Source organism: Rhinatrema bivittatum, chromosome 8 (assembly GCF_901001135.1).
Source record: "Rhinatrema bivittatum chromosome 8, aRhiBiv1.1, whole genome shotgun sequence".
Classification (NCBI taxonomy): domain Eukaryota; kingdom Metazoa; phylum Chordata; class Amphibia; order Gymnophiona; family Rhinatrematidae; genus Rhinatrema; species Rhinatrema bivittatum.
In genome coordinates this window covers 44,732,266-44,876,444 of record NC_042622.1, presented here as the reverse complement: position 1 = coordinate 44,876,444, position 144,179 = coordinate 44,732,266, and the positions used below count along the sequence as shown (strand labels likewise).

The 144,179-nt window shown below is 47.0% G+C and overlaps 1 protein-coding gene across 1 annotated transcript; it reads right to left on the bottom strand.

The window, feature by feature from the left end:
- Positions 1–33,675: 33,675 nt before the first annotated feature.
- On the bottom strand, positions 33,676–85,891 carry LOC115097553 (BPI fold-containing family B member 4-like). Its single transcript, XM_029613491.1, has 14 exons — positions 85,323–85,891; positions 77,737–77,841; positions 71,130–71,273; positions 70,657–70,720; positions 64,775–64,835; positions 53,992–54,083; positions 52,899–53,084; positions 51,806–51,859; positions 48,946–49,116; positions 47,067–47,134; positions 44,866–44,908; positions 43,370–43,433; positions 42,595–42,671; positions 33,676–33,970 (listed from the first exon to the last, which is right to left on the bottom strand). Exons 1-14 carry the CDS (start codon positions 85,889–85,891, stop codon positions 33,947–33,949), a joined length of 1,722 nt encoding a protein of 573 aa, XP_029469351.1. The 3' UTR covers positions 33,676–33,946.
- Between the last annotated feature and the right edge of the window lie 58,288 nt (positions 85,892–144,179).

Here is a 144,179-nt window from a genome sequence, read left to right as displayed (position 1 = left end):
CTGGTAAGCCTATTTTACATAGGCCTACCGGCGCGCGCAGAGCCCCGGGACTCGCGTAAGTCCCGGGGTTCTCCGAGGGGGGCGTGTTGGGGGCGTGTCGGGGGCGGGCCCGGCGTTGCGGCGTTTCAGGGGCGTGTCGGCAGCGTTTTGGGGGCGGGTACGGGGGCGTTGCTACGGCCCGGGGCGGTCTGGGGGCGTGGCCGCGCCCTCCGTACCCGCCCCCAGGTCGCGGCCCAGCGCGCAGGAGGCCCGCTGACGCGCGGGGATTTACGCCTCCCTCTGGGAGGCGTAAATCCCCCAACAAAGGTAAGGGGGGGGCTTAGACAGGGCTGGGTGGGTGGGTTAGGTAGGGGAAGGGAGGGGAAGGTGAGGGGAGGGCAAAAGGAAGTTCCCTCCGAGGCCGCTCCGATTTCGGAGCGGCCTCGGAGGGAACGGGGGTAGGCTGCGCGGCTCGGCGCACGCCGGCTATACAAAATCGATAGCCTTGCGTGCGCCGATCCAGGTTTTTAGCAGATACGCGCGGCTCCGCACGTATCTACTAAAATCCAGCGTACTTTTGTTTGCGCCTGGAGTGCAAACAAAAGTAGGCCTATTCGCGGAGTATGAAAATCCGCCCCTCTGGGTCCATCAAGTCTAGAGGACATGAATAAAGAGGAGGCAGCAAAACAATGCACGGAGCGGCAGTAGCCACAGAGGCATTCACGCAGCGGGATGCCAGTGGTTGGTGTTCCACCTTCACGGAGCAGAAGGATGGAGGGCTGCCATCTCCAAATAAAAAAAAAAAAAAGGATAAAGTGCGTAGCTTGCTGGGCAGACTGGATGGGCTGTTCGGTCTTCTTGTGCCGTCATTTCTATGTTTCTAGATGTTTCTATGATGTTGTGCACCTTCTAGCCAAGGATGCCACTCTTTAAAATCCAGCTTTATTGCGAGAAGCTCCTTGTCTCCTATCCCGTAATTTCTTTCAGCAGGTGAGAAGTGCCTTGAATAGAAGGAGCAAGGATGGAGCACATTGGATTCGCTATACTGGCTTAGAACAGCCCCTACACCAACGTCTGATGTGTCGACTTCCACAATAAAAGGACGGTGTAGGTCAGGGTGGCGGAGACACGGCTTCTTCTGAAAAGCCTCTTTGAGCATCAGAAAGGTGGAGATGGCTTCTGGAGACCAATTGGCAGGGTTGGCTTCCTTCTTGGTCATAGCAGTTAGAGGGACTGTCAATGAAGAGTAGTTTTTAATAAAGGATCGGTAGTAATTGTGAAGCCCAAGAAGCGACGCAGTGCTTTCAGGCCTGTAGGTTGAGGCCAGTCCCGGATACTCTCAAGTTTCTTGGGGTCCATTTGGAAACCATTCTTAGAAACAATGTATCCCAGGAAGGGTACAGCTTCTTTGTGGAATTCACACAGGCCTCTTAGGACTTTTTTAACATCCTCCTGATGACTCTGTAGATCTTGAGAAAAGATCTGTATATCATCGAGATATACCTCTACACATTGATAGAGTAAGTCCCGTAACATGTCATTCATCATATTTTTAAAGACTGCAGGTATGTTACTTAAACCGAAGGGCATGACAAGGTATTCAAAGTGTCTATCACGGGTGTTAAAAGCAGTCTTCCATTTGTCTCCTTCTCGAATATGCACCGAGTTGTCAGCTCCCTTAAGGTCTAATTTGGAGAATATTTTGGCTCCTTGGAGCCTATCGAACAGTTTGGAAATTAAGGACAGGGGATACCTATCCTTGATGGTAATTTCATTCAGACCCCTGTAGTCGATGCAGGGGCATAAGGTGCCATCCTTCTTCCCTACGAAAAAGAAGCCTGCACCAGCAGGGGACTTGGAAGGTCTGATAAATCCCTTTTGTAAATTCTCCTGTATGTAGGTAGACATAGCTTTAGTCTCAGCTACTGAGAGAGGGTAAACTCTTCCTTTGGGAGGTTCTGAATTAGGCTTCAGATTTATGGCACAGTCAAACTCTCTGTCTAGTGGAAGAACATCAGCTGCTTGCTTTGAGAAAACATCCTGGAAGGAAGCATATTGTGGTGGTAAACCAGGTAATGATGGAGTTGTGGGCATGCAAATGAGTGGTGAAACTTGCGCAAGTCACCGACTGTGACAGTCTGGTCCCCACTGGGACAGTTCCAAAGTGGCCAAATTAAATTGGGGCATATGGTCTTGAAGCCAAGGCAGCCCCAACTTTTTCCAACACTAGAAATGAAATGGATTCTGAGTGTAGAGCTCCAATGCGCAGGCCAATCGCCTGGGTGGTCAATGTAACTTCTCCAGGAAGTGGTTCTCCATGGATACAGAACAATAGCAGAGGCTTAGCTATTGGTGTGGTAAGAATCCGTAGATGTTCAACTAAGCGCTTCAGAATAAAATTACCTCCAGCACCAGAGTCAATGAGAGCGAGAGTCTGAAATTCGAGACCTCCACAAAGCAGAGATAGTGGTAATGATAATGGAGGAGTAGGAGAGGTGAGGCCCAGGAGAATTCCTTCTGCAGATCCCAGGCCTGTCAGTTTCCTGGACAAATGGGATAGGTTTGGACTGCGTGGCCCGATTGGCCACAATACATGCACAATCCCATGCGCTTGCGAAAACGTCTCTCCTTGGAGGTCACATGGCTTTGGCCTAGTTGCATAGGCTCTTCCTCCTCTAAGGGTGCAGATGGTAAGCTGGAAGCAATAGGCACAGGTTTAGGACGGTTAGCCCCCACTGTAGACTTTTGTGGACTCTTAGCCTCCTGAGTATGGTTGCGGATTTGGCGGTCAATTCTCCCAGCCAGTTCCATCAGGGACTCAAGGGTATCAGGAAAGTCACGAGCCACTAATTCGTCCTTTAAGCAAGAGTTAAGACCCTCCATGAATATGGCATGTAAGCATCCAATGTCCCAATTCAATTCGGATGCTAGGGTCTTATATTCAATGGCAAAGTCTGTAAGTGGCTTGTTACCTTGCTGAAGATTGAGCAAGGCAGATCCAGTGATAGTCTGGTGGGCCAGGTCATCAAACACAGACTTAAAAGTTTTAGAAATCTTGATAGGTCATTCAGGATAGGGTCTTCACATTTCCATGACAGTGAAGCCCAGGCCAGGGCTCGTCCTTCAAGGAACGACAGGATGTAGGTGGTCTTTGAAGCTTCAGTGGGAAAGAGGGTGGGCTGTAATGCAAAATGCATGCTGCATTGATTAACAAACCCTCTGCACATCTTGCCTTCACCCGTAAAGCGGGTAGGTGTGGATAAAGGTACAGTGGTCTTAAGGGTTACCACTAGTGACAGCAATTCCTTCACAGGAGGAGCTGAAGAATTCAGGTGTGCATGTAACTAATAGGGATGTGCAGAAGGATGCCATACATTGCATTCGGGATTCGTATTCATCGGGAGCAGATACATTGCATTCGGCAAGGGGGGCCCCCGATACGTTTATACGTTAATTCTTATTCATTTCCCGGCTAAAATTAAATTAACTACAACCCCCCACCCTCCTGACCCCCCAAGACTTACCAAAACTCCCTGGTGGTCCAGCGGGGGTCCGGGAGCCCTCTCCTGCACTCACACCCTCAGCTGCCGGTTTCAAAATGGCTGCCGATAGCCTTTGACCTACTATGTCACAGGGGCTACAGGTGCCATTGGTCAGCCCCTGTCACATGGTAGGAGCAATGGACCACCAGGGAGTTTTGGTAAGTCTTGGGGGGTGTCAGGAGGGTGGGTTTTGTTTTTAAATTGGCTCCTTTAGATGGCCGAATAATTCGGCAAAGATTCGTTGTATTGGTGGGGAATCGCGATACTTTTCACTTCCCCACAAATACAACGAATATGGCCCTATACGTTGCGGATTACCAATTCGTAGGGAATGAATGCACACCCCTAGTAACTGATTGAAGGCAGTAGCTAGGCTCTCTAAAGACTTTTGTTGTTTCGTGATCTGCTGGGCTAGGCCAGGGATGGCCTGCAGGACCGCGAGCTGTAGTTAGCAATCTGTTGTGTTTGTGGCATTGTGGACCCTTGGTCGCTGTGGAGATGACTCCGCCCCTGGGGAGGAGCCCCGTGGGGAACCACAGCGATGGGCTGAACTCAGCAGACACAGAATGGATGGAGTGCTTTATTATACTGCTGGAGGTAGATGATGTAGACAGGAAGGTAAGGCACTGAGGTCCGCGAGGGTACCAATATGTTCAACAGGCCCGGATGTAGATTCTCACCCAGATGATCACAATAGGCGGGAGCCCGCAGTGCGGGTAATGCCGCAGCTGGTGGGTGGAGTTGGAGCACCGGATCGTAGAGATATTCACAGGAGTTTGGCTTCTTCCTGATGATGATGAGATGATGGGACCAAAGGTCTGTGGTGCAGGATACATAGGCAGATAGGCCCTCGAGGAGCGAGTACCTGTAGTCAGGTATCCTGAAATGGAGAAAAGAGAGAAAGACCCCCGAGAAGCGGTTGTTTTAATTAGTAGAGCCCCGGAGGGAAGTTGGAAGCGAGAGCCCCCGAGGAGCGGGTGTCTAGAGCTTCTGGTAGAGTGAAGCCCTTGGAGTGAAAGCAGCATCTAAGCATGCAGCTTAGAGCAGTCAGAGTAGCTAAACCGAAGTCCTTGCTAACTCAAAGGTGGTAGCGAAATGGAGGCTTGATATACTCGGGGGCGTCCCCACTCGCATGATTGACGTCATGTGGTGGGGATGCCCCCGAGGTTCCCGCCATGACGTGTATTTGAGCGCAGAGGAAGTGCGCGCACGCACCCTAGGAGGCCACGGGAGTGAGCATGGCAGACTGGAACGCCCATGCTAGGTTGGAGATGCCGAGGCCCTCGGCACTCAGCACCGGAGGCAGCCATCTTGCCCAAGGAAGGAGAGAAGGAAAGAAAAGAGGTAAGGCAGAGCGGTCGCAGCCGTCTGCGACCGACGGCGTAACACTCATATATATATGAGTGTTACGCCGTCGGTCGCAGACACACATTAACCCCCCCAATCTCTCATACACACACACACACACACACCCCACCACCCTTTCATACACACACACACCCAGCCTCACTCACACATATCGCCTCAACCACCCACCTATACATATACACACCTTTACCCACCCACTCTCTCATATACACACATACACCCACTCACCCAATCATACACCCCCACCCAGCCTCTCATATAAATAAATATATATATAAAATAATATTCCAATAGGAGAAGAAAAAAAGCACATCAACAATTATACAAAATAAAAAATAAACATTTAAAGCAATCCTTTATTCAAAGATAACCACATTAGAATAAAATACACACAGTTATCATTGAATTTTCCCTAGAATACTTATGCATATCCCTTAAGACACATTGGACACATATTTCCCATTCATAATTATATTGAATACAAATCTAACAAAAGTAGACCCTCAAATCTAAACTGCTGCTAATCTATAGCTTGTTATACCGGTACGTGGAACCAAGGCCGATGGCTGCTTACCTTGAGTAGTAGAACTTCTCGGAACTGGAGACTCGGCGAGTAGCGTTGGGTAGAAGACTTCTGATAATCCAGGTAGCCCAGCAGCGAGACTGGATCCAGGCAGGGTGGTCCAAGGGTCAGGCTGCAGGTAACGCAATCCAGTCACAGTCCAGATCGGGGCAAGCAACAAACATAATAATCCAGTAACTGTCCAGGTCAGGGCAGGCAGCAAACAAACAGGAATCAAGGCAACTAATCTGAAGGCAGGCGGCAGGCAGAATAATCCAAAAGCAGTCCAGGTCAGGGCAGGCAGCAAACAAGCAGGAACCAATGCAACAAATCCGAAGGCAGGCGGCAGGCAGAATAATCCAAAAGCAGTCCAGGTCAGGGCAGGCAGCAAACAAGCAGGAACCAAGGCAATAAATCCGAAGGCAGTCGGCAGGCAGAATAATCCAAAGGGCAGTCCGGGTCTAGCAGGCAGCAAGTAGCAGGAACAAAGCAACAAAACTCTCCTAACACACTTGTGGCCGAAGCAACACAGGAGAGAAGAAGCTCCCTTAAATAAGCCAGATCTCCCGCACTGCCCGGCGCCTCCGCCAGCGTCTGATGTCAAAAGGGGGCGTGGACAAAGCTCCGACTCGCGTGGAGCCGCACCGCAGGAAACTCCAGCGTCGGGAGAACACTGACGCTATCGGCAGGTAACATAGCTAACCTGAGCTGGGCAAACCCGTTTGAAAAGCATAGAATCAAGTCAAATGAATACAGGATGAGAGATCACACTCTAACAAAACATCTCGTGTACTAATAATCAAGACAGACCAATTGCAGAAAATAATCAGATAACAATTTAAGCAGGATATACCAGCAAGAATAGATGAGTTTTCAAAAGTTTTCAAAAATGCAAAAGGCCATGCTCTGTCTTAAGGGCATCTGGAAGGTCATTCTGTAATTGAAAGCCCTCAACACTGAACATCTAGTCATGGGACTGGGCCAGTTTTATCTTTTTAAAGTCAGGAGCAACCAACAGACCCCTTTGAAGCTGATCGTAAAGAATGGCTAATGCAATAGGTGACAGGTTTTGGGAGCAAGGCCCTTAATACTTTTAGAGATCAATGTGAGGATTTTGAAACTTATGCACCATCGTATGGGGAACCAGTGAAGTGCCACTAGAGTCGGAGTGATATGGGCATGCAACTGAGTCCCAGAAACCAAACACGCTGTGTACAGCAGACAATGTAGATTATGGTAATCCTAAATAAAGGGAATTACAATAATCTAGAGATAACAAAAGAGATATAGTCACCAGAGTGAAATTGGAGGTGTTTAAGAATGTCTTGACAGTACACAGCATACATAGAAACATAGAAACTTAGAAATGATGGCAGAAGAAGACCAAATGGTCCATCCAGTCTGCCCAGCAAGCTTTCACACTTTTTTTTTTCTCATACTTATCTGTTACTCTTGGTCCTTATTAGCAACTTTTTGGTTCTAGTTATCTTCCACCCCTGCCATTGTTGTAGAGAGCAGTGCTGGAGCTACATCTAAGTGAAGTATCTAGCTTAATTGGTTAGAGATAGTAACTGCTGCAATAAGTAAGCTACTCCCATGCTTATTTGTTTACCCAGCCTGTGCAACTTATTTATTTTATTTAGCACTTTTATATACCGATATTCTTGTAACAAGTTACAAATCACTTCGGTTTACATTGTAACGATAACCATCGCATAAGAATGCATTTCATTAAACAAGGGTGAACTAACTTGGATCCCTGGAACTGGGTTTAACAGAGAGATAAAAAGAAGAACTTTAACCGGCGAGCCGGATGCTAACTTAGGAATATAGTCAAGCTAACTTAGGAATATAGACAAGTGACTAAGAAAATAACAATGGGACAAGGTATTAAGGAGGAGAATTTTTTAGATCATCTGTACAGTGAAAGGCTAACTAGAGATGATAGGCTACTCGCGGGCAGCATAATCGATTCTTCTGTTCATATGAGATAAGGGGCGGCTTAGTTGTTCAGTGGGCAGCATAATAGATTCATCTATTCATATGAGTTAAGGGAAGGCCTGGTTGAACAACCAGGTCTTAAGTCTCTTTTTAAAGGTGATCGGGCAACATTCGAGACGAAGGTCTGGGGGGAGCGAGTTCCATTGAGTTTGGCCGAACGTGGAGAGAGCTCTCTTCCTTAATGAGGTTTTAATGGGAGGGGCCTGGAGGGTGTCTCTGTATGCTGATCTCACCGGTCTGGAGAGTGTGCGAGGTCGAAGTGGGATTTTAAGATCCAGCGGGGTGATGTTGTGAATGGCTTTGTGAATGATTGTTAATGCTTTGTAGGCGATTCTGAATTTGATTGGGAGCCAGTGAAGGTTCCACAGTATGGGTGTAATATGTTCTCTTTTGTTGGTTCTGGTCAGAATTCTTGCTGAGGCATTTTGTAACATCTGTAGGGGTTTGATGGTTTTGGCCGGGAGGCCGAGCAAAAGTGAGTTGCAATAATCAATTTTTGAAAAGATAATTGCTTGAAGGACTGTCCGGAAATCTTGGAAGTGGAGGAGAGGTCTCATCCGTTTTAAGACTTGAAGTTTAAAGAAACACTCCTTTGTCGTGTTGATGAAACCTCTGCAGTTCAGTTGATTATCCATGATGACTCCTAGGTTTCTGACTTGGGGGGAGAAAACTGACTTGGGGGGAGAAAACTTGTTGGTTGTTATCTGAATAAAAATCCTCTTTTCTTTATTCCCCCCTGCCGTTGAAGCAGTGAGCTGCGCTGGATATGTTTTCCAAGTGAAGTATCAGGCTTAATTGATTCGGGGTATTTTTTATTTATTTTTATTTAAAAACTATTCTATACCGTCGTTTAGTAGTGCACCATCACAACGGTTTACAGTTAGGCACAAATAGGTTTGATTTGGTTTCTAAATTATCCATACGGTTACATAGTTCAATAATATACTCTAAATGGGGAATGGGTTGTGGTTACATTTTATGATTGTTAGGATAATCATATGTTTATACTGTCTTTCTAATTTAATACTTAATTATGAGAAAAATAATAAAAATGAGCAATTCTGCTTTTTATAGGTGACTTTCAGCTGTATGTATGTGTTGTTATTCAGCTACTTCACTGTGAAATGCTTTTTTGAAGAGCCGTGTTTTTAAGCCTTTTTTGAAGAGTTTTAATTCTTTCATTAGTCTTAGTTCCAGTGGTAATGTGTTCCATAATAATGGTCCTGCCAAAGATAGTGCTCTCTGTTGTGGGAGTCTCTGTTTAGTGGACCCTTGGGCCGACCTGCAAGAGACTGGGATAAGGTGTTCTAATGTCTCTCGATATGAGCAGGTCGGGAGGCGGATAACTGGCAGGACGTAGATGATGCTCTTCACCCTGGAAGCTGGTGCTCCCCGAGGAGGAGCCCATAGGAGCCCAACTGCTGGGACTTAGGTGGCTTCACCCTTGGAAGCTGAAGCCCCCCTGGGAGGAGCCCGTAGGGGCTTGGCCGCTGGGACTTAGGCGGGTAGTGGATCAGGACAGGTAACTGGAACCAGACTAGGACAGTAGAAAAACCGTAACTGGGTTCGGGTTCTGGAACCAGGCAGAAACTGTAGCAAGACTTGGGTACTGGAACCAGGCAGTAACTGAAGCAAGACTGATACTGGAACCGGACTGGAACTGAAGCAAGACGGGTATTGGAACCGGACTGGAACTGAAGCAAGACAGGGACTGGAACCAGACTGCAACTGAAGCAAGAGGTTACTGGAACCAGGCAGGAACGGTGGCAGGACTCGGGAACTGGAACCAGGCAGGAACTGTGGCAAGACTCGGAAACTGGAACCAGGCAGGAACTGTGGCGGAGACTGGAGCCCCTCCGAGAGGAGCCCGTAGGGGCCCAGCCACTGTAGCAAGCAGGGAATGAAGCAGAAGCAGGCACTGTAGCAGGCAGGCAGGCACTGTAGTAGGCAGGCAGGCACTGTAGAAGGCAGGCAGAAACCAAGCAGGTACTATAGCACACCTCGGGGCCTGGAGCAACTAGGGACCCCGGTGGAACCCGGTTGCAAGGCCCAGAGTAGGAGCAGACACCGGGGTTAAATGCCCCAGGGCGTCTGACGTTATTGAAGAGGGAGGAGCGTCGCGTGGCGGGAAGTGGGCTATTTCAGCCCCCCTCCTGTGCGCGCGCACGTCTAGGGGAAGGGCGTTCCCGGGGAGGCCTCCGCGGGAACGCCGCCGAGATCGAGGAAGGGAAGGTAAGGCCCCGGTCGCGACCGGGACCGTAACACTCTCTCTCTAACTTGGGTCAACTTTGCTGTTTTGACTGAGCTTTGTTGGCAGATCTGAGATTTCTTTGAGGGACATGTAATCGTAGAGCGGTGTTTAGCCAGTCAGCATTTTCATCATTTATTAGTTTATGAACTGTGCATAGTGTTTTAAATTGCACTCTTTGTTCTATTGGGAACCAATGTAAATCTGCAAGGGTTTGGGTGATATGATCTCTTCTGCCTTTACCAGTAAGTATTCTGGCAGCCGAGTTCTGTAGTATTTGCAGTGGTCTGATAGTAGTATATGGCAATCCTAGGAAAAGTGGGTTACAGTAGTCCATGCTAGCAAATATTAATGCTTGTAGTACTGTACGAAAGTGTTCCTGATATAATAAGGGTTTTAGTCTTCTAAGGATCATTAGTTTGGCATAGCCTTCTCTCGTTTTTATTGATATGTGTTGCTTAAGGCTCAGTTCCGTGTCTATAATTACTCCTAGGTTTCTGGCTTTATCAGTTAACTCTACTGATTTGTCATTTTTAAGTTTGATCGGATTTTGAATTCTTTCAATGTTTTTTCATTCCAGATGTATAAATTCTGTTTTTTCAATGTTGATTACTATTTCCATTTGGTTTAATAGTTGTTTTATTATGTCTAGATATAACATTGCAAAATTCAATGTTTTTTCAATTGATTCTTCAACTGGTAGGATTAATTGAATGTTGTCAGCATATATGTAGTGTATGATTCCTAGCCCAGCCAGTAGGTGGCAGAGGGGGAGTATGTAAATGTTAAATAGAGTCACCGAGAGTGCTGAACCCTGGGTGACTCCTGTCTTTAGTTCGATCTTATCTGATATTGTGTTTTTTATCTGTACCTGATAAGATCTGTTGTTAAGATAGGATATGAACTATTCGATTGTTTTGTTTTGTAACTGCCATAACAAGCAAGCTACACCCATCCTTATTTGTTTACCCAGACTATGTAATTCAGTCCTTGTTGGTTGTTGCCTGAATATAAATCCTCTTTTCCTCTTTCCCCCATTCCGTTGAAGCAGAAAGCTATGCTGGATATGCATTGAAAGTGAAATATCAGAATTTCCCCCCAGCCGTTGAAGCAGAGAGCTATGCTGGATATGCATTGAAAGTAAAGCATCAGTCTTATTTGGTTTGGTGTAGTAACCGCAGCAACAAGCAAGCTACTCCCCCGCTATTTTGTGAATGCAAATCCATTTTCCACATTTCCTCTTGCCGTTAAAGCATAGAGCAATGTTGGAGTCGCATTAACAGTGAGTATGTTTATTGAATAAGGGTATTAATCACCAGGTAGTAGCTATCATTCCCGTAGTAGCTATCATTCTCACAAGCCACCTCCATGCCTCTTCTCTTCATTCACATCCTCTAGACTTTATGGATCCACAGTATTTATCCCACACCCCTTTGAAATCCTTCACAGTTCTGGTCTTCACCACTTCCTCCGGAAAGGCGTTCCAGGCATCCACCACCCTCTCTGTGAAGAAATACTTCCTGACATTGGTTCTGAGTCTTCCTCCCTGGAGCTGAAGTCTGAAAAACAGTTTTGAACCAATGACTGAATTTATGGACGTGAAGAGAGAGTTGAATCTAGTAAAATACCTAAATCATGCACTTCCGATCTAATTGGAATGTTTGCATCTTTAAAAGACTGGTGAGTAGGGAAGACTATGGTCTCTTGAGAGAAACAACTTTTCAGTTGTATTAAGATTTAATATAAGACTGTTGTGAAATAAACAAGTACCTGTCTGTGAAAACACAGAGAATGTTTATTAAATGCAGCAGCCAATGTAGAAGTTAATGTGAAAGAAAAATGATATGTCATCAGCATACAAACTAAATGAAATATCAAGTTAAGACAAAATATGACAGGGGGAAGTAGACAGATGTTGAATAATACTGGAGAAAATGAGGAACCTTGGGAGACCCCTGTAGCTAGAGATACTGCAGTGGAAGAAGAACTATCAATAAATACTCTGATCAGTCAGTTAAAAAAAAGCTAAGAACCAGCAGAGAATGATAGAGGTAATTCCTAATGATTCCATACGGTGTAGAAGAATATTGTGGTTTATGGAATCGAAAGCTGCAGGTAGGTTAATTAGGATCAAGAAATATCTTAGTCCCTTATCAAAAGGAAGCAAAGTTTCTGAGTTATGCAGGGGGCAAAACCCAAACTGGGCTTCATGTAGAATATTATTCTTATTTAGAAGGTCTTGTAACTAAGTATGAACCACTTTTTCAATCATCTTAGATATCATGGGCAGCAATGAGATTGGCCTGTAGTTAGCAAGATTGAGAGGGTTAGCATTCGACTTTTTGAGTCTAGGACAAACAACTGCTTCCTTTAAATTTGAGGGCATATTTCCCTGAGTGAGAGAGACCTGAACAATAGCTTTAATACAATCACTTAAATCCGATCTCATAACCTTAATCACAGCAGTAAAGCAAGAGTTGAGAAGATAATAATTGTCTTTGAGTGAGGCTAATATCAAACACATTTCCACAATAGGTGGCAAATCAAAAATGTGAGCAGGAAGCAAGTAGAGAAAAGGAGAAAGAACAATCATTTAACACAACTGGCAAGCCTTTTATTAATTCCTTATATTCTTATTGGAAAAAACCCATAAAATCATCACTCCAATGTGAGGCCTGTCATATGATGTTTTTACCAAAGAATGAACAACATGGAATAGTTCTTGTGGCCGAGAAATGGCTGATGAAATTTCAAAACTGCAAGCTTTCCCTAGTAAGGAGCCCTTTCTGAGTTTTTCATAGGAAGCAATTTATGTATGTGCAGTGCCTTTGTTTCTGCCCAAGACAATATGATTCTTTCATCTTAATCAAGTAGTGTGTCTGCCCTTTTTCAGGAGGCATTCCTGTGGGGAGGAGTAAGTGCAGCTACATTGTCTGGCTGTGAGAAGAATCTTACTTGAAAGTGACTATTTCAGGAAATCTGATAAGAACATAAGAACATAAGAAAATGCCATACTGGGTCAGACCAAGGGTCCATCAAGCCCAGCATCCTGTTTCCAACAGTGGCCAATCCAGGCCACAAGAACCTGGCAAGTACCCAAAAACCAAGTCCATTCCATGTAACCATTGCTAATGGCAGTGGCTATTCTCTATGGGGCGGATTTTAAGAGCCCTGCTCGCCTAAATCCGCCCAAAACCGGGCGGATCTAGGCGAGCAGGGCCCTGCGCACCGGTGAGCCTATTTTAGATAGGCCTACCGGTGCGCGCAGAGCCCCGGGACTCGCGTAAGTCCCGGGGTTTTCGGAGGGGGGAGTGTCGGGGGCGTGTCGGGGGACGGGCCGGAACCGCGCGGCGTTTTCGGGGCGTGTCAGGAGCATTCCGGGGGCGGGCCTGGGGGGCGTGGCTACGGCCCGGGGCAGTCCGGGGGCGTGGCCGCGCCCTCCAGACCCGCCCCCAGGTCACGTCCCGGCGCGCTAGCGGCCCGCTGGCGCGCGGGGATTTACGCCTCCCTCCGGAAGGCGTAAATCCCCCGACAAAGGTAAGGATGGGGTTTAGACAGGGCCGGGCGGGTGGGTTAGGTAGGGGAAGGGAGGGGAAGGTGAGGGGAGGGCAAAAGAAAGTTCCCTCCGGGAACGGGGGTAGGCTGCGTAGCTCGGCGTGTGCCGGCTATACGAAATCGATAGCCTTGTGCGCGCCGATCCAGGATTTTAGCGGATACACGCGGCTACGCGCGTATCTACTAAAATCCCGCGTACTTTTGCTTGTGCCTGATGCGCCAGCAAAAGTACGCCTATTCGCGGTTTTTGAAAATCTACCCCTAAGTGAACTTAATAGCAGGTAATGGACTTCTCCTCCAAGAACTTATCCAATCCTTTTTTAAACACAGCTATACTAACTGCACGAACCACATCCTCTGGCAACAAATTCCAGAGTTTAATTGTGCGTTGAGTAAAAAAGAACTTTCTCCGATTAGTTTTAAATGTGCCCCATGCTAACTTCATGGAGTGCCCCCTAGTCTTTCACCAGATATCCCATCCAACTTTCGCCCAATAGCTAATCTACCTTTCATTGCTAAAATTTTAGAACGAGTAGCAAACAAACAACTCACAGAATATCTAAACGATAACAACATTCTCTCTCCAGCCCAGTTTGGTTTCCGCCAGTCCAGAAGCACAGAAACCCTCCTAATCTCCCTAACGGATTCCATATTACTGAATCTTGAAAAAAGATGTCCTTGTCTACTCATCCTCTTAGACCTATCAGCAGCATTTGATACGGTCAATCATAATACATTATTAGATCGTCTGTCAGACATTGGAATTAGAGATACAGCTCTCAACTGGTTCAAATCGTTCCTCAAAAACAGACAATATAAAGTCAAGGTCAACAAGGAAGAATCTCAACCAATCACCTGCGACCTGGGAGTCCCACAGGGATCGTCCCTCTCACCAACCTTATTCAATATTTACCTCCTCCCTCTTTGCCAACTCTTGCTCAACCTAAATCTCATCCACTACCTATACGCAGACGATGTACAGATTCTAATCCCTATCACTGAATCTCTCCAAAAAACTCTAGATTTCTGGAATACATGCCAACAAGCCATCAACAACTTACTCACAAGTCTAAATCTTATTCTTAATCAAAACAAAACAGAATACCTACTCATTTCTCCAGATGGAACTCACTCACTTCCCGGCACCAACCTCACCACTCAACTAACACTGTCACCACAAGTCAGAAATCTAGGAGTTATACTTGACAACCAAATGAATTACAGAGCTCTCATCAATAATATAGTAAAAGACGGATTCTTCAAATTACAAGTCTTAAAAAGACTTAGACCACTCCTCCATTTTCAGGATTTCCGATTGGTTCTACAAGCAATCATACTCACGAAAATAGATTACTGCAACTCTCTTCTAGTAGGCCTCCCCGCAAACGCATTAAAACCATTACAAATGTTGCAAAACGCCTCGGCAAGGATCCTAACCAAGACAAAAAAAAGAGACCACATCTCACCCATCTTAAAAAGCCTACACTGGCTTCCCATCAATTTCAGAATACTCTTCAAAGTGTTTTCATCAATACACAAAGCAATACACAACCTGGCCCCACTGAAGCTCAAAATCCCTCTCCAACTCCACACCTCTACTAGACCAGTGAGACAAGCCTACAGAAACAATCTCCAGATACCACCAATGAAATCAACGTTAAGCAAAAGAGCATTCTCCACAGCTGGTCCCAAACTCTGGAATATGCTCCCGCCGGAACTCAAATCAGTGCAATGCCACATTATCTTCAAAAAAAGACTTAAGACTTGGCTCTTCCACCAAGCTTTTCCATAACATCAGTCTGCTGAATTATCTCTGCCAAGGTCCCCTTTAGGTCATTTCCAATCGAATTATAAAGAGAACTATTTATAAAGAGATCTATTTAAGATCCTCAGTTATTTTCAATAACCTACAAGAGAACTACACAAGAACCAGACAAGTACAACTCTAAAAAATTATTTTAACCCTCTATGAATACCCTAAGAACAACACAAAGAATTCTCTTAAGAATTATGCAATTCAACTTCAACTCCTTGGCAGTCCAAAACTCTGCCTACTTAGGCAATGTATATTATATCTCTTTGTTATTAACCCCATATATTTATTTCCAAGTTATTTATACCTGTTCTTTGTAAGACATTTTCTTGTCACTGTTATTGTTCAAAATGTAAACCGAATTGATCAGTAATTCTGTTACTGGAAAGTCGGTATAAAAAAGTTCTAAATAAATAAATAAATAAATAAATAAAATAGTCTTTCTACTATCCGAAAGAGTAAATAACCGATTCATATCTACCCGTTCTAGACCTCTCATGATTTTAAACACCTCTATCATATCCCCCCTCAGTCGTCTCTTCTCCAAGCTGAAAAATCGTAACCTCTTTAGTCTTTCCTCATAGGGGAGTTGTTCCATTCCCCTTATCATTTTGGTAGCCCTTCTCTGTACCTTCTCCATCGCAATTATATCTTTTTTGAGATGCGGCGACCAGAATTGTACACAGTATTCAAGGCGCGGTCTCACCATGGAGCGATACAGAGGCATTATGACATTTTCCGTTTTATTCATCATTCCTTTTCTAATAATTCCCAACATTCTGTTTGCTTTTTTGACTGCTGCAGCACACTGCACCGACGATTTCAATGTGTTATCCACTATGACACCTAGATCTCTTTCTTGGGTTGTAGCACCTAATATGGAACCCAACATTGTGTAATTATAGCATGGGTCATTTTTCCCTATATGCATCACCTTGCACTTATCCACATTAAATTTCATCTGCCATTTGGATGCCCAATTTTCCAGTCTCACAAGGTCTTCCTGCAATTTATTACAATCTGCTTGTGATTTAACTACTCTGAACAATTTTGTGTCATCTGCAAATTTGATTATCTCACTCGTCGTATTTCTTTCCAGATCATTTATAAATATATTGAACAGTAAGGGTCCCAATACAGATCCCTGAGGCACTCCACTGTCCACTCCCTTCCACTGAGAAAATTGCCCATTCAATCCTACTCTCTGTTTCCTGTCTTTTAGCCAGTTTGCAATCCACAAAAGGACATCGCCACCTATCCCATGACTTTTTACTTTTCCTAGAAGCCTCTCATGAGGAACTTTGTCAAACGCCTTCTGAAAATCCAAGTATACTATATCTACTGGTTCACCTTTATCCACATGTTTATTAACTCCTTCAAAAAAGTGAATCAGATTTGTGAGGCAAGACTTGTCCTGGGTAAAGCCATGCTGACTTTGTTCAATTAAACCATGTCTTTCTATATGTTCTGTGATTTTGATGTTTAGAACACTTTCCACTATTTTTCCTGGCACTGAAGTCAGGCTAACCGGTCTGTAGTTTCCCGGATCGTCCCTGGAGCCCTTTTTAAATATTGGGGTTACATTTGCTATCCTCCAGTCTTCAGGTACAATGGATGATTTTAATGATAAGTTACAAATTTTTACTAATAGGTCTGAAATTTCATTTTTTAGTTCCTTCAGAACTCTGGGGTGTATACCATCCGGTCCAGGTGATTTACTACTCTTCAGTTTGTCAATCAGGCCTACCACATCTTCTAGGTTCATCGTGATTTGATTCAGTCCATCTGAAGAACTAGAGGGGTTTGGATGACCTCAAGATAGACTGGGTAAACTGGTGGACCAACTGGGAAAACTAGCTATCTCCTTCACGCAAGCATGCTTTAATCTACGCTTACCTGCATGCATTAAACCCGACAATTTCTTAAGGAAGAAACGCAAAGTCCATTTGCTCAAACAACGGCTTAAAATTAGGAGCACACATATGAGCGCTAGGAGTATTTTAAATCTTATGCATTTAAATGTGCATGAATTAAAATTCCGATGCATATTCGGTTGCACGCCCATATGTGTGTTTATGGGCGCCTGTTCGCTTGTTACAGTTTCCATCCCTGTGCATAAATTAACCCGCAGAAGTCATGCCCTCTGAGGAGCAGGTCTAGCTGGTCGCAAATTTTTTCTGTGAATATATCCGCATATTTTCAAAGTAAAATTATGCGCATATGTTTGCTTTGAAAATTTAAGTAAAGTCTGCATGTAAACGGCATGTTCAGATTTCACCTGAAACATACACAGTTATAAAATTACCCTCCTTATGTCCATGTCTGCGTTTGCTCCAAAAATTAAGGATTATTTTTTATGAATGATTTTCAAAGGGCAAAAGGTTTACTTTTGTGATGGACAATTTCACACATCTCTATTATCGAATAACGTTATCTTCCACTGTAAACCTCAGCTAAACAAGTGGCCAGTGTTAAAACTAATACCTTATCAAGGCATGGAAAGCCTATGATAATTAGCTCTTGTGCAGACACTGGAGGTTTTGTTTGATTAAACAAACACCAGATAATCTACCTCTTTGGGCAAGCTAATATTATTATTCAGGCAGGTCTCGCAGAGGTTAAGAAGAATGAGCTGAAAGACAGGTTAAGGTGTCAGCTCCAGAATCCTATTTCCCAAATAAATGAATGCTCTCTAAAGGCAGCAAATGAGAACTGGAATGTGATAGATATATCCCAGAAAAATGTTATTTAATATCAAAACTAGCTTCAAAAGTTTTGTATTCAGTTTTATTTTATTTAAATCTCTGTATATGCTATAAATTTACCCCCTCCTCTCTATTTCTATTCTATGTTAAATAGACTTTACTCATGAGTTAACTTTAAAGGTTTTAAAATGTATCTGTCCAATATGGATGTATTATTCACATTTTTACAGTCTTGCCCAGAATGTAAAATCTTATCATTCCAATTATCCAGACTAGAGTGTTGGCAATATATATCCATGGTTGTTCTAAATGTGACCGAATATACTAGTTGTTGACACGTTAATAGCTAACATGTTAATTCATGGGGGTCCATTTTCAGCTGCTGTGTGGCTCAGCTAGTAGTCCACTCAAACTTATTACCAGTCACTACATCAACAAAAGATTTGCAAAAAAGTCAAAAAGCATGTGGCAAATGCAGTGCATGTCAGTTTATGTATGAAGGCACGAGATTAAATATTCCAGGACGAAGAACATTCAATTTCAAAGATCTCTATACCTGTGGATCTACTAAGGTGATATACGCATTGTGGTGTTCATGCCCCAAAGTGTACATAGGAAAAATTATGCGCAAGATTAAAAACAGAATCCAGGAACATGTCAGTCGCTTGCGACATCAGACAGAAGGGGCACCACTGACTGACCACTGGCAAGAAATGGGACATCCACCAGAAGAGTTCAAAGTGGCGGTACTATTTCAGATGCAAGACCACCCAAGGGGTGGTGACTTAAACACCAAACTAATACAGATGGAACAAAAGTTCATTTACACTTGGGACACAGTGGCTCCTAAAGGGCTTAATCGAGAGACTGACTGGACAATATACTGGTAACAAAAAACACGAGTGGTAGGAAATAAACAGAGAAAAAATTGGGCAATATCAAAACAATTGGGGTCACAACCAGAACGATAACATCAAAACAGTTTTAGGCACCAAGGCAAATAGATATCATTTAGAAGAAGAAATTAAGTAAACTGTTTATAAATTTAATGTACTTCATAGATACTGGTACAATTTAAATGTGAAACAATTTAAATGTGAAACGATTAGATATATGATGGGAAACCCCAATTGATTGGCTTAATAGGAGTCAATAAGGCTATAGATAAGCGTGGTTTTCGCCCACACACGCCTCCAGTGTGGGAATAAGACGTAAAAAATAAGACCAGAACCATAAGCAGACGTAGTGGGGACAAGTTCTCCACTAGGTCCACTAAGTATGAAAAACACTATGAAGAACATTTCAAACAGATTTGGTCTAAAACATCAAAGAAATCTTGAAAAAAATATATATAGAATAAAGTGATCCGAAACAAGAAAGAATTAGCCTATTTGGGTAAGTCACAGATGAGCGCGGTGTTCAAATCCCGTCCGAAAAAGCCCCCAAGCAAATAAGCAAATCAATGATGTCAATCACGAAGTGGAAACAACTAATAGACGTGGAGAAGACTGGTTCCCCACCAGGTCCGCCCGGTGTAAATAGAGCAAAGGAGTCCAATAAAATACAGACCTCTATCAGGTCCACCAAACAAAAACATCGACAATACATATACAATAGGATCACATGAAGAAAACCGAAAAAAAGAAAAAAGGAAAAAGACAAAATACTCACGAACTTATAATCAAAAGTACTTTACAGACATTGGTGCAATACAAGCGTGAAACGATCAGACACAAATCGAGAGACCTTAATAGACTGGCTTAATAGGAGTAAATAAGGCTATAGTTAGGCAAGGTTTTCGCCCACACACGCCCCCAGTAGGGGAATATGACGTCAAAAATAAGACAGGAACCATAAGCGGATGTAGTGGGGACAAGTTCTCCACCAGGTCCGCTAAGTATGAAAAATACTATGAAGAACATTTCCAATAGATTTGGTCTAAAGCAGCGGTTCTCAACCTGTGGGTCGCGACCCCGGCGGGGGTCGAACGACCAAAACGCAGGGGTCGCCTAAACAGGGCCGGCGGAAGCACTAGGCGAATGCCTAGGGCGCCAGCTTCCCGGGGGCGGCACTGCCCCGGTAAAATTAAGAGAGCCGCGCTTTCAAGCATGTGAGTCCTTTGCTGTCAGCCCGGGCGGAACGCGGCAGGACAGCTGGAGTCAGCGGCACCGGGCGTGCTCTCTTCTTCCCCCCCCCCCCCCGCGGCCCGGAAGAGGAAGTGGAGAGCATCGGGTGCCTGCGCGGAAGAAGAGACCATGCTAGTGTGGTCTCTTCTTCCACGCAGGCACCCGATGCTCTCCACTTCCTCTTCCGGGCCGCGGGGGGGGGGGGAGGAGAAGAGAGCACGCCGGGCACGACTGGAGTCAGCCGGGTGCCTGCGCGGGAGTCATCGGGTGTCAGCCGGGTGCCAGCGCTGGAGTCATCGGGTGCCTGCGCGGGAGTCTTCCCGCGCAGGCACCCGATGCTCTCCACTTCCTCTTCCGGGCCGCGGGAAGAAGAGAGCACGCCGGTGCCGCTCGCACCGGCGTGCTCTCTTCTTCCCGCGGCCCGGAAGAGGAAGTGGAGAGCATCGGGTGCCTGCGCGGGAAGAAGAGGCCACGCTAGTGTCCGATGGGAAGAAGACTGCAGCGCGGCTCGGAGGAAAATGGAGTTTCAACCGCGGCCGATGGGACTCCGCCTCCGCGAGGGCTGAAAATGAAGAGGTTAGCGTTGGGAGGAGGCTGCTGCTGCTGCTAGTTCCCGGGGTGGGGGAGAGAGATAGTGAATGAGCGAGCAAACATGTGTGTTTGAGATCCTGTGTGTGTGAGTGAGAGATTGCATGTATGTGAATGATTGAGAGCCTGTGTATGTGAAAGAGAGTATGTCTGTGACTGAGAGCCTGCCTGTGAGAGAGAGAGCATGAATGTAAGTTTACCATTGGGAACCTGTATGTGTAAGTTTGTGTGAAAGAGTATGTGTGTATGATTGAGATCCTTTGTGTGTGAGAGAAATCATGTGTATGTATGATTAAGAGCCTGTGTGTATAAGTAAGAGAGAGATCATGTGTGTCTGTGTCTGATTGACAGCTGGTTTAGGTGATGGAGCATGTGAGTATGTGATTGAGAGCCTGTGTTTAAATGAGAGAGAGAGAGATCATGTGTGTCTGTGTGTGATTGAGAGCTGATTTAGGTGACGGAGTATGTGATTGAGAGCCTGTGTGTAAATGAGAGAAAGACAGGACATGTTTGTAAGCATGTGAATGAGAGTCTGTGTGTGAGAGAAAAAGACAGCATGTATTTATGTGATTGAAAGCCTGTGTGTGTGTGTAAGCGTGAAAAGATAGACAGCATGTGTGTAAATGTGTAATTAAGAGCCTATATGTGTTATTTGATATATGTGCTGTTTTGAAATATTATTGGTGTTTGGGAAATTATAAAAATGTATATGATTTTAATTAATAGAAATTCTATTTATCAGTAATTTTAAAATATTCTTTTATTAGTATGGTTTTACTATTATAACTGATGCTTTATGTTTCTTAATTTTATTGTTTTATGAGGAATGGTGGTTCTGTTTATAAATGTCATAATAAATAAGTATGCACTAAAATCCAACCCCATCCATAACCCCGCCCCCATATGACCAAAGCCCTACCCTCACCCCGCCCTCGCGGGGCAAGGGCGGGGCAGGGGGTCACCGCGACATGAGGAACTGTATTTCGGGGTCACGGCATTAGAAAGGTTGAGAACCACTGGTCTAAAGCATCAAAGAAATCCTGGAAACAGACATAAAATAACATAACCTGAAGCAAGATAGATTTGAGTATCCCCCGAGGGCGATTCTGATTAAGAATCAGCTTAGTTAGGTAAGTCACAGATGGGCGCGGTGTTTAAGCCCTGCCCCGCCCCAGAGCTAATTAGCAATGTCAATCAAAAAAAAGGAAACAACTCACGGACGTGGTGAGGACCAGTTCTCCACCAGGTCCGCCTGATACAAATAGAGCAAAGGAGCCCAATAAAATACAGGCCTCTATCAGGTCCGCCAAGTACAAATACGGAAAAACATCGAAAACAACACACAAATAAAAAAGATAATATTAGTGAAATTGTAAAACAATATAGGGGTTGAAAACGTTCATAATAAAATCTATAAAAGTAAACAATAGCCTTTAGAGAGGGTGACGATTTGCAATCACATACACCTGTAGTAGCCTCGATCTGGGAAAGATTGGGAGGTGGGTACCCCAGGCAGGTATATAAAGAGTGTCAGAATAGATAGGACGCCCAGACACACACGGAAGGCGTCGCACACTCGACACGAAGCATCTCAAAGAGTAAGTAATTGTTTTACATAAAAGGTGGTAACATATTTAGAATTGAAAATAATGTTTTTATAAAATATTGTATGAATAAATGCTGTTATATGTTCAAGGTAAACACGGATACTGTGAAACCGGTTCAGGACACAGTAAAATTCTCCCGCAGTCCCTGAAGCAGGCACGAAGTGCCGAAACATGGCCAGTGTCGGACGAGCAGCTCCGTACCCGTGAATATTAATTAAAGCGGCGACTTTGATAAGTATAAAAATAAAAATTGAAGCGGGCCGGTAAAGCTGCCGGGGAGAAGGGATTTTAAGAATTAACACAAAATATAAAAAAAGTGAATATATTTAAAAATTAATAAAAGAACAATAGACGGAGGTGGAGAAAGGGATAACTGCAAATCGATTACCCCTATTAAAATCCTCCATACAAAAGAAATCCATCAGATACGGTCTCCCTTAAAAAGGTTGAAGTTGGTGAATTAATTGAAAAGGGAAAGAGGTTGGTTGGTGATCAGTGAATACTGATGCAATTAATAGCAGTGGTTATTCCCTAAGTAAACTTGATTAATAGCCATTAATGGACTTTTCCTCCAAGAACTTATCCAAACCTTTTTTGAACCCATATACACTAACTGCACTAATCATCACATCCTCTGGCAACCCCTCGAATCCAGGGAAGTGGCAGCAGGACAGTGACTAATGAAATCATTATCATGTAACCCTTTTCTTCTGAGGGGCATCTCCTCTTCAGGGCACACACAGGAATTTAGATTGTTCGGGGCTATTTTTCCTTTGCCACAGGTCTCCTTCCACATGTAATACCCCAGGGGTGAGTTCTTTTTGTGGGGGAAAGCAGATGCTTGTGGCCCAGGCTGCGAGGTGCCTTCCATTCTGGTGTGCAGCTGGTTAGTGCAATTCTGAGGCTGATCAGGACAATAAGTGCAGGACACAGGACTGGGTGTTCAAAATTATCGTTACTGATTTAGTGAAAAGGTAATCAAAGTCCAGGTGATGTAAATGTCAGTAGAAATGAGCGTCCCTTCTCTGCCTCTGTGTAAGTGCTGCATTCCTGGTTCCAGGGAATTCCTAACTCCCTTTAAGTGGGAGAGTAGCGGTCCCTACTCCTGAAGGTCCCAGGCTATGACAGATTCCCATTTGATTTTTTCAGTCCTACTTGGATCCAGCAGACTTCACACTGTAACCCAATCTACGTCTATGTGCCATTCAAAGATCCTGTTGAGGGTCTTCTCTGATGCTCCTCAGTCTCTTATTTGTGGCTTTTCTTCTTCTTCTGAGCCTTCCAGAAGGGAAGGCATTAACTCACTCAACATGACAGAAGGGATAAACAACCTCCCCTCACCTTAAGTAAGGTATTTCTCGGACTGTTTCAATATCTTCTGAGCCCACTGCCTCTGCAGCCCTTCACTGACTTTGGAAGAGTACTAACAGGGCTCAGTGACCTGGTCTCTGGATCCAGGGGGGTAATCTTTGCTCAGAGCTCCCGACTGTAACTCAGGCAACTATTGGTTAACACAGTCCAAATCCTTAAATTCTCTTTATCTCTTTATATTAGCACCTGACCTGGCAGGAAGCTCACAGGCAGATAGGCCTCATCCGAATGAAAGGGACCCACTCCAGTAGGGCTCCTCTGTCCTTTAACTTCCTCCTCCAGCTCCTTATGAATCTCAACCTACTCTCCTAATCATAGCAGGAATCACCCATTCAACTACCTCAGAGAGGAGGAGCTGTAAAATGATATTCCCTCTTGCTCGTTGTTCTTTCTACAGGGACTAGGTGACATCTAGTGGTCAACCAGTAGGGGTGCCACCATCAAAATCACCCTATTTGAGTAGTTTGCATGTACATGCATGCTACTTTTTAGCAAACATATATGCCAAAGTGGTAGTGATTAGGGAGCTTTTAGCATGCATTACTTTTAGCAATCTTTAGTGATTTAACACCCAATATTGTTTTTGATCCAAATGTTATTCAGTAGTCTTATGTTGGGTTCAGCAGAGATCATCCATTTTGTAGCAACAGCAGAGCACTTCATTTGCTGGCAGCTGCACAAGCCGGTATCACCACAACAACTGCAGTTTGCACAAATTGGAAGCTCCCAGCAGCAATAGGATTCTCACAAAATTATTTTGACAGGCAGGCACTTTTACCAAGCTGAATCATTGAATTGCCATTGTTATGCTATGACAACCATCATCTAATTTAAGACAGACCAATGAACTTCTTATCCCTGGAGTTCATATCATATATCCCTGCTGACATTTACAAATGGTGCTCATCATTCAGCTAAAGCAGCATAAAATCCACTGTCCAGAAACAATGGCTGGTGGCAAGTACTGTATGTTATTGATGACAAATGGTTATTTTTATGCATGTTACAGGATAAATCAGTTCTAAAAAAAAAAACAACAAACAATAATAAAAAAAAAAGAAAATGAACCAATGTTCCTACCTCTTTACATAAAATTCGTCTTTTCCTGCTCTTAGAGAGAAAGCTTAGGAGATATCACAGGAAGAATGATATGGGATTTTCCACTATAACAGCGAGCATGTTTTCTAGTTCAGCTGAAATTAGCTAATATTCACAAAAATAGCAAATACATGACCTTCAGCAGGAAAGAGATCAGGACTTTAAAGTACCTCTGTATGCGTCAGTTGACCAAAATGCATTTATTGTATGTAGGGCACAACAACCTCAGATTTTGTTTTCTATATAAAAAATCTTAAGGCTGTGAACATTTTTGCTTCTTATGCAGAATGCATTGGAAATCAATTTTTTTTCAAAGCATTTTTACTTTTCAAATACTGTTTCTATATGTGCAGTCCCTCATTCCTAACAATGAACTCAACACTAGAAATTCGGTAGGTAAAACAGAAACAAAAAATTAACGGGTCAATTGTAAACACACACACAAACACACACCCCGTGGTTGGGCCTTGTGCGTGCCGGGCACGTTTTAGAAGGAGCCCGGCTGCTTGCGTAACCCCGTTAAGTGCACAAGAGCCAGGCCTCTTCCAAGGGGCGGGCCGGGACAGCGCCACTGTTCGCTGTCCCGGAGCCTTGCGTGCCGGCCGGCTACCAGTGTGCACAACTTACTTCAGCTCAGGAGCTAAAGTAAGTTGCTCAACAAAGCTAAATAAAAAAATAATTGGATTTAAGGGTTGGGAAGAAGAGGGGAAGGGGAAGGGAGGTTAGGGTAGGGGGTAGGGAAGTTCCCTCCCAGTCCACTCCCTAATTGGTTGTTATTTGTTTTGATTTTATTCAATGTTTAACACCATTATGCCGCATTCTGGCCAGCCTTGAAGTCCACTATGAACTTTATGCTGATACCATCCAATTCTTTTTTTCCTTTGAAAAAAACTGCTTTAACTGAATCATTTCTCTTCTACTCTTACAACCATTAAAAAATGGCTTCACTAAAATAAATTAGCAGTTAATGTCTCCAAAACAGAAATCATTATTCTATCAAATGAAAAATACTCCCACAGGTTTTTCATTTGATAACCATACTATTGCAGTTTCACAAATTGTTTGTAATTTAGGAGTCACATTGACACCTCTCTCTGCGTGACCATATCAGAACTGTCACCCAATCATCTTTTCACAAACTACGGCTACTCTGCCACCTTAAACCTCTTTTTCAACATTACGATTTTTGTTGTGTTTTACAATCACTCTTATTCTATGGCATAGATTATTGTAATTTCTTTCTAATGGGTCTTCCAATATACGCCATCCGTCCTTTACAAATTATACAGAACACTGCAGCAAGACTTTTAGCCAGTACTCCTATCCATGATCATATTACACCTGTTCTTGAATCATTACACTGGCTTCCAATATCATACCATATACAATACAAACTGGCCATGATCATACATTCAGCTATTCATAATATCTATCCATTCCCCTTTGATTTTGAAGGGAGGTTAGGGTAGGGGGTAGGGAAGTTCCCTCCCAGTCCACTCCCTAATTGGTGCAGACTGGGAGGGAACTAGGGAAGGCCATGAATTTTGCAAAACTGTCCCTCCCCCCTTGCTCGCAGATGCGCATGGCCCCCGATTTTATAACATGCGCGCGCCAATGTGCGCAGGTTATAAAATTGGCGCGTCCATGTGTGCGCACCAGGTAGCACTTGCACATGGATGCGTGTGCACACCTATTAAAATCTACCCCTATATGTGAGTTGAATTTTGCATCAAAGGGATGGAATAGGATTCACAAATTTAATGATGCCCCTTTCCCTTTCAGGTTGCGATCTATAGGCAGAGTTTAATGATCTATAAAATCTGATTTAAAAAAGTGAAGTCTCCAAGAGCACTGAAACCCAGGATGAGCTACTGGTAAATAATCAAATTCTGCTTTGTCATCTTGAATCTTAGACACCTTAGCCTTAAATTCATCAAGGCACCAAGTTTCCATGGGGGTGACTGAACTTTGGAAATGCCGATGAGATTGAGGCTGTGATGCCCACCTTTCTCTCGCCCCTTTGGTGTGGCTGTGCCTGTCATTAGTTGGTGCCTGCCCGGAGCCTCAAATTCATTGAGGCGGAGGTGTGCAGCCGCGCGCCCCTTTGGAATTTTTTTATTCCACTCCATTGTGGCTGAATAAGAACAGATCGGATGGGGTAAAAGAGAAAAGGTAAAATTGTTACATCTTTGCACATCAGAGTTCTATGGACCAACATTTACGGTGATTGATAGATTCCCCGCATGTGGACAGAGAAACTGAGGCTTCATTATCTTTGGGAGTCTAAGTCCAGGAGTTGGTTTATCACCTCTTCCACAGCCCTCAAAAGATGTTTTGGCAGTGACCAGTAGAACTACAGTAGCCTTAACTTTATCTGTAGAACCTACTAGTCCTTTGAATGTTGTAGATACCAGTTCGTCCCCCCCCCCCCTTTCCTCTAATGTTTTCCTCCAAACAAAACCAACTTATAGTGGCACCTGTTGAAGGAGCGGAGGTTATCTCAGTTAAATCAAGAGCTCCACTGCCTGAAGTTTTGTTGTTGCCTAGTTGTAGTATGGAGGAGGAAGAACCCTCAGATATTTTCTTGAAGGACATCTGGTGAGTTATAGAAACATGGAAACATAGAAATGACGGCAGAAGAAGACCAAACGGCCCATCCAGTCTGCCCAGCAAGCTTCGCACTTTTTTTTTCTCATACTTATCTGTTATTCTTTGCTCTTAGTAACCTTTTGGTTCGATTTCTCTTCCACCCCCAGCATTAATGTAGAGCAGTGGTCCCCAAACTTTTTTGCACCAGGGACCGGCTTCAAGCAAGACCATTTTTCCGTGGCCTGGCAGGGTGGGGTGGGAGTGGGGCAGGGGCGGGGCTTTGGCCATATGGAGGCGGGGTTATGGATGGGTTGGATTTTGGTGCATACTTATCATTTAATTATGACATTTATAAATCCTGCACCTCCAGTTCTCTAACTCTGTGCATCCACTGAAATTCCCCCAAACAATGGAGCTTGGATGTTTCCCTTACAGCTCATCATACTAAAAGATATTTTCAAATTCTGGTGTCACCTCACAGTAACAGCAGCACAAACACCTTCCACTGCCAGACACATTGTGAACTAACACAAAACCCCACAAACAAAGACACTCAAAATCTATACTGCAATCCCATCGTAACTTAACAGTAATAACACCAAGGACTCAAAAAACAAAAACCCTACCTGTGAATAAGCAAAGGTAAATATTACACTGGGTCCTAGGATAACAATACACCACCTACTGAGGAAACAAAACAAACCTGATTACTATAGTTCCCTATAAGACACTACATGATAGCAGAATCTCTCATCATGGTCACACTCACAGAGCAGAGACAGACCCTCACCGAATACAAAATAAAGGAGCACAAATTAGAAAAAACTGAAATAGAAACCCCAAGAAGCCAGACTCTGTGTATTAACAATGGAAAAACAGAACCACCATTCCTCATAAAACAAATAAAATCAAGAAACATAAAGCATCAGTTATAATAGTAAAACCATACTAATAAAAGAATACTTTAAAACTACTGATAAATAGAATTTCTATGAATTAAAATCATATACATTTTTTACAATTTCCCAAACACCAATAAAATATTTCAAAACAGCACATATATCAAATAACACACAATAATTAAAACTAATACAGACTGAGAAGCAGACTCATTATCTTACTTGGACAGCCATGGCTCTATCCAGGGCTAAAATTGTGAGCACTGATAATGCAGTCATATTTACCGAATCTTGCTGTATTGTATTGCTCTGTATTAAGGATAAGAATGCCTACCCCACACTGGTATGTTTTCCAGTCTGTCATGTACTAAGTTATGATTAATTCAGTTCCGGTGTTTTTATTATTCATGACTGTGTAATTGATGGTCTGAATTTAAATCAATAAAAAAATATACAAAAAAAACCCAACAAAAAACCTAATAAGGATTTTAAAAAGCCCCTGCTGTCCATACATGGGAGCTCTTGATTTCCAGTCACCCTGATATTGTCAAGGATTAGGAGGTTATCCTCTCTCTCTCACACATACTCACATGTTCATTCTCTCTCACACATATATTTTCACATACATACACATTCATGCTCTTATACCCAAACATAACCTCTCGCTCTCACAGACACTGACACACTCTCAGGCTATAAGATACTCTCTCCCCCTATACACAAACCCCTCCCACACACACACTCTTACTCTCCTGGATTTTCTCATACACACTCATGCTCTCACTCTCACTGACTCCCTCACAACCTCAGAGCCTCTCTCATTCCTCTGCTGCCACTGTCACTGCTGCCGTGTGGCTATTGGGGAGGTGTTGATTACTGCTACTGGCACTGATGCCCATTCTGCTGCCTCCTCTGTGCCGGCCCCATGGGCTTCCAGTTCCTCCATGCTGATCTTGTATATTGTGAGATCCGCATAGAGAAAGTGCTACTCTTGCACATTCCCAAAGATTACATGTGCCAATCAGTAAAAAGTATTTTTTTTTTTTTTACATCTGCTGTCTGATCTTAGTTTCCTAATCGGTTGGTCACAGGCTTTTTTTCCCCACCTTCCCTTTCTTATTTTTTTGCCAATTCCTTTTATATTGCCTTTTTTTCTATTTCTTTTCTCTCCATCTGTCTTCTTCCCTCAAACACAAAGTCAGGTTCTCATTCTCACATGCTTTCTCTCTCTCTCACACACACACACGCTCTCACTCTCACATGCTCTCTCTTATACATTCATACACACAGTCTCTCATTAGCACATGCTGTCTGAGTCTCACACACCCAGGCTCTCTCTCACTTCCACATGCTCTCTTGCTCAAGCACAGGCTCTCACTGTCACATGCTCTCTCTCACACATACAGAGGTTCTCACATGCTGTCTCTGCAAACATTTAGGCCTTCACTCCCACACACAGTTTCTCAACTCAACTCATACACACACACATACACACTCTACAAACCCTCAGCCTCTCTCTCACCTCTGGGACTCCTCTTTACGGGCCACTGCAGGATGGGCTCTGCAGCGGCCCTGGTCTTCTCGGGCTGCGCTGCTCCTTTTCTGCAAGTGGCTGATGCTCCTCCTCCTTCCTGCTCGTGTGGCTTTGGCAACATTTTTCTTCCAGGGCCGCGTGGGCAGAAAGGAGGAGGAGCACCTGCAAGTTTAGACGTGACTGTTTGCTTCGGGCCGTGATGACGTGAGCTCCAACACGGCCCTGCTGATCTTCTTGCTTTTCGGGTCATGCCTCCTCCCTTTTGGGGTTGGAGGCATGCTGCGGAGAGCCTCATCCCGCCTCTCCGCAGCAGCGGCAGCCAATGAACGGTTGCCGGGGAGAGCGGCGCCGTGGACCGGTGGTTGGGGACCCCTGATGTAGAGAACAGTGTTGGAACTGCATCTAAGTGAAATATCTAGCTTAATTAGTTAGGGGTAGTAACTGCCGCAATAAGTAAGCTACACCCATGCTTATTTGTTTACCCAGACTATGTATTCAGTCCTTGTTGGTTGTTGTCTGTCCTTCCTGCCGTTGAAGCAGAGAGTTATGCTGGATATGCATGAAGTATCAGTCTTTCTCCCCTGCTGTTGAAGCAGAGAGCTATGCTGGATATGTGTTATTTTAAAAAGTCAAGTCTCCAAGAGCACTGAAACACAGGATGAGCTACTGGTAAATAATCACATTCTGCTTTGTCATCTTGAATCTTAGACAGTGTGATGATAAACTAAGTCCATCTCTGGAGGACAGCAATGATATGTGACATATGTTTTGCCAAAGGGCTTTTGTCACTATGCATTTTCTTAACATGGGGTCCTCACTGGCTCTGCTTGCTTTTATGAAACATTCTTTGTTTCCATAAAACTGGAACGAAATTCTGACAACAATTAAAAAAAAAAAATACAATCATTCAGGGTTCAGTTCATCACCCCTAAATAAATACTAGTCACAGCCAGGTTTGAATTTACAGAAGTGGTACCCTTAGGTGGGGTGGGATGGGGGGGGGGGGGGGGTTTCACGAGGAGATGTCCACTTCCAAACCTTTAATGTAGTGAGTGCTCCCCTCTGAACTTTTTTTCAGTGTCAGAACTTTTAGTGGAGTGGATGGAAGAAGGGGAGATGTTTCCTGGTGAAATTTAAAGCTCCCCTTCAGTGGGAGACTGTCATCACTTCTGGTTTGCAGATGTCAGTCCTCCACCAGAGGACCTCAGCCTACTTCACTTAATTGGAAAACCGAGCCTACTTCCTACATCTAAATAGAAGGAGAATTAGACTTCTTCAGCTTCCTTATGTCTCTTGATTACTGAAGCCTGTGTGGACTGGAAAAGCAAAGAATTTTCCATGGACTATCCTGCTCCTCCCTATTCTAGGTTTTGACTCTTTGACCTAACTAGATTAAGACGTGGATAGATCTGTATTGGTAAACCACAGTCACAAAACAAGCTTTAAAAATATTTTTTTCAGCAACTAAGGCAATTGTACAGTAGGGATGTGAATCGTTTTCCATATCGTCTTAACGATAGAAATCGTGTGGCAGGGCAAGAAAATCGTCTTAGGCACGATTTTTTAGTTAAAAAATCGTTAAAAATCGTTTTTTCCGATTCGTGCGCACTAACTCGAGTTAGTGCGCACTAACTGAAAATGATACAATTTGACACTTTTCAGGTCAGTTAAGGTCAGTTTAGGAATGAATATGTATTCCTATTGGCTGCCCTCTTATTTATTCATGTTACCAAGTTTCCTACTGACAGTATATGGGGGATGGGAAATGGAAACAGTTGGTAGCTTGACAAAACAAGTAATGTGATCAGTCAATGTGACTAGAACTTGTGCCCTAACCCTGATACCAGGGGTATTGTGATCTTCCTGCACACAGTGCCCTATCCCTATTAATACCAGGAGTGTTGTGATCTTCCTGCACACAGTGCCCTATCCCTAATACCAGGGGTGTTGTGATCTTCCTGCACACAGTGCCCTATTCCTGATACTGGGGGTGTTGTGATCTTCCTGCACACAGTGCCCTATTCCTGATACCGGGGGTGTTGTGATCTTCTTGCACACATCCCGGTATCAGGGATAGGGCACTGCATGCAGGAAGATCACAACACTCCTGGTATTAATAGGGATAGGGCACTGCATGCAGGAAGATCACAACACTCCTGGTATTAATAGGGATAGGGCACTGCATGCAGGAAGATCACAACACCCCTGGTATCAGGGATAGGGCACTGTGTGCAGGAAGATCACAATACCCCGGAGGAGTGAGGGTCAGGCAGCTCCCCCCTGTCTGTGAAGCCAGCCTCTCACTAGTAATGCAGGGAGGGAGCTGTCTCAGACTTCACCATCCTCCCCCCCCCCCCCCTTACCCACACACCATTCACTAGCTGGGACATGGGGGAAGTCAGGAGTGAGGGTCAGGCAGCTCCCCCCTGTCTGTGAAGCCAGCCTCTCACTAGTAATGCAGGGAGGGAGCTGTCTCAGACTTCACCATCCTCCCCCCCCCCCTCACCCACACACCATTCACTAGCTGGGACATGGGGGAAGTCAGGAGTGAGGGTCAGGCAGCTCCCCCCCTGTCTGCGAAGCCAGCCTCTCACTAGTAATGCAGGGAGGGAGCTGTCTCAGACTTCACCATCCTCCCCCCCCCCCCTCACCCACACACCATTCACTAGCTGGGACATGGGGGAAGTCAGGAGTGAGGGTCAGGCAGCTCCCCCCTGTCTGTGAAGCCAGCCTCTCACTAGTAATGCAGGGAGGGAGCTGTCTCAGACTTCACCATCCTCCCCCCCCCCCCTCACCCACACACCATTCACTAGCTGGGACATGGGGGAAGTCAGGAGTGAGGGTCAGGCAGCTCCCCCCTGTCTGTGAAGCCAGCCTCTCACTAGTAATGCAGGGAGGGAGCTGTCTCAGACTGGTATCAGGGTTAGGGCACTGTGTGCAGGAAGATCACAACACTCCTGGTATTAATAGGGATAGGGCACTGTAAGAGATGACTGTAGTAGATTGAATAAAGATCTGATGTTTCTGCTCTCCTCACACCAAACAAAAACAACACACAAGCAGAGAAGCCCTTCTTACAAAGCTGAGCTAGTGAGTTAAGTAGGAGGAAAAGTAAACGTACTGGTGCCAGTGTGGCTACTTAAAAAATACACTTACCAACAATCAATTACATATATTTGAACTGTGTACAGTTCCAGCCAGGACCACCTTTCTAAAATGCACAGTGATTGGCAAATTCAACATGCACTAGCATTTCAGGTGCCTGCTAACAAAAATAATAAACAAACAAGTTCTAGTCAGGTGAGTGCTGATCATTACATTACTTTTTTTGTCAAGCTTCCAACTGTTTCCATTTCACATCCCCCCAACCATATTGGTAACATCAATAGATAAGAGCACAGCCAGCCAATAGGAATACATACATACATATTCATTCCTAAGTGACCTTTACTGACCTGGGAAGTGTGAACACTTTGTTTCATTTTCTGTTGGTGTTCGTTAGTTTCCAGTTCCATTTCCCATCCCCCCAACCATCACCTCAGTGGTAACATCAATAGATAAGAGGGCAGCCAGCCAATAGGAACACATATTCATTCCTAACTGACCTTCAGTGACCTGGAAAGTGTTTATTTGTATCATTTTCAGTTAGTGCGCACTAAATCGAGTTAGTGCGCACTAACGGGGAGTTAGTGCGCACTAACTCGAGTTAGTGCGCACTAACACGATTTAACGATTTTTAACGATAAATCGTTAGAATTTCTATTGTATCGTGTTCTATAACGATTTAAGATGATATAAACATTATCGGACGATAATTTTAATCGTTGAAAAACGATTCACATCCCTATTGTACAGATCTTTTATTATTCAAATACCCTAAATAAAATCATTCAAGCTGTTGCATATGATTCTTAGATGGAAAGGTACAGTTTCGCAAGGAAAAATAAAGAGAACAATGTATTTTATTGAAAAATGACACATGAACATGCTTCTATCCATAATGCAACTGAATGGTGAACTAAATATCTCTGAAGGTCATCCTGATAAATTTTATAGGTTCAGTTAAGGTTATGATGTTTATACATTTAAAAAATGTATATCCCGCTCCATCCACAGCTCTGAGTGGGTAACATAAATGTATACAAGCATAAAATGAGGCAAACACAGAGTATTTCTATTTAAATATTTCTGAATCAAACCATTAGAAATACAGATATAGAACTTCTTTTCATGCGGAGAAAGAGCTGGCGTGACTGTGCTGACATGTAATGTTATGTTTGGTCCTCCTTCATTCTCTCTGTTTTCAACAGGGGAGTAGTAGCAGAAAGTAAGACATATTTCTTGCATCCAGGTCAGAAGTTTTATACAGTCACCACAAGAAGGTCCTAAGAGAACAAGAAACAAATTAATCTTCCCACAGAAAAAAAAGTATTTCTAAAGAACTCTGTTTTTGTGCTACTTATTTACAGAGGAATCTTGATGCTTAAAATTCAAGATGGCTTACAGAGGTTTATAAAATCATGAGTGGGGTGGAAAATATGGAGCATTTAAATAATTCTAGGACTAGCAGACATTCCTTGAAACTAACAGGTGGTAGATTTAAAATAAATTGGAGGAAGTATTTTTTTCACTCAGCGCATAGTTACACCTTGGAATTTGTTGCCAAAGGATGTGGGCATAGCAGGATTTAAAATGGGTTTGGACAAGTTCCTGGAGGAAAAGTCCATTAACAGTTATTAAATAGCTGACTCTGGGAAACCCAGAATTTCTTGTTGGGAGTGAGCAACAAGAAATTAGATCTACTTTTTGCAATGGGCCTTTGGAGACAGGATGCTGCATTTGATAGACTTTGGTCTGACCCAGCATGGCACTTCATATGTTCTCATGTCCAGTCAGGTAAGTTCAAATTGGACACAAAAAATATTAGACCAAAATAAGTCCCCTCCTGAGCCTTTAAAAGGCTTCTCTGCTGTCCTAGGGACATCAGTTCTATTTATTTATTTATTTATTTATAAATTTATGTATCACTTATCAACGTTTCTAAGCAATTTACAAAGTACATTCATAAATTAATAAAACAAACACTGTAAGTCAAAAAAATCAGTCAAATAAACAAAATATATACATAAAAACATAGTAAAACAGTTCAACTGGCTCTTCTTTGATGCTGAGAAAACTGTGACCTGCTGAGAACTAGCCATTAAATGTATGAGCTGAAAACCTGCTCAAATAGGAATGCCTTCACCATTTTCCTAAAAGTTATCACTACTTCACTCTTTACTTGTAGCAGAAGAGTATTCCAGTATTCCTGTAAAATAGACTTTTCTCTTGACTCATCCAAGTGAACTTGCTTAAATGATCTGGAAAGAAATACGACGAGTGAGGTAATCAAATTTGCAGATGATACAAAATTGTTCAGAGTAGTTAAATCACAAGCAGATTGTGATAAATTGCAGGAAGACCTTGTGAGACTGGAAAATTGGGCATTAAAATGGCAGATGAAATTTAATGTGGATAAGTGCAAGGTGATGCATATAGGGAAAAATAACCCATGCTATAGTTACACAATGTTAGGTTCCATATTAGGTGCTACCACCCAAGAAAGAGATCTGGGTGTCATAGTGGATAAATCATTGAAATTGTCGGTTCAGTGTGCTGCGGCAGTCAAAAAAGCAAACAGAATGTTGGGAATTATTAGAAAGGGAATGGTGAATATAACAGAAAATGTCATAATGCCTCTGTATCGCTCCATGGTGAGACCGCACCTTGAATACTGTATACAATTCTGGTCGCCGCATCTCAAAAAAGATATAGTTGCGATGAAGAAGGTACAGAGAAGGTCGACCAAAATGATAAGGAGAATGGAACAGCTCCCCTATGAGGAAAGACTAAAGAGGTTAGAACTTTTCAGCTTGGAGAAGAGACAGCTGAGGGGGGATATGATAGAGGTGTTTAAAATCATGAGAGGTCTAGAACGGGTAGATGTCAATCGGTTATTTACTCTTTCAGATAACAGAAAGACTAGGGGGCACTCCATGAAGTTAGCATGTGGCACATTTAAAACTAATCGGAGAAAGTTTTTTTTCACTCAACGCACAATTAAACTCTGGAATTTGTTGCCAGAGGATGTGGTTAATGCAGTTAGTATAGCTGTGTTTAAAAAAGGATTGGATAAGTTCTTGGAGGAGAAGTCCATTATCTGCTATTAATTAAGGTGACAGCCACTGCTATTACTAGCAACAGTAACATGGAATAGACTTAGTTTTTGGGTACTTGCCAGCTTCTTATGGCCTGGATTGGCCACTGTTGGAAACAGGATGCTGGATTTGATGGACCCTTGGTCTGACTCAGTATGGCATGTTCTTATGTTCTTATGAATGTCTAGAAGCATTTTGAGAAGCTGAGCGCAGGGTTCGCACCGGGCAATATAGTTTCAGAGCTGCATTTACATTATGAGGGGCAAGACCTTTGATTCCTTTAAACACTAGTGACAGTATCTTGAATTTTATTCTCGAGAAAATAGGTAACCAGTGATTACTCAGATAGGGTGTGATGTGATGGAAGATTGGAATTCGCTCAATTATTCTCATCGCTGAGTTCTGAATATATTATAGAGCTCTCATGGTGTTTTATGGTAGGCCTGAGTAGAGCGAATTACAATAGTTCAGTGCTGACATCGCAAGAGAATGAATGACTGTTTTCAACTCTGCATTATTAAGATAATGTATGAATTTCGGACTACTTTTTTAATTTGTGGGTGAAGGGTTAATCTTAATTTGTATTCCTTCCACATCCAAGGTACTTGGGATGTCATCCAAAGGGTATCTAGCTAGATAAAGAATTTCTGTTTTTGACAAGTTTAAAACCCCAGTGTAATTATTTAGCCATTGGCAAAGCTGTTTGAGACAATATGCAACCTTCAACAAGGTATTTTGGCCAACCCTTTAATATGAATAAAAAATTGAATGTCATCGGCAAACATTCAATATTCTGCATCAAGTTCTGCAAAAATAAAACTGATCTGGGCAATATAGATGTTAAATAACACTGCTGAAAGAGTGAAGCCCTGTGCCACACCAAGTTTTTATTCAAAAGGGGCAGATAATGCTCCCAGTAACGTGACTTTAAAATTACGTCCCTTAAGGAAAGAAGAGAACCATTGCAAAACGAAGTTGCCAATTCCTACTTCTCTAAGGCGGCACAGAATAATCGCATGATCAATAGAGTCAAAGGCTGCTGAAAAATCCATCAACACTAGGAAGTATTCTGTGCCAGAATCAAATCCCCATTTGAAAATATCAAAAAGGGATAAAAGAAGAATCTCGGTATTATAGCCTGCTCTTAAACCATATTGATGAGAATCATGAATGGAGTATTCATTTAAGAAATTTTGTAATTGTTTAAGAACTATCTTCTCAAGAACTTTAGAAATGAAAGGAAGATTCGAAATGGGCCTGATTACTAAGAGAATCACATTAACTGTGAGCAGATTTGTTGTTTCTCTTATACATATATATATATATATATAGTTATTCTGTTCCTGCTTGTAAGCTAGTAGAGAAGTGAATCGTGTGATCGATCGTCTTAACGATCGATTTCGGCTGGGAGGGGGAGGGAATCGGATCGTCGCCGTTTGGGTTTTTTAAATATCGTGAAAATCGTGAAAATCGAAAACCGGCACACTAAAACATCCCTAAAACCCACCCGACACTTTAAAATAAATCCCCCACCCTCCCGAACCCCCCCAAAATGCCTTAAATTACCTGGGGTCCAGAGGAAGGGTCCCGCTGTGATCTTCCACTCTCGGACCTCCGGTGTTTGTAGAAATGGCGCCGGCGCTACCTTTGGTTTTTCCGTACGGAAAAACGATTCGCGGCAGGAGATCGCTCCCAGACCCCCGCTGGACCCCCAGGGACTTTTGGCCAGCTTGGGGGGGCCTCCTGACCCCCACAAGACTTGCCAAAAGTCCAGCAGGGTTCCGGAACGACCTCCTGCAGTCGAATCGTGTTGTCTACGGCCGGCGCCATTTTGCGCCGCCATTTTGCGCAAAATGGCGCCGGCCGTAGACAACACGATTCGACTGCAGGAGGTCATTCCGGACCCCTGCTGGACTTTTGGCAAGTCTTGTGGGGGTCAGGAGGCCCCCCCAAGCTGGCCAAAAGTCCCTGGGGGTCCAGCGGGGGTCCGGGAGCGATCTCCTGCCGCGAATCATTTTTCCGTACGGAAAAACCAAAGGTAGCGCCGGCGCCATTTCTACAAGCACCGGAGGTCCGAGAGTGGAAGATCACAGCGGGACCCTTCCTCTGGACCCCAGGTAATTTAAGGCATTTTGGGGGGGTTCGGGAGGGTGGGGGATTTATTTTAAAGGGTCGGGGTGGGTTTTAGGGTTGTTTTAGTGTGCCGGTTTTCCCGCCCTCCCCTTTCCCCTCCCCCTTCCCCCGATTTACGATTTTTTGACGATAAATCGGGGGAATTGTTATTGTATCGCGGCTCTAACAATTTTTGACGATTTAAAATATATCGGACGATATTTTAAATCGTCAAAAAACGATTCACATCCCTATAAGCTAGTATGATGTCACAGAAGGACTACAAACCCCTATAATCCTGTAGTCTTGTTGTTGTTGTCTAGAGGGCGTGAATAAAGTGGAGGCAGCAAAACACTGCACGGAGCGGCAGTAGCCACAGAGGCATTCAAACACTGCATGGAGCGGCAGTAGCCACAGAGGCATTCACGGAGCGGGATGCCAGTGGCCAGTAGTTGGTGTTCCACCTTCACGGAGCGGAAGGATGGAGGGCTGCTATCGCCAAAAAAAAAAAAAAACAAACAAAAAAATAAAAACAGGGGTGGGTAAGAGTATGGGGTAAGGGTGTGGCCTGCTTGTTACAGCGGTTGCTACCCCTAATTGAGCTGGACGTTCACTTGGATGCAGATACGGCGCTGCTCTCTAAATTGGTGGTGGGGTGGAGGGAAATTAGGGCTGGAGGGTACTGGAAGCCAATAGTAACAGGTGGGAGAGAAAAAAAAGGGGAAAAAATGGATAAAGTGCGTAGCTTGCTGGGCAGACTAGATGGGCCGTTTGGTCTTCTTCTGCCGTCATTTCTATGTTTCTATATGTTGCCAGCTTCCACTGATTCTAGGCACTTCCTATTGGCTTAGATAGATACTGGTTCATGCCTGCTGGAACTTTTTCAAAGAAGAAAGAAACAAGTGATTTCTTATCTCTGCTACTTCTTAGGAACACATTTTCTTTTTACCTAGATATATTTGCAATAAGTGCATACAATAGGTGTACTTAAATCTCCAGTACAATTCCTGCAACAGCTGTTTCAACTTTAGAGTCAGTGCTCTGAACCTGAGATCAATCTCTCTTTCTCCCTGCCTCTCAATGCTGCAACCAGTAAATTACATGTTTTGATTATTTGTTGGAATAAACACTGTTGGAATTAAGACAAATTGTCTTCATTGGAGATTAAGTTACTGGTTTAGCTGACTGATTAGCAGTGCATGGGTGCTGTGAAATCAGAACACAGCAACCAATAAGTCAGTGCTGTAGCATGTTTCCCACTTTCCATAATGGTTAGGACATGTTGGCACCATTGCACAGGTGCAGAAAGCAGTACAAGAGGAATATTCTGAGTAGCAAAATGAGGCCTCTTCAAGGTGAGCTGGTATGAAAATTATTATCCAGTCACAGGAGTATCTTCAGCTCATGGAATAATAAGCCCCCTAGAATTCTGAACATGCAAATTTCCCTCTAAGAGAGGGAGAGAAGAATGAACATGTTTATAGTGGAAGGAAGGCTGATGAGGATTGATAGTTTGAAGATACAGTTCAGAGTAAATCACAATCAATCTATTTACTTATTTATTTAAAATCATTTATAAATCTCTCTAAGCAATGTACAGTAGAGTCAGCATATCACAAATAATGTCAAGGTTCATATTCAAAAGCCATTTAGATGGAAAATGTAATAGTTATCCATCTAAATGGCTTACCTGACTATATTATTTAGTCCTTATCCGGCTAAATTCCAGCCAGGCAAGAAGGGAGCATTCTGGGGGGGGGGGGGGGGGGGAGGGGGGGCAAGGGGCATTCTGAGGAGGAGCAGAGTTAGCCACATAAGTTAATCAGCTAATTCTGATATTCAAAGTTAGCTGGTTACCTTCTGCAGCTAACTCTGGGGCCATAGGGCTGTCCTAAAATTAGATGGTTAGTTAGCCGGTTATGTATAACCGACCGGTTGAATTTGGACCTCAATAATTCTAGTCTTTATAGTAAACATTATCTGGCTCCTTGCTTGGTAGCAATAGAATATGGTATTATACAGAAGAATCAGATTCAAGTTCTACTGTCTAAAACAGTGATTCTTAAATGGTGTGTCGCGACACACCAGTGTGTTGCCAAGTGCCGGCAGGTGTGTCATGGCTCCTGGTGTCCCACTGCCCCAGCTATGCTTCCCTTCTCCCTTTTTCTGCCCCCGCTGGCCAATGGGAAGCCTCCTTTCTTCCTGACCCCACTGCCCAATGGGAAGCCTCTTCCATTCTTCCTGCCCCTGCGCAGGCCATTCGAAAGCCTCCTCCCTTCTACCTGCCTGTGGGAGTAGGAAGAAGGTAGGAAGCCTCTGATTGACCGGTGAGGCAGGAAAAAGGAGCATCACATAGCCCAGTGGTGGGGTGGTTTGAGGGGAGCTGGGAGGAGTGGCAGTGTTGAAGCCCGAACCCCGACCCTGACGAAGCAAGGCTGCCTCAGGAGCGCATCCCCGTGGCAGCCAAGAAGCACGACACCGACAAAGCAAGGCCGTCATGGGAGCTCATCCCTGTGGCAGCGAAGAGGAAGCCCGACCTTGATCAAGCAAGACCACCATGGGAGTTCATCCCCATTGCAGCAAAGAAGCCCAACGCCGAAGAATCAAGGCCTCTATGGGAGCTCATCCCTGTGGCGGTAAAGAGGAAACCTAACCCCGACCTAACAAGGCCGCCTCAGGAGCCCATCCCCATAGCGGTGAAAAGAAGGCTGCCGGAGTAAAAGCCAGGGTGTAACTGGAGCCCATCTCTTCAGCGAAGGAAGAAGAGGTTTGTTGGTGATGCCTGGTGCATGCATGTGAGAATGGGAGGCCTCGTGTGGGTATGAATGAGAGCCTGGGTGTGGGTATGTGCATGTGAATGGGAGCCTGGGTGAGAGCTTGTGTGTGTGAGTGTGAATGGATGTCTGGGTGAGAGCTTGTGTGTGTGAGTGTGAATGGATGCCTGGGTGAGAGCTTGTGGGTGTGAATGGGTGCTTGGGTGAAAGCTTGTATGTATGGGTGTGAATGGGTGCCTGGGTAAGAGAGTGTGTGTGTGGGTGTGAATGGGTGCGAGAACATTTGTGGATGATTGAGAGCTTGTATATAAGAGAGAGCATGTGTTTAATTGAGAGAGAGAGAGACTGTCAGGGAGGTGATGTGTTTCTGTGAGAGAGAGAGAGAGAATGGTCAGGAAGATAACTATTGTGTGTGAGAGAGAGACCGAGACTAGTCGTGGGTTCTAATTGTGTGTGTGTGTGTGTGTGTGTGTGTGTGACTGGTTGTGGGCCCTAAGAAGAGGATCATGAAGACAGAGCTTTAGAAGCCACTGCTGCTTCTGGTGAGTGCTTTTGGCCTGCACGGGAAAGAAGTAAGTTGCTGGAGAAGGTAAGTTAAGGTGGTTTTTAAAGTGTATTTTTCTTGACTGACTGCCATTTTAATTATTGGGTATTATGTCTGCTGTTTTGAAATATTTTATTGATATTTGGACAATTTTTAATAATTTTTATGAGTTTTTAATTGATGGATGTTATTCTGTTCATCTGCTGTTTTGAAACATTTATTAGTATAGTTGTACAATTATTTATGTGTGGGGAGCTATAGCAGCTTGGCTTGTTCTTTTTTCCTAATAGGAGGTGTATTAGTGTGTAGGGCCTGGTTTAATATTAGTAGTGTTGCCTTTTCATTGACAGGGTTGTTACTGGTTGAGTGTGTTCCATAATACAGGTGTAACTTTGTTCGGATTAGTTTCTGTGCATTATTGCAGATCCTGGGACTATGTTAGGTGCTATATTTCTCTTTCCATTTCTCCAGGTTCGCACTGCATGCAGAGTGGCGTTTTTGGTTTTTCATTCCAGTTTCTGTCTCCATATTTATAATTTGTGGTCTTTCTGTACTCGGTGAAGGTCAGTTCTGGTTGTGTGAACAAGGTGAGGTATTTTACTAGCAAGTAGGCATTTGTATCAATCTAATTTGTTGTGTTTTCTTAACAGGACATGCATTAGTGGTAAATTACTGTCTTTTCATAAGGAAGGCTATTAATCCTGGTAGTAAAGGGAGTTTGTTTTGCTTTTACTGAGATGTCATCGGAACCAGAATATCTTTTTTTGTATGGTGAGTTGTATGGGTAATGCCCTAGTTCTGCTCTGACCCACTGTTGGGGGTTGAGGGGGTTCCTGTGGATGCAGAGTGCATGTTTACATTTAGCCCCTTGACAGTCACATGTTCAGTGTGTCACGAATGTGAGAACCATCTGTCAGGTGTGTCCTGGCCAAAAAAAGGTTGAAAACCACTGGTCTAAAAGATGTTATGATTTGGATATAATGGGAAAATGATGCCATCACATCATGAGGCAGATTGACAGCTGCTCACTCCATGGATGACTTTGGATGACAAAAGATGGCACTGGGAATTTTGACCTAGGAAAAGGCTTCCTTTTTAATCTCTGCTCAGCTGGGAATCACATATAGAATCATTAGCAACTCCATATCTCACCTGTTAGAAAATTCCATAAATGATTATCACTTGCATTAACAGTGGCCTTTCCACCCCAAATGAAAAAAAGAGAAAATGGTGAACTTTTTAAAATATTTTGCTCATTAGTCAATAGGTGAAAGAAACATTATTGAAAATCAGATCCCCAAATGCTTCCTAGTGAATAAAATAAATAATTCTTCAAAATGTGGAGGTTGGTGTTGGGAGGCACCCTCTCTCCAATCACTTACATCAAGGATGTCAGTGACCCCGTCTCTGAAGTCTATGTCCATCAGCTTTGGCAGAGGAACTCCAGCTTCTAACAGAGCTAGAATACAGCAGAGGGACAAAATGAGCTACCATCTGTACTGCTATTTTTTTACACTTCACTTACCACAAAACAGGCTTCTGAATTGCATGTACTGCTTTCCAATTAATAGGCTGTAAAACCATATGGAGGAGATATGTAGTTATCAATAGGCAGTGCCAGGTGCTAAAAAGGTTATGGCAATCTGTGGTACTGTCACAGATATGCTAAATTGGTTTGAGTGGTACTGGCCATGGAGTGCCACAGCAACCCCTGTCAAATGCACCATATGCCATGGATTATCATAATTTCTGAAGGTCTGAAGCCATGCTATGAGAAAGAAGCATGAAAATTATTTAAGCCCATAAATGAAACTACACTACTCGGTATCGGTAATAGGATTCTTATAATTTTCTTTGGATTCCATTGGGCTATAACTTTGGAAAGTAACATGCTCCTTTCTGATTACCTTTTCCAAATGAGGAACTCAGTGGCTATCTTGCTGCTTATTGCACTGCTCACCATTTGCCTTGATTGTGCTCTACACAGGCACCTTTTATGAGTTTACATGGCTATTTCTGCAACAGACTATATTTTCACTGTAGCTGTCTCAAAGAATTGCACTCTCCTCTAATGAATGGACTCCTCAGAAATCTGCTAATAGCATCAAACCAATGAGAAGCATGTATCTTTAACTAATATTAAGGAATGTATCTTACCGTTCACTGATGGAATCAAGGCCTTGTTGACAAGAGTATCAACCAGTGGATTAATCATCGCAATCTAAGCAAAAGAAAAATGGGTCAATAAGCTTGCTTTTCCCATGGCTTCAAAGTATCGCTGTTTGTTTCTGTATATTATCATCCACTCGATGCATAAGGGTAAACCTCTATATGGCAGGAATTAATTCTTCTCCGCCCTCCCTTCCAGAACAAACTCAGCTGTTTTTCTTTTGCATGCATAAGATAAAAATGCAAATAATTATGACCCAAAATACAGCTTGAAAAGGAGAAACAGTCACAATATAAAAATTCAGCTGAAAAAAAGAAACTCTTTGAAAAGTTTTTCACCGGAATTCTTTTTTTCAGCTGAATTTTTATAGTGTCTTTTTTTCAGCTGAATTTTATATTAAGATAAAAATGCAGCAGGTTTCATGGTCTCTGAGTGTTCGCCCATTTGATTGCTCAAGATATCCAAAGAAGGAAGGCCTTCATGAAGAAAAATGAATTACAAAGTGAGGGGAGAATTCAAAATTCAATGCACATAGGGCAAATGTATAAAATATTTGCATTGACATTGCTGCAGATTTATCATATGTGTGACCTGGCTTTGCCTGTAACTAAAGAGTTTCCTCTAATATTTTGCCATCATTAGGCAGTGGGAGGGTTTTTTGCATTTTTGAAATCATCTCCTGGCTGAAGCCCCACCTTTTTGTGGGAGGCTCCTGTGGGCTCTAAATGTCCATGGAGCATGCTCAGAAATTAGAGGGCAGATGGCATTGGAAGGTATAAGGAATTGTTGGTGTTGATGGTCATTGCCTCTCTCTAAGAGGAGTGATCAAGAGGATGAGGAGATTTTTGCTGTTGGTCTTTGCCATTCTCCAGGTAGCCTAGCCAGGAGAAAAAGATTTGCAGTTGTGTTTTGGATCTTGGCCAGTTTGGAAGGAAAGGAGACCTCTGATATCCAGAAGGGTTGGCTCATTGGTCTTTTGGCCCTAGCTACCAATCAAAGGCAAGGGCAGGGGTGGATTCCGATGAAGACCGACCCAGGGATTCGCCACCCCGGCCAGTCCAGGAGATACCACGTGGTCTGCCGAGCGTGGCTCTGTCACGGCCGCGCTCGGCAGACCACGTAACTAGAGTGACCGGCCCACCGGGGGATGCCCGATCACCCGATAGGCCAACCCGCCTCTGGGCAAGGGTAAAGAGAATTTGAAATTTTTGGACATTCCAGTAGAATTTACTGGACCTGTTTTGATTCTGAAGACTATTTTTGAAGAAACCAAATATCCAGGCCAAAGAGAAGACTGCTTCCGCTAGCTTCAGGATCGGCACAGCTTCAGTGGGGTGCCACTGTGGCTCTCTGCCTATGGGCACTAAAATCCTAAATCTGGCCCTGCTTACTTGTAAAGTAATATATACATTTTGGGAATTCATGATTAAATTGCCTGTCCCTAAAGTGTTTATGTTGTATATTTTTAAAAATGTGAACTTACTTCAAATTTGCCTACATTAGAAGAGGCTAGGGAGGTCTCGGAGCTGTGGAAAATAAGAATGAATCATATTAAGAAAAATAAATCAGTATATGCATCTGTTCTGATTTCACTATCCAAAGAGAAGGATAGAAGACCTAAACATATAGGAATCAGTAGCCAAAACCCCTAAAACGGCCAACTTATCCAGCTAAAGTTAGCAGAATAAGTTACCTGGGATATTCAGTGGGATAAACTTTCCACTGGATTAAAGTTGAGGATTAAAGCTATGTGGTTAATTTTAAACAGTTAACTTTTAAACCTAACCAGCTAGCTTTGAATATCACCTGTAAGTTAAGTTTATAGCTATCTGGCCTTGTTTGGCTGGATAACTTTGGACTTACCCAGCTATTAAGAAAGATCGTAGCTGGTTAAATGGTCATACTGTATAAACAAAAAAGTCCTGCATGGGCTTAGTGACCTGAATCACAAATGATACCCCCACCCCCAAACTCACACACATGGGCCTTGTCAGACCAAGCCCCTACCTTATCCCAAAACCCTCCAAGTAGTCGTTAATAATAAAATAACATTAGGGATCAGCTTGCTGGTCCACCCTCCCTCCCCAAAAGAATCTCTGACAGCAATGCTCATACCTTAGACTTCTAGCTTTGCAGTCAGATCAACGCTGAAACCCACTGGGATCGCTGGATGAATGTACAGCAATCCTGGGGCTAGAAAGGTTGAGTGGGTGGGTGGCAAGATAAGGGTTGAGGTGGGAAGGGTGGAGAAGAGAGGAGGGTAGTGGGCAGGATTGCTGTGAGATTTGCCTAGCTTGGGAGGGGGGTTTCTCGGCCTGGCAGGGCCAATTTGCATGACTTTGGGTAGGGGCGCTGTGATTCAGTCCACCAGGCCTGTGCAAGGCTGTATTTTTTTACATTATGGCCACATAATAGCTTATATTCTTACAATATAGCTGCTTAAATCTAAAGATCAGATACAATCTTAAGCTTGATACTGGCTAAGTTAACTGGATAACTTTAATACTTCCCGAGTCACCCCTGGATGATTTTTTTATCTGGCTAAACTTTAGCTGGATAGGTTCCCCAAATATTCAAAAGTTGGCATTTAGATGAATAACTCACAAGTTTTCTGACTAAATGCCTTTGAATATTGATCCCACCATATCAGATTGATGAGCCTGAAGCAACAAGAAATTCTCAGACACTTGCCATAGTCCAAAATGGCCCTGGCAGAGTGAGGATTGCTCCAGAGTCCTTTCAACCATGGGGCAAAGTAGAGGTAAGCTGGAGGGGGTCTGAGAGTGGTGGATCTGACAGAAGAGAGACAACCGAGGGGAAGAAGTTAATAAACATTGTGTGGAGGCAGGGTTCAGAGCCTGGGGTCAGGGTTATGGGCTGAAGGGGGGGGGGGGGGCGCTATAGACAGAGATGCAGGGGAAGTGGTCAGGGCTCAAAAAGCCTTTTTGCAAAAGGATATAGCACTGAGGCTTTTAGCAGCAGGGACATTGCTACTCATTTTATTTGCTTAATTTTAATGTGTGCTAAGTGGTTGTAATGCATGCTAAATTGTTTTCATGTGCACTAAAATGAAACAAATGAAAGAAAATGTAAGAAATAACAGAATGCAGGGGAAGTGGTCAGGGCTCAAAAAGCCTTTTTGCAAAAGGATATAGCACTGAGGCTTTTAGCAGCAGGGACATTGCTACTCATTTTATTTGCTTAATTTTAATGTGTGCTAAGTGGTTGTAATGCATGCTAAATTGTTTTCATGTGCACTAAAATGAAACAAATGAAAGAAAATGTAAGAAATAACAGAATGAAACAAATAATAACACCAAGTTTTTTTTCTGCACATCATTATAAATTAAGAAGTCCCCATTCAGCCACTGGCTGGTTAGGGAAGTTAGCCAGATTAAGTTAGCCGTAACTGGATAAGTTTATCCTGCTAACTTTAGTACTGCTCTTCAGCTGACCTAAAGTTATCAATACAGCCAGATAATCAGCTTTGCCCTCTCATGCCCCTGCTCCGTCTTCAAGCTAGCTGGATACATTTTTAACCGGCTAGCACATTATCCGACTATCTCAGAGCCAGTCAGTGCAGAGTAATTTTCAAATCCTATTTGCCCAGCTATGTCTGCACTCAGCCTCTATGTGCTTTCTCTTTCAATAAGATGCATAATAAAACTTCATAAGCATAACTACCTTTGCAAAGATAAAGAGATCTTCAGCTTGTCTTCTATCACAGAAAATTTGGCAGTCAAAGTGACTTTCTGAAATAAAGAATGTTTAAAGTGAGTGAATGTGTCTCAACTCCTGCCTTGGCATGAAATTGAAGAATACAAATGAAAATAGCCCACCAGACAGAAAAGTTTGTGGAGGAATGAGTAACTAAAACAAATTTTTCCAAGGCTGAAATGCTGGAAATATTTGGAAGTTTCCCCATAATCTACTACTGTGTCCCTTGACAATAGAGTATTCCCAGACATGACCTGGTCTTATGCAAATTCTAAGCCTTCCTTAACTCTTGCTATTGCCCCTAGATACAGGTCATTTTGGGGTACTTCCTGATCAAGAATGGGTACGTTTCAATCAGTCTGAGTGATTGTAAGCAAAATTATAAACAAGCTCAGGTATGCTTCACAGAAATATACCCAAGAGAAGTGACAGCAAATGTTGCATGAGCTTGGCATTGCCTTCTATTCTCCTGTTTGTGGAAGCTTTGAGATACACTCAATCTTAACATTGTGCCTCATAAAGAGGACACATTGGGGTTGGGAGTAAGTAGTGGGATGATAGCTTTTACGAAGCATGCCCCATAGGGCGTACTACAGTGGTGCATTCTAGGGCTTTTAGATATTGATCTAGAGATTGTTCCAGAGACCAGGGTCTGGAGTGTATGGGAGAGCACACAGGTAACAAGGTGCAGGAATCCAGTGTCTATGGGTTTGAAGTCTCTAGTCTCCGTTTTTGGAAGATCTGGATTTGGGAAGTGAGTCTGAAGCTTCCATTTCCTATTTTCATCTTTACTTTCTGCATATATTGTCTTTTTTGGGTTGGTGAAGGTTTGCCAGGATAGGGTCTGGGAACCTCTTTGAGCCTGTTGGAGATGTTTGCTGAGAGAGAGGGAGGGAGTATTACACAAACTAGGCCAGTTAAATGTACCAGGAGTCATTTAGGTCCTACCTATGTTTTGGAGCCTGAGTAGAATGTACTATTATTCAGCTGCAAGAGTCAAGAGGAGTTTAAGAAGGAGAGTGCTCTTCAGGCACAGGAAAGAAAGGCAGGGTAAGGATCAAGCAGATTATCCCAAAGCATAGGAGGATCCTAGGGAATTCATTCCACCTCTAACCCTTACAATGTAAGAGAAAAATAAGGATCCATCTTCCACAAGGATCCATCTTCCTGAATTGGCACACCATATCAGATTGTCAGTAATTCAACAGTTTAATTTGGTAAACCTTATTTTCTTGTTCTTACCAAGTCCCAAGCCTGAAAGCCTAGAAAAGAATTATTTCTCCCGGCTGAAGCAAAGTGAAGGAGCTGCACTGGGATGCATCAGGGCACAGGATCTCTGTAGTGCCCCCCTATTCACTTCAGGGATATGGGAGGAGCATGGGAGGGGATCTATATGTACTGTATGTATATATATTTCTATATCGCACAATTAAATAAATAAATACATATATATATCATTTTAATACATGACAGAATTTTAATGAATACATATGTTAAAATAATATTTTTCAAAATGTACATTTTAATATATTCATGCAGAAAACTCCTCAGGCCCGATTCATCAATGCCTTTTCTCATAGATGTAGAAAGGAAGAAAAGTCTGGTGAATTAGGCCCTTAACAGGATTAAAATAATCTAGTCCCAAAATTGAATTGGGGTAAAACACGGGGACTTGCATTTCATTTTGCACTTTGACAAAACATTTTTGAAAAGAGGGCAGAGAGCGTAATTGATGGTCTTGGGTAACATTTAACGTTGCACAATGTAAAATCGGAATCTCTGATGGATCCCAAAATGTACAGCCATGGGCTGTCCATCTGCAGGGCTTTGTAGGTTTGATACTTACAGCATTCAAAGCACAAATGAGGCGGGTGGACGAGTCAGGCAAGGAAGCCAACACTTCCGCCTCTGCGGTCATCTTCACCAGGCCTTGATCTTTTTTCAGAGAGACTTCTGGAGGTTTACTGACGCTTATCCTCAGCAGCAGCGGCCTTGGCTCAGGAAACATCTCGCCCACCTGCAAACAAATCGTGCGTGGCGCATTCTAGCTGTGAAAGTAGTAGTTGTGCTTTAAGTTAGCTAACAGTGGGAATAGGGTATGTGTGTGGGGGGGGGGGAGGGGGCATGTTAGTTATCTGGATTTTGGACATGAGATGCTTCGGTCCTACTTAAAGGCAGTAAACCATGATTACATTTTGTCCTGGCATTTTCCTCCTGCCCCTTTGGGGTTTTCAGCTCAGTCGGAACCATAAATGGGAACTGACACTAGGTACGCGTGAACTTACTGTAAATCTCCTTCATTTTATAGTTGGTTTTTTTTGTCTCGTTTATGGTTTATTTCATTTCATTTTATTCAATTGAAATGACGTAAACCAAAAACCAATGGGGGAAAAAAAAGACAAAACAAAAGAAAGAGCAAGGAAGAGGACAGGCATTCCCACCCCACTGGGTTGTTATTCAAAATAGTGCTGGCAGGCCCTGAGGGTGGCATCATTGTGTTGTATGGAGGTAATTCTGTACCTCTCGACAAAGGTACCTGCTGGTGCTATTCTGAATAAGGACCTGATGGGACAGGAGATTCTGGGGATTGCTCCTGCCCCATTTGGATTTCTTAACACATATCAACGGGGTACGATGAGTCTGTGGAAGGTGCAGGCAAGCTGACGAAGTTTAATTTTGAACTTTTTGTGGTGCTGGGGCTGTTTTTGCTTTTGGTTTTGTTTGGGTTTTTTTTTTTTGGCAGACTGAGGGCTGATGGCTGCTATGGAAAATGAAGCAAAGAAAAAAACGAACAAAATTTGTTTAGGTTTTGTGTCATTTTGTTTTTAAAACAAAATGAAATGAAACAATTTCATTTCAAATGGAAAGGGCATCCCAGTCTGATACCAGATTCTTCATTAACAAATACCTGGGGATTTTTCTTTTAGAGGTCAATATTTAAAGAGTTTTGTTCAGCTAAGTCTCAAATTTAGGAGGACAAACCCCAAGTTTTGAGTCCGTCCCCCCCCCCCCCCCCCCGAAACAGCTACATTTTAACCAAGCAAGTCATTATCCAACTTAAAAAGAAGTGGTGCAGGGTATTCGGGGCACAGGTCTTAAACTTAGCCAGGTAGCACTGATATTCAGTGACACACAGCTAAGTTTAGCCCAGTAAGTCTTGCTGTTGTGGAGTTGTCCAGATATGTTTACCCAAATAACTTTAAACCTAAGCGGCTATCATCAACATAGTGCTGGTTAAGTTTAAAACAAACAAAAAAAACCAAAAAACCTCTCAGGCCAGCAGTGGCTTGATCCCTCCACACTATATGTGTAGAAAAAAATTATTGGGGTCATAGTGGCCTGATCTCAGTTTCCCTCACTTAAAAATGTGGGCCACCATCCCCACTGTCCAAATCCCATACAGCCTTCCGTTCCCCTGCGGGAGGGAATGCTCTTTCCTTCTCCCTGTGATATCCCTTGAAATCCCCTCCCCCCCCCCTTTCACCCCGTGCCTTTAAAATTGTTGTTCCAGACGCCCCCCTGACACACGCACACCCCTCTCTCCCGCCAGAAACTGCAATGACACTCGGTGCCGACATCCCCCTCCCATCGCCCCAGAGTTGCAAACATTGCAAAAAAAACTACCTGACATCCCAGCTGAAGAGAAGCCGAAGCCTGGCCAGGAGGACATAAGCTTTGGCCTGCCGGGCTGAGTGTCCAGCATTCGCCTTGACAGCGACGCGATTCGCATCGCCATCGGAGCTACACCAGACACGGAGACTGCTGCAAGCCTGAATCCTCTCAGCGTTGCTCTGACAGTTTTCCGTCCGAGCAGTGGTGAATGCTTGGCGGGGAGGACCAAAGCTTGTGTCCGCCTTCAGTTCTCCCTGCTAGGCCTTTGCTCTCTTCAGGTGAGACATTGGGAAGGGGAGGGGTAGGATTTTGCAATGTTTGGCACTTCAGATGGGTGGGAGGGGCTTTTGGCACACATCATTTTGGCTTCTGGTGGGAAGGAGGGGGATGTGGTGGTGGGGTGCATTTGGTCCAACATTTTTAAAGACATGGGGTACAAGAGGGGATGCTTGGGGGAGTCTAACAGTCACCCCCCCCCCCTCAGCTTAACACTGAGATCATGAAGAGGAAGTAAGAGTTTCTCCTCCTGTGAGGGTAACAGAAGGCTTTACAGGGCATTGGGGGCAAACGGGGAGTGCCCCATGTTTTTAAGTAGGGGAAGGAGGGATTGAGCTGCTATGGCCCCAATAGTTTGTTTCTTTTATTTATCTATCATGGGGTATGGGCTTGGGCTGCTTGGGCTGCTTCTGACCTTAGAGCTGTTTGCTTTTGCCAAATATTGGGGGAACACCGCAGGTGGGTAATTAGCCGGGAGTTAAAGTCAACCTGGTAACTTTAGTTGGATAACTTGCCAGCCTACTGGATGTAAATCTGCTGTTTTATTCCTCTCTCTCAGCTTGCTTCAGTCCAGTCGTTGCAGCGATCGTGCTGCAATCTTGGACCCTAAATCCTATGACTAGGTGCCACCATAGCAGAATGACTATGACTCTGTCATTACCAGCCCTGATCAACTTAGAAAGCTGGGAATGACACAAACTCTTTCTCCCTGTGGAAGTGCACAGTACTACCAAAGCGCTACGGGGCCAGTCCTCAAGTATGACTTTTAAATAGAAAAATGTATTTAAGGGCGCATCATGTGGGTACATCTCACTTACCTTGGGCAGCAGCCCACCAAGAACAGCTGTTGATAGGGGTGGAAGATCAGGAATCTGCAAACAGACACATCAGATGGAAAATCCTGTAGTGATGGCGGACGGAGTTAGAAATATTTATTCCAATGTAATCTGACTTTTCAATAATACTTAGTTCTAACTTGTTTATTAACACTGCAACTGTTGGAAAAATGTGCCTACAATATCCTAATAGTAAAATAAATCACCTGATTTTCACAGTCTACTTTTCAGTAGCATTTCAGGCATTTTCCTATTGGGCTTACAGTCTCTGTTTGTTCCTAAGGCAAAAAGTGTAAAGTGAATTATCCCAAGTCACAAAGAGTGGGAGAGGGATTTGAAGACTGGCATCCCTGGTTTTCAGCCGGCTGTTCTAACCTCGAGGCTCATACTCCACTCCAGCTACTCACTTCTTTTTAAAATAAGGTTGGCTGAATGTAATTTACTTGATGACATGAGAACGTTTCCTTGGGGTTGAATATCAAAAGAATGCACATATGGCCGAATTTTAAGTCGGCCACGTGTGCAAATATTGTCATTTACGAGTGGTGGCCGGACCCTGCGCGCACTGCACGCATTTTCAAAAGGGCCCATCCATGCGCGTGGCAATACGCAGATAATTGCCGGGCCCTGAAAAGGGGGCGGGCCGGGGGGGGGCATGCTCTGTGTGGGGAGGGGGTGAGGTGGGGTTGGGGTGGGACGGAAGCCGGCCGGGACAGGGGGTGGGTTAGAGTAGGGCTGGGGGGGAAAGGTTAGGAGAAGGGGTGGGAAGGTCAGGCTAGGGGGAAAGGAACGAGGGAAGGCAGCACGGCTCGGCGCAGGCAAGGTGCACAATTGTTCACCCCATTGCACGCGCCGATCCCTGATTTTATAACTTGTGCGCGCCTGCGCACACCCTTTTAAGATTTACCCCCTAGAGTTTTGGTTTAAAAAATTAAAAAAAAAGAGTAATTTGGCCCAGTGTGTCACAGTGTCACTACAAGATAGTTCTGACAGGTACTTATTTCTGTACAGCTGGATTTTCTCGATCTAAAGACCGGTGCAGCCAGCTTGAGTCTGAATGGTCTGAATTACTTACGTCTCCGTCTTTGATCTCCACACTGAGAAGTCCTTGTTTATGGAGTGCTGCCAACACGCAGGCAAGGAAATCTTTGGACAATCCAAGCTGGGCTTCATCGGTGGCCTTCATCGGTGGCATGGAGATGGGGCCTGTGTTACCTAGGGGGTAATCAATGAGGCCTCCTCCCAGTTGACCAACGATAGTCTGAAAGGATGGAGAAGTTCAGAAGTCTAGCGTTTTGGAAGGAAATGCTGCACAAAGGTCATAGAAAGCAAAGGCTCCCCATTTCCATTCAGAATTTACTTTTGGGCTACAGGAATATCCTTAGACCTAGCAGTAGGTAAAGGGGCTGTTAAACTTAAACGACACGTAAAAATCACCCCTGAATCATCTATTTCCATTTCTTTTTGGGTTAGGAAATGACCCTGTCATGAATCTGAGGGCTGGACCTGTGGGTAAGAATTGTTGCTTATGTTTTTGCAGTAAGTATTTCTAAGTAATTATCTACTGAGCTGAGACCCAGGAGTGAGTGTAGACAGTTTGGGAACCTCTACCCTCCTTCACAGACTGGCACCCCACCCTCATCTCCACCCCAAGTCAGAGTTTGTGCTGCCAAGTGATTCACAGCACTCAAGCCTATGGGATGTGCCTGTGTGGTAATCAGAAGACAGAGGGGCACAAGAAGAGTCTGCAGCCAAGATCTGTGGCAGTGGAAAATTAGCTTAGTGTGGAGCAATCAAATAAGGAGTTGCAGAATAAAAACGTTTCTGGAAGTTTGCATGGGTCAAGATAAGAGAAAAGGCTGAGGGACAGAAGGAGGTCAGTAGTCCCCAGGAAGGTCAGGTTAGAGGGGATGGAAAGGGAGCTGTTGATCCAGGGCACTGAAATGGTAACTATTTTCTCTGTTTTTAAATTTCTGGTGTTTGTTTGTTTTTTGTTTTTTTTCAAGGGGGGAGGTGGGAAACTCCACTTTTTGAAATTGTTTCAGAACGTCCTATCCCCTTGTTCTGCCCTTGCTCCATGATGGCAGGCTCTTGCTAGTCAGGAAAATTGGCATTAACTATATAGTCTTGGACATTACACCCCATCATACAGAATCAGCAGCACTTACGTTTAAATTCAGCTCGATGAACTGGCCAGTCACTATTGGGAGGCTTGAGACAGTGTACTGGACACTTGCAAGCAGTCCAAGTGGGATCATTTCTGAATGGAACAGAAATAAGTGGATGGATCGGGATTACTACGACCAGTGCTGCTATTTATTCTTTCTAAGACGTTACAAGCGCTGTAATTTGCAGTGCTGTACAGCTACACTTAAAGACCCCTTCTCCCCGGAGCTTACAATCTAGTCAAGACAAGTTTAATTGAATTGAAATTCTCTATCTCCACCCACCTCTGGCATAGACGGTTAACTTTCAAACCGGCACTTGGGCGCACATTTGTGCTTGTGGGTCGGCCCGTGCCCAGGGAAGCAGCTATTTCAGAACATGCATGTTCTAAAATAGCCTGGCCCCGCGCACTCACACGTGCGCCTGATTTTAAGTGGGCATGTGCATGGGCGCGCAAATCCCTCTTTTAACGTGTAAATTGGGGGGGATTTCAAAAGGGGCATGCGCCCACGCCATTCCCAGTTTACCAATTCGTCCAGTTAACAGCTAGCTCCTCCAAACACCCCCCCCTCCTCCCCCCCGGTTTGGCAGCCTCCACTCCCCCCAGTTACCCTAGGCCATTTAAACCTTCAGAAATGGCTCGATCCTTTTATTTTATAACTTGCACGTCATCCATAGCAGGAGTAAAGTTACGTGGCAGGGGTCCTGGGCATGCGCTGGGGCGCAGAAGTATTTACGCGCACATCTCTTGGCCAGGCCCCAAAATGCCCACACCCTGCCCAGACCACGCTCATGCCCACCTCTTTTTTGGAGACTTATGAGATGTGCGCATCAAGGCATTTAGGTGCTTATATGGGCACTTTTAAAAATACAATCTGCGCACATGCAAGCCCGACTTATTCACTCATCCCCTAATTAGTAAGCATGCTGGGCTTTTAAAATTCACCTTTAAGCATTTTTCCTCTAGACGCAGAATGAGAGAAAAGCTTTAGTAAATCAAGCCCTAAGCTTGTTGTTTACTAGCTCTTCAGGCTGAGACTACACATTTTGCACTGTAATTATATAGCACTGTAAAGAGATCTATACAGTAGAGAGTCCCAAATCCAGTAATGAGGGCCACAATCCAGTTGGATTTTCAGGATTTCCACATTGAATTTGCATGAAGTGTAGATGCATTCAATGGAGGCAACGCATGCAAATAGATGTTATGCATATTCATTGTAGGCAATTCTGATAACCAGACTGGTCTGTAGGCATGTGCAGAGGAAACATATTTGTGTCGGTTCATTTCAAGGGTCACCTCCATTCATCTCATTAGTTTCAAACCACAAAAGAATTTTCATTTATTTGCTTCATTTGTTTACCATTAAAGTAAATGGTGAAAGCAATGCAGCCTATTTTGAGCTTCAGAATTGGGGTTTTCTATTCAGTTCTAAAGAATCTTAAAGAGGAAGAGAATGCCAAGGCACCAAGACTGTGGCAAATTGGCACCGAAAGTTGCATGAATAGCTAAATGTACTCCAAACTAACTACTACTGCTGCTAAACATTTCTAGAGTGCTACACATGTGCAGCGCTATATGTTTTGACCCTAAAGGGACAAAAGGATGATAGCAGTAACAGGAGTTCTTCAAGGCATCATCAAAGCAGCATCAAGACTGTCAAGAGCAACCCAAAGCTTCAATAGAGAGCACTAAACCCCCAAAGGCAGCACTAGAAGGGCAAAGTGGCACTAGGGATGTGAATCGTTTTTTGACGATTTAAAATATCGTCCGATATATTTTAAATCGTCAAAAAATCGTTAGGGCCACGATACAATACCAATTCCCCCGATTTATCGTTAAAAAATCGTAAATCGGGGGAAGGGGGAGGGCAGGAAAACCGGCACACTAAAACCCCCTAAAACCCACCCCCGACCCTTTAAATTAAATCCCCCACCCCCCCGACCCCCCCCCCCCCCAATGCTTTAAATTACCTGGGGATCCGGCGGTGGTCCAGAACGGCGGCGGTCCGGAACAGCCCCCTCAATAGAATCGTGTTGTCTTCAGCCGGCGCCATTTTTCAAAATGGCTGCCGCAAAATGGCGGCGGCCATAGACAAAAATGATTCGACGGAGGAGGTCGTTCCGGACCCCCGCTGGACTTTTGGTAAGTCTTGTGGGGGTCAGGAGGCCCCCCCAAGCTGGCCAAAAGTTTCCTGGGAGTCCAGCGGGGTTCCGGGAGCGATTTCTTGCCGCGAATCATTTTCGTACAGAAAATGGCGCCGGCAGGAGATTGACTGCAGGAGGTCGTTCAGCGGGGGTTCAGCTGGACCCCCAGAGACTTTTGGCCAGCTTGGGGGGGCCTCCTGACCCCCACAAGACTTGCCAAAAGTCCAGCGGGGGTCCGGGAGCGACCTCCTGCACTCGGGCCGTATTGCCAGTATTCAAAATGGTGCCGGCGCTACCTTTGCCCTGTCACATGGTAAGGGCAAAGGGCCATCGGCGCCATTTTTATTAATGCAGCCGATGGCCTGAGAGGGGGAGATCGCTCCCCGCGCTCCCGCTGGACCACCAGGTAATTTTAAAAGGTTTTGGGGGGAGGAGGCTAAGGGGGTGGGGTTTTTTTTTATCGGGCCATCGACACCATTTATATTAGTGGCAGCCAAAATGGCGCCGATGGCCCGAGAGCGGGAGATCACGCCGGGACCCCCCCACTGGACCACCAGGTAATTTAAAACATTTGGGGGGGGGTTCGGGAGGGTGGGGGATTTGTTTTAAAGGGTTGGGGTGGGTTATGGGGTTATTTTGGTGTGCCGGTTTTCCCGCCCTCCCTCCTCTCCCTCCCCCGATTTACGATTTTTCACGATAAATCGGGGGAATTTCTATTGTATCGCGACTCTAACGATTTTTGATGATTTAAAAAATATCTGACGATTTTTTAAATCGTCAAAAAACGATTCACATCCCTACTGAACAGCCATAACTTCTTTAGCCTTTCCTCATAGGGCAACCGTTCCATGCCCTTTATCATTTTGGTTACCCTTCTCTGCATTTTCTCCAGTGCAACTATATCTTTTTTGAGATTCAGTGACCAGAATTGCACGCAGTATATAAGATACGGTCTCACCATGGAGCGATACACATACATTATGACATCCATCCTTTTTTTTGCCTTTTCCTAGCGTGTAGCAGATGGACTCAGGACCAATGGGTATAGTGTACTCCTGTCTGCAATTGGAGACAGATCAGATTTCAATTTGACATCAGTCCCTAGTACATATACCCCTGCAGGAAGTACAGCTCTTCAGTATTTTATGTCTCCAAAGCAGTTAGGGACTATCTGCATGCTCTCAGAGCGTTAGAACCAAAATTCAAGAAGAAACCCAAATCAAGAAGGAAAATTTGCCTGAAGATGAGCCCCGCTCTCCTGTGGTGATACCCTCGGGTCCCTCCCCCAGTTGAGATTCCCGAGGTGATTTCCATGGTCCCTCGGAGGTGAGCCTCGGTCCGGCGGCCGAATTGTGGTGGGGACTTAGCCCCCGTTTCTCGGGCGCGGCTGAGAGGCAGCGGGTGCACCCTTGAGCGCGGCGGTGAAGGTATTTACCCTCTCCCCCCGCAGCCGGAGACCGCCCGGAGCAAAGCCGGGAAGTGCCGAAGACAAGGTAAGGTAGAAATCTTCATCTGATTCCAGTCTCCGAGGATCGAGGAGAAGCGTAGGTCAGCGACGAGACCAGCGCCACAGGGTTGATCCGCCCTAGCAGGGACAGGCCCCGGTTAGTCCAAGGGTCTGCCCACGTGGAGACCCTCTGAGGTGGTCGCCATTTTGCCCGCATGCTCGCCGTCGCCATCTTGGCCTCATTCGCCGCTCTGGTCGCCGCACAACCCAAGCGCACAAAAATTTTTAAGCGCATAAGTCTACATGTGCGCGCACTTACACGGGCATAACCCTTGTGTGCATAAGTTGTACACACAAAGGCCGGGCGCACAGAATCCGCGTGCCCGCGAGCTGCGTGCATAAATAATTCTTGAGCACACAGCCACACGCATAACATACACGCGCGACCCGGGCGCACAGCAGCGCATAAGAATTACGCTCCGATAACCATGGCACCGCCAGCAACTGAGATAAAAGCTCAAGACCTCTGCCCTGCATGCCACATTAGAGCTGCACAGAGTGAGGCGGCCGACGCCCTATGCATCCAGTGTGAGGAGGCTCTGTGGGATCCAGGCCAGGGAATGTCCCACCCAGGGCCGAGTACCAGCTCCTCGGGAGGTACCCCGGACCTAGCAAATCCCAGAGGGACACCCCCACAGCCAGGGACCCCCAGGGAACCAGCGCCACTCAGCTTGGACCCTGCGTCTATCTCATGGGTGGAACTTTTCAAGGGGATCCACACCTTTGTTCGAATGCAAACTAAAGCTCCACATCCACATGCTCCACTGGAGGACCCTGATGCTCCAGGCCCTTCAAGAAGTAGATACCGGCTTCCAGAAGCCCAACTTATGAGGACACGGACATATCCGAAGTCGAGCCCCTGGAAGAAGGGGAACTCCCCCCGGGGACAGAGCCTCACCGCACCATGAGACGCTTTTTCACAAAGGATGAGCTCCCGGACCTGGTCACCCAATGCCTTTCGGAGCTCGCCATCCCGGGCCCAGGTACTTCAGGGGAACCTAAGTTGAACCCCCTGCTGGAGGGCCTTCGCCAGACTTCTCGCCACTTTCCGGTGTTACAAGCTGCGCAACAGCTAATTGACCTGGAATGGAACGCCCCGGAGTCCACGTTCAAAGGGGGACGAGCTTTAGCAGCCATGTACCCCCTGGATCCGGCAACCAAAGAGATCTTTGCCTGCCCAAAATGCCATGGTCTGTGCAGTCTCCAAGTGCACCACTATCCCAGTGGAGGGAGGAGCAGCGCTCAAGGATGCCCATGACAGGCGTCTGGAATCCATCCTTAAGCAGTAGGGATGTGAATCGTTTTTTGACGATTTAAAAAAATTGTTGATATTTTTTAAATCTTCAAAAATCGTTAGAGTGCGCGATACAATACAAATTCCTCCGATTTATCATCAAAAATCGTTAAATCGGGCACGGGAATTATTTGGGGGGAGGGCAGGAAAACTGGCACACCAAAACAACCCCTAAACCCACCCCGACCTTTTAAAACCAATCCCTTACCCTCCCCCACCCTCCCGAACCCCCCAAAAATGTTAAATTACCTGGTGGTCCAGTGGGGGGGGGGGGGGGGTGTCCCGGCGTGATCTCCCGCTCTCGGCCATTTTGGCTGCCACTAATATAAATGGTGCCGATGGCCCGATAAAAAGAAAATCCACCCGACCCTTTAAACCGACCCCCTTAGCCTCCCCACCCTCCCGACCCCCCCCCCAAACCTTTTAAAATTACCTGGTGGTCCAGGGGGGGCGCGGGGAGCGATCTCCCACTCTCGGGCCATCGGCCGCCACTCATAAAGATGGCGCCGATGGCCCTTTGCCCTTACCATGTGACAGGGTATCCGTGCCATTGGCCGGCCCCTGTCACATGGTAGGAGCACTGGATGGCCGGCGCCATCTTTAAAGATGGCGCCGGCCAGATGGGGTGGGGGTTTTTTATCGGCGCGGGCCTCACTAAAAAAAATTAGTAATGTGAATTGGAATCGGAACCGATCCCAATTCACATCTCTAACGATCAGATTCCCCCCCCCCCCCCCAGCCGAACCCGATCGTTAAAACGATCGGGCACACGATTCACATCCCTATTAAGCAGTCTTTCGACGTGGCTGCAATGGCTTTTCAAATCGCGACCTGTTGCACTGTGGTGACACGTGCCTGCTTATCCCAAGCCAGGAATAACATCCCGGGAGAAGTCATGGAACCAGCAGTATCATTCCTTGCGGTCGCTGCCTCTGACCTCGTATGCCCAGCGGCCAGAGGAGTGTCATCCGCAGTGGTGGCCAGGAGGCAACTCTGGCTCCGAAACTGGTCAGCGGACTCATCCTCCAAAGCACGGCTCACAAGGATGCCCTTCAAAGGATCCCTCCTGTTCGGCAGTGAACTGGAGAAGCTGGCCAACAAATGGGGAGTCTCCCCATTTCCACGCCTACCGGAAGACAAGACGAAGAGAAACCAGCGACCTTTCCCCAGATCATCCAGGGGCAGAGGTTCACAGCGCTTCAACCCTTATAGCAGAAACAGCTATCAAGCGCCACACTCCACAGGCAGGAACCAGTCCTTTCGGAACAAGCACAACAAGAGGGGGACCGGCTCGGGTTCAGGCCCCAGCTGCACCCCGCAATGAGATTCAGCCGACCCATCCAAGGAAGGAGGCCATAGGGGGCAGACTAGCCCTATTCTACCACAGATGGGTCGAGATAACCTCGGACAAGTGAGTCCTAGCCATCATTCGGGAGGGGTACTATCTGGATTTCCTGCGAACCCCTCCGGACAAGTTCGTGGAGTCTCCCTGCCACGACCTCTCCAAGAGGGTGGCAGTGGAAACCACACTAACCAGACTTCTGGCTCTCAAGGCCATCACCACAGTACCCCCACAGGAAGCAAATACTGGGCATCATTCCATTTACTTTATCGTCCCCAAGAAAGAGGGAACGTTCCGACCCATCCTAGACCTCAAGTCGGTCAACCGCCACCTGAGGATTCCCCGCTTCCGCATGAAACCCTGTGCTCCGTAATAAGAGCAATACAACTGGGAGAGTTCCTTACATCCCTTGATCTCTCGGAGGCCTACCTACATATCCCAATTCATCAGGAACACCAACGCTATCTACGCTTCAAGGTCCTGGGCCGCCACTACCAGTTCCGGGCGCTTCCCTTCGGTTTAGCCACAGCTCCCCGGACATTCACCAAGGTAATAGTGGTGGTGGCAGCAACATTGAGGAAGGAAGGAATCCTGGTACACCCTTATCTAGACGATTGGCTGATCAGGGCAAAGTCACTAGAGGAAAGCCACCAAGCAACCAGCAGAGTCATAACTCTACTGGAGAGCCTAGGATGGGTGGTCAACACAAACAAGAGTTCTCTACAGCCATCTCAGTCGCTGGAATACTTAGGAGTCCAATTCGACACCAAAGAAGACAAGGTCAGCCTGACCCCCATGAGGAGATCAAAACTGTGGAACCGGCTGCAAACACTACTGAACGACCCTCATCCCACAGCATGGAATTACCTGCAAGTCCTCGGGCTGATGGCATCCACGCTAGAAGTAGTGCCATTGGCACGAGCCCACATGAGGCCCCTTCAGCGCTCACTCCTATCAAGATGGAGCCCATGATCCCAGAACTACACCGTATGGCTATCACTCCCAGGCAGGGTCCGGATCCAGCTACGGTGGTGGTTGCAGACCAACCACATGAACCAGGGATCAAGACTGTCCTCCCCAACATGGATCCTGCTCATCACAGATGCCAGTCTACGAGGATGTGGAGCACACTGCGAGGAGTTAACCGCCCAAGGGCGGTGGAACACCGAAGAGGCAGCATGGAATATCAATCGCCTGGAAGCACGGGCAGTCAGACTAGCCTGCCTGCGGTTCGCTCACAGACTTCGGGACAAGGCGGTCAGAGTGATGTCGGACAACGCCACAATGGTATTTTTTATTTATTTATTTATTTATTTATTTATTTATTTATTAATTATTTATTAACTTTTGATATACCGACATTCATAGGACATATCACGCCGGTTTACAATCAACTCTTGTAGCGAGGAAAGAGAAATTACAAAATAACAGGGATAGGGGAAGGGGAGCAGGAATAGAAAAAGGAGAGAAGGGGGTGGGTGAGAGCAAGCGCAAAGTAGCGTGAAGAAATAAAGGTTGCAGAGCGTAAAGGAGAGAAGGAAAGTAGATAGGAACTATATTCAAAAACATTAAGGCAACAACATTTCAATGATTATAAAGATAACGTTTCCTTGAGATACATCATTATTAGAGGGTAGCAGGGCTGGACGCCATGAAGGGGTTTAGGTTTGATTGGCATCAGGGTAGGCCTGTAAGAAGAGCCAGGTTTTGATGCCTTTTTTGAAGTGGGGTAGTGCCTTTTTTGAAGTGGGGTAGCCTACATCAACTGACAAGGGGGCACCAGAAGCCAACAGGTGTCCCTAGAAATAGACCCACTGATGGCGTGGGCGGAAGCAAATCTCCAGGAGATCTCTGCCATCCACATCGCAGGGAAAGACAACATCATGGCAGACTACCTCAGCAGAGAAAGTCTAGACCCTGGAGAATGGAGGCTGTCGTCCACAGCATTCCAGATAATAGTTAACTGGTGGGGGATGCCGGACATGGATCTTCTGGCAAGCAGATCCAACCACAAGTACCCAGATACTTCAGCCGCAGGCGGGAACCGCAGTCTCAAGGGATCTATGCCCTGGTACAGACCTGGCCACTGAGGACCCTACTATACGCCTTCCCACCGTGGCCCCTGCTGGGCGCAATCATTCACAAGATACAGCTACACAGGGGACTAGCTCTTCTGGTGGCTTCGGATTGGCCAAGAAGACCGTGGTACGCAGACATGAAGAGACTACTGGCAGGGAACTCCCTTCCTCTGCCTCCTCACAGGAACCTGCTACAGCAAGGACCGATCCTCCACGAGGACCCAGCTCAATTCTCTCTTACGTTCTGGCCATTGAGAGGGCTTGCCTGAGAAAGAGCAGATACTCAGGGGCTGTAATCGACACCCTCCTCCGAGCACGCAAATTCTCCACATCACTAACGTACATAAGAATTTGGAGAGTATTCGAAGCCTGGTGCGAAAATCACAACATCAAACCACACTCATTCAAAGTTCCAGTGATCCTGGAATTCCTACAGAATGGACTTCAAAAGGGCCTGTCCCTCAGTTCCATCAAGGTACAGGTGGCCACTTTATCATGCTACGGCTCCAAGAGCGAGGGCGACAGCATAGCTTCTCACCCAGACGTGTCACGCTTCCTGAAGGGAGTCAAACACATCCGCCCACCACTAACGTGGCCGGTACCTCTGTGGAATCTCAACCTCTTCTGGAATTTCTAGCAGGAACCACTTTCAGATCCCTCCGAGGCTTGTCTCTCCGTCTTTTGACCTTAAAGACTGTGTTCTTGCTGGCAGTCTGCTCAGCCTGCCGCATCTCGGAACTACAAGCACTGTCCTGCCATGAGCCGTTCCTCAGGTTCACCCCGGGATCCATACAACTACGCATGGTTCCCTCGTTCCTCCCCAAAGTGGTCTCTCACTTCCACCTTAACCAGACCATCTCACTTCCATCGGCGGACGCCCTGAAGAATTCGGAAGAAGCCCGTAGTCTACGCCACCTCAACATCGGCAGACTCCTATCCAGATATCTGGAAATGTCGGAACCCGTAAGAAAGACGGACCACCTTTTCGTCCTTCACAGTGGGAAGAAACAAGGGGAAGCGGCCTCGCGGGTCACCATAGCCCACTGGATCAAGGAAGTTATCAAGGCAGCCTACGTAGAAGCAGGAAAGCCCCCGCCTCTACAGGTCAAGGCCCATTCGACCAGAGCCCAGGCAGCATCCTGGGCAGAGACCTGAATGATGTCACCTGCCGAGATTTGCAGGGCGGCGACATGGGCCTCCATCCATACCTTCTCCAGATTCTACCATCTGGATATTCAGGCTCGGGAGGACACGGCATTTGCAAGGGCAATACTGAGTGGGTCACGGGCAGCCTCCCACCCGGTTCGGGAGCAGCTTTTATACATCCCATTGGTCCTGAGTCCATCTGCTACACGCTAGGAAATGGAGAAATTACTTACCTGATAATTTCGTTTTCCTTAGTGTAGACAGATGGACTCAACATCCCACCCTTGGCTGCCGTACACATGGATTTCAAATGTTTTCAAGGGTAAGCCACGTTTTTCGTTTACTCAGGATTTCCACCCTGCCGGGTGTCGATGCTTTCCGGTTGAGTTCACTGGTGGTCTCCAGCTATAGCCAATCAACCAATCATTTAATCAAGTTAATCAAGTTATAATGTTATCCAAGTTATGAAGTTATAAAAGTTATTCAATTACTCAAGTTAATCAATCAGTCAGTCACACATATATCCACAATGCTTTTCAAGGAGAATACTGAAGAGCTGCACTTCCTGCAAAGGTATATGTACTAGGGGCTGACGTCAGATTGAAATCTGATCCATCTCCAACTGCTAACAGGAGTACACTATACCCATTGGTCCTGAGTCCATCTGCCTACACTATGGAAAACGAAATTATCAGGTAAGTAATTTCTCCATTCCCTTCCTAATAATTCCTAACATTCATTATATTTTACCCATTTGTTTCAAGCAAATGCATATTCCAAGTGGTTTGCAGACCTTGAAGATAGGATTTAGGGGTGCTACCATTCAGAACAGTAAACTGATAATTGGGCAGAATATACATTTATGTAAATAAATAAATAAATTCCATTTGTAGAGTCTTTATTTATTTATTTATTTATTTTAAAGTATTTGTATACCGTCTTTACAAACAATGTTTAATCAAAACGGTTTACATAACTAAATAAAATAAGCGTAAACAAAAGAAATTAAAAACATAGAATTATAAAAAACATAAAATTACAAAAAATGATCAATAAAAAACTATCTAAAAATAATAATTAGTTAATATAAAACAAATCAATATATAATAATGTTGAGTATGCCAAATGGGCATGGACTATTATGCAAAGTAATTTGATGGTATTATTTTGATGGCCTTACAATAAAGTGATAGCTTGTATAATAATTATGAATTATTTAGGTGAAAAATTAGCATGAAAGATAAAAAAGAGATAACAATGGAAAACTTACCATTCACTGTAAATAGCAGTCCATTGACTAAGTCTAGTACAACTGTAACTACTGGACATAACTGTAATAAAAGAAAAATATATATGACCACACTGACATATTGTACATTCAGGAGATCATCTCTATTAGTTCACTTGTCTCTTATATTTCTGCCTCTTATTTCTTTAATGCCATTTTCCCTCATGTCCATTCATTGTTGGGCTTATATTCTTTGGTATAATAATGGACAAGTCATGTGGCCAACTGGTACAAACCAGAGATAGACAGAAATGAACAATTCAAGAAACCTGGAAACATTTTTAAGGTTCACTGAATTGGTTCACCTAACCTTTTTGAAGAAATAGGTTATGGATTTAAAGAAAAAGCAAACTTTGCATTGCTATATTTGAAAAAGCAGAAGCAATTTTTTCAAATTTACTTTTGGAATTTTAACATTTCTTTCCAACATTCCCAAAAAAATCTGCAGGCGAAAATCTAATGGAATCCTCCCCAAGCAGATCCGGGGAAAATCCAAATATTCTGTTAAACTCAAACCAGGCCAAACTTCAACTGGTCCAAGTTCAACTTTGAATAGTTCGTATCTCTCTATCCGCCACTACTTTCATTCACTATAGCTTACGCAGGTGAAACATCTGGCATAAAATGGATTTGATCCAACTCTTGGTCTAGATGAAGGTGAAATTTTGACTTTTCTATTCCATAAATTTTATGAAGTTCATGAAATAGCCAAGAAGTATATGACAGTATATAAAACCAATAAATAATAATAATAATTACAGCTTTGTTGACATTTCATGGTTATGGACCTCAATATGCTCCATTTTATTGTAGTCAAAAGGTAATATTGGAAGTTTGAAATTTTTTAGCAAATGACATGACCTTAGAGCAGATGACCAAAATCTACTTTCAACTTCTAGTCTCATTGATATCATTCAAGAGTTTAGAAGAGAGTCAAATTGTGTAAACACAGATTAAATACAAACAAGAAAAATATTAAAACTGGAAAGTCTTGTCTGGTTGAATATTGTACCAATCTGAATTTGAGAAGCATGAGAGCAGGGCCATTGTTATGCTGGTGGACCCTTGGATGAAGGGGAGTTGATGCTACCTGTGGGAAGACACCCCACAGGTCTCCACCATCGGTAGGTGAGGATGGCAGACAGCCGAGGCCCAGCTAGAGTTTCACCACTACCTGTCTAAGTTCTCCTTAGGTTGAGCCCTTGGGTACCGGGCCTAGCTGGACTTAGGTGGGGCCTCTGCAGCAAAGGATGTCCAGCTGTAGAAAAGTAGCCGGTGCTCAGGCTGAGATCCGGAACAGGCCAGCGAAGTTTGAGGTCAAGGGACAGACAATGGTCGAGGCAGGCAGCGAAGCTCATGGTCAAGTTTCAGGCAAGGATCAAGACAGGTAGCATAGTTCATGGTCAAAGTCCAGGCAAGGGTCGAGGCAGGGAGCATAGCTCATGGTCAAGGTCCAGACTGAAGTCAAAGCCAAGATCAGTCTGAGGAATGAAGGAAGAGGATGAGGAACACGGAAGGCAGGTAGGAACTCAGGAACTCAGAAAGGCAATCCACACTCTAAAGAAAGAAGACCTATTGCTAAGGCAAAGGCTGGAGGCAGGATCCAGCCTTATATAATCCTGGGTGAATGATGTCATCAGCAAGGTCTGCTGGGCTTTTCCCACTGCGGACCCTTTAAATTTAGAAGAGAGGTGCATGCACGCACCTAGGAGGACGCCGGGTGCAGGAAGAAGGCGGTGGTGTTCCAATTGCAAAGAAGAAGGAATTGGCGTGACAGGCTGGTGGCTCAGAGCCACGAAGAAGAATGGCAGTGTGAGTGGCAGCTCTCCACCACTATCAGGAAGCCTGGGGCTGACCCAGCCACAATGGTGTGGTGTCCAGTGAGTGAGGCTGGCTGTGGGACTCCATGGCCAGCAAGCTTAACAGCCATAATCCAAATCACACTTTCCAGTCAATACATATCACTTATTTGTTTTCCTGAATCCTATCACGTTACCATTACAAACACATAGGCCAATGATTTGTGTTTCTCAATGCAGATTGTGCAGCAGATCTGAGGAAGTGATAAATTGACCTTACTGATATACCATGTCCTATATCTCCAACTAAGACACAGATACAGTTTTTGTTTGAGGTACAAATACTTTTTATCTTGCAGAATCTAGTTTAGAACAGCTGTTGTATATCATTGATTCTGCTGTTCAAGCACAATATAGAAGATAACACAGGATCTAAGAGTTTGATGAAGCTGATTTGTCTCATTAATCAGGCATACGACTGATATGAGTAAAACATGAGCAATGCTTAAAAAATGCACCTTATGTTACCAAAACCCCAAGATACATGCCCATCCAATTCTACCATTTGTGTCCTATACTAGGAGTACCCTGTCATTTTATAATGATGGGGAAATAATGACGATATTTGTTTCTTATACTGTATCCCATCGGTGTCAACACAAGAAACCAATGAAATGTCATTTCTTTCATTTTAGTGTGTGCTAAATCACTTTAACATCACCCACTCTCTTCAATATATACCTCCTCCCACTCTGTCAGCTGCTAACAGACCTTAACCTTATTCATTTTCTGTATGCAGATGACGTGCAGATTTTGATTCCGATAACAGAATCCATCGCAAAATTACTCTCGCACTGGAACAACTGCCTAAATCGGATCACCAGCCTTCTTAACAGCCTCAACTTGGTCCTTAACGCATCCAAGACCGAACTCCTCCTCATCTCCTCTAACCAAGACAACCCACTCCCACAGACCAACCTTAACACCCAACTCATGCACACCCATGTACGAGATCTCGGAGTGTTACTAGACAACCGCTTAAATCTCAAGAAAATGATCAACACCACAACCAAAGATTGTTTCTACAGGCTTCAAGTCCTAAAAAGACTCAAACCCCTACTTTTTTTCCACGATTTCAGAACAGTTCTGCAAGCCTTGATATTTGCAAAAATCGACTACTGCAGCGCACTCCTCCTGGGACTCCCCAGCTCTACCACCAAGCCGCTACAGTTGATACAGAACGCTGCGGCAAGAATCTTGACTAACACCAACCGGGGAGAACACATATCTCCCATCCTACGTAACCTACACTGGCTCCCAGTGAAGTACAGAATCCTCCACAAATCACTCACTTTAATCCACAAAGCCATCTACAATCACGTGCATCTGGACCTCGAATTCCCCCTCAATCTCCACCTCACCAACAGACCGACTAGAGAAATATATAAAGGAACCCTACAGACCCCACCTACAAAAGCCACACGTCTCACCTCAACTAAAGACCGATCCTTTTCAACAGCAGGCCCAACTATCTGGAACAACATCCCAGCTGACCTCAGAATGGAACCCTGTCTACCAACATTTAAGAAAAAACTTAAGACCTGGCTTTTCCGCCAAGCCTTCTCAGATACCCATGACACACAATAGCCGACAGAACTTCCTTCAGGAGCAATGGATCTCCATATTACCCCTAAGTCCAGATTAAGAGCCCCCTGACTCTGCCTTGTTTATACTAATAATTTCTAGGGATGTGAATCGTGTCCTCGATCGTCTTAACGATCGATTTCGGCTGGGAGGGGGAGGGAATCGTATTGTTGCCGTTTGGGGGGGTAAAATATCGTGAAAAATCGTGAAAAATCGTGAAAAATCGAAAAATCGAAAAATCGCAAAACCGGCACATTAAAACCCCCTAAAACCCACCCCCGACCCTTTAAATTAAATCCCCCACCCTCCCGAACCCCCCCCAAATGAGTTAAATAACCTGCGGGTCCAGCGGCGGTCCGGAACGGCAGCGGTCCGGAACGGGCTCCTGCTCCTCAATCTTGTTGTCTTCAGCCGGCGCCATTTTCCAAAATGGCGGCGAAAAATGGCGGCGGCCATAGACGAACACGATTGGACGGCAGGAGGTCCTTCCGGACCCCCGCTGGACTTTTGGCAAAGTCTCGTGGGGGTCAGGAGGCCCCCCACAAGCTGGCCAAAAGTTCCTGGAGGTCCAGCGGGGGTCAGGGAGCGATTTCCCGCCGCGAATCGTTTTCGTACGGAAAATGGCGCCGGCAGGAGATCGACTGCAGGAGGTCGTTCAGCGAGGGTTCCGGCGCCATTTTCCGTACGAAAACGATTCGCGGCGGGAAATCGCTCCCTGACCCCCGCTGGACCTCCAGGAACTTTTGGCCAGCTTGTGGGGGGCCTCCTGACCCCCACGAGACTTGCCAAAAGTCCAGCGGGGGTCCGGAAGGACCTCCTGCCGTCCAATCGTGTTAGTCTATGGCCGCCGCCATTTTTCGCCGCCATTTTGGAAAATGGCGCCGGCTGAAGACAACAAGATTGAGGAGCAGGAGCCCGTTCCGGACCGCTGCCGTTCCGGACCGCCGCTGGACCCGCAGGTTATTTAAGTCATTTGGGGGGGGTTCGGGAGGGTGGGGGATTTAATTTAAAGGGTCGGGGGTGGGTTTTAGGGGGTTTTAATGTGCCGGTTTTGCGATTTTTAGATTTTTCACGATTTTTCACGATTTTTCACGATATTTTACCCCCCCAAACGGCAACAATACGATTCCCTCCCCCTCCCAGCCGAAATCGATCGTTAAGACGATCGAGGACACGATTCACATCCCTAGTCTCTACCATGAAGGTCGGTATAGAAAAGTGTTAAATAAATAAATAAATAAATAAATAAATAAATAAATAACACATGCTAAAAGCACATGCTGTCACATTTAAACACAAGCTTTTACCATTTAATGTGCTCTAGAATGAATGATAGTAATGCTACAAAGCATCAATGAAATGAAAGAAACAGAGAAGCAGAATGATGAATCCCGCGAAAAAGGGGGCGAAGGGGAGGGCGGATCTGCGAAAGGCCGCAGCCATTCGCACCTCGGCGGTACGATTTCGCCGGCTGCAGTGCAGCCGGCTGCAGCCTTTCGCACAAATAGCAACACCGTAAAAGGTGTTGTTATTCGCCGCGCTACTGCCAGCGATAATGTTCCTCACATTATCGCCCGCAGCGATGCTGCGGCCGACTCTTCCTCCTCCCCGCCCCGACTCCTCCCCTCCAGCTAATTTACATCCTATCGCACGCGAAAAGGCCCTTTTCGCGTGCGATAAACCTTTAGTAAATAACCCCCTAAATTATTTTTTCATTTACTTTAATTTTCAATTGGAGCAGGACCCTCCCCCATCCACCAATCTAAGGGTATGGGGGGGGGGGGGCAGCGATCCCTAATTGTTCCTGCCCAGCCAGGTATCCATTTCCAAATTGCACTGGCAGGTCCAGAGGCTGGCATTGTTTTGTTGTATGGTGGTATATCTGTTCCTACCTTCATACAGCCTCAGGGTCCGCCAGCACCATTTTGAAATGGAGACTCAGTGTGGCAGGAGCGGCCGAGGATCGCTGTTGCCCCTCAGACCCCGTGGATGGAGTAAATGATTGGGGGGGGGGGGGGAGTCTGGGGGAGGGGATGCTTTGGGGAGGTTTGGGTGGTGGCAGCAGGGGTGACAGGGCAGACCTGACATTTTTGAATTTTGTTTTTGTTTCCTTTTGTTTGTTTTAAATAGATGAAACAATACAAACAACAAATGAAACAGAAAATAACTAAAAAAAATCCCAAATTAAGAAAAAAACAACACAAAAAAATATTCAGTGCACACCTCTTAACATCCATAGTACCCAATAGTATTCGGGCTATTAAGCAAACCTGCCTTTGACACAAGTAGCACATAGCCTTAGGGCAGGAAAGTTAAAAAGGATTAATATGGGAGATTTGTCTCAGCTTCACGAAATTATTTTTTCCAACTGCATACTGTTATTACTAGAAAAAATCTTTGAATAGCAGTTTGCAGACTTACCACTCCAGGCAAGACGTTATGAAGGACATTATTTAATAATCCATCTAGAATATTTGACAGCAAGCTGGAATGAAAAAAAATATTCAAAATGTTAGGTGCACGACATTAGGTATCTAAGTCACACAACATGTGCACTGCCTGAAGTTTACTGTGGTAAATTTAAATAGTTGTCATTTTAGGGTGTGAATTCTTAGCACATAGAGCCCTAAGTCAATGGATAATTTTGTCCAGCTGGTTAATAACCAAATATGGCCCAGCAACAGAATTCTGCATAGTAATTACAGGTACTGAGATATCTTTCATATTTTTTGATGAGTGGTTTGTGGCGGGAAATCCTGGCCCTGCTCATCCATTTAAATGGAAAATAGATAGAGAGCTTGAATAACCCTTTATATAAATAATGAAGTCAGAATATAGAGATTAATACAGTTAATCTGTATTTTCCAAAATGAGAGGGGGAAATTGCTTCTTACCCATTCAGGAGGCTAATATGTATGCCTCCTAGAAGTGCCTGGCAGTCCTCAATAACCAGTCTGGGAACAGATGAGGGCTCCTGAGTCAGTCTGGTTTTTGCTGTGATGTTCACTTCCACCACGGTGTTAAGGATTCCTAGGAGACTGCAGGCAGAAGAAACACATGCAGGTGAGAGTGCTTTATCAGTCATCAGCATTCTACAATTTGCATTGTTTAACATTGGAATACAGAGCGATCAGTGTTGCTGCAGGCTCTCTGTGTGACTTTAGATGGGTGCAGGTTCATTCTAAAGTGTACACACCAGCCAGCTCATGTTGTATCTGAGACTGCAATGCAGCGGTGTGCTGGGGGAAGATCCCCAGGGGCTCCCAGAAGCCCCCTTCTTATCATGAAAAAAGGGAGGATCATTTTTCAAGCAGCCCGAATAGCGATGTACACTCAGGCCTTACCGAGGATTTTCAGAGTCACCTTACGCACATAAGTTCACTTTCGAAAAATACTTGGGGATAATTGGCTGAGCATGTGCATAAGTCATATCACACAAAGTTACACCTGCTCTTCAGAGAGTGTAACATGTGTGATGCAATTTACATGCATGCATGCATACTTTTTATAATAGAAAATTTGCACGGAAATCCTGACTCTGCCCCCTCCCCCCTGTCTCTCTGCGATTTGCATATAACCGGGTTCTAAGGAGTACTTTTACACAAACTGACCCGGGGCTTTTTTGGTGCAGCCATTCTCATGTATAAATCTGGCTTTTACATGCACAAATAGTTTTAAAAATAGGCCCCTGGCGGCTCACAGAGTGGAGCAGAGCTGGTAACAGTCTCTTAATGAGAAATTGGCAGGTCATCCTTCCACTGTCATTCACATGAAGACATTTATAGATGGAGGAATGTAACATAGTAATGCTGCAGAAGAGGACCAAATGGTCCATCCAGTCTGCCCAGCAAGATTCCTATGGTAGTATCTGTCGTGTCGTGCATGTTAACCCCATATGTCTTTTAAGGGTAGCAATGGCTGCTCCGTGCAGTTATCCCCAAGCCTTATGATAACCCATAAAAATTTACTACTAGCAACATTTTTATTGGTTGATGAGCCTTCTTGAAAATTCAGACAGTGCAGATGATGGACTTGGCCTTAGAAGCAGTCCTATGCTTTTTCATTTATGTCTGCGTATCAGTACACCAGACCGTAAAAGTAAGGGCCTGTGTTGGTTGTCATCTGAATCCAATTCCTTTATCACCCCCACCCCCCCATTGCTGTCAAAGCGGATATGTGTTGTAGTTGCGTCAAAAGCATCAAGGCTTATTGATTAAGGGTAGTAATCCCTTGTCTTCTGTTAAGGTTAGTAAATGCTGCTCCATGCAGATTACCTCCTTGCTTATCAGTTCTCAAGACAGTAAATTCAGGGCCTTCGTTGGTTGTTGTTTGAATCAAACTTCCCTTTTCCCCCTGTGTTGTGCTTGCTGGCTCACCTCTGGGCCTGGATCATTGCCTTGACCCCCCAACGCCGAGGAAGGCTGCCCGCCATGGACTCAACATGTCAGCGCACGTCCCTCCTCCTGCAGAGCAGGAATGCATATGCAGCCTCTCTCCTGCCCATGTGGCAGGCTACCGCAATTTTCCTGGGCCTGATGCTGCAGTCTTCTGGCTCCCTCCTAGGCGAGCCAACGCCCGAACCTGCTCTTCTTAAAGTACCAGTGGCGGGATTGGAAGCCTGGTGCCCACCAATGACATCACCACCTAGGCCTATTTAAAACTCGCTCCTGCTTCAATTCCCTGCCTCGGCAATAGGTGGACTACCCTCCAGTAGTGCTAATTGCCTGTTCATAGTTCCTGCATTCTTGCGTTCCTACCTGTCTCTGCCTTCTGTTTCAGGTTCCTGGTTTCTGTGTGGCTGCCTTCATGTGTCCTATTCATCCTTGTTTCTTCCTCTTCGTCTGTCTTCAGCGTCTCCTTGTGGACCCTTGTCCTCATGTTCTGTGTTCTTGGATTGGACACCAATTTGACCTTGGCTCTGAAGCATGACACTGCTGACTCTCCACCTGTCCATGACCTTGGACCTCGCCTCACTATTGTCTGAACTCCACCTGTCTTTGACCCCCACGCCTAGACCATAACTCCATGTTTCTCCGCCTGCCTTTAGACCTTTTACTTGGACCACATCACCATGCATTCTCAGCCTGCCTTAGACCTCTGTCTGGATCACTACCCTGAGATCCTCTGATTGCCATAGACCTTTGCCTCTCCACCTTCAGGGCCAACCCAGCTTCCTTATGGCATTGGCCTGCAACACCATCACTGCTACGATTCTCCATCAGCACAGAGGCCTACACCTAAGATCAGCCAAGGCACCGGAGGGCTCAACCTAAGGGGAACGTGGGCTGATATTGGTGAAAGTCCACTTTGCCAACACTCTGCTGTTACTGGAGAGAAAGTTGCAATTGCATGAAAAACATCAAGGCTTATTGGTTAAGGGAGGTAACTGCTGCACCAGCACTCTTTTCTTCATTTCCATCCCATGCCCTTTTGAATTCTTTCACAGTTTTCGTCTTCACCACCTCCTCCGGAAGGGAATTACAGGCATCCATCACCCTCCTGTGAAGAAATATTTTCTTGTGTTGCTTCTGAGTCTTGACCCTTAATTCTACTGATTTCTTTCCAATGGAAAAGGTTTGAAGTTCATGCATCATTAAAATCTTTCAGATATCTGAAGGTCTGTATTATATCTCCCCCGCACATCTTCTCTTCTACAGTATACATATTTAGATTCTTCAGCCTCTCCTCATAAGTCTTCCAATATAGACCCCACACCATTTTGGTCACTCTTCTCTGAATCACTTCCATCCTGTCTCCATCCTTTTTGAGATATGGGCTCCAGAACTGAACGCAGTATTCCAGGTCAGGCTTCACCAAGGACCTGTACCAAGGGCATTATCACCTCCTTTTTCTTACTGATTATTCCACACTCTGTGCAGCCCAGCATTCATTTGGCTTTAGCTATTACTTTGTCACATTGCTTTGCCACCTTCAGATCGCCAGACGCTATCATCCCAGGATCCCTCTCTTGATTTGTGCTCATCAGTTTTTTATCCCCCATCACATACAGCTCTTGTGATGCATGACTCTGCACTTCTTGGCATTGAATGCCAGCTGCCAAATCTTTGACCGTGCTTCAATCTTTCTTAAATCACTTGTCATTGTCTCTACTCCTTCAGGCATGTCCACTCTGTTGCAGATCTTAGTATCATCTGCAGACAAACTTTACCTTCTATCCCTTCTACAATGTTGCTTACAAAAATATTCAACAGAGCTAGTACCAATACCGATCCTTGTGGCATTCCAGTCAACACTGTTTTCTTTTCAGAGTAGGTTCCATTTACCATTACCCACTGTCTCCTGTCAGTCAACCAGTTTATAATCCACTTCACCATCTTGGCACTGACTCCTAAGCTTCTCATTTTAATCACAAGCCTCCTAAGTGGGACTGTATCAAAAGTTTTGAGGAAATCCAAATAAATCACATTGAGTGCTTTTCCTCAAACCAATTCTCTATTCACCCACTCAAAACAAATCAATTAAATTTGTCTGACAGGACATTCCCTAGGTGAATCCATGCTGCTTTGGATCCATCAGCTTACTGGATTATAGTTAAGTTTATTATTCTTTCTGTCAGCAGAGTCTCCATTAATTTTCCCACCACCGAGGTGAGGCTAACCAGCCTGTAGTTTCCAGCCTCTCTGCTACCACTCTTGTGAAGTGGGACCACAACCGCTCTTCTCCAATCTTGTGGCACCACTCTTGTTTCCAGGAATCTATTGAACAGGTCTCGCAGAGCGGACATGCCAGCACATCTCTGAGCTGCCATTGTATCCTGGGATGTACCTCATCCAGCCCCATGGCCTTGTCCACTTTCAGATTTCCTAACTGTTCCCATACATTCTCTTCTGTAAAAGGAGTTGTGTGTATCCCATTACCATCTATTTGTTTAATATTTCTGTCATTTCTTTATCTGTCTCTACATCTTGCTCCTTATCACCTTTCAGTTTCACTTTATCACTTCAGGCCTTCCTTCTTTCTCTGATAATTCTGAAAAATGTTTGTCACCTCTTTTTGCCTCTTTGGCAATCCTTTCTTCCACTTGACCTTTTGCTTTCCTGATTTCTTTCTTCATTTCCCTCAGTTTCACCAGGTATTCTTCCCTGTGTTCCTCTTTCTGGGATCCTTTATGCTTCTCGAATGCTGTTGTTTTTTACCTTTATTTTTTCAGCCACCTCCTTTGAGAACCAAATCGGTTTCTTTTTCCTTTTACTCTTGTTTACTTTTCTAACATATAGATTTGTTGCCTTTGTAATAGCTCCTTTTAATTTGACCCGCTGTTGTTCCACTTCTCCCATTTTCTCCCTGTCTACAAGTTCTTCCTTCAGGTACAATCTCCATTTTGTCAAAGCCCATATTTTTTAAATTTAAAACTCGGGTCTTCGTGTGACTACTCTGTATCTTATTTGTAATATCAAATCATGCTCTCTGATGATCACTGGTGCTCAGGTGGGCATCTGTCCAGACCTTAGAGACATTATCCCCATTAGTGAGCACTAGGTCGATTATCACATCCTCCCTCGTGGGTTCCATTACCATTTGATTGAGCAGAGCCCCTTGCTGGGCATCCACTATCTCTCTACTTCTTGCAGATTCCACAGAAGGGATACTCCAGTCCACATCTGGAAGATTAAAATCCCAGTGGCTTTTCCAGTTAGAATTGTTTCTACTTTGGGATTTTAATCCGTCTGAATCCTCTACACTATTGTTTATACTACTTGAGGAATGCCGTGCTTTTCAGCTTTTATATCTACCCTTTACAATACAATTTGTGTTGTTATGAACCTGTCCCTCCCAATGTAGCCAGTGTGGTGAAATACAGTTTGTATCGGGGGACTGGCAAATTGCTGACTTTAAACCACCTTTGGATTTATAATAAAATTGGATTAAAATGCAGTGTCGCCAGAATGACTGAGTTTGCACCTTGAGACCCTGACTTTTGCTAGTGCTACATTTTTGTTTTTGGAGATTAAAATCTCCAACAATCAATACTTCTCCCTTCTTTCCCACATTTTGGATGTCTTTCACCAGATCTCCAGTCTGGGTTGGAGTCCTGTAGACCATTCCTGTGTAAAATGGAAGTATCATCATCTTGTTTTAGGATAATCCTTAATACTTCCTCCCTACTCCATGTCCCTTGCATTTCAGTTGCATTGATATTTTTTTTTGACATAAAGAGCTACTCCTCCCCCTTTTTTGTCCTCTCTGTCCTTCCTTAACAAGTTGTAGCCCGGGATAGCCGTATCCTAGTCATGAGACTCCGTGAACCATTTCTCTGTAATGGTGACAATTTCTAAGTCTGCCTCTACCATTAGGGCCTGCAGATCTGATATTTTGTTGCCCAAGCTACGAGCATTTGTAGTCATAACTTTCAAGCTTTCCTCCCTTGGTTTGCTTATCTTCATAGTCACCTTTTCTGCTCTTTTGCTTAAGCAAGGAATGTTGAGATGGTTGATTTTTTTATTATCTACTCTTGCTTCCTGTACTGCTTGGGGGTAGCATTCCAATTTCATTGGTTAGCACATACAGTACTTTTGTTATTTTGACTATCTATTGGTTCTGGATAATCTTCATATCTTATTTGTGTTGTATTTGCCTAAAGTCCATAAGTGAACAGGTAGTTTTATGAATATGAATGATAAATAAATAAATACATTTTCTCACCCAGTCAGTTTGGAAATCTATTCTGAGTCAGTTGTAAGCTGCAATATGAATGTTTCTCAGCCATCGTAGAATGCAATTCAAACCAAGCAACTCAGTTGCTTTTTCTACCAAACTGTCTGGGTAATAATACTTAATATGATAATTTTGATCCTTCCATATTTCCCCACTGTCAGCATCTGTGATGACATTAATACATTCACCCCAGAAGTTGCTGCAAGTACATATATTGCTAAAGCACTGTCTTGCCAAATGTGTTGGGATCACAATTGGATGAAAAGATCCCCTATAAAAGTGGAGATCTCTTGTCAAGAGAGATGCACAAATCTTTCAAAAGTAGGTTTTATTGAAAAGCTACAGATTCATGAAAATGTAAAAAAAAAAAAAAAAACCCCTCAAAATTTTCAGATGTTAGAGTTACCAATAATAAGTTTGAATTTATACTTCCCTTGCTAGTGAATTCAGGCCCGGTGTTTTGATAATGCGTCAAGATTTTGGAAATTTACATTGGATCTTTCAAAATATCTGAAGCAGATTTCACTGGCTCAATGGATCCACTTCACCATTCAGATCTTTTTCAGACTTTTCCCCAGATTTGCCTGGAAAAATCTGAGATATTTTCTCTGTGGCTCTGGGGAAAACCTAATTTTCTCAATGAACTCAAACCAGACAGTTCAACCTTGAATTGTTTGTACACCCCTAATTACTGGAACAAGGAACACAAAGATATTTAAAAAATGTTAGTTCTGTTGTCAGAGATTTCACTCATCTAAAATATGATATACAACTTCTTCTCAAAATAGGAAGATCTGCAAAATATGCATATTATACCATACCCACCTTTCTCCCTTGAGTGCTACCTTTGTATACAAATTCAGGTAGACCCCAATACCAGGCAGAAGCTTCAATGATACTTCAGGGAGGGTGAGATCTAGAATCCTTAATCTGTAGGATGAAGCAATGAGTTATAAGAGAAGAAAAGAGCATAGAAAGGAAAATCACATACTTTTAATACTGAGATTTCAAATTCTTTATTAAAACATAGAACATGTGTGGATAGATGTCGATTTAGTTTTAGGAAGCAGCAGGGTACAGAGACGTTGCTATTGTCTATGGATAAATTATACCTTACTTTAAAGTACAAGAAAACTGGAACACTTGTCCAATTGGATATATCATTGCTTTCGATACGATCTGCCACAGAAAGCAATTGAATAGACTTTGTACTATTGGCATTGGTGGAATAGGTTTAAAATAGTTAACATCTTATTTGCAAGAAATTTGCATCTTATTTGCAAATTTGGATAGATGGAGGTAGCTCTGCATGGTGGCCAAATCCCACTGGGGTACCGCAAAACTCAATCCTCTTGGCTGTATTTTTTAAGATTGTTATGCAGCCCCTAGGTGAAATACTATCCTCTATGGATTTAATATATAAACTATATACAGATAATATTCAGTTTTATGTGTCTAGTGAATAGAAAGGAATATTATCAATAGATCAGTTTGTTCATATTTTTGAAGCTATGAAGCAATGGCATGATACTAACTGGTTAGGACTTAACTGTAAAAAAAACTTCAGTTCTTTGGCTAGGTAATGTCCTTGTACCAGAACAACCATTATCAGTGGATGTTGGAACTTGTTAAGAAAGTTTGCAATTTGGGAGTGTGACGTAGTGACCTTGTTTTCCCCCTTTTTGCCTGTGGAGGATCAGGCTAGATGCCTGGTCCATCTTAAATCCCACAGAGGGAGAGAAATCTATGGGTGGATTCCTGATGGGCAGGGAGAGACCTGAGGGTGGGATCAGCTGGGGCAGGATAAGTTTATGAGCCCAGTTGGGATCAGGAGGCCCCTTCATCTCCAGGATAGGCAGCACCTGTACATTTATTTTGACCAAACCAGAAAGAATAGGAAGTGTACTGCAAAGGTAGGCAGTCATTCTCATTGCTGAAGTGTGTTAACATTTAATATAGAGAAAGGGTAAGAAGAAAAAATGAAGTTAGCATGGCTTCTGATTCCAGAGAGTAAAGCTTTGCTCAGTCTCCTCACATATGATGTCAGGTCGGGGATTTTTTTTATGCTTGGCACAGAAAAAATCCCAAGTCTCCACAAGAGGACTGTAAATTAAAGTTGTTTGGCCTAATAGGAGGTTGGTGGCAAAGCCCTATTCAAGAACAAAGCAACTGAAGTTTGTGTGGCTCAGGGAGAATACAGAAATAAAATAGAAAAAAGAGGAGGAAATGTTTGTGGAAATCCTGCCTATGAAAAAGGGTTGGAAGAAAAACAGGGAAAATCCTGCCTATGAAAAAGGATTGGAAGAAAAACAGAGCACTGGAAATTGGAAAAATGCTGGCTCATAGAAGAGCACAGAAGGGAAAAAAACTGAAAACTGCCATTAAACCAAAGAGTGATCTGTGGGGCCTAGAGGCAGGTTTAGGGTTTTTTTTATTATACAGGCTAAGAAGACAAGCTCTGACTGAAGATAGAACTGTAATATTCAGTAAAGTCAATGCCAGTGAGGCAGGTTTTTTTTCTGTTTTTTTTCCTTGTTAAAAAAAAAAAACATAGAGAAAAGCAGTTATGAATTGTAGCTGGAATAGGGTATGGCCTAAGCAGAATGCTTGTAGTGCACATGAAGTCAGCCATGAAATTTTGTGTAATGGGGCTCCCAGCTCTCAAAAGTTGGAAGCAGAGTGAATGCTACAGCTACCCAAGTCAGCTGTTGGCCCTACCCTGAAATGGGAAGCTGCTTCAGAGGAAGCTGGAAGTAGTATGACAGTCACAGATGACATCGGACCAGAGCCTGATTTGCTAGAGCCTATAGAGAAGCGTGCAATGAGACAAGAGAGTGCCATGAGCAACCTGAGGGTTCGGTAAGCACACTGGATACTAACTATGGTCTGTCTGACAGAGATAAAGATGGAAGCAAGGGCGATACAGAGAACTAAATGACTACACATGATCACTGAAGTACAGGAGATTACAGCAGAGATGACCCAAATGGAGAGGGACCCAAGGAAACTTGTCAGAGGGAACACTATCAGGCCGATACAGTACAGTGCGTTCCGATGGAACGCACTGTTAACCCTCTATTGGATGCACATTTTTGACGCGCTAGCATTACCCCTTATTCAGTAAGGGGCCGAAAACGCGCGTCCAACTCCCCGAACCTAATAGCGCCTGCAACATGCAAATGCATGTTGATGGCCCTATTAGGTATTCCCGCGCGATTCAGAAAACAAAATATGCAGCCAAGCCACACAGTTTGCTTTCAGAAATTAGTGCCTACCCAAAGGTAGGCGCTAATTTCTTCGGGCACCGGGAAAGTGCACAGAAAAGCAGTAAAAACTGCTTTTCTGTGCACCCTCCGACTTAATATCATGATGATATTAAGCCGGAGGTCCCGAAAGTTACCAAAAGTAAAAAAAAAATAAAAATTTGAAGTCGGCCCGCGACTCCCAGGTCAAAAACTGGACGCTCAATTTTGCCGGCGTCCAGTTTCCGAACTTGTGGCGGTCAGCGGGCTCGAGAACCGACGCCGGCAAAATTGAGTGTCGGCTGTCAAACCCGCTGACAGCCACTGCTCTGGTCCAAAAGGAGGCACTAGGGATGTGCTAGTGTCCCTAGTGCCTCCTTTTGCCTGTTTTTATCGCCGGGCCTAATTTGCATAGTGAATCGCACGCACAGGAGAGTGGCCTGTGCGCATGCCGGGAGAGCGGGCATTCACCCGCTCTCCCGCAGACTTTACTGTATCGGCCCGTAGGTTAGTGAATGAACTGAGGAAAAACTCCCAGCCTACCAAATGTGAAGCCAGTTAAGGCTATAGGGCTCCTGAAACTGAAGAATACAACAGCCGTTTGAATTATATGACTGGCGCTTGACCTTTTAAAGAGATTTTATTCCAGAGGGAGCAGAAAGCAGCAATGGAGCTGAAGCCAAAATAGATCCAGAGTGGCAGGAGCCCACTGAGGAGAGAGGCAACACACTGCCCACTATTGAATGGCCTGAGGAAGGCAGCAAGAAGAACCCAGAGAGGGGCGCTGCAGGAAGGCCTGAGGATGGCACTAAAGAAAGTCCACAGAGAGGGTGTCCAAAACCCAGAGAAAATGCAAAGATAGCGGCTGAGGAGAGCCCTGAGAGAAGGGCCACAGTGTGCCCAGAAGGGGGCTATATTGAACTGCCTGTTGAATGCAGCACTGATGGGCCTATGGAAGGCAGCATGATGAAGCCTGAAAGAGATGTTGCCAAGGGGCCAGTTGGAAGGGCAGCAGAGGCCATGGAGACCCCCAGCGAGAGTGGCTGCAAACATGCCAGACGCAGTCACTATGTTGAGCCTAGGGAGAGATACCATGAAACCCAAGAGAGAGTGGCTGCAAAGGTGGAATCACAGAGGACTCAATGTGTGGCACTGATGTGGAGTCATCAGAGGGTACTGATCGTGATGCTGCAGAGGATGCACAAGTCACCACAGAGAAGAGTGAAGACTATTCACTACAAGTCCCATAGCCAGTCCAAAGAGTCTTATTAGGGTGGAATTGGAACCTATGGCCAGCACTTGTCTTAATTAAAGGACTGGGGTGCACACTGGGCAAGGGTTACAGTGGGTGATACTAATAATGGTGTCTGGCATAACTCTAAATGTGCGGAGGTGAGCCTGAATGTAGAACCCCATTCCAAAGCCTAGCTGGGGTAGGCCAGATGAAAGGGATTGAGGATGTGAGGCACCTTCCTGGATGGGAACCAGGGGGAGTGCAAAACGCTCAGATCAACGGGTCCAAGCTGAGGCAGGGGTGGAATGTGATGTAGTGGCCTTGTTTTCCCCCTTTTTGCCTGTGTAGGACCAGGCTAGATGCCTGGTCCACCTTAAATCTCACAGAGTGAGAAAACTCTGTGGGCAGGACGCTGCTGGGCAGGGAGAGTCCTGAGGGTGGGATCAGCTGGGGAGGATAAGTTTGTGAGTCCAGCTGTGATCAGGAGGCCCCCTACGTGGCCAGGAGAGGCAGCTCCTGTAAATCTGTTTTGAACAAACCTGAAGGAAAGGGAAGTGTACTGCAACGGCAGGCAGTCATTCTTATTCTTGAAGTGCTGTTAAACACTAATAACGAGAAAGTGTAAGAAGAAAAGTTGGAGTCAATGTGATTTCTGATTCCAGAGAGTAAAACTTTGCTTGGTCACCCACACAGGGAGTAGTAATGGGTTCAAATTTTTTTTGCCACAGGTTAGGAAGGCTGCCAAGACAACATTCTACATTTAATTAGGCCATTAAGGAGTTTGCTTCCACTGGATGAATTCAGGCTTGTAGTTCATGCAATGATTTTACCATATTTGGATTACTGTAATTCTTTATATATTGGGCTTCTGAATTTTATGATTTAGGTGTTACAGTTAGTGCAAAATGTGTCTGTGCAGTTAATTTACAGTTTACAGTGAGGAGTATTAAGCCATATTTAAAAGAGCTTTGTTGACTACCAATCGGTCAGAGAATATAGTTTAAGCTTTTGATTTTGTTATATAAAGCTATTTATTCTGATGCACACAGTTTGTCACTCAAAGCTCTTAAATTTACTGCCACAAGAGCATTGCATTCCTTTTCTCAAAGCTGCTTTTTATACCTATACCTTCATATAGATTGAGCTGGACACGGAGAACAGCCTTTTCCATAAAGATTCTAGATTATGGAACACTTTGATGAAGTTCATAGAGAGCTACAATATTTTAAGTTTTAAAACAAGTGAAAGCGTTGCTTTTCACTCAGGCATTTGCTGATCTATGAGGTTTTATACATGTGTTGATATTTTAACTGTTTTATAAGTCTGTTTTATGAAGTGTATTACTTTGTTTATTGTATGTTGTATTCATGTGTTTTTCATGTGTATGTTGTAATCCACATTGAATATTTTTAGAATTGCAGAATATGTGACATAAATAAATAAACGCATTTGCTTTAAATAAAGAATCCACAAGTGTTAGTATTGACAGCTGTAGGGGCTGATATAAAAAGCTTAGCGTTAAAACTGAGCACTGAAATTCAACGCATAGTTTCTTAATGCACAAACTACATATTTGTTTTATTCCTGATGCAGTAACCTAATGGTATGCTAAGCATTGGGAGCTAAATAAGGCGCACAAACTGGAAAATGTGTGCAAAGAAAAGGCTTAGCACACATAAATCATTTTTTGTTCACATATATCATTTTTTATGTGCAGAAAATATGCTTTTTGTGCCCAATGGATGCTTTCTGTGCATAAAATTTTGACTACAGGTCCCAGCATGAGAACCTCAGCTTCCACTGATAGACTAACACCAGTGCCAAAAACTTCTCTCCACATCTAACCAGGAGTAAAATTTCCAGTGCTAAGGAAAGATGAATTAAGCCAGGGCAACTCTATGTACCAGGGGGGTTAAAGCTAATGCCTTCATTAGCATGGGATTTCCATTTGAGAGCACTAAGCAATATGCACAGTTATGCTGCATTGCACACAGAAAATATATGCACAGGTGTCGATAAAACTGCGCAGTCTGCTGAGCGCATCTTTATTACATCAGGCCTGTAGTCAATATAACACTGGACTGCCAACAATATATGCTGTAACAGTTTGCATACTGCAGTAACAGAACGTTTCTTTATTTTAACAATGAAAAAGGTTTTGGTGTGCTCCTTAATATTTTCTCACAGTGAATATGGAAACCACAGCTCCAAACTGGTTTTGGAATGCAAAATGAAATGTATTCAACCAGTATGATGGAGTTTTAAAACAGGTTTGAAAATGGTTTCAAATGCATGCATTCTATACCTTTGAAAAGTGCCGACATGATAATCCCTTGCCTGAATTTGAGTGCTGAGGCAGTTTTCTCAGTTTTTTTTTTCCAGTTTGCCCTTTCTTTTGTGCGGGGCAGATGAAGCTGGGTCCCGGGCTGCCCTGGATAACGTAGATGCCTGGCCTGTGCTCTCGTTGCCCCAGTTCTGGCAGTTAGCTGGGAAAAGAGTGAGGCCCAGTATGGGAGGAATTCCTTTGCTCCGATGCGGTTCAGACCATAAGGGGAGCTTTTCCCATATCTGACTGGTGGGGAGCTAAAAGCCAACAAGGGAGTAATAGGCTTTCCTGAGGATGGTAAAAGGGTGGGGCATTCAGATTTTCCTACCCTTTTAAATATAACTATAACAGTTTTAGAAAATGTTCTTTTGTTCGCAGTCACAGCTGGTGTAAAGTGGGGTATGGGGGCAGAATAACCGTTTGGGGTGGTGTGAACGGCAAGCTGGATGCTAATCACTAGTGAAACGCTGTTTGGATTGGGTGTGATTGGGGTGCAGTCACATCTGGTGTGGGGCAAGATGGGGAACCTTGCACAGTGGTGATGCTGCGCTGCTAGGTGAGAAAGGCTGGGAAGCTTCGGAGTGGGACATCTTGCTGGAGTGTGGTGGATGCCCACCGGGGCAAGGTTTATTGGATAAGTGACATTGTTAAGCTTTTGTGTTATCTAATGTGTTAATAATATAGCTCTGGTCTTTTCAAATAAATGTATATAAGGTAAATCCTGTTTTCTCTAAAAATTACTGATGTGCCACAGTTTCATCATTGGTGGTACTAATATATTAGACAGGTTTGAGAAATCTGTTGTAACTAACCATGCGCAGAAGTGAAAAATCTGTGCACACTGTTTACCCGCAGACATTTTGACAGTTTTCAAAGGGAAAAGTTTCCATCTCAAAATTGGGTTGAAAAATGTATGTGGAAAGACTTGTACTTGCTATTTGTGTGGGTACTATTTCCTGTGAAATGATGCAGGTCTTTTGCACATTCCTTATTCTTCCAGGAATTTGGAGAATTGGGTGGGGGGGGGGGGGAGTAATTGAGGGGATGGGAGGGGGGGGGGTGGGTGAGAACTGGGCAACTATTAAACCATGGGGGGTAGGGGAATTTAAAAACTTATTGCCATCAGTAATGGGGTTGGTAGGCCAGGCTATGTAATGACACTTAGAGGGCTTTGCAGGGGTGGTACATGCAATGCCAACAGAGCCTCATTTCTATTTTGGAGAGGCTGGATGACTTCAAAATCTAACTGGCTAAATTCAAACATAACCGGTTATGTTTTAAAGTTAATCGACTACATGTAGCTGGATAACTTTAGACTAGCATATTCAGCAGGACATTTATCCACTAACCGGCCTATTGAATATGGACCTCCTGATATCTAATTTTGAAATCTATTGTAAACTGTTTAAGTTTTAAAAATTCATATTATGCAAGTTCTGAAACAGTGTGCAGTTTTGCCATGTGCCTCCAGTAGATGGTTGTAAAACACACTTTCACTTATGACATTGAGCTTTATAGTATACAAATCTCACTTCTATTGAAAGAGTGACATATTCTTTGTAGTGCTGAAGTTGAAACTAGAATTTAAACATTACTGTGCTTGACTTACCCTGTGAGTCCTTGAACTGTTCCAAGTAATCCTCCATTGCCAAGTATACCGAGCACACCTCCTTTACCAAGAAGACCTCCAAGAAGTCCTCTACCTTCTCCACCAAGTAAACCACCAAGGAGACCTCCTCGACCAAGTAAACCACCAAGGAGACCTTCTTCACCTCTAGGACCCTCATTTTTACCACTGTCGCCGCCACCACCACCACCACCAAGTATACCTCCAAGAAGACCTCCTCCACCACCACCACCAAGTATACCTCCAACGAGACCTCCTTCACCAAGTAAACCACCAAGGAGACCTCCTCCACCACCTCCACCTCTAGCACCCTCTTCTCTACCACCATCGTGACCACCACCACCAAGTAAGCCTCCAAGAAGACCTCCCCCACCACCACCACCAAGTAAGCCTCCAAGAAGACCTCCTCCACCGCCACCACCAAGTAAGCCTCCAAGAAGACCTCCACCACCACCACCACCAAGGACACTTCCAAGAATGCCACTAATTAGATCTCCCCCTCCACCAGCTGATGGCGTGCCTTGCATATTGAGAGCGTTGTCTCCCTTCATCGAACTTTTAACAGCTGGAAATTTATCAAGAGGCTCTTTGTTACAAGATGGCTGGCATATATCAGATATATCAACAATAAAAAAGTAAATTTCTCTATTTCTTTTTTACAAAAAAATATTTCTCACTAAATGTTTTCATGTTAATGTTGATTAGTCATGTTGCTAATAAGTCAGACATGTCCAGGCACTAAATGAAAGAACAGTGCCAAACCAAATGAAGAGTATGAGAAGAGAAAACGATGGACAAATACTGGCTACTATAATTTTTCTGCAGTAAATTTCATCAGATCTCATTTAAAAGTTGTAATTAAAGATAAGTGATCACACTATCACTCATTCAAGAAAACGTCCAACAGGCATGTGGTGAGGAATAGTATATGAGAACTAAGTGCTGGTAAGGAAGTTGCAAACGTACTGCACATACTGCAGAATGGATGTATCAGAATAAAGGACATTGGAACTTATATTTTCTGTATCTGTGCATGAATGTGTTTTTTCACATTTCACATTTTAGTATGGAACGTAGTGGACTAAACAAGCTAGAATGCATGGATGTTTAATGAAGATTGAGCCTCCTTTTTCTTACTATAAGAATAAACATCTTAGCAAAGAGGTTCTGCAGTCCTAGAAAGACTGCACTGTACAAGTGCTGCTATGTGTTATATATCTGAGGAGGAACAATATATGATCATGAAAATATTAGGGATGTGAATCGTTTTTTGACAATTTAAAATATCGTCCGATATATTTTAAATCGTCAAAAATCGTTAGGGCCACGATACAATACCAATTCCCCCGATTTATCGTTAAAAAATCGTAAATCGGGGGAAGGGGGAGGGCAGGAAAACCGGCACACTAAAACCACCTAAAACCCACCCCCGACCCTTTAAATTAAATCCCCCACCCTCCCGAACCCCCCCCCAAATGCTTTAAATTACCTGGGGATCCAGCGGTGGTCCAGAACGGCGGCGGTCCGGAACGGCCCCCTCAATTGAATCCTGTTGTCTTCAGCCGGCGCCATTTTGCAAAATGGCCGCCGCAAAATGGCGGCGGCCATAGACAAAAACGATTCGACGCAGGAGGTTGTTCCGGACCCCCGCTGGATTTTTGGCAAGTCTTGTGGGGGTCAGGAGGCCCCCCCAAGCTGGCCAAAAGTTTCTGGGAGTCCAGCGGGGTTCAGGAAGCGATTTCTTGCCGTGAATCGATTTCCGTATGGAAAATGGCGCCGGCAGGAGATCGACTGCAGGAGGTCGTTCAGCGGCGGTCCAGAACCCCCGCTGAACGACCTCCTGCAGTCGATCTCCTGCCGGCGCCATTTTCCGTACGGAAAACGATTCGCGGCAAGAAATCGCTTCCTGAACCCCGCTGGACTCCCAGAAACTTTTGGCCAGCTTGGGGGGGGGGCCTCCTGACCCCCACAAGACTTGCCAAATGTCCAGCGGGGGTCCGGAACGACCTCCTGCGTCGAATCGTTTTTGTCTATGGCCGCCGCCATTTTGCGGCGGCCATTTTGCAAAATGGCGCCGGCTGAAGACAACAGGATTCAATTGAGGGGGCCGTTCCGGACCGCCGCCGTTCTGGACCACCGCTGGATCCCCAGGTAATTTAAAGCATTTGGGGGGGGTTCGGGAGGGTGGGGGATTTAATTTAAAGGGTCGGGGGTGGGTTTTAGTGTGTCGGCTCACGATTTTCACGATTTTCACGATAGTTTACACACCCAAACGGCAACAATATGATTCCCCCCCCCTCCCAGCCGAAATCGATCGTTAAGACGATCGAGGACACGATTCACATCTCTAGAAAATATTAGCTTTTACCTCTTTGAGGAGTGAGTCATAAAACATGCTGTTTTCTGATCTTATTTAACATAAAATAGCTATGTTTATATTGGTAACATGTAGCATTTTGGATGAAATATCAATACCTAATCATCATGCTTGCTGAATGCTGATACTATGGCAGTCTCACGGGCCTAGGATAGCCAGTATTAACAAGCACAATAAAACAACAAAGATCTGATAGCTGATTAGAAGGGTATTATGTACAGCAGATCTCAGAACAAATTTCAAAGCCTTTTATACCCATTCTCAGCTAAATGTCCAATGTTCTTTTGTGTAATTTTATAAATGAAATGACAGAAAAAATGAACACAGATTTTTTGTCATTTCTGTCATTTTAAACATGCTATTTGTAAATACCACTAACATATTTAGGGGATAATTTTGTCACATTGTGCACAAGATAGCTGGCAAATATGCACAGAATTTACATCATTTTTCAAGCATACTTCCACGTATAAGCCTGCTTTGAAAATTATCCCAGCAAAACTAGACCATGTGCTACCTGTAGTCCCAACACAGTCCAGACTCCATGCCCTGAAATGTCTCTCCCCGCTATGCACATAAACGTTTGCCCATACAGTGTGCGTGCACATAATTTTATGTATATACAGTAGCAATAGCACAATTTTCTCTAGGCTCATGTGTGGGTAAAGCAGGAGTTTACCTGCAGAAATCCCCATTAAAAATTTCCTGTTAATTCCGTATGTGTTGTTTACAAATAGCATGCACAAAAAAAATGAATTAAATATAAAAGACATGAAATAAATTAAATAAAAAGGAAATGGATCCAAAACAAAAAAACAAAAGAAAACACATTTTCTTTGCATGCACGTTCCTAAGTATTTTTTTTTTCAGTATAAATCGTACCTCCATTTAATGCATTTTGACCAACCCGAAGCACAGCCCCTGTGCCATGGACACCTTGAGGTGCAGCCAACAAACAAGAGAAGAGGACAACACGCCAAGCCTTGAACATCTTTGTTTCTGATACCTGCTGAGAACATTTCTGGTTAAAACAGTGTCAATATGATTAGTAAAACAGCAAGACTAAGAAGGACAATGGGAGGATTTTTCCACCTAATCAGAGAATTAGGCAGCCACTTCCTGTGGGGTGGAAATTTCATCTGGCAGAGCAGCTATCTAAGGTGCCTTGGACCTATTTGAAAATGTAATCCAACATGTCTAAAGAAAGTTCAGTAGCCTGGGAAAGGTGGGTGCTGAAGGCAGCTGAGTAGGGGATCTTGTCATGTTCTTCAAAGCAAGATGGTAGGCTGCAAGGGAGTAAGATGAGACTGTACTGTAAGAAGAAATCAACTTTATGGCTGGCAGCCAGGCTATATCATATGCTATGCGGATTTAGCATAACTGGGCACTGGATAAGCAGCATGGTTGTTTTCTGCAGTCATTTACTGTAACTCCATATTCAAAAAGCACTGAGAGCTCAAATTTAAGTTCCTAAGTTATATGCTAGTTTGGCGCCTATTATCAGCAAATGTAGGCACCTTAGATTAAAAATAAATAAAGGCGCCTATGCTTTAACTTGAGGTTGCTAAAGTTCAACCTATAACACAAAAGGCTTTCAATTATTGCCAATATCGCTTACATAAATTATGCAATGCATGTGGATCATCGTAACACCCGTGAAGCAGGGAGATCTTGAGTTTCACTCCTCAGCTGTAAAATATGGCTCATATTTAATCATAGATCCACGACAGTTACTCATCCATCAAACATCTTATTTTTGATGCATTTTTTATATTGCAAATAAAAAGCAGTTTCTATAGCAAGTTGCTTCCCTTTAGACATATTGAACAGCCATGATGGAGCTCGGTATGGAAACCCAGGGGCTTCAACTGCACATTTTGTCTTTTTTTTAGGGTGAATAAATTGTCATTTATAAGTGTTTGAGCCAAACCACCAATACACTTTTTGTGTATTGTAGCACGCTTAGCACAACTGGCTTGTTATAAGTGGGAAATAAATGTTTTTAAAATAACTTGCTATGGAAACTGCTTTTTTCTTGGAACATAACAAATTTTCAAAATTAAGACGTGATAGATGAGTAACTGTCATGGATCTATGATTAAATATGACCCGTATTTTACAGCTGAGGACTGAAACTCAAGATCTCCTTGCTTCATGGGTGTAATGATGATCCACATGCATTGCATAATTTATGTGAGCAATATTGGTTACTATTGAATGCATTTTGTGTTGTTTACTGTACATTTGGTGCTCTCTACATTTGACTCTTCTTGTTGGTTGCTTCCTAAGGTTCAGCGAGGTATAGGGACAACCTAACTTTAATGCCTAGCTTAGGTGCCCAGCACTGGAAATCAGTGCTGAGCCCCAAAGAAATCCATATTCAGAATCACGGTGTCACAGATATTCAGTGCAGCACTGCCAATTAGGTAATCTGCTGAATATAGCCAATAAAATCCTAGTTAGTCAGATAAACATATTCAGCTAACTTTAAAACTCCTCTCTAGCATAATCAGACTTAGCTGGATAAGTTATCTGAAAAACTCTGAATATCAGAATTAGCCAGATAACCTATCCACCTATCCACCTAAATTATCACCATCCCAGAATGCCTCCCAGTTATCCGGATAAGTTTATCTGGCTTAACTACTTAGCCGGATAACTTGGAGCTGGTCAAACTATGGAAATTTTGAAAAGTCCCGATTTGTCTGGCTAAATCCCAAGCCAGACAAACTATTTGAATATTGACCTGTAAGTTTATTTCACTAAGCTGGTTCTGCCCCTGATACCACTCACTTTTAAGGCACTTAAACTTAGGTGCCTTGTGATTTATGGTACTTAAATTTAGGAGCTAAGCTTGGGAAAATAGTTAAATTCAAAAGTCTAGACAAGGCATCTACCTTTTAAAGCCAGCTATTAACTGTAAGGAGCAGAAATGAATGTGCAGTAAATGAACTGTAGGCCACATAAACTAAATGCGAGTAACCCCTGCTCCCCCTTGCCCAGGGAAAAAGAGAGAGAGAGAGAGGAAGGGGTTTTGTGTGTGTCTATGTCTGAGAAGAAGGGTTGTATTTGTGTGCCTTTGTGTCTGAGAAAAAGAGAATATAGGGTTTTTGTGTGTCTGGGTCTGGGAAAAAGAGAGTATGAGTGGAAGGGTTGTATGCGTGTCTTTGTGCCTAGGAGAGAAAGAGAGAGAGTAGAAAGGTTTTATGTGTGTGTTTTTGTCTGGGGAGAGAAAGAGTGAGTGGAAGGGTTTTGTGTGTGTATGTCTGTGTGTCTGTGTCTTGGAGAGAGAGTAAATGAAAGAGTTTTGTGTGTGTGTGTGTGTGTGTATGTGTGTGCATGTGTTTGTCTGGGAGAGGGAATGGAGTGGAAAGATTGTGTGTGTTTGTGTCTGTGTGTTTGTGTCTGGAAAAGAAGACTAAAAGGGTTGTGTGTGTTTATGTGTCAAAGGGAGAAAGAATGTGGAAGGGTTATGTATGTGTGTCTGGGAGAGAGAGAGTGTGGACGGGAGGTATGTGTGTGTGCTTCTGTGTCTGGGAAAGAGAGTGGAAGGGGTGTGTGTATTTGTCTATTTGTGTCTGGAAGAGAGAGAGTTAGCTTTTCTTTTGGGGGTGACAGCCTTGCTCTCCTCATCATCCCTCTTCCCCCTCAACCCACTCCCCCCACCCCCCTGCTCGTGAAAGGTATGACAGCTCTCTGCTACGGTTAATTCTGATTTTGTGGCTCTTGATGTGTGAAAGATTAACCACCCCTGTCCTAGGTGATTACAACATCTTCATTCTCTGCAGTTCTGACAGAGTTGTGTTCCCAGTGTTTTTCTAGTACAGTGATATCATAGAGGTCAATATTCAAAGTGCATTCAGCACTATTTAGCCAGATAAGTGGGATTCATGCGGCTAAGTAGTAGCCACTGAATATGTGCGTGTGTTCAGTGGTCGCCACTTAGCCACATAAGTCTCTTATACAGTTAAAATGTGCGCACAGAAAAAATGGGCATGCAGTGGGTGGATCGGGGGCAGAGTGAGACGTATAACTGATACATCTAACTACTAGGGGTGTGCATTCGGATTGACCGCATTAGTAAAACGCAACTCATATTTTTTTTTTACTTAAAAAATTGATTCGACATAAACGATCGGATTTCCCACATATCGAACATAGATATGTTCGATATGTGGGAAATCGCGATTGTTGAGCCAAAATAAAAATATAAACCCCCTCACCCTCCTTAATCCCCCCCCCCCCCCCGACTTACCACAACTCCCTGGTGATGGAGCGAGGAGTGAGGACGCCATTTCTGCAATCCTTGGCGAGAAGCATGTGACGTCGGCGGCACGTCGAGTGACGCCGGCGTCACGTGATTCCCGGCTCGTTCGCACCGGACGGCTCGTTCGGCCCAAAAAGAACTTTTGGCCAGCTTGGGGGGGTCAGGAGGCCCCCCCCAAGCTGGCCAAAACTTGCCGGGAATCACGTGACGTCGCGTCTGAGTGACGCGGCGCCACGTGATTCCCGGCTCGTTCGCGCCGGACGGCTCGTTCGGCCCAAAAAGAACTTTTGGCCAGCTTGGGGGGGTCAGGAGGCCCCCCCAAGCTGGCCAAAAGTTCTTTTTGGGCCGAACGAGCCGTCCGGCGCGAACGCGCCGGGAATCACGTGACGCCGCGTCACTCGACATGCCACCGACGTCACATGCTTCTCGCCAAGGATTGCAGAAATGACGTCCTCACTCCTCGCTCGATCACCAGGGAGTTGTGGTAAGTCTGGGGGGGGGATTAAGGAGGGTGAGGGGGTTTAAATTTTTTTTTTGCACATATGTACATATACCCAACTCATTGGATTTTTTTTATGTCCATATTGGCCGCAAGTGGGACCCCCTTTCGGACATAAAAAATATGAACATAAAATTTTGCTCTGCACATCCCTACTAACTACCCATTTTCGGAGTTACACATATAAGGGTACGTCTAAGTTTAGATGCCCCATAGAGCAGGTCTAAACTTAGCAGGGTACACATATCCAGTGAAGTGCCACTGAATATACATCGTAACTTAGCCAGATAAGGTCTAACCAGCTACTTACACGGCCAGCTTTGAATCTGACTGAGTGGGGACAGACCAGAATAGTGATTCATAATCCAAAACCATGCCACAACCTGGGGATTTCTTATTGGATGAGGAGTTAAGTAGTTCACAATCTGATAACAACATCTGCAATACCACTGGAGGCGTATTTACTTTTATGCTGATTTTATTGGATGGTTTCTATCCAATCACAGATCATTATCTATTGAATGTCTCCTGAATGGAAATATCAAGATTAAGAGTGGGGTTTTAGATTGCAATCTGGATTGCTATTTTCCAGTCCACCTCTAGTCAATTGTCACTTAAATTAGGTATTTTATACTGTAGTATCAGCCTGCATGAAATTCTTCAAAATGCAACTATGTTTCATTAATTATTCTTTCTAACTATAAATATGCCAGCAGCTACAACATTCTCTGTTACTTTAAAATTATAAGAATCATTTGTAATATTTTCTTTTGTTGGTTTGGGGGAGTCCTGGCTTTTTCCTTCTCCTCCTTTAAGCTTGCAGCTCTATCATTACTGGCCTGGGTTGGCCTATGGCGTCATGAGCCTTCAGTCGCAACTACCCGGGTATCTTCTCCCCATATTTTTATATCCATCTCCCAGCTCAGTCCTGTCACTGTAGCCACTAGGGATGTGAATCGTTTTTTGATGATTTAAAATATCATCCGATATTTTTTAAATCATCATTAATCGTTAAAGAGTGCGATACAATACAAATTCCATCAATTTATTGTGAAAAAATCGTTAATCGGGTTAGTGCACACTAACGGAAGTTAGGACACAACCTAAAAACCCACCCGACCCTTTAAAATTGCTCCCTTAGCCTCCACCACCCTCCCAAACCCCCCAAAAATGTTTTAAAATTACCTGGTGGTCCAGCGGGGGTCCCGGGAGCATTCTCTCATGCTCGGGCTGTCGGCTGATAAACAAAAAACCCACCCGACGCTTTAAAATCGCTCCCTTAGCCTCCACCACCCTCCCGACCCCCCCAAAACATTTTAAAATTACCTGGTGGTCCAGCGGGGGTCCCGGGAGCTTTCTCTCACGCTCAGGCTGTCGGCCGATAAACAAAAAACCCACCCGACCCTTTAACATCACTCCCTTAGCCTCCACCACCCTCCCTACCCCCCCAAAATGTTTTAAAATTACCTGGTGGTCCAGCGGGGGTCCCAGGAGCATTCTCCCGCGCTCGGGCCATCGGCTGCCATTAATAAAAATGGCGCTGATGGCCCTTTGCCCTTACCATGTGACAGGGTAACCGTGCCATTGGCCGGCCCCTGTCACATGGTAGGAGATCTGGACGGCCAGCGCCATTTTTAAAGATGGCGCCGGCCATCCACTGGATGGCCCGTGCCATTTTTAAAGATGGTGCTGGCCATCCACTGGATGGCCCGCGCCATTTTTAAAGATGGCGCCGGCCGTCCAGTGCTCCTACAATATGACAGGGGCTGGCCAATGGCACGGTTACCCTGTCACATGGTAAGGGCAAAGGGCCATCGGCGCCATTTTTATTAGTGGCAACTGATGGCCCGAGAGCAGGAGATCGCTCCCAGGGCCCACTTGACCACCAGGTAATTTTAGAACATTTTTGGGGGGGTCAGGAGGGTGGTGGAGACTAAGGGAGTGATGTTAAAGGGTCGGGTGGGTTTTTTGTTTATCGGTCGACAGCCCGAGTGCAAGAGAATGCTCCCGGGACCCCCGCTGGACCACCAGGTAATTTTAAAACGTTTTTGGGGGGGTCGGGAGGGTGGTGGAGGCTAAGGGAGCGGTTTTAAAGGGTCGGGGTGGGTTTTTTGTTTATCGGATCGGGCGCAGCCGATAAAAAAAAAAACAATCGAGCCGGACGAAAAAAAATGCACGATTTGAATCGGAACCGGAACCGAACCGATTCCGGTTCCGATTCACTTCTCTAGTAGCCACCGTCCTCAGAACCCAACAACTGTAAGCCTCAAATCCGGCCTTTAGGTATTGCTGTTGCATGACCATTCAGGTTCCTTCTCACGGGGTCTGTACATGTTTCTTCTGCCGCACCCACAACCCCAGCTATTCTGGGGAGCTGTGGCCAGGGATGTTTAAGACCTAACTCAGGAAAAGAATCCAGCTCTGCTGCTGAACCACCGGGGCCATCCCTAAACTTGTTCTTGAGTGAAGCAGTTCCAATGCTGTGTTAATCCGCTTCGACACATAGAAATAAAGTTCAGTAAACAAGTTGTTTGTGATAACTTTTTATTGGACTAAACGTACATTTGTGATTAGTTTTCGAGAGACTTCTGCTAGGGGTGATATTGCCAGAATTATCAAGCAGATGGCAGACTGCATTGCAATGGTTGTATTAAAATTGCTCTGAAAGACCAAATATCAAAGAAGATTTCCAATAATAAAAGGCAATTTATGCAAATAAAAACCTTTTTATGATTTCTGTGAGGTTGTTCCATGACTTGCAGTTCCTATTTAATCTATTGCTTCAAAATGACTTTTAAAAAAATTATCATTTGCAACACAATATAAATATATTAAGGTTATTATTTAAATGCTTTGACTGGGTCAGTTTTGGAGTTGCCCAGCCAAAAACTGAGATTTGAAAAATTTCCCTCTGCTCCCTGACTGAATTGTGTCTACGTAACTGTGACGGATAAGTCTGTCTATCACTGAATTTACAGCACTTTGGCATCAGGGATAGCTCAAGCGAGCATTTGAGAAACTGGAAAGGAATTCTGTGGAATGGAATCTTTGAGGGTCCTGTGCAAAACAGGACATCACATCATAGGGAAGAAAAGCCCTCTGGGACATGCAGTTCGGGAACAGTTTCAGCATGCTCTCCAATCAGGGTCAATTGAATGCTTGAAACAACTGAGAGCAGCTGGCCAAGGGTTAAAGCCCAAACTGATAGCCCAGAAGGAGGCAGCTAAGAGAAGGGAAGGAAGGAAGGAGAGCAGGAGTCAGCAGGCAGAGCATGAGAAGGCCCTGGGGAGAGCTAGGAAGTAGGAACTACAAGAAATGTTACACTGGTAGGATGATAGTTTATGCAAAAATACGAGCGCAGCAATTTAGTGTCTTTGTAAACAATCAAATTAGCCTAGAATTTGAAGATTTGGGGACTGCCTTTAGTTCTTCTCATCCTGAGATTTGTGTAGATTAGCCAGGGAGTGTGGTATGGATGGGGGGCAGGCACAGAGACGCAGCACACTTTCTCTCTTCCCACCCCCAACAGCTAACACCAGACATTCATTCTTTTTTCCTTAATTTTCAAAAAAATATTCAAATTCTGGTATCACCTCAGTAACAGCAACACAGACTCTCTCCATTGCAAGGTGTTTGGAGACGTAATACAAAATCCTTCAGAAAAAGATATTCAATCTATATTGCTAACCCACTACACCAAAACATTACCAACTGCATGGATTCAAACAACAACAACCCAATATATACAAATATTACAACACATGCTAGAACCTCACCGTACCTGTTACTGGAAAACAGAACAGGCTTGACTGCTTCAGATCCTACACAGAAACTGCACATGCCTTGAGAGAAGCTGCACACTAGCAGAATCCCTCAGTTTGGTAATACATGCAGAACATGGACCCTCACCAAATGCTCATTAAGTGACCATGAATTAGAAAATGTACAAATTCAGTCCCCAAATCCCTGCTCTCTAAGTTTCCCATCCAATCCTGGAATTCCTGTTTTTCCACTCAATCCCCCAGTGCCTGCTTAAGCCCCCAATCCAAACCTCTGGTCTCTCCTCCCACACTAATCAAGTCCATCCCCGTCCCCCCCCCAGTTCCTTATCTTCTCCCTCCCTCAACCAAACTAATCCCAGAGTCCCCAGCGCTCTCTCTTCCCAAGCATCTTTTTCTCCCCCACAAATCCCCAAATTTCTGCTCCCTTACTCAATCTCATCGCAGCCCCTGCTCACCCCCCATTCAATCCCTGAGTCCCAGGCCACATGACCTTCCCCAGGCCAGGCCTCTCCATCTCCACTTATCCGCGCTCTCCCCTCCCCACTTCTTTCCCTCCCTCCCGCGTATACGATGTGTCACTGATGTCACTACTCACAGTCCAATCACTGCTGCAGTGAGACGGATTGGGGGAAAAATGCTCTGGAATTGGCCCTTTCTTGTCCCTCAGGCCCCAGCAGCCGAGGGGGTTGGATCTAGCAACATGGTTGACCTGCCCTGCACCAATGACACTTTACAGATGGTCATTACATGTGCAGCTACCACAAGTGTGCCTGCACTAGGGCCCTGATCAGTCAAGACATGCTGTTGAGCTGTGTGTGCCCCACTTCAACTGGGGGTGGGGCTTGTGTGCCCTGAGGCACGGTGTGCATTCAAAATCTGTCACCCTAATGAGGAAGCACACAGCAGCACTGCATGTGCACCCTCCAGATTCTCCCTTTTAAATCTGGAGAGTTCCCAGATATGGCCTTAACAAGTTGAAAACAGAGGAAGTCTGCAACCAGTAGGCTAATACGTGGACTGGAATGTATAGCAGAAAGTATGCTGCTAACTGTAAATAAAGTGAGGAATGGTATAGTGGTGTCCTGTCTCATGCCTGCAAGGAGAGGGAAATAGAGAGAAGCCTACTGCTCCTGCATGAATGTAATCCCCACTCCTCTAAGCGTGATGCAGACAGAATGTCAGCTTGAATACAGACTATGCTTCTACAGAAAAGTCAGCACTGCAGCAGTTTTACAAGATGAGATCAGTGGCAGGCTGCAACACTGTCTAAAATTTACCCAGATAAAAATAGGCAGTGATGGCGTATTACAGGGGCATGGCAAAGTTTTAAACAGTGAATGCTGATATTCAGCACTACCCAGCTAAAGTCTGGTTAGAAAAATACCTTTCCTAAAGTTACCAAGATAACTCTACCTGGGTAACATTCAGCAGCATCCTTATCCAGATAATTGCCGCTAAGTATTCTGGTAAAAGTACCAGGGTAACTGAAATCATTAGACCATGATGTGCTAATGGATATTTTATCAGGTGCTCTCTGCAGCTTTGTCCCTCTGTGTGAGACTCTGCTTCCATGTTTTCATAAAAGAATTTAACAAGGCTCTTGGGAGCTCCCTCCTGCACATCTGGATCTGATGATGTCAGCCCGTGAGCACATCATGCTGAAGAGAATGTCATTGCACTTACTTTTATCACTGCAGCATCATTTTAAAGCAAAACTACTTAAAGATTTGAAAACAAAATATAAAAGATATCTGAGATCCAAAAGCTTGATGTGTGATTTCTGTCTCTTTCTATCCTTCCTTCTTATCTACTTTCACTTTCTTTGGTTTTTCTCCTCTTTCATTTTCTTTCTTTCTTCACTTCCTTTTTATTTTCTGCTTTATTGAGATTTTAAGAGGTTGATTTTCAAAAGGATTTGCATGCATAAAACCTGGTTTGCGTGAAAGTGGCCTGCAGAAAATCAACTGGGAAGCTATGCGCACAAAAGCATGGCACAAAACCCATTCACTCATTCTTTTGTGTGCGGCAGCAGGAGGCGTTCCAAGGGCCAGTACCAAAACAGGAAAAAGAATTACTATGCTAATCTTTTATTTTTGAAAGTAGGTGCATAAATCTACGTGCGGGGTGTTAGACCTCCTCCGGAGCAAGTGTAACTTTGTGCGTATATGTCCACTTGCGAAGCAGGATAACCCGCAAATTTTCAAAGTGGACTTGTGTTTGAAAATGACCCTCTAAGCTTAGCATTAAGAAATCTTACCTTGACCAGCTCCTGCCAAACGAGTGGACTTTTGCTACGTTGTTACGTCCCCACTCCTTCTCTAAAGAAGATATGAAGTAGGTGCTCCTTATATACCCACAAACTGCTGGGGAAACAAGGAAAGCAAAAGCGCAACTAAAAGCCTGGATAATACTCAGGGTATCAGAGATTCATTTTGTGGTTTGTGAGGTCTTCCAATGTAAATAATAAATTATACGTCTGGATAAATCATAATGCAATAAGGTGAGGTATCACATGAACCTACAAACTTGACAGGCAACAATTTAGCTCTCCTCAGACTGACCCAATCAGATGAGTAGGGAATTAATTTCAGAACAGTTTAAAGCTGCAAAATAAATGGTCATCAGTCAAGCTGGAGTGCATAGACCACATAGATAGAAAAAGCTTAATGGGGTGAGTCAACATTTATTTTGCAAAGAGAAGCCTTGCCTTTATCAATTTACTAGATTTTTTTTGTAGGCATAAATAAACATGCAGATAGTGGTGAGGTGGTTGATATACTGTATTTGGATTTTCAGAGGGCATTTTACAAAGTCACTCATGAGAGGCTCTGCAGGAAATTGCAAGGTCATGGGGTAGGAGGCAATGTCCTATTACGGACCTGTAATGGAAGAAAAGACAGGAAACAGAGGTTAGGACTAAATGGTCAGTTTTCCAAATGGAGAAAGTTCATGAATGGAATGCACCAGTAGATTGTACTGGGACTTGTGCTATTTGGCATATTCATAGATGATCTGGAGAAAGGAACAGCAAGTGAGGTGATCAAAATGCAGATGGCCCAAAATTGTTTTGGGTTGGTAAAACAACAGTAAGTTGTGAGGAACTGCGGAAGGATTCTCCTGTAAGGATAGCAGACTGGGCATCTAAATGTTAGATGCAATTTAATGTGGCTGGGTTCCAGTTAAGGAGTCACCTCCCAGTACTAGAACTTGAAACTTAGCAGCCAAGCAACCAACATTCTTAGATCTATTCTCACACCATCTGCTCTCTCAGACATATCCACTCTGTGGCAAATCTTAGTATCACTTGTTGCGCTCGGGGTCGACCCTTGGCCTGTGGCAGTGTGGGAACCAACCACAGGGGGCGGAGCACGAGAGGAGACAGAGGCAGTGTTGATCTTCACCACTGAAAGCCCACGATCCACCCGGGAGGAGCCCGTAGGGACCTGAGCTGCTGGGACTTAGGTGGGCCTCGCAGGGTCTCCTGGGAGTGTCAGAGTCCGGCATGCCCAAAGGAGCAGGAAGAGTGCTATCGGGTTCGAGGCTGGGAAAAGGTTGGAGATAGGCGAACCAGAAGAGCGTTGGTGATAACAAGTTCTAGGGAAAGAGCCAGAATCAAGCAAGGTCAGACGGGCAAGGTCAAAGTCCAGGAATCAGTCTGAGGAGAGGTCAATGAAGCAAGGGTCAAGATCCAGAGGTCAAGCAGAGTCAAGGACAGGCTGAGGTCGTAGGCAGGCAGCAAGCGGGCAAACGAATCAGGAACAAGCTGTGGTCTTTGGCAGGCGGCAGGCAGGCAGACAAGTCAGGAACAAGTGGTGGTCTTTGACAGGAGGCAGGCAGGCAGATGAGTCAGGAACAGGCTGTGGTCTTTGGCAGGCGGCAGGCAGGCAGATGAGTCAGGAACAGGCTGAGGTCTTTACCAGAAAGGCAGTCCTAGGTAAGACTGGGGAGACGAACAATGCAGACAGGAACAAGCAACTGACAGGAAGGCAGGTACTAGCTGGAACAGAACTGGAACAGAAGGATCCTGGAACGAGACTAGGAACAAGCAAGCAGATACCAGCAAGGGCAATCTCAGGAACAAACAGACCCGATTGCCAAGGCAAGGAAGTGAGGTCATGAACTTCCTTTTAACATCCCTTTAATCAGGGTGCGCCGCGGAACTAGGACCCGCCCTCAAACCCATATCAGGGCAGCTGGTCTGCACGCGCTTAGGGGCGTGGCTGACTGTTGAGACGCAGAGGCCTGGCGTGGGGCCTAGCATGTGAGCAAAGGCCCAGCGACCGCTGCCACGGGACACCGGGGCCTAGCCGGGCTTGCAAGGGCCACGAGGGAGACGGGACTGGAACCAGCTGGTTGATCCCGAAGGTGAGCGGTCCTGCGGGTGGGATGAATGCAGGCAGGGCGCGTAGCATCACTGACACAAAGACAAACTTTGCCTTTTAACCCTTCTGCAATAGTGCTCATAATTGATCAGAAATGGATCGAGGACCAATGCTTGAAGTACTCCACTCAGCACCTTTCTTTTCTCAGAGTGAATTCCAGTTATTTTATTTATATTTATTGAATTTATCATCTGGTTTTCTACCAGGCCCTGTCTATTCATCTGCCAGTTTCTAACCCAGCTCATCCTTAGACTGATCAGTTTATTTATGATCCTCCCATGCAGGACAGTATCAAAGGCTTTGCTGAAATCCATGTACACCATATCCAGCACAAATTAAAATAAAAACTGAAAAAACTAGGGCTGATATTAAAAAAAAAAAAAGAACTTCTAAATTTAGGCCTCTAAGGGGGTAATTTTCCAAAGGTATCGCACGCGAAAAGGGACTTTTCGCGTGGAATACCTAGATCAGGGCGGGATCTGGGTGGTGTCCGCACTGGAAGGGGAGGAGTCAGGGGGCATACGCCACGAAGACATCGCTGATGGCAAAAAGGTAAGGAGCCTTATCGCCATTAGTAATGCGGCCAATAGCACCACCTTTCACGGTGGTGCTATTGGCTTGCGAAAGCCGGCAGCGATTGCACCACGGTAGTGCGATCGCTGCCGGCTTTCACAGGCCTGCCCCCTGCTTGGCCCCCCCCCCCCCCCGCCCCCCATTACCGCTGAATTTTCTAAGTTCTGCGAACTTAGAAAATCCAGGCCTAAGTTAGGAGCCTTTTTTCAGCTGAACTTAAGTTCCTAAGTTTTCAGCTGAAAATTCACATAAATTTAATAGCCTAAAAGTTAGTTTCTTAAAGTTAGTCCTGCTATTTATTTTCCTAGATTTAGGTGCCTTACTCTGAAAATCCATGCTAAGTCCCTAACTTTGTTTCCCCCATCCTAACTCTGTCCCATTTTTTAGGATCCTAAATTTAGGACCCTAATGAAACTAGGAGCTTAAATTTAGGTATTTATCCCCAGTAAATTTTCAAAAGGGCCAATTTAGGGGCTTAAAGCCAAACATTAGGTTCCTAAACCTTTTGATAATTGACCCCACTGTATTTTCTGGATCAGGAAAAGCTAGGTGGAGTGAATTGGGTGGAGCAGCTGCATGCCAGGCAGGTGGATGCCGGAGGAACGTTCTCATAATACCCATCAGGGAAATGTCAACATAGTCTACTTACTGCTTCCATCATAGACCCTACTATTGCCCTGCCAGCCAACCATAACTTGTCCAGTCAACAGCTGGAATTATCCCTCATGCACATAAGGCTACATCCTTCTAGAAGTCAAAGGTGTCCATTCATCTGAATGGTGGACATAGCATAACCCCTGAAATATAGACACATGTCATGAAGCACTAATTTTACTGCAGTCATGATCCAATTCTCAGGTCGATACTGTAAGACCGCGGGAGAGCGGATGAACGCCCGCTCTCCCGGTGCGCGCAACAGCCCTTCGCTGGTGCAGGCGATTCAGTATGCAAATGAAGTGACGCGGTGAAAACGGGGAAAAGGAGCGGCGGCTGTCAGCGGGTTTGACAGCCGACGCTCAATTTTGCCGGCGTCAGTTCTCGAGCCCGCTGACAGCCACGGGCTCGGAAACCGGACGCCGGCAAAATTGAGCGTCCGGTTTTCGGCCCGACAGCCGCGGGCCGAATTCAATTTTTTTTTTTTTTTTACTTTTTTTTACTTTTGGGGACCTCCGACTTAATATCGCTATGATATTAAGTCGGAGGGTGCACAGAAAAGCAGTTTTTACTGCTTTTCTGTGCACTTTCCTGGTGCCGGAAGAAATTAGCGCCGACCTTTGGGTCGGCGCTAATTTCTTAGAGTAAAATGTGCGGCTTGGCTGCACATTTTACTTACTGGATCCCGCATGCATACCTAATAGGGCCATCAACATGCATTTGCATGTTGAGGGCGCTATTAGGTGCCGCGGGTGGGCCGCGTGTTTTCCTCCCCTTACTGAATAAGGGGTAAGGGAAAACACGCGTCCAGAGCAGGCTGACAGTGCGCTCCGACGGAGCACACTTTACTGTATCGACCTGTATATAAGTTGCCTGGTGGCCGCATATTGGCTGTTGACAGGTTAGAATCCAAGACACACTCCAATACATGCCACCTTGCCACTGAGAATATCTCAGACATTATTACTAAGTAGACACCATGCTATAAAGGACAGCTGTACAGAAACCAATGTTTCTGATAGAACCTTTATATACTCCTTTCAAACCCTTATTGCAGATGAGTGTCCCACATTGCCTCCACCCTTTCCATAAATGGAAGGCACTCTTAAGGTTTGTATGATGCTGCACATAAAACCCCAATGCACAGCAAGTGACGGCTTGCCACACACTTTTTTTGTCTTGTCACAGACACCACCAGCTCCCCCTTGTCTGAGGAGGAGGAAGGAAGGAGAAGATGAGACAATGGAGTTGGCCCCTTCTGCTGAGGCAGTTTCAGTGCCAGTTACAGGTGGCCATTGGCCACTACCACCACCATCTGCAGTGGCACACCAGCTGGACCCCCTCCTCCCCCCCCCCCCCCACTGGTGGCCATGGATCACTGGCTAATCAAGTTCCCCTTCTTGTCTCTCACCTACAAAGGGCCTGCTTCTCATCTTCTCCTAGCCATTTTTTGGGGGATAGAGGGAGACATGCATCTCAGTGGGCAGTTTCTCCTTGTATCTGGGCAGCACCCCATAGCTGCAGAAGCTGGCTCAGCTTTTGGAGCACCTGCTGCAAACCCAGAGGCTGCAGCCCAGAGGGTGTGTGAAGAGGTCGACCTGATGCGAGTTGATCTCAGGAGGTTGGTGGCAGTGTTGGTGCATCAAGTGCATGCTCAAGAGGACCTCACAGCTGCTCTTTAGTTACTGGGAGTGCAACTACTACAGCCATCAGCCCCTTAAACCTATCAAGACCTGACCTCCTGGCTTTTCTGGGGCCTTTTTTTTATTATGTAAATAGTTATGTCCCTAGTTTGTCCTGTCTCTCCCTCTTTCATTTTTGTTACACCTTTGTATATAGTTCTAAATTCTAATTTTATTTAAAATGTTTATATTTGTTACATTTTATTTCTTTATTTTATTTATACAATCTAGATGCCATATAATCTGTAAAAGCAATATCACATACACATAGAAACATTATGCAAACAATTTGAACTGCATAGCATAATAAAATATACAAAACAACAATTCAAAAACAGACACCCCTTTCTGCTCCTTACCGAATTCTCCAAAACTCTTTTGCCACAACCGCCTTCCCAACCACCTTCCTCACAGAAATTTCCAAATAGAACTTAATCCACCCAATACGGCTGTTATGGGCTGAAATGGACACTTAGAACCAGCAGCTTGAAGAGAAAAATCCTTTTATTCAGAACAGCAAATAATAAAAGAATAAGATATATCTTATGGTGAGAGAACAAAAAATTACCATACACTACAACAGGAATAGCTCACTCAAAGATCGCTCACTGATACCAGGGTCTAAATAGGTCAACACTTCTAACCTATACACCAATGGCTAAGTTACTTAGGACCGAATTTTTAAAATGTTGCTCATGCTAAAAAGCCCATATAAGCAAGTGAAGTGTATTTTAAAAGTTGTAAGTTACATGCATATATATGCATGCGTAAGTAACAAAAAAGGGGTGGAAAGGGGGAGGAGTTGGGGCAGGGCTTAGATGTTTGGGGGTGGAGCCAATGGTTATGCACGTACCTCTGTATTTTAAAACCAGAGGCCGCAGCACATGGTGGCCTGTTAGCCACATAACTTTAATGCTACTCCTGATGAGGAGCAAATCTGCAAATCTCTGGAGAGATACAGGATGAAGAACCAGAGGGATCTGGATGACCTCAAGATTGACTGGGCAAACTGGTGGACTAATTTGAAAAACTGGGAATGTCCCTTGTGCGAGCAAGTTTTAAAATCCGATTACATAAGTGGCAAAGTCCTATGGAAGATATGTGAAGTAGGTTTGCTTAAGTAACCTCTTAGAATTAGGAGCATACTTACATGTGGTAGGTGTATTTTACATCATACGTGCACAAGTACATTCATACCTATGTGTGCATACTCACAAGTCGATACATGTATGTATGGGTGCACGCATGCTCGTTTTAAAATTTTAGTTAGCAAAACATTTCTTTAACTGGTTACTAGAAGGAAACATTTCTCTGAGTGGCTATACATAAATTCCTTATCTTTCAATATGCAAATGCTATGAATGTGTAAGCTGAGCCTGCAGCTCGACTGGAATGTTGACATTGGCCTTTTGCACACTTTCACGTATCATAGTAACTTTCTAAGGTGCACTAGCTGTTTTTCCGGCGCATTCTTTTCATGCTGTTTCTGTCTTACAGATATTATGTATAATACTTGCATATAAATAATAAAACGCTTATATTGTCGCATGCCTTTTTAAAGTCATCTCTTTGCCCCTTCACTGCTCTAGAATAATACCTTTCACAGGTATAGTGATCATAAAAGGGCCTCTGCCCTCTCTTTCACAGCCTTCTTATCAAGCTTCCGATAATGTATCTTACCCCATACATTAATAGGTAATGCATTCCAAACCTGGGGGACTACTACAGCAAATGCTCTCTTAGAGTAACGATTCATTCAAAATGTATTTCCTCTAATCGACATCCAAATGAAAACCCTGAGATGATCTAAGGTTTCAACCTGGTTTGAACCAGCTGATTTTATCAAACACAAATTTAGGGCCATTTGCTCTCATGCAACAGAAAACAATTGTTAAAAACGTATACTTTGCCCTCTCTACTATTGGAAGCCAATATAGAGCAGTAAGCAATGGAGACACACTACCATATCTGGTCTTACCACAGATCATTCTAGTTGCACTATTCTGGAGCAACTGGAGCCTCCTCACCAGTCGTGCTGGCAACCCCACCAATAAAGAATTACAGTAGTAATTTAGTAGTAAATGTGGCCCATAGTTTATATCCATTGCACAGAGGTGTTAAATATGTATTAAATAGCATAGCTCAAACTGCTGAGCCTTGAGGCAGTCCAGTAGTAGTTTCAGGCCCTTGAGAATACTCATTATTAAACTCAATGCACTGATAATGGTTCACGCAAGAGGTAAACCACTAACACAGTTCCAGAGCTACCACATTCATGAAGGTGATGTAATAAAAGCCTTCACAGTCCTCCCCTATTTAATTTCCTTGCTTTTCGCCCAAGTTATACAAACCCTATTCTCTATACTTGCTTCACCCATTTTATGTTTTCCAGGTTATTTCTTCCCTGTTCTTTGTTTTATCCAGGTTATTATTCCCTGTTCATTGTAAAACAAGACTTTGTCTATGTTATTTTGCTGGTTGTAATGTAAACCGAAGTGATAATTAATCTTGTTAATTGAACCTCGGTATATAAAAGTTATATATAAATAAATAAATAAATAAATAAATAGTCTAGGGCTCTTATTACCAAAGCCAGTACAACAGATTCCAAGGGGTAGATTTTCAAAGGGTTATGCGCGTAACCCCGAAAACCTGCCCCTGCGCACGCCAAGCCTATTTTGCATAGGCTCGGCGGCGTGCGCAAGCCCCGGGATGCGCATATGTCCCAGGGATTTGAAGGGGTCGAGGTCACAGGCATGATGCCGATCTAGGGGCAGTCCGGTGGCAGTCTGGGGGCAGGTGTAATTCCTTGAAATAAGGTGGAGGGGGGATTTAGGTAGGGCTGGAGGGTGGGTTAGATAGGTGGGGGGAGCGGAAGAAAAGTTCCCTCCAAGGCCGCTCCGATTTCGGAGAGGCCTCGGAGGGAACGGGGAAAGCCATCGGGGCTCCCCTAAGGCTCGGTGCGCACAAGATGCACAAGTGTGCACCCCCTTGTGCGCGCTGACCCCGGATTTTATAACATGTGCATGGCAGCGCACGCATGTTATAATATTGGGTGCACATTTGTGCGCACCGGTTAGCATATTGGCCAGCTCTACACACACATATATAAAAAAAATAATAAGCGTATACCCCTAGAAAAGTCACTGTACATATATATAGGATTTGCACTAAATAATACTTTCTATTTTATAAAAGTATATGCATACCTTTTACCATGGATATGCAATTACCATCCTTAGCTATTTCACGCCTAGGAAGATATTTAAGTGCAGATCATATTACCTATCTTCCTTACAACATATGCTTGCAGGAAAATGATCCCTGCTTAGGTAGGAAGCCTAATTCCTAGCCATGGGAGATGGGCCTAGGGGTGTGCATTCGTTTTGAACTTAAATGGAAAACGCAACTTTTTTTTTTTTTTTAACTTAAAAAAAAGATGAGGCTTAAACGATCGGATTTCCAACTTATTCAACATAGCTATGTTGAATACGTTGGAAATCGCGATTGTTGATCTAAATAAAAATTTAAACCCCTCACCCTCCTTAATCCCCCCCCCCCAAGACTTACCAAAGCTGGCCAAAAGTTCCGTGAGGGTCCGGGAGCGGACGCGTGAGGAATCACGTGACGCCGCGTCACTCTGACGTGGAGCCGACGTCACGTGATTCCCCTCGGGTTCGCTCCCGGAACCCTCGTTGGGCCCAAAAGGCACTTTTGGCCAGCTTGGGGGGGTCAGGAGGCCCCCCCAAGCTGGCCAAAAGTTCCTTTTGAGCCCAACGAGGGGTCCGGGAGCGAACCCGAGGGGAATCACGTGACGCCGCGTCACTCTGACGTGGCGCCGACGTCACGTGATTCCCCTCGGGTTCGCTCCCGGAACCCTCATTGGGCCCAAAAGGCACTTTTGGCCAGCTTTGGGGGGTCAGGAGGCCCCCCAAAGCTGGCCAAAAGTTCCTTTTCAATTCATACTTATTTGTATTGGCAAAAAAAAGCATTATGGTTGCATAGAAACTCTAGGATGTGGTAGACGAGAAAGTTGTTCAATAGTAGGAGGCCATTGAGTGGGGCCTTTTTGGCTATTCCCCCATGCCTGAAAGGAAGGTCCAGTGTGTGATGGGAGAGATGTCCAAGTAGAAAGAGTCAATAGTGACCATTTATATACCTTTACCTTCTTGCAGATGAGGAGATATACTATGACTCAGATGGGTTAGATCCCAGTGGTTTAGTTTAGTTTATTGTTGTTTATATACCGATGACTCAGACTAACCATCACACCGGTTTACAAATTAGCGGTCTCACCATGGAGCGATACAGAGGCATTATGACATCCACCAATTTATTCGCCATTCCCTTCCTAATAATTCCTAATACTCTGTTTGCTTTTTTGATCACCACAGCACACTGAGCTGACTATTTCAATGTATTATCCACTATGACACCTGGATCTCTTTCCTGGGTGGTAATTCCTAAGATAGAACCTAGCATTTTTACCATAGAACACTGAATGCTCTTTTTTATACAAAATCTATTACTATAAATGCATAATTTTGAATTGTTTGTTGGAACTAGGGCCAGGAGTGAGTGCAAGGCTGTAAGGTTTGCCTATGAAACCTAATACCCTTGCACTAGCCAAGGCTGTACTGGCACTAGAAGAATCAGGATTCCATCTGGAGCTGTGTTACTTTGGGTTAGTGGCTCTCCCCAGCCTCAGTCAGAGCTCACTGTTTTTATAAGCCCAGGGAACAGTATGAATCACTTCTGTTCCCTCTCCCCTGAAGTCGGTAGGCAAAGCAGAGCCTGGGAACTATAAAAGCAGCAGATTGTGTGGCCTGCAGTCAATGGGAATGCACTAGAGTGGTGGGAAGGTTGTGGAGAAGTGGAGGCAAGCTATAGACACAGGAAGGAATGGTGTAAGCTAGGAGGAAGTCCTGTGCAGTGTTGGGGAGGCTTCTGTCTAAGGTGACTGTACTGAGCTCTGAGAGAAGCAGCTGGAAGTGGAATCACCAAGTCTCCTAGAGAATGGGATTGGGAAAGGGAGGGGGAGGCCGCAGAATGGGGAAGGGCTGGCAGCAAGCAAGAACTTTACACCATGATGCAGGGGTGCTGGACTGGGGGCGCTCACTGTGTAAGCAGTACAAAAGTAGCATGTCAGAGAGAGTGCATGTGTATCTGTGTCAGGCAAAGTAAGAGACACACCCTTACACACTTTGTCTGTGAGACAGTGTGTGTATATGTGGGTTTCTTTCTCTCTGACATACACTCTGTATGTGGGTGTGACTTTGGGTCTGAGAAAGAGTATGGGGTAGATTTTAAAAGGGTTACGCACATAAGTTATGCGCGTAATCCTTTTAAAAAACCCCTGCGTGCGCAGAGCCTATTTTGCATAGGCTCGGCGGCACGCGCAAGCCCCGGGACGCGCGTAAGTCCTGGGGCTTCGCTAGGGGGGGCGTGTCGGGGGGGGTGTCGGGGCCAACGCGACATTCGGAGCGTTCCGGGGGGGCATGTTGGGGGGCATGGTGCCGGCTTGGGGCCGTTTTTGGGGCGTGCCAGAGGCCTCTGAAACGGGTCCCGGGCCGGGGAATCGCACACCAGCAGCCCGCTGGCGCGCGAATTATGCCTGCCTCTGGCAGGAGTAACTTTTAAAACACAGGTGGGGAGGTTTAGATAGGGCTGGGGGGGTGGGTTAGGTAGGGGAAGGGAGGGGAAGGTGCAGGGGTTGAAAGGAAAGTTCCCTCCGAGGCCGCTCCGATTTCGGAGCGGCCTCGGAGGGAACGGGCAGCACGCGCAAGGTGCACAAATGTGCACCCCCTTGCGCACGCCGACCCTGGATTTTATAAGATACGCGCGGCTACGCGCGTATCTTATAAAATCCCATGTACTTTGGTTTGCACCTGGTGCGCGAACAAAAGTACGTGCGGGCGTAGATTTATAAAATCTACCCTTATGTGTTTTTGTGTGCTCATTCCTGGTCTAGAATGTGCTCAACTTCTTATTTATTTAGGGAAGATGGAGTTTTTTTGGAGATATTTTGGCTCAATTCTTCTGGGTTTCAGGGTTGATGTGGTGTGCTTTTGGGAGCTGTTGACTCGTGTGCTACAGGGAAAGTGCATGAGGGTGGTAGATACCCCATGGGCTGGTTTTGAAATAATCCCCTGGACTGATATTTTCCTGCAATCCGCTCCTGAGAGAGGCAGACCAATTTGTAGGCATGTAGCAGGAGATAGACGGATGAATTTTCAGTAAACTGGTGGTTAGTAGACAAGTTATCAGGCTAAACTTGGCCAGATAACGTATTCTATATATTCAGCGGGATAAACTTCCCGCTAAATATACCAGCCTAAAGTTATCTCGTTAACTTTAATACTAATCAGCCAGCATTTGAAAATGGCTAATTGGAACTAAAGTTATCTGGCTTTGTGTGGCTGGATAACTAGTTACTGAACTGGATATCTTCAAAAGATATCTGGGTAAGTAGCACTCTTTAAAAAAAACAAAAAAAACCACAGGTATGGGTCTTCCTGGCCCAGTTCCCATCTCTCACCACAAACTTTCAAACCTACCCACTGTTCAGGACGCCCCCCCCAACCCCTAGTAGAAATGTATAAATTTAAAAGATATCAGCGCTGGCCAGCTCTCCAGCCCCCACCCCACCCTACCCCTTTCTAAATAGACTCAGTTTGTTGAAGCAGGCCTAAGGTTATCCATTTAACTTAGTCGGGTATAGTTCAAAATTGGCTGTTAGGCAGATAACTAAAGTTCTCTCACAAACGCTCCCGGAACACTTCTTTTTTTATCTGGCTAAATTAGCTGAATATCCCTGCATCTGGGTCCCAATGGCTGGGCTTTGGCCCAGGCCCAGGCCCAGGCCTAGGCCCAGAACCAAGGTCTTAGAGGTCCTCTTTGGAAATCTTCTTTCTTGTATCTTCATCTTTGAAATGGCGGCATCCTCTTGGGTCAAGCTGGAGTTAATTAACTCTGGAACAGGCCCAGGCTTAGAGCCCAGGCAGCTAATTGAGCTGCCTGGGCTCTAAGCCTGGGCCTGTTCCTGGGCTTAGGCCCCGGCATCGGGGCCTGGCCTCTGGGCCAGTCAGGCCTGAGCCTGGGCTGGGCCTCGGTGTTGGCTCTGGGTCTGGGCCTGAGCCGAGTCCTTGGCAAGAAGACCCATCCTCTGGGTCAGATCCCAGCATTGGGCCTTGTCCCAGGCCATAGCCTAGGTCTAGGCATCAGGACCCGGTCTCCAGGCCGACGCAATTACCTGTTTCCCCAGTTCATTCCCAATTTACCCCAGTAAACTAGAAGGCTTCCTAAACCCCATAGCTAACTTGCCTCCCTTTTACCCTATTAGCCCTGATCCTTAAAACCCCGCTGACTAGCCTACTGTTTTTTGTTACATGACTTACATAATAGAAGTAAAGTTACACCATAGGGGATCACCGTGCACACTTGTGCGTGTAAATACTTACATGCTCTCTTCGTTTTAGACTCAGCCCTCCCATGCCCCACCCAGATCCCGAGTATGCCCCACCCCTTTTTTAATTGTGATTTGTGCACATAGCAAGAGAATCATGTGTACCTGTGCGGGTTTTAAAATCTGCGCAGCTTGCGCCGGGCCGAGTCACAACCACTCAACACCCCCACAAAATACTGACAGAAACAACACAAACAACGCTTTGTTTATTTTTTGTGTGTCATTGCAGATGAGAAACTTCATAGAACAAAATAAATTTCTTTGATGTTTCGTTGTTTTATTGAAACAGCAGCACTGAATGCTTTCCTGTCAGTCATCTGTGGCTATTTATAGTCTTTCCAGACTCAACAAACTTTGCAAATCCAGAACTGTCCTGCAAATGGAAGCTTTTAAAGGCTCATGTACCTTTCTAACCCTTCAGAAACTGAGATATTTGTCACCAAAAAGCTATTCCAACCCCAAACTTTTCCAACCCCAAACTTTTCCAACCCCAAATCTTTTCCACACCCAAAGCTTTTTCAAAACTGAAATTTTTGAAAACCCTGGATGTTTTTCAAACAGAGATTCTTTAAACCCCAGAATCTTTTCAAAGCCTGGTCCTCTTCCAGAAGCCGGAAATGTGTGTGTGTCATCCCTCACTGCTGCAACTTGAGTTCTTTGTAGTCCATGACAAGGGCATCCTTCTCTCTGGGAAAAAAAAAAAAGTGTTTCCTGAAGATTATTTCCCACTAATGCCATCATCTCTTCCTGACAGCCTTGGTATCTTTGTATCAGATGTTCACTAAATCCTTTTCAAGTAAGAAATGAAGACATGGAGTTACCCACGGCTAAGTGCCCTGACACCACAAAGCTGGCTTTGTAGAAGAAACTTAATCGGCACTTAAACTTTTAAGATGAAATCTGTTTTAGCCATAGTAAGAAATGCCCACATACAACGTATGCAATTAGGCAAAGTATGGCTCTAGAAACAAATAGCTCAGTCCCTCTTATACTGTCACTTATCATCTCTCTTTCTTTTCCTGTGTTTGCAGTTTATATTGGAATTACAAGAACCGGTAGATCTCATTAACCCATGGACACAATGCAAAGATATCTAAGCTCTGTGGAAATTGCTACTATTGTGGGTGCTGGCATTGGTCTCTTCCTTCATTTGATAAAATTCCCCATGAGAGACTCCTAAGAAAAATAATAAGTCATGGGATAAGAGGCAATGTCCTATTGTGGATTGCAAACTGGTTAAAAGATGGGAAACAGAGAGTAGGATTAAATGGTCTGTTTTCTCAGTGGAGAAAGGAGTGCCTGAGGGATCAGTACTGAACCCATGCTTTTTAATATATTTATAAATGATCTGGAAAGGGGTACAACAAGTGAGGAGAGCAAATTTCCAGATGACACAAAATGATTCCAAGTAGTGAAATCACAACCAGATTGTGAAAAATTGCAGGAAGACCTTGTAAGACTGTGAGACTGGGAAGCCAAATGGAAAATAAAATTGAATGTGAACAAGTGCAAAATGATGCACGTGGGGAAAATTAACCCACACTGTAGTTACATGATATTGGCTTCCATATTAGGAGTTACTACCCAGAAAAGGGTTTTGGACGTCATAGTGGAAAATACTTTGAAGTCCTTGGCTCAGTGTGTGGCAGTGGTAAAAAAAGTAAACAGAATGTTAGGACTTATTACGAAAGAAATGGAGAATAAAATGGAGAATTGTTGCGTGTCCCATCTGCTCTTGGTCTGTGCCCGGGCCTGCTCACCTCGCTAAGACCTTCGCGGTTCCCGGGTCGGCCTCCCCAGCAGCAGCTGCAAATTCAGCTAGGCTTCGGTGTCCTGCAGCAGCAGTTGCTGGGCCTTCTCCTTCCAGCCAGGCCTCACAGCGGGGCTCGGCATCCTCCTCGGCATCGGCCCCGCCCCTAGGTGGGGCCGGGGCAGATCTCAGCTCCATGGCGCGCCTTGATTAGTCTCAGCATATAAGGAAGTTCCCACCGTTACTTCCTTGCCTTGGCAATCGGGTCGATCACATCGTGATTTCTAATTTGCCTATGCATTCCAGTCTGTGTTCCAGTCTCGTTCCAGTCTTGTTCCAGCGTCCTTCTGTCCAGCATCCTTCTGTCTCCTCGTCTCTGCAGGTAGTACCTCTCGGACTGTCTTCTCGGTACTGACCTCGGCCTGTTCTTGACTACGTTGACCGCTGCCTGCCTCTGACCTTCTGCTTGTTCTACGACCACGTCTGCATGCTGCCTGGAACTGACCTCTGCCTGTTTACCGACCATGTCCAGAGATGTGCTTCGTTTTTTACTACCGGGTCGTTTTTTGAGTCGGACACTTCGGGGTAAACCGGCTCAAAAAACGACACGGGAAAACGAAGCTAAAAAAAACCCCACCCCAAGCATTAAAACTTACTATAAAACATTAAATACACCCCCCCATCCTGATCCCGATCCCTCCCCAAGACTTACCAACATCCCTAGTGGTCCAGTGGGGTCCCACGAGCAATTTGTCCCGGCATGCCTGCCTCGCTCAGAATGACGCCGATAGCCTCTGAATTACTATGTCACAGGGGCTACCGGCGCCATCGGTCAGCCCCTGTCACATGGCGATCGGCGCCATCTTGTGCTCTTACCATGTGACAGGGGCTGACCGATGGCGCCGATAGCCCCTGTGACATAGTATGTGGCTATCGTTGAAATTGCCTAATTCGTGATAAACGAACCACATCGCTAACCATGTCTGCACGCTGCCTGGAACTGACCTCTGCCTGATTACCAACCACATCTGCACGCTGCCTGGAACTGACCTCTGCCTGATTACCAACCACATCTGCACGCTGCCTGGAACTGACCTCTGCCTGAACTTGACCACGTCTGTCTCCTGGAACCTGACCTTCGCTTTGGCTGACTACCCACGGACTGATTACTGACTCTGACCCTTGCATTGGCTGACCATGCTTCCTTGACTCGGGCCTTGATCTTTGCGTTACATTCAGAGACTCTATTTTGGTCTTCACAGGCATCCCGGACTTCTGGCCTGAATATCCACCGCGCACCCTTGATTGTGGTGGGCATACCTCTGAACTTTCTATCTAGGAGACCCACCTAAGATCAGGCGGCCTGGGTAACCAAGGGCTCAATCTGAGGGAATCCCGGGTTGCTATTGATGAAGCTCCAACTAGCCTCTGTTTCCTCCTGTGCATTCAAGTCAGTAGATCATAGAGAAATGCACAGGCATGGTGGGGTACCATCCTGACCACTTAGGGGCAGATTTTCGGTAGGGTACCTACCTGGCCATGGATTTGTGTCTTTTTGAACCCACATAAACCCCTGTCAATTTTCAAACATACTGACTGTGCATGCAGCTGTGCAAAGTTTAAGAGGCATCCCAGTGCGTGCATATCTCCTGGAACGTGCACAAATCAGAAAGACAAAAAAGGGGCAGGGAATGGGTGGAGTCTGGGCAGGATATGGGTGGGATATGGGCGTTCTGGGTCTGTAACCTGAAGTATGCGTGTAAGTATTTACATGCAGTAGCATGTGCCAGGGTCCCCTACTGTGTAACTTTACGTCTGCTTTGGATGTTGTGTAAATTTTAAAATAAAAAAATGAGGGCTAGTCAATGGGGTTTTATGGGTCAGGGCTAATAGGGTAAAAGGGAGGCTATCTAGCTTGGGGGGATTAGGAAGTCCTATCCTTTACCGGGGCAACCTGGGAATGAACTGGGGAAATGGGTACTGCGATGGCATACATGCCTAGCAATATTCCCCCACTTACGTGGTAGAGGCGGCATTTGCGCGCATGTGCGTGCATCCATATAAAATTGCATGCACAGGTACGCGCATACAGCTGATTATATAACACACGCGCATGTTATAAAATGACTGCGCCCATTCCTGTGAGCGGGCATATGTGTGTGTACATGTGCGCGCGCAGAGCTGATTAAAGTTACCGTCGTGTCTTAGTAACAACTTGGCTGAAAATACATGCTTGCTTTTTCACAGTATTAAATAAATGACAGCGTAAAGTGTGAAGGTTGGTGGCATGCTTACTAGATACATATGTTTTTGAAACTTAAAGACAGAATTTTAAAAGACCGGCGCGCACTGAAACAGGCAGATACGCGCGCGGATGGGACGTGCGCTCCGCAGGGATTTTAAAATGCCCGCAGCCATGCGCATATCTGCCCGTCTGTAGTTTAGGAGGGTTTAACTAAAAAGGGGTGGACCGGGGGTGGTGTCTGGGCGGGGCGTGGGTGGGGAGAGACAGCGCCATTAGGTATTGTCCTGCTGAAGCGCGCACCAGGATCCAACTGGCCCATGCATCCTGCTGCTGCCTTCAAAAGCACATAAGTTAGCAGGGTTTTAGGGGTCGGGTTAGTAGGGGAAAAGGAAGGCAGGTTAGGTAAGGGTTTAGGAAGTTCTCTCCCAGTCCACTCCTTTATTGGACCGGACTGGGAGGGAACTGGGATTAGGACCTATGCATTGCCGTGCACATGTTGTAAAATCCACCCCTCCCCCCTTTATGCACGCGAGTCGGCATTCGCGCACATATGCACGCGTCGATATAAAACCGAGCGTGCATGTCTGCGTGGGTGGTGGATTTTATATATGCACATGTTGACGTGTGCATTTTAAAAAAATTTCTGCATCCATGTGCACGAGCTGGCAACCTGGACGCCCGTGCTCAGGTTTGAAAATTATCATCTAAATGTATGCCCGTAGTTTTCAAACCCATTTCAAAATGACCTCGCCCAAACGTACATGCAAGGTGAAGGCAAGTAATTGAAAATCCATTAACATGGATTCAGCAAATCTAGGTGTGCAACATGCCAATCTAAACTAAAAGAGGAATTTTAAAAGCCCGGCGTGCACCAAAGTCAGGAGATGCGTGTGCATGTCGTGATTACCCAAGTCCCTTATGTTTTGAAAGCTGCCTTCATGTGCAAATATCTCCTGCTATGTGCACATCTCACTCAGAATCAAAAAGGTGCACAGTGTGGGTGGGGCATAGGCATTCCAGGATGTGGCCAAGAGATGTGCATGCAAATATGTACCCGCCTCGGCGAGCACCCAGGCCTAGAAGTGCATAACTTTACTTTTGCTATGGAGGAGGTGTAAATGTAAAAAAAACAACAAAAAAAATCCAGTCCAGAGAGGTTTAAAGGGTCTGGGGTAACTGTGAGGTGTGCAGGTTATTAAACCAGGGGGGTTAGGAGGGCCTAGCTCTACACTGGGCAAACTGATGGATGCACTGGTGAAATTGGTCTTGGCATGGATGCACGCCGGTTATAAAATTCCCTGATTTACGCGGCCAAAACCTGACTTTTGCAGTTGGGCAAACCTACTTGGAAAATTAAATGCATGCATAAGTGCGCCAAGACTATTTTATAATCTATGCACGTGTGTGCATGTATGTTATAAGATTGCCACGTCCCTGGGCGCATGTCAATGTGCACCTGCGCACCCCTTTGAAAGTTACCATCCCTGTCTTGGCAAATGTACACTAAAGGATGAAGTTTAAAAGCCTGACCTGTGCATTAATTAGGGGAAGTGCGAAGAAGATGGGCTTGCGCGTGCCGAGCAGATTTTAAAAGCTACACAGATACGCACGTATCTCTGCAGAGCGTACATCTCGGAAGTTTTCAAAAAGGGGGCAGGGCATGGACATTTTGGGGGTGTGAGCCTACGATGTGCGCGTAAAAACACCGTTGCAGCCCGGTGTGTATCGAGGCTTCCTGCCACGTAACTTTACATCTGCTATGGATGCGTGTAATTTAAAATGTAAAGAAAAGTAGGCAGATTTGTTAGGTTTTAAAGGTCGGGGCTAACTGGGGGGGGGGGGGGGGGGGGAGTGAAGGCTATCAAGCCAGAGAGGGTTGGAGGACCTATCTCTTATCTGGGTGAGCCGGGAATGAACTGCTAAAAGTGGGAATGTCATCGTCACGCCCCTTTTAAAATCCTCCGATTTACGTGTTAGAAGCGGGATTTGCAAATGCACGTGTGCGCCCACTTAAAATTTGGCATAGGTGCACACGTGACAACGTGCATGCATGTGCGCATGTATTTTGGCTGTGAATCTGGCCGCAGGCCGATGTATGTGCGCAAATGAGCACCCGTGTGCTGGTTTGAAAGCTGCCATCCCTGACACTAACTTTCAAACCGGCATGCAAGCATACATATGAGCGTGTGTGTCGGCCCATGCCCAAGGACATGGTTATTTTATAACTTGTGCGCATGTATGTGCCCATGTTATAAAACAGCCTGGCTGTGCACACATGTGCGCCTAATTTTAATTGGGCATGCAAATCCAGCTTCTACTGCGTAAGTCGGGGGATTTTAAAAGGGGCCCACTTCATTTCCAGTTTACTAGTTTGCCCGCCAGTTTGCCCAGTTAGCAACTAGCCCTTCAGCCACCCCCTGGCTTGATAGCCTATACCAGTGTTTCTCAACCTTCTTCCTATTGTGACAAAGCTGACGGGCAACTCTCACATGTGTGACACACTGCTTATTGCAATCAATGGTAAAAATAATAAAAAAGGCCCAGTATTACTATTACTGTTAAGAATGACTCAAGGGAAAGATAAATACTCTCTCTGAACAGCAGTTACATAAATAGTAAATCTCCCATACCAGAACAGCACCAATTTCCAGCACTCAAACAGTAAGCACCACATACCTAAGAAAAGTCTACACTGAAAATATTACACCAGGCCTTAAAACACCAATACTCCTTGCAGGAAAATGGAACAAACCAGGCTGCTATAGAGCCCTACACAGAAACTACACACCAGCAGAATACCTCCCCTAATAAAGAACAAAGAGACCATAAAGCATAAATAGAAACATGCAGACAAAAACTGAACTGGAAACCGCAACAAGCCAGGGTCTCTGTATGCAGTGCAACAAAGGAAAAAGAGAAACATCACCAGTCCTCATAAAACAAATCAAGAAATATAAAATCAATAACAGTAAAACCATACTAATAAAAAATTATTTCAAAACAGTTGATGAATGGAATATCCTATAATTAAAAACTCATATAAAAATGTCCAAACACCAATAAAATATATCAAAACAGTAGACACAAAGATCCAATAATTAAAAATAGAAAGGATAAAAAAATGCTCTGCTCTGCCCTGAGATTGCTGTGAATTAGGAGGAGGAGGGGTTGCTTGCAACTTTACCCTCTCTCTCAGCCATACACAAGCTCTTTCCCTTACACAGGCTCTCAATCACACATAAATACACATGTTCTCTCTCTTTCTCTCTCACTTATTTATTTATTTATTTATTTATTTATTTATTTACTTACTTATTTGGACATTTTATATACCATCGCTCCATGTATAGATCACAGCGGTTTACAAAGTGACATTCATTGTTATTACTCAACATACAGTCATTGATTGGAATCAGAGATGGTAATTATAGACAATAGACATGCATTAATATTTATCAAGTGAAATCTATTATGTATTAATAATTGATCTAGTATTTAAGTTAAAGAGAATAGAAACTTAAAACCAGATGATAGCTTTCACATCTTAGTCAGAGGGTAGTATGAGAATCCTACATTCTCTCATTTGATTTATTTATCATGATTCGATTATAAACTTTTATCCTTCTTGTCTTTGTGGCTCAGTGTATTCTAATGTTTTAAGTTAGGTTATATGCATATTTGATTAGCCATGTTTTTAGATCACATTTAATTTCTTTTTATCAGGTAAAATATGTATCATCTCAGGCAGAGAATTCCAGAGCTTTGGACACACTAAGGAAAACACACAATCTCTTAATTGCATCAGATGTGTGCTCTGGATTGTGGGAATAGACAATAGACCTTTATTTTGAGATCTTAGAGGTAGATCTTAAAAAAGTACACGTGCGCGTACTTTTGTTCGCGCAACCGGCGCAAACAAAAGTATGCCAGATATTATAAGATACGCGCGTAGCCGCGCGTATCTTATAAAATCTGGAGTCAGGGCGCGCAAGGCTGCGCAAAATCTGCAGCCTGCAGTGCCGGGGGACTAGGGTCCGCCCTCCCGGCCCGCCCCCGAACCATCGCCATGCCCCCGGACCTGCCCCGGACCGCCCCGACCGCTCCTGACCTCGGACACGCTCCCGGACACACCCCCAGCCTGCCGACACGCCCCCAGACACGCCCCTCCCGCCCCTTTTACGAAGCCCCGGGACTTTTTTTTTTCTTTTTTTCTTTTATATTTATGCACATTTAACAGTTATATAGACAGTAATTTCCACTGGTCCATGAAATGGTCTTTAACAGTAACATAGTTTATCACATTCAAAGCAAATGCCATAGCATGCAAGCATATTTATAAACCATGCGTGACCAGTTATAAGGTATCTGGAAATCCTAGATATATACCATACTAAAGGAGCATAATTTAAGAAGAAAAAAAAATTTCCAAGTTATAGATGTGACTAAATGCTTATTTCTCTAATTACCTATGACCAAACTGTGAGCATTTAACTAGGAACTCTAGCATCCAAGAATTTTCTGAGCTCTAAAGGTTCTAAGAACACAAAGCTTTCATTCATATATTTTACGAGCCCCGGGACTTACGCGCGTCCCGGGGCTTTGCGCGCGCCAGCATGGAAGTGCACTGTGCATGTAAATTGTTACGGCTATGGCTGCTGTGCAACCGCCTCACCACCAGGGGTCCCTCTACTGTTGGCTCTCCTGGCAGGCCCAGTCCATCTCCCCTGTCCACTCTATGTTCTGGGCTTTTCCTTATAACCCTGCCTGACAGTTGCCTCGGTGCTTCGGCATCGAGCTCGCCTGGGCTCCCTGCTCTAGCCTTCCTTCCTTGCTTGCTGTGCGTTTGGTCCCTGGACCTTGCCTTGCCTTGCCTTGCGCGGCCTTCGGGCCTCATTCCTTGCCTTGCCTTGCCTTGCGCGGCCTTTGGGCCTTATCCCTTGCCTTGCCCTGCTTACTGTTTGTGGCCTACGGGCCTTCTGACCTGCCTTGCCCTGCTTACTGTGTGTGGCCTACGGGCCTTCTGTGTGTGTGTGGCCTATGGGCCTTCTGACCTGCCTTGCCCTGCTTACTGTTTGTGGCCTACGGGCCTTCTGACCTGCCTTGCCCTGCTTACTGTGTGTGGCCTACGGGCCTTCTGTGTGTGTGTGGCCTACGGGCCTTCTGACCTGCCTTGCCCTGCTTACTGTGTGTGGCCTACGGGCCTTCTGTGTGTGTGTGGCCTACGGGCCTTCTGACCTGCCTTGCCTTGCTTACTGTGTGTGCCCTATGGGCCTTCTGTGTGTTTGTGGCCTACGGGCCTTCTGACCTGCCTTGCCCTGCTTACTGTGTGTGGCCTACGGGCCTTCTGTGTGTGTGTGGCCTACGGGTCTTCTGTGTGTGTGTGGCCTACGGGCCTTCTGACCTGCCTTGCACTGCCGCCTGCCCTGACCCAGCCTGAACCCCGACACTGCTACTTGCCGCCTGCCCTGACCCAGCCTGGACCCAGACACTGCTACTTGCCGCCTGCCTTGACCCAGCCTGGACCCAGACACCGTTTCTAGCCATTCCTGTCTCTCTCCACCTGGAGCCACCCTTCTGGGTGGTGTTCACTACCCCTGAACACAGCCTAAGCGTAACAGTATGCCGAAGCCACCAATTTCCAGGGGAAGAGTTAGGTCTTGGTACTACCGGTGAGCCAATTTTTCTTTTACCTCTACTCACATTATGCCTCAGCCTCCAAGTTTTTATGTCTGTGCCTGTTGCCAGACTTTGAACTATCTCAGTTACAAGAACTGTCTTGTAGGGATGTGAATCGTGTCCTCGATCGTCTTAACGATCGATTTCGGCTGGGAGGGGGAGGGAATCGTATTGTTGCCGTTTGGGGGGGTAAAATATCGTGAAAAATCGGGAAAAATCGTGAAAAATCAAAAAAAACGTAAAATTGCAAAACCGGCACATTAAAACCCCCTAAAACCCACCCCCGACCCTTTAAATTAAATCCCCCACCCTCCCGAACCCCCCCCCAAATGACTTAAATAACCTGCGGGTCCAGCGGCGGTCCGGAACGGCAGCGGTCCGGAACGGGCTCCTGCTACTGAATCTTGTTGTCTTCAGCCGGCGCCATTTTCCAAAATGGCGCCGAAAAATGGCGGCGGCCATAGACGAACACGATTGGACGGCAGGAGGTCCTTCCGGACCCCCGCTGGACTTTTGGCAAGTCTTGTGGGGGTCAGGAGGCCCCCCCCCAAGCTGGCCAAAAGTTCCTGGAGGTCCAGCGGGGGTCAGGGAGCGATTTCCCGCCGCGAATCGTTTTCGTACGGAAAATGGCGCCGGCAGGAGATCGACTGCAGGAGGTCGTTCAGCGAGGCGCCGGAACCCTCGCTGAACGACCTCCTGCAGTCGATCTCCTGCCGGCGCCATTTTCCGTACGAAAACGATTCGCGGCGGGAAATCGCTCCCTGACCCCCGCTGGACCTCCAGGAACTTTTGGCCAGCTTGGGGGGGACCTCCTGACCCCCACAAGACTTGCCAAAAGTCCAGCAGGGGTCCGGAAGGACCTCCTGCCGTCCAATCGTGTTCATCTATGGCCGCCGCAATTTTTCGGCGCCATTTTGGAAAATGGCGCCGGCTGAAGACAACAAGATTCAGTAGCAGGAGCCCGATCCGGACCGCTGCTGTTCCGGACCGCCGCTGGACCCGCAGGTTATTTAAGTCATTGGGGGGGGGGGGGTTCGGGGGGGTGGGGGATTTAATTTAAAGGGTCGGGGGTGGGTTTTAGGGGGTTTTAGTGTGCCGGCTCACGATTCTAACGATTTATAACGATAAATCATTAGAATTTCTATTGTATTGTGTTCCATAACGGTTTAAGACGATATTAAAATTATCGGACGATAATTTTAATCGTCCTAAAACGATTCACATCCCCACTGTCTTGCATGTCAACTCTCAGACCAAGAGCACTGGGTTTGCAGCAGTTGTCATAAGAGGAACGTCTCGGTCTTTCAGGAATGTTTAAATTGTCTAACTCCAAAACCAGGGTGGTGGAAATGCTCCTGTGTTCCGTGTCTGTTACCACCAGGCAAACCCTGCCCCTGTTGTTCTGTTCTAGGACCAGCTGTTCCATTAGAAAAAACAATCAGCTCTCCTAATCGGTATTCTGCTTCTGGCTCAACTAAAACAGACATTTTAGCTGGCAGTTTGTGGAAAGAAAAACCCAGGACTTACCTGACCAAGAAGGCTTCTGTGATACCAGTGCTAGACCCTCGGGAACAGGTTTCTCTAAAACGGAGAGAGCTGATTAACTCTAGCAGGGCTCTGCTTCCCACAGCTGCTGTTGAGACAATAACGAGCACTTTCACTAGACGTCCTAGAACTGCCTGTGCCTTCTCTAAACTGCTCCTCCAGAAACAAAATAAGGAGCCTCAGAGTTTGGCTCGAGGTATCAAGCCCACAGCAGTGCAATCTGTGTCTTCCATGTGCACTGCTTCTAACCTTGCTGCTCTGCCATCCGAGCCTGCTGCATTGCCCCAAGAGGGGTCCGAGCCTGCTGCATCGCCCCAAGAGGGGTCCGAGCCTGCTGCATTGCCCCAAGAGGGGTCCAAGCCTGCTGCATCAACCCAAGTGGGGTCCAAGCCTGCTGCATCACCCCAAATAGGGTCCAAGCCTGCTGCATCACCCCAAGAGGGGTCCAAGCCTGCTGCATCACCCCGAGAGGGGTCCGAGCCTGCTGCATCGCCCCAAGAGGGGTCCAAGCCTGCTGCATCACCCCAAGAGGGGTCCAAGCCTGCTGCATCACCCCGAGTAGGGTCCAAGCCTGCTGCATCACCCCAAGAGGGGTCCAAGCCTGCTGCATCACCCCGAGAGGGGTCCGAGCCTGCTGCATCGCCCCAAGAGGGGTCCAAGCCTGCTGCATCACCCCGAGAGGGGTCCGAGCCTGCTGCATCGCCCCGAGAGGGGTCCGAGCCTGCTGCATCGCCCCAAGAGGGGCCCGAGCCTGCTGTTTCACCCTGAGTAGGGTCCAAGCCTGCTGCATCACCCCGAGAGGGGTCCGAGCCTGCTGCATCACCCCGAGAGGTGTCCGAGTCTGCTGCATCACCCCGAGTAGGGTCCAAGCTTGCTGCATTACACCGAGAGGGGTCCAAGCCTGCTGTTGCGCTCCAAGAGGGGTCTGGGCCTGCTGCACTACCCCGAGAAGAGCCTGAGTCTGCCGAACCAGCCCTGCTGCTGCCCCCGGAGGGGTCCGAACCGTCCCTGATGCCGACCCTGGTGGGGCTCAACCCGGCCCTGCTGCCGCCCCCGGAAGGGCTTGAACCGGCCCTGCTGCCGTCCCCGGAGGGGTCCGAACCGGCCCTACTGACAGACTTTCTGACTCAGCCATCTGAGTCTGCCGAACCGGTCCTGCTGCCGACCCTGAAAGGGTCCGAACCGGTCCTGCTGTCGCCAACCCTGGAGGGGTCCGTACCGGTCCTGCTGCCATCCCCAGAAGGGTCCAAACCACTACTGCTGCTGTTCCCGGAGGGGTCCGAACAGGTCTTGCTACCGTCCCCGGAGGGGTCCGAACCGGTCCTACTGACAGACTTTCTGACTCAGCCATCTGAGTCTGCCGAACCGGTCCTGCTGCCGACCCTGAAGGGGTCCGAACCGGTCCTGCTGTCGCCGACCCTGGAGGGGTCCGTACCGGTCCTGCTGCCGACCCTGAAGGGGTCCGGACCGGCCCTGCTGTCGTCTCAGGAGGGGTTAGCACCTGCCCTGTCGCCTCAAGAGGGATTACGGACTATTTTGCTGCCCCAGGTTGGGGTTGTGTCTGCCTTATCACCCCAGGAGGGGTTATGGACTGCCTTACTGCCTCGGGAAGGAGTTGAACCTGCCGCATCGCCCCCGGAGGGGTCTCACGTTATTATTGAGTACCTCCTGCAAAGTTGGGACCCAGGAGGAGGGGGAGGCCTTGAGGAGGGGGTACTGTTATGGCTATGGCTGCTGTGCAACCGCCTCACCACCAGGGGTCCCTCTAGTGTTGGCTCTCCTGGCAGGCCCAGTCCATCTCCCCTGTCCACTCTATGTTCTGGTCTTTTCCTTATAACCCTGCCTGACAGTTGCCTCGGTGCTTCGGCATCGAGCTCGCCTGGGCTCCCTGCTCTAGCCTTCCTTCCTTGCTTGCTGTGCGTTTGGTCCCTGGACCTTGCCTTGCCTTGCCTTGCGCGGCCTTCGGGCCTCATTCCTTGCCTTGCCTTGCCTTGCGCGGCCTTTGGGCCTTATCCCTTGCCTTGCCCTGCTTACTGTTTGTGGCCTACGGGCCTTCTGACCTGCCTTGCCCTGCTTACTGTGTGTGGCCTACGGGCCTTCTGTGTGTGTGTGGCCTACGGGCCTTCTGACCTGCCTTGCCCTGCTTACTGTTTGTGGCCTACGGGCCTTCTGACCTGCCTTGCCCTGCTTACTGTGTGTGGCCTACGGGCCTTCTGTGTGTGTGTGGCCTACGGGCCTTCTGACCTGCCTTGCCCTGCTTACTGTGTGTGGCCTACGGGCCTTCTGTGTGTGTGTGGCCTACGGGCCTTCTGACCTGAATAGCCCTGCTTACTGTGTGTGGCCTACGGGCCTTCTGTGTGTGTGTGGCCTACGGGCCTTCTGACCTGCCTTGCCCTGCTTACTGTGTGTGGCCTACGGGCCTTCTGTGTGTTTCTGGCCTACGGGCCTTCTGACCTGCCTTGCCCTGCTTACTGTGTGTGGCCTACGGGCCTTCTGTGTGTGTGTGGCCTACGGGCCTTCTGACCTGCCTTGCCGCTTACTGTGTGTGGCCTACGGGCCTTCTGTGTGTGTGTGGCCTACGGGTCTTCTGTGTGTGTGTGTGTGTGTGGCCTACGGGCCTTCTGACCTGCCTTGCTCTGCCGCATGCCCTGACCCAGCCTGAACCCCGACACTGCTACTTGCCGCCTGCCCTGACCCAGCCTGGATCCAGACACTGCTACTTGCCGCCTGCCCTGACCCAGCCTGGACCCAGACACTGCTACTTGCCGCCTGCCTTGACCCAGCCTGGACCCAGACACCATTTCTAGCCATTCCTGTCTCTCTCCACCTGGAGCCACCCTTCTGGGTGGTGTTCACTACCCGTGAACACAGCCTTAGCGTAACAGTATGCCGAAGCCACCAATTTCCAGGGGAAGAGATAGGTCTTGGTACTACCGGTGAGCCAATTTTTCTTTTACCTCTACTCACATTATGCCTCAGCCTCCAAGTTTTTATGTCTGTGCCTGTTGCCAGACTTTGAACTATCTCAGTTACAAGAACTGTCTTGCATGTCAACTCTCAGACCAAGAGCACTGGGTTGGCAGCAGTTGTCATAAGAGGAACGTCTCGGTCTTTCAGGAATGTTTAAATTGTCTAACTCCAAAACCAGGGTGGTGGAAATGCTCCTGTGTTCCGTGTCTGTTACCACCAGGCAAACCCTGCCCCTGTTGTTCTGTTCTAGGACCAGCTGTTCCATTAGAAAAAACAATCAGCTCTCCTAACCGGTATTCTGCTTCTGGCTCAACTAAAACAGACATTTTAGCTGGCAGTTTGTGGAAAGAAAAACCCAGGACTTACCTGACCAAGAAGGCTTCTGTGATACCAGTGCTAGACCCTCGGGAACAGGTTTCTCTAAAAGGGAGAGAGCTGATTAACTCTAGCAGGGCTCTGCTTCCCACAGCTGCTGTTGAGACAATAATGAGCACTTTCCCTAGACGTCCTAGAACTGCCTGTGCCTTCTCTAAACTGCTCCTCCAGAAACAAAATAAGGAGCCTCAGAGTTTGGCTCGAGGTATCAAGCCCACAGCAGTGCAATCTGTGTCTTCCATGTGCACTGCTTCTAACCTTGCTGCTCTGCCATCCGAGCCTGCTGCATCGCCCCAAGAGGGGTCCGAGCCTGCTGCATCGCCCCAAGAGGGGTCCGAGCCTGCTGCATCGCCCCAAGAGGGGCCCGAGCCTGCTGTTTCACCCCGAGGAGGATCCAAGCCTGCTGCATCACCCCAAGAGGGGTCCAAGCCTGCTGCATCACCCCAAGAGGGGTCCAAGCCTGCTGCATCACCCCGAGTAGGGTCCAAGCCTGCTGCATCGCCCCGAGAGGGGTCCGAGCCTGCTGCATCACCCCGAGAGGGGTCCGAGCCTGCTGCATCACCCCAAGAGGGGTCTGAGCCCGCTGTTTCACTCCGAGGAGGAACCGAGCCTGCTGCATCACCCCAAGAGGGGTCCGAGCCTGCTGCATCGCCCCAAGAGGGATCCAAGCCTGCTGCATCACCCCGAGAGGGGTCCGAGCCTGCTGCATCGCCCCAAGAGGGATCCAAGCCTGCTGCATCACCCCAAGAGGGGTCCGAGCCTGTTGCATCGCCCCAAGAGGGGTCCGTGCCTGCTGCATCGCCCCGAGAGGGGTCCGAGCCTGCTGCATCACCCCAAGAGGGGTCCGAGATTGCTGTTTCACCCCGAAGAGGATCCGAGCCTGCTGCTTCACCCCAAGAGGGGTCCAAGCCTCCTGCATCACTCCGAGAGGGGTCCGAGCCTGCTGCATCGCCCCAAGAGGGGTCCGAGCCTGCTGCATCACCCCAAGAGGGGTCCGAGCCTGCTGCATCGCCCCAAGAGGGGTCCGAGCCTGCTGCATCGCCCCAAGAGGGGCCCGATCCTGCTGTTTCACCCCGAGTAGGGTCCAAGCCTGTTGCATCTCCCCGAGAGGGTTCCGAGCCTGCTGCATCACCCCGAGAGGTGTCCGAGCCTGCTGCATCACCCCGAGTAGGGTCCAAGCTTGCTGCATTACACCGAGAGGGGTCCAAGCCTGCTGTTGCGCCCCAAGAGGGGTCCGGGCCTGCTGCACTACCCCGAGAAGAGCCTGAGTCTGCCGAACCGGCCCTGCTGCCGCCCCCAGAGGGGTCCGAACCGGCCCTGCTGCCGCCCCCGGAAGGGCTCGAACCGGCCCTGCTGCCGTCCCCGGAGGGGTCCGAACCGGCCCTACTGACAGATTTTCTGACTCAGCCTTCTGAGTCTGCTGAACCGTGCCTGCTGCCGCCCCCGGAGGGGCTCGAACCGGTCCTGCTGCCATCCCCAGAGGGGTCCAAACCAGTAGTGCTGCTGTTCCCGGAGGGGTCCAAACAGGTCTTGCTGCCATCCCCGGAGGGGTCCGAACCGGTCCTAATGACAGACTTTCTGACTCAGCCATCTGAGTCTGCCGAACCGGTCCTGCTGCCGACCCTGGAGGGGTCTGAACCGGTCCTGCTGCCGCCGACCCTGGAGGGGTCCGTACCGGTCCTGCTGCCGACCCTGAAGGGGTCCGGACCGGCCCTGCTGTCGTCTCAGGAGGGGTTAGCACCTGCCCTGTCGCCTCAAGAGGGGTTACAGACTATTTTGCTGCCCCAGGTTGGGGTTGTGTCTGCCTTATCACCCCAGGAGGGGTTATGGACTGCCTTACTGCCTCGGGAAGGAGTTGAACCTGCCGCATCCCCCCGGAGGGGTCTCACGTTATTATTGAGTACCTCCTGCAAAGTTGGGACCCAGGAGGAGGGGGAGGCCTTGAGGAGGGGGTACTGTTATGGCTATGGCTGCTGTGCAACCGCCTCACCACCATGGGTCCCTCTAGTGTTGGCTCTCCTGGTAGGCCCAGTCCATCTCCCCTGTCCACTCTATGTTCTGGGCTTTTCCTTATAACCCTGCCTGACAGTTGCCTCGGTGCTTCGGCATCGAGCTCGCCTGGGCTCCCTGCTCTAGCCTTACTTCCTTGCTTGCTGTGCGTTTGGTCCCTGGACCTTGCCTTGCCTTGCCTTGCGCGGCCTTCGGGCCTCATTCCTTGCCTTGCCTTGCGCGGCCTTTGGGCCTTATCCCTTGCCTTGCCCTGCTTACTGTTTGTGGCCTACGGGCCTTCTGACCTGCCTTGCCCTGCTTACTGTGTGTGGCCTACGGGCCTTCTGTGTGTGTGTGGCCTACGGGCCTTCTGACCTGCCTTGCCCTGCTTAATGTTTGTGGCCTACGGTCCTTCTGACCTGCCTTGCCTTGCTTACTGTGTGTGGCCTACGGGCCTTCTGTGTGTGTGTGGCCTACGGGCCTTCTGTCCTGCCTTGCCCTGCTTACTGTGTGTGGCCTACGGGCCTTCTGTGTGTGTGTGGCCTACGGGCCTTCTGACCTGCCTTGCCCTGCTTACTGTGTGTGGCCTACGGGCCTTCTGTGTGTGTGTGGCCTACGGGCCTTCTGACCTGCCTTGCCCTGCTTACTGTGTGTGGCCTACGGGCCTTCTGACCTGCCTTGCCCTGCTTACTGTGTGTGGCCTACGGGCCTTCTGTGTGTGTGTGGCCTACGGGCCTTCTGACCTGCCTTGCCGCTTACTGTGTGTGGCCTATGGGCCTTCTGTGTGTGTGTGGCCTACGGGTCTTCTGTGTGTGTGTGTGGCCTACGGGCCTTCTGACCTTCCTTGCTCTGCCGCCTGCCCTGACCCAGCCTGAACCCCGACACTGCTACTTGCCGCCTGCCCTGACCCAGCCTGGACCCAGACACTGCTACTTGCCGCCTGCCCTGACCCAGCCTGGACCCAGACACTGCTACTTGCCGCATGCCTTGACCCAGCCTGGACCCAGACACTGTTTCTGGCCATTCCTGTCTCTCTCCACCTGGAGCCACCCTTCTGGGTGGTGTTCACTACCCCTGAACACAGCCTAAACGTAACAGTATGCCGAAGCCACCAATTTCCAGGGGAAGAGATAGGTCTTGGTACTACCGGTGAGCCAATTTTTCTTTTACCTCTACTCACATTATGCCTCAGCCTCCAAGTTTTTATGTCTGTGCCTGTTGCCAGACTTTGAACTATCTCAGTTAGAAGAACTGTCTTGCATGTCAACTCTCAGACCAAGCGCACTGGGTTGGCAGCAGTTGTCATAAGAGGAACGTCTCGGTCTATCAGGAATGTTTAAATTGTCTAACTCCAAAACCAGGGTGGTGGAAATGCTCCTGTGTTCCGTGTCTGTTACCACCAGGCAAACCCTGCCCCTGTTGTTCTGCTCTAGGACCAGCTGTTCCATTAGAAAAAACAATCAGCTCTCCTAACCGGTATTCTGCTTCTGGCTCTACTAAAACAGACATTTTAGCTGGCAGTTTGTGGAAAGAAAAACCCATGACTTACCTGACCAAGAAGACTTCTGTGATACCAGTGCTAGACCCTCGGGAACAGGTTTCTCTAAAACGGAGAGAGCTGATTAACTCTAGCAGGGCTCTGCTTCCCACAGCTGCTGTTGAGACAATAACGAGCACTTTCCCTAGACGTCCTAGAACTGCCTGTGCCTTCTCTAAACTGCTCCTCCAGAAACAAAATAAGGAGCCTCAGAGTTTGGCTCGAGGTATCAAGCCCACAGCAGTGCAATCTGTGTCTTCCATGTGCACTGCTTCTAACCTTGCTGCTCTGCCATCCGAGCCTGCTGCATCGCCCCAAGAGGGGTCCGAGCCTGCTGCATCGCCCCAAGAGGGGGTCCGAGCCTGCTGCATCGCCCCAAGAGGGGTCCAAGCCTGCTGCATCACCCCAAGAGGGGCCCGAGCCTGCTGTTTCACCCCGATGAGGATCCAAGCCTGCTGCATCACCCCAAGAGTGGTCCAAGCCTGCTGCATCACCCCGAGTAGGGTCCAAGCCTGCTGCATCGCCCCGAGAGGGGTCCGAGCCTGCTGCATCGCCCCGAGAGGGGTCCGAGCCTGCTGCATCACCCCAAGAGGGGTCCGAGCCTGCTGTTTCACCCCGAGGAGGATCCGAGCCTGCTGCATCACCCCAAGATGGGTCCAAGCCTGCTGCATCACCCTGAGAGTGGTCCGAGCCTGCTGCATCGCCCCAAGAGGGATCCAAGCCTGCTGCATCACCCCAAGAGGGGTCCGAGCTTGCTGCATCACCCCAAGAGTGGTCCGAGCCTGCTGCATCACCCCAAGAGGGGTCCGAGCCTGCTGCATCGCCCCGAGAGGGGTCCAAGCCTGCTGCATCACCCCGAGAGGGGTCCGAGCCTGCTGCATCGCCCCGAGAGGGGTCCGAGCCTGCTGCATCACCCCAAGAGGGGTCCGAGCCTGCTGTTTCACCCTGAGGAGGATCCAAGCCTGCTTCATCACCCCAAGATGGGTCCAAGCCTGCTGCATCACCCCGAGTAGGGTCCAAACCTGCTGCATCGCCCCGAGAGGGGTCCGAGCTTGCTGCATCGCCCGGGAGGGGTCCGAGCCTGCTGCATCACCCCAAGAGGGGTCCGAGCCTGCTGTTTCACCCCAACAGGGGTCCGAGCCTGCTGCATCACCCCAAGAGGGGTCCGAGCCTGCTGCATCGCCCCAAGAGGGGTCCAAGCCTGCTGCATCGCCCCACGAGGGGTCCCGAGCCTGCTGCATCCCCCCAAGAGGGGCCCGAGCCTGCTGTTTCACCCCGAGTAGGGTCCAAGCCTGCTGCATCACCCTGAGAGGGGTCCGAGCCTGCTGCATCACCCCGAGAGGTGTCCAAGTCTGCTTCATCACCCCGAGTAGGGTCCAAGCTTGCTGCATTACACCGAGAGGGGTCCAAGCCTGCTGTTGCACCCCAAGAGGGGTCCGGGCCTGCTGCACTACCCCGAGAAGAGCCTGAGTCTGCCGAACCGGCCCTGCTGCCGCCCCCGAAGGGGTCCGAACCAGCCCTGCTGCCGCCCCTGGAGAGGCTCGAACCGGCCCTGCTGCCGCCCCCGAAAGGGCTCTAACCGGCCCTGCTGCCATCCCCGGAGGGGTCCGAACCGGCCCTACTGACAGACTTTCTGACTCAGCCTTCTCAGTCTGCTGAACCGGCCCTGCTGCCGCCCCCGGAGGGGCTCGAACCGGTCCTGCTGCCATCCCCAGAGGGGTCCAAACCACTACTGCTGCTGTTCCCGGAGGGGTCCGAACAGGTCTTGCTGCCGTCCCCGGAGGGGTCCGAACCGGTCCTACTGACAGACTTTCTGACTAAGCCATCTGAGTCTGCCGAACCGGTCCTGCTGCCGACCCTGGAGGCGTCCGAACCAGTCCTGCTGCCGCCAACCCTGGAGGGGTCCGTACCGGTCCTGCTGCCGACCCTGAAGGGGTCCGGACCGGCCCTGCTGTCGTCTCAGGAGGGGTTAGCACCTGCCCTGTCGCCTCAAGAGGGGTTACGGACTATTTTGCTGCCCCAGGTTGGGGTTGTGTCTGCCTTATCACCCCAGGAGGGGTTATGGACTGCCTTACTGCCACGGGAAGGAGTTGAACCTGCCGCATCGCCCCCGGAGGGGTCTCACGTTATTATTGAGTACCTCCTGCAAAGTTGGGACCCATGAGGAGGGGGAGGCCTTGAGGAGGGGGTACTGTTATGGCTATGGCTGCTGTGCAACCGCCTCACCAACAGGGGTCCCTCAGGTGTTGGCTCTCCTGGCAGGCCCAGTCCATCTCCCCTGTCCACTCTGTTCTGGGCTTTTCCTTATAACCCTGCCTGACAGTTGCCTCAGTGCTTCGGCATCGAGCTCGCCTGGGCTCCCTGCTCTAGCCTTCCATCCTTGCTTGCTGTGCGTTTGGTCCCTGGACCTTGCCTTGCCTTGCGTGGCCTTCGGGCCTCATTCCTTGCCTTGCCTTGCCTTGCCTTGCGCGGTTTTTGGGCCTTATCCATTGCCTTGCCCTGCTTAATGTTTGGGGCCTACGGGCCTTCTGACCTGCCTTGCCCTGCTTACTGTGTGTGGCCTACGGGCCTTCTGTGTGTATGTGGCCTACGGGCCTTCTGACCTGCCTTGCCCTGCTTACAGTTTGTGGCCTACGGGCCTTCTGACCTGCCTTGCCCTGCTTACTGTGTGTGGCCTACGGGCCTTCTGTGTGTGTGTGGCCTACGGGCCTTCTGACCTGCCTTGCCCTGCTTACTGTTTGTGGCCTACGGGCCTTCTGATCTGACTTGCCCTGCTTACTGTGTGTGGCCTACGGGCCTTCTGTGTGTGTGTGGCCTACGGGCCTTCTGACCTGCCTTGCCCTGCTTACTGTGTGTGGCCTACGGGCCTTCTGTGTGTGTGTGGCCTACGGGCCTTCTGACCTGCCTTGCCCTGCTTACTGTGTGTGGCCTACGGGCCTTCTGTGTGTTTGTGGCCTACGGGCCTTCTGACCTGCCTTGCCCTGCTTACTGTGTGTGGCCTACGGGCCTTCTGTGTGTGTGTGGCCTACGGGCCTTCTGACCTGCCTTGCCGTTTACTGAGTGTGGCCTACGGGCCTTCTGTGTGTGTGTGGCCTACGGGTCTTCTGTGTGTGTGTGTGTGGCCTACGGGCCTTCTGACCTGCCTTGCTCTGCCGCCTGCCCTGACCCAGCCTGAACCCCGACACTGCTACTTGCCGCCTGCCCTGACCCAGCCTGGACCCAGACACTGCTACTTGCCGCCTGCCCTGACCCAGCCTGGACCCAGACACTGCTACTTGCCGCCTGCCTTGACCCAGCCTGGACCCAGACACCGTTTCTAGCCATTCCTGTCTCTCTCCACCTGGAGCCACCCTTCTGGGTGGTGTTCACTACCCCTGAACACAGCCTAAGCGTAACAGTATGCCAAAGCCACCAATTTCCAGGGGAAGAGATAGGTCTTGGTACTACTGGTGAGCCAATTTTTCTTTTACCTCTACTCACATTATGCCTCAGCCTCCAAGTTTTTATGTCTGTGCCTGTTGCCAGACTTTGAACTATCTCAGTTACAAGAACTGTCTTGCATGTCAACTCTCAGACCAAGAGCACTGGGTTGGCAGCAGTTGTCATAAGAGGAACGTCTCGGTCTTTCAGGAATGTTTAAATTGTCTAACTCCAAAACCAGGGTGGTGGAAATGCTCCTGTGTTCCGTGTCTGTTACCACCAGGCAAACCCTGCCCCTGTTGTTCTGTTCTAGGACCAGCTGTTCCATTAGAAAAAACAATCAGCTCTCCTAACCGGTATTCTGCTTCTGGCTCAACTAAAACAGACATTTTAGCTGGCAGTTTGTGGAAAGAAAAACCCAGGACTTACCTGACCAAGAAGGCTTCTGTGATACCAGTGCTAGACCCTCGGGAACAGGTTTCTCTAAAAGGGAGAGAGCTGATTAACTCTAGCAGGGCTCTGCTTCCCACAGCTGCTGTTGAGACAATAATGAGCACTTTCCCTAGACGTCCTAGAACTGCCTGTGCCTTCTCTAAACTGCTCCTCCAGAAACAAAATAAGGAGCCTCAGAGTTTGGCTCGAGGTATCAAGCCCACAGCAGTGCAATCTGTGTCTTCCATGTGCACTGCTTCTAACCTTGCTGCTCTGCCATCCGAGCCTGCTGCATCGCCCCAAGAGGGGTCCGAGCCTGCTGCATCGCCCCAAGAGGGGTCCGAGCCTGCTGCATTGCCCCAAGAGGGGCCCGAGCCTGCTGTTTCACCCCGAGGAGGATCCAAGCCTGCTGCATCACCCCAAGAGGGGTCCAAGCCTGCTGCATCACCCCAAGAGGGGTCCAAGCCTGCTGCATCACCCCGAGTAGGGTCCAAGCCTGCTGCATCGCCCCGAGAGGGGTCCGAGCCTGCCGCATCGCCCCGAGAGGGGTCCGAGCCTGCTGCATCACCCCAAGAGGGGTCTGAGCCCGCTGTTTCACTCCGAGGAGGAACCGAGCCTGCTGCATCACCCCAAGAGGGGTCCGAGCCTGCTGCATCGCCCCAAGAGGGATCCACGCCTGCTGCATCACCCCGAGAGGGGTCCGAGCCTGCTGCATCGCCCCAAGAGGGATCCAAGCCTGCTGCATCACCCCAAGAGGGGTCCGAGCCTGTTGCATCGCCCCAAGAGGGGTCCGTGCCTGCTGCATCGCCCCGAGAGGGGTCCGAGCCTGCTGCATCACCCCAAGAGGGGTCCGAGATTGCTGTTTCACCCCGAAGAGGATCCGAGCCTGCTGCATCACCCCAAGAGGGGTCCAAGCCTCCTGCATCACTCCGAGAGGGGTCCGAGCCTGCTGCATCGCCCCAAGAGGGATCCGAGCCTGCTGCATCACCCCAAGAGGGGTCCGAGCCTGCTGCATCGCCCCAAGAGGGGCCCGAGCCTGCTGCATCGCCCCAAGAGGGGCCCGATCCTGCTGTTTCACCCCGAGTAGGGTCCAAGCCTGTTGCATCTCCCCGAGAGGGTTCCGAGCCTGCTGCATCACCCCGAGAGGTGTCCGAGTCTGCTGCATCACCCCGAGTAGGGTCCAAGCTTGCTGCATTACACCGAGAGGGGTCCAAGCCTGCTGTTGCGCCCCAAGAGGGGTCCGGGCCTGCTGCACTACCCCGAGAAGAGCCTGAGTCTGCCGAACCGGCCCTGCTGCCGCCCCCAGAGGGGTCCGAACCGGCCCTGCTGCCGCACCTGGAGGGGCTCGAACCGGCCCTGCTGCCGCCCCCGGAAGGGCTCGAACCGGCCCTGCTGCCGTCCCCGGAGGGGTCCGAACCGGCCCTACTGACAGATTTTCTGACTCAGCCTTCTGAGTCTGCTGAACCGTGCCTGCTGCCGCCCCCGGAGGGGCTCGAACCGGTCCTGCTGCCATCCCCAGAGGGGTCCAAACCAGTAGTGCTGCTGTTCCCGGAGGGGTCCAAACAGGTCTTGCTGCCATCCCCGGAGGGGTCCGAACCGGTCCTAATGACAGACTTTCTGACTCAGCCATCTGAGTCTGCCGAACCGGTCCTGCTGCCGACCCTGGAGGGGTCTGAACCGGTCCTGCTGCCGCCGACCCTGGAGGGGTCCGTACCGGTCCTGCTGCCGACCCTGAAGGGGTCCGGACCGGCCCTGCTGTCGTCTCAGGAGGGGTTAGCACCTGCCCTGTCGCCTCAAGAGGGGTTACAGACTATTTTGCTGCCCCAGGTTGGGGTTGTGTCTGCCTTATCACCCCAGGAGGGGTTATGGACTGCCTTACTGCCTCGGGAAGGAGTTGAACTTGCCGCATCCCCCCGGAGGGGTCTCACGTTATTATTGAGTACCTCCTGCAAAGTTGGGACCCAGGAGGAGGGGGAGGCCTTGAGGAGGGGGTACTGTTATGGCTATGGCTGCTGTGCAACCGCCTCACCACCATGGGTCCCTCTAGTGTTGGCTCTCCTGGTAGGCCCAGTCCATCTCCCCTGTCCACTCTATGTTCTGGGCTTTTCCTTATAACCCTGCCTGACAGTTGCCTCGGTGCTTCGGCATCGAGCTCGCCTGGGCTCCCTGCTCTAGCCTTACTTCCTTGCTTGCTGTGCGTTTGGTCCCTGGACCTTGCCTTGCCTTGCCTTGCGCGGCCTTCGGGCCTCATTCCTTGCCTTGCCTTGCGCGGCCTTTGGGCCTTATCCCTTGCCTTGCCCTGCTTACTGTTTGTGGCCTACGGGCCTTCTGACCTGCCTTGCCCTGCTTACTGTGTGTGGCCTACGGGCCTTCTGTGTGTGTGTGGCCTACGGGCCTTCTGACCTGCCTTGCCCTGCTTAATGTTTGTGGCCTACGGTCCTTCTGACCTGCCTTGCCTTGCTTACTGTGTGTGGCCTACGGGCCTTCTGTGTGTGTGTGGCCTACGGGCCTTCTGTCCTGCCTTGCCCTGCTTACTGTGTGTGGCCTACGGGCCTTCTGTGTGTGTGTGGCCTACGGGCCTTCTGACCTGCCTTGCCCTGCTTACTGTGTGTGGCCTACGGGCCTTCTGTGTGTGTGTGGCCTACGGGCCTTCTGACCTGCCTTGCCCTGCTTACTGTGTGTGGCCTACGGGCCTTCTGACCTGCCTTGCCCTGCTTACTGTGTGTGGCCTACGGGCCTTCTGTGTGTGTGTGGCCTACGGGCCTTCTGTGTGTGTGTGTGGCCTACGGGCCTTCTGACCTTCCTTGCTCTGCCGCCTGCCCTGACCCAGCCTGAACCCCGACACTGCTACTTGCCGCCTGCCCTGACCCAGCCTGGACCCAGACACTGCTACTTGCCGCCTGCCCTGACCCAGCCTGGACCCAGACACTGCTACTTGCCGCATGCCTTGACCCAGCCTGGACCCAGACACTGTTTCTGGCCATTCCTGTCTCTCTCCACCTGGAGCCACCCTTCTGGGTGGTGTTCACTACCCCTGAACACAGCCTAAGCGTAACAGTATGCCGAAGCCACCAATTTCCAGGGGAAGAGATAGGTCTTGGTACTACCGGTGAGCCAATTTTTCTTTTACCTCTACTCACATTATGCCTCAGCCTCCAAGTTTTTATGTCTGTGCCTGTTGCCAGACTTTGAACTATCTCAGTTAGAAGAACTGTCTTGCATGTCAACTCTCAGACCAAGCGCACTGGGTTGGCAGCAGTTGTCATAAGAGGAACGTCTCGGTCTATCAGGAATGTTTAAATTGTCTAACTCCAAAACCAGGGTGGTGGAAATGCTCCTGTGTTCCGTGTCTGTTACCACCAGGCAAACCCTGCCCCTGTTGTTCTGCTCTAGGACCAGCTGTTCCATTAGAAAAAACAATCAGCTCTCCTAACCGGTATTCTGCTTCTGGCTCTACTAAAACAGACATTTTAGCTGGCAGTTTGTGGAAAGAAAAACCCATGACTTACCTGACCAAGAAGACTTCTGTGATACCAGTGCTAGACCCTCGGGAACAGGTTTCTCTAAAACGGAGAGAGCTGATTAACTCTAGCAGGGCTCTGCTTCCCACAGCTGCTGTTGAGACAATAACGAGCACTTTCCCTAGACGTCCTAGAACTGCCTGTGCCTTCTCTAAACTGCTCCTCCAGAAACAAAATAAGGAGCCTCAGAGTTTGGCTCGAGGTATCAAGCCCACAGCAGTGCAATCTGTGTCTTCCATGTGCACTGCTTCTAACCTTGCTGCTCTGCCATCCGAGCCTGCTGCATCGCCCCAAGAGGGGTCCGAGCCTGCTGCATCGCCCCAAGAGGGGTCCAAGCCTGCTGCATCACCCCAAGATGGGTCCAAGCCTGCTGCATCACCCTGAGAGTGGTCCGAGCCTGCTGCATCACCCCAAGAGGGGTCCGAGCCTGCTGCATCGCCCCGAGAGGGGTCCAAGCCTGCTGCATCACCCCGAGAGGGGTCCGAGCCTGCTGCATCGCCCCGAGAGGGGTCCGAGCCTGCTGCATCACCCCAAGAGGGGTCCGAGCCTGCTGTTTCATCACCCCGAGGAGGATCCAAGCCTGCTTCATCACCCCAAGATGGGTCCAAGCCTGCTGCATCACCCCGAGTAGGGTCCAAACCTGCTGCATCGCCCCGAGAGGGGTCCGAGCTTGCTGCATCGCCCCGAGAGGGGTCCGAGCCTGCTGCATCACCCCAAGAGGGGTCCGAGCCTGCTGTTTCACCCCAACAGGGGTCCGAGCCTGCTGCATTGCCCCAAGAGGGGTCCGAGCCTGCTGCATCGCCCCAAGAGGGGTCCAAGCCTGCTGCATCGCCCCACGAGGGGTTCCGAGCCTGCTGCATCCCCCCAAGAGGGGCCCGAGCCTGCTGTTTCACCCCGAGTAGGGTCCAAGCCTGCTGCATCACCCTGAGAGGGGTCCGAGCCTGCTGCATCACCCCGAGAGGTGTCCGAGTCTGCTTCATCACCCCGAGTAGGGTCCAAGCTTGCTGCATTACACCGAGAGGGGTCCAAGCCTGCTGTTGCGCCCCAAGAGGGGTCCGGGCCTGCTGCACTACCCCGAGAAGAGCCTGAGTCTGCCGAACCGGCCCTGCTGCCGCCCCCGAAGGGGTCCGAACCGGCCCTGCTGCTGCCCCTGGAGGGGCTCAAACAGGCCCTGCTGCCGCCCCCGGAAGGGCTCGAACCGGCCCTGCTGCCATCCCCGGAGGGGTCCGAACCGTCCTTACTGACAGACATTCTGACTCAGCCTTCTGAGTCTGCTGAACCGGCCCTGCTGCCGCCCCCGGAGGGGCTCGAACCGGTCCTGCTGCCATCCCCAGAGGGGTCCAAACCAGTACTGCTGCTGTTCCCGGAGGGGTCCAAACAGGTCTTGCTGCCATCCCCGGAGGGGTCCGAACCGGTCCTACTGACAGACTTTCTGACTCAGCCATCTGAGTCTGCCGAACCGGTCCTGCTGCCGACCCTGGAGGGGTCCGAACCGGTCCTGCTGCCGCCGACCCTGGAGGGGTCCGTACCGGTCCTGCTGCCGACTCTGAAGGGGTCCGGACCGGCCCTGCTGTCGTCTTAGGAGGGGTTAGCACCTGCCCTGTCGCCTCCAGAGGGGTTACGGACTATTTTGCTGCCCCAGGTTGGGGTTGTGTCTGCCTTATCACCCCAGGAGGGGTTATGGACTGCCTTACTGCCTCGGGAAAGAGTTGAACCTGCCGCATAGCCCCCGGAGGGGTCTCACGTTATTATTGAGTACCTCCTGCAAAGTTGGGACCCAGGAGGAGGGGGAGGCCTTGAGGAGGGGGTACTACAGACCGGTTAGCCTGACTTCAGTGCCAGGAAAAATAGTGGAAAGTGTTCTAAACATCAAAATCACAGAACATATAGAAAGACATGGTTTAATGGAACAAAGTCAGCATGGCTTTACCCAGGGCAAGTCTTGCCTCACAAATCTGCTTCACTTTTTTGAAGGAGTTAATAAACATGTGGATAAAGGTGAACCGGTAGATATAGTATACTTGGATTTTCAGAAGGCGTTTGACAAAGTTCCTCATGAGAGGCTTCTAGGAAAAGTAAAAAGTCATGGGATAGGTGGCGATGTCCTTTCGTGGATTGCAAACTGGCTAAAAGACAGGAAACAGAGAGTAGGATTAAATGGGCAATTTTCTCAGTGGAAGGGAGTGGACAGTGGAGTGCCTCAGGGATCTGTATTGGGACCCTTACTGTTCAATATATTTATAAATGATCTGGAAAGAAATACGACGAGTGAGATAATCAAATTTGCAGATGACACAAAATTGTGCAGAGTAGTTAAATCACAAGCAGATTGTGATAAATTGCAGGAAGACCTTGTGAGACTGGAAAATTGGGCATCCAAATGGCAGATGAAATTTAATGTGGAAAAGTGCAAGGTGATGCATATAGGGAAAAATAACCCATGCTATAATTACACGATGTTGGGTTCCATATTAGGTGCTACAACCCAAGAAAGAGATCTAGGTGTCATAGTGGATAACACATTGAAATCGTCGGTTCAGTGTGCTGCGGCAGTCAAAAAAGCAAACAGAATGTTGGGAATTATTAGAAAAGGAATGATGAATAAAACGGAAAATGTCATAATGCCTCTGTATCGCTCCATGGTGAGACCGCACCTTGAATACTGTGTACAATTCTGGTCGCCGCATCTCAAAAAAGATATAATTGCGATGGAGAAGGTACAGAGAAGGGCTACCAAAATGATAAGGGGAATGGAACAACTCCCCTATGAGGAAAGACTAAAGAGATTAGGACTTTTCAGCTTGGAGAAGAGACGACTGAGGGGGGATATGATAGAGGTGTTTAAAATCATGAGAGGTCTAGAATGGGTAGATGTGAATCGGTTATTTACTCTTTCAGATAGTAGAAGGACTAGGGGACACTCCATGAAGTTAGCATGGGGCACATTTAAAACTAATCGGAGAAAGTTCTTTTTTACTCAACGCACAATTAAACTCTGGAATTTGTTGCCAGAGAATGTGGTTCGTGCAGGTAGTATAGCTGTGTTTAAAAAAGGATTGGATAAGTTCTTGGAGGAGAAGTCCATTACCTGCTATTAGGTTCACTTAGAGAATAGCCACTGCCATTAGCAATGGTTACATGGAATAGACTTAGTTTTTGGGTACTTGCCAGGTTCTTATGGCCTGGATTGGCCACTGTTGGAAACAGGATGCTGGGCTTGATGGACCCTTGGTCTGACCCAGTATGGCATTTTCTTATGTTCTTATATGGCTGCTGTGCAACTGCCTCACCACCAGGGGTCCCTCTAGTGTTGGCTCTCCTGGCAGGCCCAGTCCATCTCCCCTGTCCACTCTATGTTCTGGGCTTTTCCTTATAACCCTGCCTGACAGTTGCCTCGGTGCTTCGGCATCGAGCTCGCCTTGGCTCCCTGCTCTAGCCTTACTTCCTTGCTTGCTGTGTGTTTGGTCCCTGGACCTTGCCTTGCCTTGTGCGGCCTTTGGGCCTCATTCCTTGCCTTGCCTTGCGCGGCCTTTGTGCCTTATCCCTTGCCTTGCCCTGCTTACTGTTTGTGGCCTACGGGCCTTCTGACCTGCCTTGCCCTGCTTACTGTTTGTGGCCTACGGGCCTTCTGACCTGCCTTGCCCTGCTTACTGTGTGTGGCCTACGGGCCTTCTGTGTGTGTGTGGCCTACGGGCCTTCTGACCTGCCTTGCCCTGCTTACTGTGTGTGGCCTACGGGCCTTCTGTGTGTGTGTGGCCTACGGGCCTTCTGATCTGCCTTGCCCTGCTTACTGTGTGTGGCCTACGGGCCTTCTGACCTGCCTTGCCCTGCTTACTGTGTGTGGCCTACGGGCCTTCTGTGTGTGTGTGGCCTACGGGCCTTCTGACCTGCCTTGCCGCTTACTGTGTGTGGCCTATGGGCCTTCTGTGTGTGTGTGGCCTACGGGTCTTCTGTGTGTGTGTGGCCTATGGGCCTTCTGACCTGCCTTGCTCTGCCGCCTGCCCTGACCCAGCCTGAACCCCGACACTGCTACTTGCCGCCTGCCCTGACCCAGCCTGGACCCAGACACTGCTACTTGCCGCCTGCCCTGACCCAGCCTGGACCAAGACACTGCTACTTGCCGCATGCCTTGACCCAGCCTGGACCCAGACACCGTTTCTAGCCATTCCTGTCTCTCTCCACCTGGAGCCACCCTTCTGGGTGGTGTTCACTACCCCTGAACACAGCCTAAGCGTAACAGTATGCCGAAGCCACCAATTTCCAGGGGAAGAGATAGGTCTTGGTACTACCGGTGAGCCAATTTTTCTTTTACCTCTACTCACATTATGCCTCAGCCTCCAAGTTTCTATGTCTGTGCCTGTTGCCAGACTTTGAACTATCTCAGTTACAAGAACTGTCTTGCATGTCAACTCTCAGACCAAGAGCACTGGGTTTGCAGCAGTTGTCATAAGAGGAACGTCTCGGTCTATCAGGAATGTTTAAATTGTCTAACTCCAAAACCAGGGTGGTGGAAATGCTCCTGTGTTCCGTGTCTGTTACCACCAGGCAAACCCTGCCCCTGTTGTTCTGTTCTAGGACCAGCTGTTCCATTAGAAAAAACAATCAGCTCTCCTAACCGGTATTCTGCTTCTGGCTCAACTAAAACAGACATTTTAGCTGGCAGTTTGTGGAAAGAAAAACCCAGGACTTACCTGAGCAAGAAGGCTTCTGTGATACCAGTGCTAGACCCTCGGGAACAGGTTTCTCTAAAACGGAGAGAGCTGATTAACTCTAGCAGGGCTCTGCTTCCCACAGCTGCTGTTGAGACAATAACGAGCACTTTCCCTAGACGTCCTAGAACTGCCTGTGCCTTCTCTAAACTGCTCCTCCAGAAACAAAATAAGGAGCCTCAGAGTTTGGCTCGAGGTATCAAGCCCACAGCAGTGCAATCTGTGTCTTCCATGTGCACTGCTTCTAACCTTGCTGCTCTGCCATCCGAGCCTGCTGCATCGCCCCAAGAGGGGTCCGAGCCTGCTGCATCGCCCCAAGAGGGGCCCAAGCCTGCTGTTTCACCCCGAGGAGGATCCAAGCCTGCTGCATCACCCCAAGAGGGGTCCAAGCCTGCTGCATCTCCCTGAGTAGGGTCCAAGCCTGCTGCATCGCCCCCGAGAGGGGTCCGAGCCTGCCGCATCGCCCCGAGAGGGGTCCGAGCCTGCTGCATCACCCCAAGAGGGGTCCGAGCCCGCTGTTTCACCCCGAGTAGGATCCGAGCCTGCTGCATCACCCCAAGAGGGGTCCAAGCCTGCTGCATCACCCCGAGAGGGGTCCGAGCCTGCTGCATCGCCCCAAGAGGGATCCAAGCCTGCTGCATCACCCCAAGAGGGGTCCGAGCCTGTTTGCATCGCCCCAAGAGGGGTCCGAGCCTGCTGCATCGCCCCGAGAGGGGTCCGAGCCTGCTGCATCGCCCCGAGCGGGGTCCGAGCCTGCTGCATCACCCCAAGAGGGGTCCGAGCCTGCTGTTTCACCCCGAGGAGGATCCAAGCCTGCTGCATCACCCCAAGAGGGGTCCAAGCCTGCTGCATCACCCCGAGTAGGGTCCAAGCCTGCTGCATCGCCCCAAGAGGGGTCCGAGCCTGCTGCATCGCCCCGAGAGGGGTCCAAGCCTGCTGCATCGCCCCGAGAGGGGTCCGAGCCTGCTGCATCACCCCGAGAGGTGTCCGAGTCTGCTGCATCACCCCGAGTAGGGTCCAAGCTTGCTGCATTACACCGAGAGGGGTCCAAGCCTGCTGTTGCGCCCCAAGAGTGGTCCGGGCCTGCTGCACTACCCCGAGAAGAGCCTGAGTCTGCCGAACCGGCCCTGCTGCCGCCCCCGGATGGGTCCGAACCGGCCCTGCTGCTGCCCCTGGAGGGGCTCAAACAGGCCCTGCTGCCGCCCCCGGAAGGGCTCGAACCGGCCCTGCTGCCATCCCCGGAGGGGTCCGAACCGGCCCTACTGACAGACATTCTGACTCAGCCTTCTGAGTCTGCTGAACTGGCCCTGCTGTTGCCCCCGGAGGGGCTCGAACCGGTCCTGCTGCCATCCCCAGAGGGGTCCAAACCAGTACTGCTGCTGTTCCCGGAGGGGTCCAAACAGGTCTTGCTGCCATCCCCGGAGGGGTCCGAACCGGTCCTACTGACAGACTTTCTGACTCAGCCATCTGAGTCTGCCGAACCGGTCCTGCTGCCGACCCTGGAGGGGTCCGAACCGGTCCTGCTGCCGCCGACCCTGGAGGGGTCCGTACCGGTCCTGCTGCCGACTCTGAAGGGGTCCGGACCAGCCCTGCTGTCATCTTAGGAGGGGTTAGCACCTGCCCTGTCGCCTCCAGAGGGGTTACGGACTATTTTGCTGCCCCAGGTTGGGGTTGTGTCTGCCTTATCACCCCAGGAGGGGTTATGGACTGCCTTACTGCCTCGGGAAAGAGTTGAACCTGCCGCATAGCCCCCGGAGGGGTCTCACGTTATTATTGAGTACCTCCTGCAAAGTTGGGACCCAGGAGGAGGGGGAGGCCTTGAGGAGGGGGTACTGTTATGGCTATGGCTGCTGTGCAACTGCCTCACCACCAGGGGTACCTCTAGTGTTGGCTCTCCTGGCAGGCCCAGTCCATCTCCCCTGTCCACTCTATGTTCTGGGCTTTTCCTTATAACCCTGCCTGACAGTTGCCTCGGTGCTTCGGCATCGAGCTCGCCTTGGCTCCCTGCTCTAGCCTTACTTCCTTGCTTGCTGTGTGTTTGGTCCCTGGACCTTGCCTTGCCTTGTGCGGCCTTTGGGCCTCATTCCTTGCCTTGCCTTGCGCGGCCTTTGTGCCTTATCCCTTGCCTTGCCCTGCTTACTGTTTGTGGCCTACGGGCCTTCTGACCTGCCTTGCCCTGCTTACTGTTTGTGGCCTACGGGCCTTCTGACCTGCCTTGCCCTGCTTACTGTGTGTGGCCTACGGGCCTTCTGTGTGTGTGTGGCCTACGGGCCTTCTGACCTGCCTTGCCCTGCTTACTGTGTGTGGCCTACGGGCCTTCTGTGTGTGTGTGGCCTACGGGCCTTCTGACCTGCCTTGCCCTGCTTACTGTGTGTGGCCTACGGGCCTTCTGTGTGTGTGTGGCCTACGGGCCTTCTGATCTGCCTTGCCCTGCTTACTGTGTGTGGCCTACGGGCCTTCTGACCTGCCTTGCCCTGCTTACTGTGTGTGGCCTACGGGCCTTCTGTGTGTGTGTGGCCTACGGGCCTTCTGACCTGCCTTGCCGCTTACTGTGTGTGGCCTATGGGCCTTCTGTGTGTGTGTGGCCTACGGGTCTTCTGTGTGTGTGTGGCCTACGGGCCTTCTGACCTGCCTTGCTCTGCCGCCTGCCCTGACCCAGCCTGAACCCCGACACTGCTACTTGCCGCCTGCCCTGACCCAGCCTGGACCCAGACACTGCTACTTGCCGCCTGCCCTGACCCAGCCTGGACCAAGACACTGCTACTTGCCGCATGCCTTGACCCAGCCTGGACCCAGACACCGTTTCTAGCCATTCCTGTCTCTCTCCACCTGGAGCCACTCTTCTGGGTGGTGTTCACTACCCCTGAACACAGCCTAAGCGTAACAGTATTCCGAAGCCACCAATTTCCAGGGGAAGAGATAGGTCTTGGTACTACCGGTGAGCCAATTTTTCTTTTACCTCTACTCACATTATGCCTCAGCCTCCAAG

What these genes read in the sequence shown, in the direction of transcription:
- LOC115097553 (XM_029613491.1), bottom strand. Translation starts at nt 85,891, where the DNA reads ATGAAGGGAGACAACGCTCTCAATATGCAAGGCACGCCATCAGCTGGT. An exon ending in ATAACGTCTTGCCTGGAGTG is followed by an intron (nt 64,836 to 70,656) that starts GTAAGTCTGCAA and finishes CTTTTATTACAG; the next exon opens with TTATGTCCAGTAGTTACAGT. An exon ending in TCATCGAGCTGAATTTAAAC is followed by an intron (nt 53,085 to 53,991) that starts GTAAGTGCTGCT and finishes CCATCCTTTCAG; the next exon opens with ACTATCGTTGGTCAACTGGG.